The sequence below is a fragment of the Panicum virgatum genome, chromosome 2N (assembly GCF_016808335.1).
Source record: "Panicum virgatum strain AP13 chromosome 2N, P.virgatum_v5, whole genome shotgun sequence".
Taxonomy (NCBI): Eukaryota; Viridiplantae; Streptophyta; class Magnoliopsida; order Poales; family Poaceae; genus Panicum; species Panicum virgatum.
This window is the reverse complement of record NC_053146.1, coordinates 29,505,658-29,649,836: the sequence shown is the minus strand read 5'-3', so window position 1 is coordinate 29,649,836 and position 144,179 is coordinate 29,505,658. Positions and strand designations below refer to the sequence as shown.

Genomic DNA, 144,179 nt, shown 5'->3' with positions numbered 1-144,179 from the left:
ATCCAAGAGGGCAAACCATCTTTTTAGCTTCGTATGTTGTTGACGGCAGTTCATTACCCTCAGGAAGCATGTTCTTTACAATCTTTAATAGCTCACCAAATCCCTTATCGGTGACACCATTAGTTGCCTTCCATTTCAGCATCTCCAGCATGGTACCCAACTTCTTCTGCTCCGGTTTGCAACTAGGGAACAACGGCCTTTTGTGATCCTCCAACATCTTCTCGAACTTTAATACCTCATTCACAGTCTCACTGTCTTTCTGTGCATCAAGCAACGCCTGACCTAGCTCGTCAGGTGGCTCCTCTTGTGCAATATTTTCTTCATCCTCGTCCATTGGTTCATCTTGAAAGCCACCTGCTTCATGAACCCATGCCCAATCTGGAAGATTGTTATCACCATCGTCATCTTCTTCATTATCTTCCATCATAACTCCAACTTCGCCGTGCTTGTCCAAAGGCTATAGTTACTCATGAAACCATTCAAGGCCAGGTGATTCCATAGAGTATCTCTTTTCCGGAATTTCTTTTTATTTTCGCAAACACTGCATGGACAACACATTAAACCCTTTGGCGACCTATTTGCCATTGCCGCCTTGAGAAAAGAATCTAAACCCTGAATCCACGCCGAGGTGCTCCGGCTTCCGTGCATCCATTGCCGAGCCATTTGTAATTAATTACCGTATAAAAACAAAAATCAATTCTACATATCTCAAATTGGGATAATTGTCGCTAAAAGAATGAACACAAATAAATGTAGATGAAAAAATAAATTAGAAGTCCACCCCTAGGAAGTTAACTGCTGCAGGAACAGAGATATGATTGACATGTATAGTCTATTTCATTTTAATTCATCTTATTGCAATAGAGTGAAATTGTAATTTTCACTGGCTTGCTTTCTAATACTAGAAAATCCATAGTCTTCCTGATTTTCGTAAGGCACAGGCGAAGTAAAACTCATGATCTCAATGTCGTGGATATACTTAACCTAGACTTATTCATATAGCTCTAAACACTGTATTTCAATATCTTAGGTGCCGTCAGTATACACTGTAGCAGAAGTTTGTACGGAAATTAGGAGAGTCAAGTTGACAAAGAAATGCATTCTACTGTTCAACAGAAATAGTTCGTATAAGTTTTTGTCAGACAAGCAGATGAGAACCAATTGTCATTCGTCGTTTCAGAAAGAATCTCAATTAAGAATTTAAACAACAGTCTTAACCAATATATTTTGTTATAATTTGACGTCTTGGAGTGTTTGGACCTTTATTTTTAGAAACAAGTATATTTTGTTGATTCACTTTTATAATTGAGGTCTTTTACGGTGTACAATACCACCACTTAGTCGTATATTGTATAGAGAAGATCTAACCCTTTGTTAGCAAGGGTAATCTAGTAATTAATACCTAATTATAATTGAGAGACAATTCTACTATAAATGTGTCCCCGTGAAATAAATCAAAAAAATATTCTAAATGTGTTATAGTCAAACTATCTAGTAAACCTTCTCTAAAAAGTAACAAATCAATTCTACTTTGCTCAAATTAATGAACAAATCGAAAAATTATGCTCATTTTTCCTCAACCTTAAAATCACTATTTTCTTTATCTAGAATGCATGAAACGAAAAAATAAACACCGTGCAAGAAGAGGGGAAGAAGCTACTAACCTTTGGTGCACTTGGATGGGTGAAATCCACACAAATTTTAGAGAAAATGGGCACCAACTCCCCTCTAAAATGCCATGGTAGAGAGGAGGAGCTCAGCCAAAATGGTTGGGTCGGGCTGGGGGAAGAAGACGTGCGGATGTATAAAGGGCAACTTAGTGCCGGCCAATAGGTCTAACCGGCACAAAGTGGCGCCGTTTAGTGCCGGCTAGAAATATTGGCCGGCACTAACGTGCCACGTGCCAAGTTAGTACCGGCTAGACTATCCGGCCGGCACTAACTTGGCTTCTGAACAGTTGTGTCTGCTGTGACGATCGTTGGGGGTGGCACGTTAGTGCCGGCTGGTATGTCTAGCCGGCACAAACGTGTCCGCCAGGTCCTGTTCAGGCACGTTAGTGCCGGCTCCTTATTGATCGGCACTAACGTGCTGGTATCAATGTGGCTTTCTCCAACAGTGCTTGACAAATTTAATAATGGCTTTAGAGTGATATATAGATCACATGAATACCTGTCATTTTATTTTTACCATCTCTTATATAATTTAGTGTAAAATAACCATCAAACATGGTGATAACCGGAATATGCATCAAGAAATGATAGAAGCTCACATCCCGCAGTTGAATCAACGATTTGATCAATACGTGGCAAAGAAAAGGAGACTTTAGGACATGATTTATTTAAACTAGTATAGTCTACACACATCCTCCATTTCCCACTCTTTTTCTTAACTAGTACAGGACTAGCTAGCCACTCGGGATGAAATACTTCCTTGATGAATCCGGCCTCCAAAAGCTTGTGCACCTCTTCGCCGATCGCCCATCGCTTGAGCTCGTCGAAGCGCTGCAGGCGTTGCTTGACCGACTTGGAGTTCGGCAGGATATCAAGGGAGTGCTCGGCGACCTCCCTCGGGATGCCAGGCATGTCCGAGGGGCTCCACGCAAAGATGTCGGCGCTGGCGCAGAGAAATTCGACGAGCACCATTTCCTATTTGCTGTCGAGGGTGGCACTGATCTTCAACGCCATGCCGTCAGGGTTGTTCGGGTTGAAGGGGATGTCCTTGGTACCTTCGGCAGACTCGAAGGTGCCTACATGCTACCGCCTGGAGTCCATTGCCTTGTCCGCCATGTCCTTCAACTGTGCGGCAAGGGCCTCGTCCACCGCCAGTGCCTCGGCGTGCGCGACGCATTCGACGTCGTACTCGTAGGCGTGCTTGAACGAGGAGCCGACGGTGATGACCCTCTTCGGGCCCGGCATCTTCATCTTGAGGTAAGTGTAGTTGGGGATCGCCATGAACTTGGCGTAGCATGGACGCCCAAGGATGATGTGGTATGCTCCCCGGAACCCCACCACCACAAAGGTGAGCACCTCCTTACGGAAGTTGGCTGCCGTGCCGAAGCAGACGGGTAGGTCGATCTGGCCGAGGGGTTGGACTCGCTTCCCCGGCGCAACGCCGTGGAATGGCGACTTGCTGGAGCGGAGCTTGTCCAAGCCAATCCCCATGAGCTCCAAGGTGTGGGCATCCATAATGTTGAGGTTGCTGCCCCCGTCCATGAGCATCTTGGAGAAATGGGTGTTGCCGATGATGGGATCCACGACGAGTGGATACTGCCCCCGGTTCGGGACGTAGTCGGGGTGGTCCTCGCGGCCGAAGGAGATGGTGTCCTCCAAACAGTCGAGGTAGGATGGCGAGGCATTGGTGACGGAGAACACCTCTCGGCGCTCGCGCTTGCGCTACCGAGAGGTCATGTTCGCCGTCGGCCCTCCGAAGATGAAGAAGGCATTCTCCACCGAGGGAAATTCGCCGTCGCCACCCTTGTCGTCAGCATCCTTCTTCTTGCCCTCATCGCGGTGTGCGACATGGTTGTAGTACTTGCAGAGCATCTCGCACTGCTCGAGGGTGTGTTTGACCGAGCCCTTGTGGTAAGGGCACAGCTTCTTGAGCATGTCGTCGAACAGGCCGCCACCGCCCTGAGGGGGGCCTCAGGGACCCTTGCGGTCTGGGGAAGCAACGAAGGCCTCGTTAGAATCCTTAGCTTGCTCCTGTCCACGCTAGTTCGGTGGGGCTAGCTTCTTTTCTTTCTTTCTCCGTTTTTGCTTCTTGGCGGGGGCCTTGTTCTTGCTGCCGCTGCCCTCCGCGGGCGCGTCTTCCTTGCGCTTGCTCGTCTTGCCGTTGAAGATGGCACCAACTGCCTCCTCGCCGGAAGCGAAGTTGGTGGCAGCGTCGAACAACTCGTTGGTGCTGGTGCGATGGCTTCGCTCGAGATCGTGCACCAGGTTCCTGCACGTCGTGCCTTCGAGGAAGGCGTTGATGACCTCGACGTTGGTGACAATGGGGAGCTCGGTGCACTGCTTGGAGAAGCATTGAACGTAGTCACGTAGGGATTCGTTGGGCTTCTGTTGACACCCTCGGAGATCCCAGGAGTTCCCAGGGCGCACGTAAGTGCCCTGGAAGTTGCCCATGAAGATATTGACCAGGTCAGCCTAGTCGTGGATCTGATTCGCGGGCAGATGTTCGAGCCACATCCGCGTGGAGTCGGCGAGGTGCAGAGGAAGGTTGCGGATGATCACAGCGCCATCCGTCGCACCGCCTAGCTGGCGTGCCAGGCGATAGTCGTTGAGCTAGACTGTGGGATCGGTCTCTCCCGAGTACTTGACGTGGGTGGTGGGCTGTCGAAAGCGTGGGGGAAAAGGAGCAGTGCGGATCTCCCGACTGAACACACGGGTGCCCGGGGGCTCCGGTGACAAGCCCCTGTCGTGCTCGGGGTCAATCCGTCCACCCCGCCAGGGGGCATACATCTTCCCGTTGATGATGTTGCAGCCATCGCCGTCGTCGGCACGCCCGCGCGTGTCTTGGAGGCGCTCCTTCGCAGGAGACCTTTTGATGCGGTCGTGCACCGAGGGTGCTTTCGCATCGTCCGCCGTGGCCGCCTTGTCCTTTCCCCCGGTGGAATGTGCACCGAGGCCTCGGGGTCCTGCTGTGCGGTGCCTCCAGCCTTTGCCGAGGCTGTCGAACGCATGCGAGACGCGGAGCTCTCAGCCTGCTGCACTGCAGCCTGCTCGATGAGCGCCCGTGCCTCGTTGCGCAGGTTGCGACCCACAGGCGTAGAGGGTTCGGGCATGGCTTGAAGTAGGTAAGCCGCAGTGACGAGTTTCTAGCTGGCCCTTTTCAGGTCCAGCGGGTTGTCGACGTCGTCGTCGGCCTGGATCCTCTCCCGGGCGACACGCCCCACCGCCTGAGCACGCGCGCTCCTGCTCGAGTGCAGTGCGTAGCATGCGTGCCTGCTGTTGCTCCTCCTCGAGCCTGTTCTCGAGTTCAGTGAGTTGCGCCAGCTACGCCCATCACCGCTTGGTTTGCTGGTGGGGGCTCCTCGTTATTTCCGTCGTTGCTTGGCGCTTCATTGACTTCCCCATCCGCCAGCTCAGCCATGAAGCACTACCGAGTGGGATCGTAATCCCTCTCGCTAGTCTTCGGAGTAGGTGAGGCAGTAGTTCGCCGCAAGCTGGAACGACCGGAAAGCATCGAGGTTACGGACCCCGGAGTAGTCCCACTCCGGGGCCGTGAAGTTGTCCATGAAGAAGTTTATGTCATCGGTAGTGTCGGGGTAGGAGTCATCAGGCGATGACGTGATAAGGATGCGGATCGAGATGAGGCGATGACCTAGCAGATCCTCGTACGCGCTCAAGTTGGTGCTGACCGAAGAGGCGTAGGTTGTAGCGGCGTTGCGCATCCCCAAGGGAAAGGGCGACAGCGCAGTCGCGCCCTCCTTGGGAAGCACTGGGGCCGCACTCAGTGGTGGTGAAGCAACGACGTCCTCCGCCGCGGCTGCAGGCTGCGATGCGCCAGCCTCGACCCACGTGGGGGTGCTGAGGCGAGCTGCTCTGCATCGCTCCATGCGTGCTTGTCGCGCGCGCTGGCCCGAGCGCCTCCTGCGCTGGGGGGGTGGAGTTGGAATGTCGGGTTTGGCTCCGGCGGCCGGGAGAAGCTCCATGTCATAACCGTTGCCGGTCGCGACGAAGTCGAGGCTCCCGAACCGGAGCACTGTGCCTGCCGGGAGTTGGCATGGTCCGTCTGCCATCCTAGAAACAAGAGGGAACGAAGACAAAAGTCACGCAGCGTTCCCCTACCTGGCGCGCCAACTGTCGGTGTCCAGACCCGGCGGTCCGCCACCAACTAGTGAAGATGCTGCGTGATCCCTCGCCCTAGATGGTTGATGCAAGAGGCAACACAGTAACGCACGGGTTTATCCTGGTTCTGGTAGCGGAGCCGTACGTCCAGCAAAGGAGTGTGCAATTGTATTGTACTATCTTTGCACCGGGATGTTTGTAGTAGGGGGTACAAGCGAGGCGAGAGGGGGAGAGAAGCTCCCAGATCTCTGCTAAGTGATTGAGGCGCGTGCCAATATCAGGAAAGTGAGCGAGTGAAGCTAAGGAGTTGGTCGTATCAGGCCAGCGGATGAGAGGCCCGCCTCCTCCTTTTATAGACACAAGGAGGGGCGGAGTACATTTACGCAGGGGGTTAGAAGTTGTCGTCTTCTCCCCGAATCGGAGGCGCGCAGTGGATGTGTGCTGTAGAATGTACACTGTGTGGCACCGGAGAGTCAGGCGCCGGCCGTGGCAGTTGTCCTGGGCGTCGTCCTCGGTCTTGCGGAGATCGCGCCGGCGTCTTTGTGACTCCTGTGGGTGTCGTGGTATCTTCTGTAGAGGGTACCTTCCTCCATACCTGACGTGTAGGCGTCTCGAGGGTCCTGCGGGCGGGGGTCCTGCTCTGGTCAAGGCATGGGCCGCGTTTGAGGGTCGCGCCCATACTTATCGAGGGTTCTGCAGCACAGTGGCGGGAGCAGTGCCGAGCACGTCCGCACAGGGCGCCGCAGGTTCCAATAGTGTCGCCATAGGGCCGGGGATGTCGGAGCAGTGACCGTAGTTGGCGGACAGGACTCCGGTCATAGCTACTGTGTGGCGTGGTGGCCTGACAACGCCTGACTCCCCACTCCGCGGTGGAGTGGTTGGCATTTATTGCCTCTGTCAGGCGGGCGGGTGAGCCGGTGGATTGCTAACTCCGTCGGCCGAGGGGTTGCCTCGAGCGAGGCGGAGTTATCCCGCACTCCCGAGGGTAGGTCCGCTACCCTCGAGCGAGGCGGAGACGCGGTGCTCTGTTGAGGATCTCGGCAGGGAGGCCTCGAGTGAGGCGGAGATTGTTCCGCGGGTTCGAGGGGGGTCCTCGGATGGGCCGTACCGCGGAGCTGGGCTGTGAGTTGGGCCTCTTTCCCCTCGGATCGGAGGAAAACTGTGGGCCTTGACTCGTTGTGACTGTAGAGTGTGTCGGGATGGCGGGCGCTGTGGGCCCGGTTGCCCAATCGTGTTTTGCGTTTTTAGGGGTGATTTAGTCCCTGGATTAGGGTGCCCCTAATCATGGTACCCGACACATTTTGTAACTTCCATAAGCAATACTAACATTAAAAATATGTCATGCGAACTATCAGGCCTCCCTGCTCATCTCACAAACAAAAAATATGCACATGAAAATATCCCCTTCCTCGGCCAGACACCGACATCCATCTACTATTGACTAAAATTATAGAGAGAAACACAAAGATTTATGACATCAAATAGATATGCTATGAAAATATTGCTAACAAAGAATCTAATGATACTTAATTGGTATCATAAATGTTATTATTTTATTATATAAATTTAGTCAAATTTTGACTCTCCAAAATTTTTATAATAACTTATAATTTTGAACGGAGGGAGTATCTACACAGGCAACGGGTTAACATATTTTATCGTAGCTCGTCGTCAGGGTGATTATGGAAATAACATGGAGTAATACTGATATTGATGGGGACACGTGTGAGAAAATGGCCGATCACACGCCATTAGCTTTTTCATTCAAAAAATCATGTACAACTGGTACGAATGAGAAAAAACAATGAGATGGACACGTGCACGCGTGGAAAAAGAAAAGCAGGCGCTAACCGCTTGGCTCACGGATAAGCGCGTCCCTCACGCAATAAAAAAGGGACGCGGTGGCGCGCTGCTGCGGGGCGCCGAGGGACGGAGCGCGCGGATGCACGGGTCGGGGTAACCAGGGTACTCGATAGCGAGGAGTCCACAGATAATATAGGAGTATAGATACAGACAGTACAAATTATAGTATAAGGTCCTGTTTAGTTCTAAAAAATTTTATATAGTATCTGTCACATCAAATCTTCGAATATAAACATAGAGCATTAAATACAGTTGAAAAAATAATTAATTATACAGTCTAACTGATTAGCACAAGTTGAATCTTTTAAGTCTAATTAGTCCATAATTAGATATTATTTTAATAATGAAATGTGCCACAATACCAAAATTTAATTTTTTTCACCAACTAAGCACACCCTAAATATATATTGTATAATTTTTTGGGCAATAATATAAATTTTTTCATTATAGATAATACTGAACTAAACTCTCCCGATCTGATCCCCACGCGCTCCCCGAGCCCATTTTTGGGGGGTTTTGGCGGGCTCCTTAGGCTTGCTCCAGCGGTTCCCTGGAAACCGCCCCCCACCCTATGTAGGGGGAGCTTTGGGGAAATTCCCTCCAACGGTTCCCCCCAAAGCTCCCCCTATATATGGGGGGAGTTGAAACTCCCCCCATATATAGGGTGAAACGAATTGGATTGTCGAATGGACAACCCGACTCCCTGTATCGTCGTGATAGTCCCTAGATCAGTAGCTATCACATACAGAACTCATTTCAATTACATATCACAGTCATACTTCGAGATAAAACACAACAAATGTTTAATTATTACATAATCCAGTGGATTGTGGTACGAAATCATCTGTTACAAGCTCATTGGGCTAAAAGGGAACAACCAGAAAATGGAAGCGGTAGCTAGACTTCTGGGGCATCCTTCATCTTGACGTCGTCTTTCATCCATAGGCAAACTTGAGCGAAGCACGAGTCGTCCTTAGTCCTTCCTTCAAGTCATCGTCGATCTTCTAGTCGGATCCTGCATCTACCAAACTATCCCCAAGAACGGGATAGGTTCACGTCATCATCCGCATGCAAGCTTTATGTGGATGCATTATGATAAAAGAAATAGTCAACGGATAAGGCTATGGTTTCCTATGCATAGCATCAACAAAGTATAGCATCTGCCAAGTCACCTGACGCGGGCCAATCCGGCATCCCGGACTCCATTCCGGCATCCCAGACTCCCGGTCAACTCACACCTCCGAGACTCACCCAAGTCCCTGATAACCAAGTCGGTGCGAGAACTCCTTCTCCTCGCACCTCAGCTGCTATCAAGCAAGAAAGTAGACTAGAGGGAGGTAGAAAAGTATCAAGTCACACTAACTAATGGTAGTAACAGAAGAGTAGGAAAGTACATGACCGAGTACGCGGCTATACATATAGTTTTCACCCTGCAGGGGTTGTACACCTGTACCCACTCGAATCGCTGCCAGCCGGAGGCCAGCCGACTGACATCGAGACACCGGTCTACTGAGAACAAGAACTAGCAGCCATGGCACCATCCTGCTTTCCCGGGTTTGGGCGCGTTCTCTCGCAAGAGGTCGCCCCGGGACTGTGAAGCCATCTAGAATAGGATTCCCATGAATTCCGCGAATCGGGGAACGTCAGGTCCACACCTGCTCCCCCTGCACCGATACTACATCCGCCTACAGGCTTGGCACCACGCTTACTAGCCTCGGACCGGATCCACCCGCATAGTGGATAAGTGGTGTGCACGCTCACAAAGTCCCACTAAACATAGTTACACCAACCGGTTCCTTATATGCCGGGGCGAGCCTCTCCGTCCTCATGCGTATCCGCCACAGCGGTCTGCGACTGGCACCCATTACAGGTATGGTTCACAAACACCTCAAAAGTCCAACCGTGTCCAACGACACCAACATGCACCCGCAACAGGTGCTCGCAGGGTGTGCCCAACACACACCCCCAGCAAAGTCAACTTGCTCGCCCCCTGCTAAAAGCCCTAGTCACCAACTCCTGATATTGTGGATCTCCACACACGCCAAGACTATCATATCACGAGGGAATCCCACACATACACATGCAAGCATATCAACCATTCAAACATGGTTTATATTAGGAGTTCAAGGAATAAGCTGAAGCGTCCCCTCACAAGAGAAGACTTAAATGTGATACAAAACACCAGTCCCAGGAGGCTGATGCCACATTTATTACATCAGATGGTTCAAAACCGTACAAACCTTGGAGGACACTCGATACAGATGATAATAATAATTAACCAAGCTACGACATAACACTAGACCGCAAACCACATGGGGTCTAGCACGGGCTCAGAGTACTGCGACAGCGGAGGCATCTCGACAGGGCCGGTTCCACAGGCAAGGTTGGGTGTAGAACGATAACCCTACTCGGCGTCGTCTGGTACGAAGTCTGGGTCTTCTTCTGTAAAAAGTAAGAGTGGGGTGAGTACAAACGTACTCAGCAAGTCCAACCACACCCACGGAGGGGGTTATAACAGAATAATATGCATAGGTAAATCAAGGATAAGGTTACGGTTTAATTTGCAGAAAAACGACATTTTATGCAGGGGTTTATTTTACGGAAAACCTTTTAGAAATCAGTTTTTGCAGTAACACAGAGTTCAGGTTTTAAAACTGCTACCGGACTCCCCGTCCGTCGTAGCACACGGCACAACTGCCGGAACCAATTCCAAAACAACTCACACCAGCCCATCCCAAAGAAACACTAGTTATGTGACCACACCGTAACTCGCCCAATACCGTGGGCACGGCTATTCGAATAGTTTCTTAACTCTGCAGAGGTGTGCAACTTTACCCACAAGTAGGATACCACAACTCGAACACCGTCGTGTCGGTGTAGATCCCAACATAGCCATTACCCACCATAGCTAAGCCTGACTAGCCATCACGGGATGCACCAAGGGGTCATCGACCTAACTCTGAGGTATAACCGGGGTATAAGTCACACTGAGCATATCCCTTCTCCTTGGTCACCCGTTGCTCTCAGCCCTCCTGATGGCTATCACACCAACTAGTGGGATTTATGCTACGCCGTTGCCCATTCAACGGTCGAGTGGTTTGCACGATAGTAGAGTTAGGTGAGATGACACACCAACTCGGTCCTTAGACACGACAAGATGGATATCTCCCTCCTTTAGCCCTACCATAATGGCACGAGCACACCAAGTAGCAATTCCGTAGAAAAGCCATCCATCCCGTCTAAGCTTTCTTTACAAAACACCACATTTATCCCATCCCACACGCACACAATTTTCTTTATAAAATAAATCATATTATGAGTAAAGTCCTAAGCTTTCTAATATCGATTAACGCCCAAGCAAAATCAGACATTAATCTAGGTAGTCAAGGAATAGTCATCACAAATCAAGGGGTGGCTATCCAACCATGTTTTCATGCAAATAAAACATAGGCAAATTTTATAAAGCAGGCCATTGGGTTGTGTTTATAAAAAACTGGGACAGAAACATGCATCAAAGGATGGGATTGAACTTGCCGTCTTCGTAGCCTTCGGGGAAGTCCTGTCCTTCGGGCTCGGGGTCACAGAACTGGTCCTCGTTCTCTTGCTCACAGTACTGCTCGTTGACGGGCTCTCCTTCGTTCACTCCGCGGTCTACAGCACACACAACAAGCATCTAATCAAAACAAGATCTATCGTTGAGCTCGAATCGGAATCACATAAAATATGGAGATAGAAGTGGCATTTTTGAGTGTCTCCCTAATGGCATGGCCAAGATTTGGTTATGAGTGGCGTGGTAAAAGTTTCGGGTTAATCAGAGTTCATTTGGTACATAAAATAATAGTTTGTGTAAAAGTCTAGGGGTCGAATAAGGGTCTAGGGACCTGATTGTAAATATTTCGGAGGAACCAGGGGCCTGTCTAAGAATTTCTAGGAGTATTTGGGCTTAATAGGAAGGTGTAGGGGCCTAATTACTATTAAGTTTAAATAGTGGAGGATTTGTTTGCAAAAATAGGAAAACAGAAGGGCCCTTTTAGGAAAAAGCCCATAAGGAGTGGGGGTTCTTTTGAGAAAACAAGGAAGTCTAGGGGGTTTTGGGCAAAACCGCCCTGTCTTCCCCTTCCTCCCGACCGAAACAGGGGTGGGGAGCAGGGGCGCCGGCGGCGTCAATCCCCGGCGGCCAGGAGCTTGGCGCCGGCCCGGGGTAGAGGGGAAAGGAGAAGGGGAAGATGGCGGCTCGATTCCCCCACCTGGCTCGGCTTGGGACGGAGCGAGGCGGCGGCTTCACGTGGGCAGGCGGCGGCGGCGCTAGGCGGCTATGGCGGCGGTGTTAGGGGAGCAGGGAAGGGTGCTGGGGGTGGCGGCCGGGATTGTGGAGCGACGGCGACGCCGTGGGGGCCCTTTTATAGCCGGATTAGGTCAGCGGAGTGGTGGAGGTGGGAGGCCGGCTCAGTGAGGTCCGCGGGCGGCCATTAATGGCGTCCCGGCCGCTAGCGGCCGTCGTGGGGCGGCTCCCGCGCCGAGGGCGGTGTGGCGGTGTAGGATGACGGGACTCGAGCGGCAGCGGCGAGCACAGGGCGTGGCGCCGGCGGCGAGGCGGCGAGCAGTGCCGCTCGGAGCGAGGTAGCGGCGGGCGATGCGCCGAGGTCAGGTGAGCACGTGGCTCAGCGGCGAGCGGGAACGGGGCGGCCAGCGAGCGTCGGGGCCACGCGGGTGTGCGCGCGCCGAGGCAGCGAGCGGCTCAGGGGGGTGGCGCTAGCGCGGGCCGGCGGTCAGTGCGGCACAGGGCGTGGCAGCGGCGAGCGGCACGGGCACGCGCACGTGGCACGGCAGGGCGCTCAGCGGCGTGCGGCGCGGCGGTGCTCGGTGTGCGGGGCAAGCGGGATTGCGGCTCAGGGCGGCTTGGTGCGTTCGCGCGTGCGCAGCCGGGAGCGGGGGTGCACGCGCGGGAGGGAGGCGGGGCGTGCGGCAGGGTTGGCCGGTGCCCGGCGTCGCGGCGCGGTTGGGCCGAGCGCTGTTCGTGCGCGCGCGAGGGCAGGCCGAGCGGGGCGCACGCGCAGGGATGGAGGGTGCAGCGGGGCGGAGCAGAAGGCGGCCGGTGTCGCGCGCGCGGGGAGGATGGGCGCGCGCGGGCAGGCGGGCCGGAGGTGGGCGGCGCGGCTGGGCGCGCGACAGGGGAGGGAGGAAGGAGAGAAAGAAGGGAGGAAAAGAAAGAATAGAGAAAAAAAAGGGAAAAGGAAAAAGAAAAAGAAAAAGAAATAAAGGAAAAGAAAATGGGAGGGAGGGAAAGGAAGAAAAAGAGAGGGGGGGCGGTGCGCGCTAGCGGCGACCACAGCCGTGGTCGGCCATGCGTGGCGTCGCCACGCGGGTGCGGGCCACGGGGAACGGGGCACGCGGCCAGAGGGGAAAAAGAGGAAAAAGAGGGAGCGGGATTCGCGGCGGCCGGTCGCGACGCGTCGCGTTGGATGGAAAAGGATGGGACGCGAATTGAATTCGGGTGTCGGGTTGTTCGGGAGAGGTTCTGGGGATTAGGGTTCAGGGTTTGAGTCGAGCTCAACTGATAAAAACAACTTTAGCACATGATTTATTTTTGGTGAGTTTTCGGGGTGTTACAAACCTACCCCACTTAAAATGAATCTCGTCCTCGAGATTCGGCTGGTTCCTAAACAGGTGGGGAAACTCCTTCTTTAGAGCGTCTTCGCGTTCCCAGGTAGCTTCTTCCACTCCGTGTCTGCTCCACTGAACTCTGCATATCTGTACTTTGGAGTTTCTGGTCCTCCTGGTGACAGTATCGAGAATCTTGACCGGTACTTCTTGATATCGTAGGTCTGGCTGTAGATCTATTGTTTCCATGGGCACATGCTCTGCCTCGGGCACCCTCAAACATCTTCTTAGCTGCGATACGTGGAATACTGGATGTATATCTGACATTTCCTCTGGTAGCTCCAAACGGTATGCTACTGCTCCAACTTTTCTCAGAACTCGATATGGTCCAATGTACCTAGGGGCCAATTTTCCTTGTACCTGAAATCTTCGGGCCTCGAATGGGTGATACCTTGAGATACACGAAATCTCCTGGGTTGAAACTTATTTCGCGTCTCTTCTTGTCGGCGTAGCTCTTTTGTCGGGACTGGGCTGCTTTCAGCTTTTCTCTAATCTCGGCAACTCTTTCAGCTATGAGGGCGGGCCCGACTAGAGCACGTTCTCCAACTTCTGACCACATCAGAGGGGTTCTGCATTTCCTTCCGTAGAGAGCCTCGAACGGCGACATGCCCAAGCTCGCTTGGTACCCATTATTGTATGAGAACTCGGCATAGGGTAAACTCTGTTCCCAATCTTTGCCGTAGGTGAGAACACATGCTCTCAACATATCTTCCATAATCTGATTCACCCCTTTCTGTCTGACCGTCTGTCTGTGGGTGATAAGCGGAGCTAAAGTCTAGCTTGGTGCCCATAGCTTTATGCAAGCTTTTCCAAAATCTAGAGGTGAACTGGGTCCCTCTATCTGAAACAATTCGACTGGGCACGCCATGTAATTTCACTATATTTTTCCACATAAAGCTTGGCTAGCTTTTCTCCGCCGTAGTTGGTCCGTATGGGTATGAAGTGAGCCGCTTTAGTGAGTCGGTCCACTATTACCCATATGGAATCGTGTCCTTTCTGGGTTCTGGGCAAACCTACCACAAAATCCATTCCTATTTCATCCCATTTCCAAACCGGAATGGGTAGAGGTTGCAACAATCCTGCCGGCTTCTAGTGCTCAGCTTTGATTCTTTGGCAAGTATCACAACGAGCGACAAACCGTGCAATGTCTGCCTTCATCCCATTCCACCAATATTTCTGTTTTAAGTCCATATACATTTTGGTGGATCCTGGGTGAATGGAGTAGACCGAGTTGTGGGCTTCATCCATGATTATTTGCCTGAAATCTCCCTTCTGGGGCACACAAATTCTATCTTTCTACCATAGTGTTCCTCTATTATCCACTCTAAAGTCTGGTGCCTTATTTTCTCCGGTCTGCCTCCGGATTTCCATCAGTCCTTTGTCCGATCTTTGGGCTTTTCTGATCCTTTCTTCCAGAGTGGATTGGACGTTCAGTACTTGACTGGAGCCTCGAGGGACAATGTGCACATTTAATCGTGTCATTTCCTCTCGTAAATGGTCATTCTTAGGCCCGTAGGATTTCCGACTTAGGGCATCGGCTACTACATTTGCTTTACCAGGGTGATAATGGATTTCAAGATTATAATCTTTGACTAATTCCAGCCACCTTCTCTGTCTCAAGTTCAAGTCTGGCTGGGTGAAGATATACTTCAGACTTTTATGGTCGGTAAAAATTTCGCACTTATTTCCAATCAAATAATGCCTCCAGATCTTAAGTGCGTGCACTACGGCTGCAAGCTCCAAATCATGGGTCGGGTAGTTTTGCTCATGAGTCCTGAGCTGACGGGAAGCATATGCAACGACTTTCCCATCTTGCATTAGTACACAACCCAACCCTTGTCGGGACGCATCACAATAGATGACAAAATCCCGATGAATATCCGGCAGGGTTAGCACTGGGGCTGTCGTCAATCTTCGCTTCAACTCCTGGAAGCTTCTTTCACACGACTCCGTCCAGGTGAACTTCTTCTCTTTCTTGAGCAGCTCTGTCATGGGCCGGGCTATTTTAGAAAATCCCTCAATGAATCTTCGATAGTACCCAGCTAATCCGAGGAAACTTCTGATCTCACTGACATTAGTTGGTTGCTGCCAGTTGGAGACTGCTTCGACCTTCTCGGGATCCACTGCTACTCCTTCCGCGGTCAAGATATGACCAAGGAAAGCTACTTTCTCCATCCAGAACTCACACTTGCTGAATTTGGCGTATAGCCTATGCATTCTCAGCTTCTCCAGAACTACCCTCAGGTGTTGCTCGTGCTCCTGAATACTCTTCGAGTAAATAAGTATGTCGTCAATGAAGACTACGACAAACTTATCTAACTCGTCCATAAACACTTTGTTCATGAGGTTCATGAAATAGGCAGGTGCATTTGTCAGTCCAAAAGACATCACTGTAAACTCAAACTGCCCATACCGGGTGACAAAAGCTGTTTTCGGGATGTCGCTTTCCCTGATCTTGAGCTGAAAATAACCGGACCTCAGGTCAATCTTGGAAAAGTACCTGGCTCCTTTTAACTGGTCAAAAAGATCATCGATCCTGGGGAGGGGGTACTTGTTCTTAATAGTGACCTCGTTTAGTGCCCGGTAATCTACACATAGCCTCATACTTCCGTCCTTCTTCTTGACGAATAGAACCGGGGCTCCCCAAGGCGACGAACTTGGCCTGATGAAGCCAATCCGTTGCAACTCCTCTAGTTGTTTCTTTAACTCCGCCAACTCGGAGGCTGCCATCCTATAAGGTCTCTTGGCTATAGGGGCAGTCCCAGGGACAAGGTCAATAACAAACTCTACATCCCTATCTGGTGGCATACCAGGAAGTTCTTCCGGGAAGACATCTGGATACTCGTTCACTACTGGGACTTCTTCCAAGGACTTGGCTTCCATGCTGAATACCATCGGGCTTGCTCCACTTTCCCGGGTATGACAGGTCACTCGGACTCCCTCTGGGTTTGTTAGATGGACTACCTTGTCCGTACAACCTATGAGGCCATTGTGTTTGCTCAGCCAGTCCATTCCAAGGATCACATCTATCCCTTCTGACTTAAGTACTACTAGGTCTGCTAGAAACTCTACCCCACTTAAATTGATCCTCACCCGTAGACAACCCAGTTGACACCTGATGTCTCCTCCGGGCATCCGGGTTAGTAGGGGTGTCTTTAGTAGTACTGTAGGTATTTTATTTTTCTCCACAAAACTCGAGAATATAAATGAGTGTGATGCTCCAAAATCAAACAGTACTGTTGCAAGAGTTGAGCTGACTAGGTACTCACCGAGTACTACGCCCTGAGCTCCTTGAGCTTCCTGCGCGTCGATGTGGTTGACGCGGGCTCGTCCGAAAGACTGCTGGGATTGCCTCTGCTGATTGTTGTTGTTGTTGGTGTTGCCACGGAGGGGTACTCGGTTGGCACCGGTCAGCACTGGCTTGGGTTCATTCACTGTGTTGGAGAAAGCTGAAGTAGCTGGCTTGTTCTTGGCATAAGGGCAGTCGGCGATGAAATGCCCTGTCTCTCGGCAGTTGAAGCAGGCCCTCACATTGTTGTTGTTGTTGGTGACCTGGCTTGCATTACTCTGAGGGGCCCTCATGGTGTTCTGGCTTCTGAGCTGGGTGTTAGGGGCCCTGTGGTCCTGTTGCTTGCGACTGAGTTCTGTACTGCATTGGGGCTTGGGACCTTGGTGCATTGTAGCTGAAGCTTCTGGCCTTCTGGGAACTATCCTGCTGGCGGGCCTTGCTCTCCAGGAACTTGCGCTTGTTATCTTTTCTTTCATCACTCTTGGCCTTCTCAGTGAGGATTGCTTTGTTCATCAAGGTGTTGAAGTCAGGATAAATCTGAGGGGTGAGTAGGGTCCTGAGTTCTGGGTTTAGTCCCTTCTTGAACATATCCTGCTTCTTCTCGTCGTCGTTCACTTCTTCTGGTGCATAGCGAGCCAGTTCCATAAACTGATGGGTATACTCTTCCACCGACATATTCCCCTGCTGAAGTGCGCGGAATTCATCTGCCTTGCGCTTCATGGTGGCCGAGGGGATGTGATAACGGCGAAACTCCCTCACGAATTCATTCCAGGTGATGGTGGTGGCATCTCTGGCAGCAGCGCAATAATTTTCCCACCAGGCTAAGGCAGTCCCGGTGAGTTGATGTGCAGCCAGAAGGACTTTATCTCGATCCTGGCACCCAAACGGCTCGAGCTTCCTCTGGATCACGCAGAGCCAATCATCTGCATCCAAGGGGTTGCTGGATCCGGCAAAAGTAGGTGGCTTGGCCCTCAGAAAAGCTGTCAGCTTGTCATTGAAGGTCTGCTCTCGTGGCTGCCTGTTCATCAGAGCATTGGCCAGTGTCTCCAGTATGAGAGTCTGGTTATGGATTATTTGTGCCAGATCCACGAAGGGTGGTGGTGGTGGTGGCAGCTGTGCATCATGATTTTCTCCTCTGCCCTGACTCACTTCTTGTTCTTCCTGAGGATTGTTTTGCCCGTTAGGACGCACTCCTGCATCAGCGGCTGCAGGGTCCCTGACGCGGGAGGCCCTCGTGACGCTTCGAGAAACCATCTGCAGTTTGGGTAGGGTTTTTGTGAGATTGGGATTAGGTGATGTTTAAGTTGTTTAATTCGTATTTTTGAAAAGGCAGAATTAACTTCTGCCGAAAGGCACACACACAATAAGCACACAACAAGGCAAACAAGCAACTTCATTGAAGCGAAGCAGGGTACGACACGGGAACACGACTAGAACGCGTACTACACGTCCGGGTACAAGTTCATACTAGGGTACAACTTAAACCGAAAGGGCTAGAAGGTTACAACAATAGGGTAGGGTCGGACAATCTACTCGCGGGGTGAGCCTTCTTCTGGGGCAGAACGTGCGAGTAGTCCTTGCTCGCCGTCCTCTAAGTTCCCGTTCTCTTGGGGTTACGCAGCAGCTTCTCCTTCTTCGACAGCAGTAGACCCTTCGGGGTTCTCGGGTGGGGCTCGAGGGCTTCCAAAAAGCGTTCCCCATCCTATGACGGGTGTCCCGAGTAGAATATGGTCTTCTCCAATGGCCGGAACTGGGGTACCACTTCTGGTCCATTCTTGCATGCGCCGGTCTCGGGCTTGTCTGAGGCTCTCCTGTGCCACTGCTTCACTGCTGATCGCGGCTGCGGCTCTTGCCTCGGCTTGGGCTGCTCGGACCTATTGGAGCCTTACAGCGAGTTCAGCTTGCTCAGCACGATGGGTCTGCTCTCTCAGCAGGTGGGCTTGTTCATCGAAGAGCTGATCCAAAGCGGCTAGGTAGTTAGCCACTTGATACAGAGGGTCCTCTTCATAGCGGCGCCGTTCCAGGCTTCTCATGCGAGCTTCCCAAACAGGGGTTCTGATGGCCAGCGGAAAGAACCTCATTGGCGTGGGTGCTAAGGTGTTCTTCGAAAATCCGGCATAGGTACCGAAGTGCCTTTCTGACAGCCAAGGGATAGGTGTCTTGGTGCCTGAATCCCGTAGCGGTCACTCGCCACGACTGGATGTTGGGGTGGCGTTCACTTCTGGCGATGACTATGATCACCCTGCAGCGGAGAGTGCCATGATGCTCGTACTCTCTGCTGTAGTACCTTGGGTGTTCCGTAACGCCAAGGCTCTCCAGGGCATTGATCAACAGGCTGGGGAAGCCAGGCGCAGCTTGGCAGTCGCCCTGGGTCCATCCTTCCTCAGCCATCTGAAAACAAAAATAGGGTAAAGATCTTGCACAAATATTTGGGGTACACCAAGGGAGTAGATTATATTTATTACAACACGGTGGGGTACAAACTTTATGGTACACGATTATTAGGACATGGTCCAAGCTGGGGTGCTACTCCTATCATGGGGATTCTTCCTCACTCCGGATGGGGCGCTTCTTCAGTGGGAGGCACTGTTCCATGGTGTCATCGGTCTGGGTACCCTTATGCCAATGGGTTTCCTCGGGCTCTTCTTCTTCGGTCTGGGTGCCTACATCCCAGTGAGTCTCTATGGGTTCTTCCTCTTCGTCTTCCTCTATCCATCCACCTATTCCCCAGCGAGCCTCGTACCTCTGCATCCGAGCTTGGAGAGCGGCTAGCGAATTCTCGGCGCGTGTGGCTCTTGCCTTTTGCTCTTCCAGTTCTGCCTCTTTTTCATCCATTTGGACTTGGAGGGCGGCTAGGGAATACTCGGCGTGTACGGTTCTTGTCCGTTGTTCATCCAGCTCCTGGGTTGCCTTTTCTGCTCTGTGGACTTGTTGCTTCAGTTGTGCTGCTTGCTCGCGGTAGAGCTCATCCAGGCCGGGTGAGATAGATGGATAGGTGGGATACTGTGTCTTCCAGATCTTCTTCTTCCCTTCCGAGTCCTCTCATCCGGGCGATCCAGGTGCGTCCTCTTCCTTCAGTTGGCGGGAAGAATCCCATAGGAGTCTGCTGAAGGTGATGCTTGTAAATCATTCGGAGCCGTCGCAGGGCTTTACGGGCGGCTTTCCGATAAGTATCCGGGAAACGGAATCCGGTGGTGGAGATGAACCAAGGGTCCACATCAGGGTAGCGGGTGCTTCTTGCTATGAAGATCATCAGGTCACACCGAAGAGTGCCCTTGGAGTCGTACTCTCGATAAAGAAACTCTGGTGGATCCACAACTCCAATGCGTTCCAGGCTGAGTATCAACAACTTAGGAAGGCCGGGCTCTGCGAAACAGATTCCGCCAATCCATCCATTATCAGCCATCTGGAACAGGGCAAAGAACCAAAGGTAAGTGTTTGTGTGAGAAAAGGGTTATAGATAGAAAAGTCCTAAGGAAAAAGGGTCTGAAAACGGGTCTCGCTCCTAGGGTCACGTCCTACGGCCAACCTACGGCTCTGATACCACCTGAAGCGTCCCCTCACAAGAGAAGACTTAAATGTGATACAAAACACCAGTCCCAGGAGGCTGATGCCACATTTATTACATCAGATGGTTCAAAACCGTACAAACCTTGGAGGACACTCGATACAGATGATAATAATAATTAACCAAGCTATGACATAACACCAGACCGCAAACCACATGGGGTCTAGCACGGGCTCAGAGTACTGCGACAGCGGAGGCATCTCGACAGGGCCGGTTCCACAGGCAAGGTTGGGTGTAGAACGATAACCCTACTCGGCGTCGTCTGGTACGAAGTCTGGGTCTTCTTCTGTAAAAAGTAAGAGTGGGGTGAGTACAAACGTACTCAGCAAGTCCAACCACACCCACGGAGGGGGTTATAACAGAATAATATGCATAGGTAAATCAAGGATAAGGTTACGGTTTAATTTGCAGAAAAACGACATTTTATGCAGGGGTTTATTTTACGGAAAACCTTTTAGAAATCAGTTTTTGTAGTAACACAGAGTTCAGGTTTTAAAACTGCTACCGGACTCCCCGTCCGTCGTAGCACACGGCACAACTGCCGGAACCAATTCCAAAACAACTCACACCAGCCCATCCCAAAGAAACACTAGTTATGTGACCACACCGTAACTCGCCCAATACCGTGGGCACGGCTATTCGAATAGTTTCTTAACTCTGCAGAGGTGTGCAACTTTACCCACAAGTAGGATACCACAACTCGAACACCGTCGTGTCGGTGTAGATCCCAACATAGCCATTACCCACCATAGCTAAGCCTGACTAGCCATCACGGGATGCACCAAGGGGTCATCGACCTAACTTTGAGGTATAACCGGGGTATAAGTCACACTGAGCATATCCCTTCTCCTTGGTCACCCGTTGCTCTCAGCCCTCCTGATGGCTATCACACCAACTAGTGGGATTTATGCTACGCCGTTGCCCATTCAACGGTCGAGTGGTTTGCACGATAGTAGAGTTAGGTGAGATGACACACCAACTCGGTCCTTAGACACGACAAGATGGATATCTCCCTCCTTTGCCCTACCATAATGGCACGAGCACACCAAGTAGCAATTCCGTAGAAATGCCATCCATCCCGTCTAAGCTTTCTTTACAAAACACCACATTTATCCCATCCCACACGCACACATTTTCTTTATAAAATAAATCGTATTATGAGTAAAGTCCTAAGCTTTCTAATATCGATTAACGCCCAAGCAAAATCAGACATTAATCTAGGTAGTCAAGGAATGGTCATCACAAATCAAGGGGTGGCTATCCAACCGTGTTTTCATGCAAATAAAACATAGGCAAATTTTATAAAGCAGGCCATTGGGTTGTGTTTATAAAAAACTGGGACAGAAACATGCATCAAAGGATGGGATTGAACTTGCCGTCTTCGTAGCCTTCGGGGAAGTCCTGTCCTTCGGGCTCGGGGTCGCGGAACTGGTCCTCGTTCTCCTGCTCATAGTACTGCTCGTTGACGGGCTCTCCTTCGTTCACTCCGCGGTCTACAGCACACACAACAAGCATCTAATCAAAACAAGATCTATCGTTGAGCTCGAATCGGAATCACATAAAATATGGAGATAGAAGTGGCATTTTTGAGTGTCTCCCTAATGGCATGGCCAAGATTTGGTTATGAGTGGCGTGGTAAAAGTTTTGGGTTAATCAGAGTTCGTTTGGTACATAAAATAATAGTTTGTGTAAAAGTCTAGGGGTCGAATAAGGGTCTAGGGACCTGATTGTAAATATTTCGGAGGAACCAGGGGCCTGTCTAAGAATTTCTAGGAGTATTTGGGCTTAATAGGAAGGTGTAGGGGCCTAATTACTATTAAGTTTAAATAGTGGAGGATTTGTTTGCAAAAATAGGAAAACAGAAGGGCCCTTTTAGGAAAAAGCCCATAAGGAGTGGGGGTTCTTTTGAGAAAACAAGGAAGTCTAGGGGGTTTTGGGCAAAACCGCCCTGTCTTCCCCTTCCTCCTGACCGAAACAGGGGAGGGGAGCAGGGGCGCTGGCGGCGTCAATCCCCGGCGGCCAGGAGCTCGGCGCCGGCCCGGGGTAGAGGGGAAAGGAGAAGGGGAAGATGGCGGCTTGATTCCCCCACCTGGCTCGGCTTGGGACGGGGCAGGCGGCGGCGGCGGTGCTAGGCGGCTATGGCGGCGGTGTTAGGGGAGCAGGGAAGGGTGCTGGGGGTGGCGGCCGGGATTGTGGAGTGACGGCGACGCCGTGGGGGCCCTTTTATAGCCGGATTAGGTCAGCGGAGTGGTGGAGGTGGGTGGCCGGCTCAGCGAGGTCCGCGGGCGGCCATTAATGGCGTCCCAGCCGCTAGCGGCCGTCGTGGGGCGGCTCCCGCGCCGAGGGCGGTGTGGCGGTGTAGGATGACGGGACTCGAGCGGCAGCGGCGAGCACAGGGCGTGGCGCCGGCGGCGAGCAGTGCCGCTCGGAGCGAGGTAGCGGCGGGCGACGCGCCGAGGTCAGGTGAGCACGTGGCTCAGCGGCGAGCGGGAACGGGGCGGCCAGCGAGCGTCGGGGCCACGCGGGTGTGCGCGCGCCGAGGCAGCGAGCGGCTCAGGGGGGTGGCGCTAGCGCGGGCCGGCGGTCAGTGCGGCACAGGGCGTGGCAGCGGCGAGCGGCATGGGCACGCGCACGTGGCATGGCAGGGCGCTCAGCGGCGTGCGGCGCGGCGGTGCTCGGTGTGCGGGGCAGGCGGGATTGCGGCTCAGGGCGGCTTGGTGCGTTCGCGCGTGCGCAGCCGGGAGCGGGGGTGCACGCGCGGGAGGGAGGCAGGGGCGTGCGGCAGGGTTGGCCGGTGCGCGGCGTCGCGGCGCGGTCGGGCCGAGCGCTGTTCGTGCGCGCGCGAGGGCAGGCCGAGCGGGGCGCACGCGCAGGGATGGAGGGTGCAGCGGGGCGGAGCAGAAGGCGGCCGGTGTCGTGCGCGCGGGGAGGATGGGTGCGCGCGGGCAGGCAGGCCGGAGGCGGGCGGCGCGGCTGGGCGCGCGACAGGGGAGGGAGGAAGGAGAGAAAGAAGGGAGGAAAAGAAAGAAAAGAGAAAAAAAAGGGAAAAGGAAAAAGAAAAGGAAAAAGAAATAAAGGAAAAGAAAATGGGAGGGAGGGAAAGGAAGAAAAAGAGAGGGGGGCGGTGCGCGCCAGCGGCGACCACGGCCGTGGTCGGCCACGCGTGGCGTCGCCACGCGGGTGCGGGCCACGGGGAACGGGGCACGCGGCCAGAGGGGAAAAAGAGGAAAAAGAGGGAGCGGGATTCGCGGCGGCCGGTCGCGACGCGTCGCGTTGGATGAAAAAGGATGGGACGCGAATTGAATTCGGGTGTCGGGTTGTTCGGGAGAGGTTCTGGGGATTAGGTTTCAGGGTTTGAGTCGAGCTCAACGATAAAAACAACTTTAGGGCATGATTTATTTTTGGTGAGTTTTCGGGGTGTTACATAAGGGCACACAATTGGCTATGCAGGTTCATCTCATAACAGTAATAAAGCGATAGCAGTTCTAGCAAGCAATGCCTAATAGGTAATCAAATCATAGATGGGCGTGAACCTGAGACTTCTTGTAGTCGTCCTAGATCTTCGGAGTCTTCTCATAGTCCGGGACATCCTCCTGGGTCTTCTGGGCGTCCGGGGCGTCGATCAGCTCCACCTCGCTAAGGGCCTATTCATAATTACGAATTACTAAGGGGGCCAAAGTGCAAAAATACACCAAATTATCCAAATAAGATCCAAATCACAACAAAACCTACTCTAACGTGTAGATCATGTTTTTAGAAGAATTATGAAACTGGTTTCATAATTTTCGGAGCTCCGGTTAATTTATTATCAATTTTTGAAGCCAAAATCTATTTCTGAAATTAACAAATGATTTTCGGAAAAAGAAAAACACACAGTCAACGGTCAACGTCCAGGTCAGCGGGGTCCAGGTGTCAGTGGCCCCACCTGTCAGTCTCTCGCTAGAGGCTGACGTGTGGGACCCAAGGGTTAAAAGGGTTAAAAGAAAAGAGAAAGGATCAGGCGGCGGTTTAGCAGGCCAAGGCAGCTGTGCGGGTTGGGCCAGGCTGGGGTAGGTTACGAGGTTTAGGCCCAAGGTTAGTTAGAAGGCTTGTTAGCATTTGAACTTAATTTGATTGGTTTAAATCAAATTAAGTTCCACACAATTCAAACAAAAATAAATCAAACCAAATTTAAACATGGTAGATTCAAATAAGCTCCAACTCCAAATATAGCACACTAGCATTTATATCCATACATTTGTTTTGGTTTTAATTTACTAGGAATTTAAGGTGGAGGAGAGATCAACCTTATATTATTTCTACCTAATTACACATGCACACAAAAAGTTTTTGAAATTTCACATTTTTGCACTATATAACATTCCGTAAAAATACGGGATTTTACAGTCTACCCCCCTCACAAGAATCTCGTCCCCGAGATTAAAGATTTACCTGGGTTTCGAAGAGGTGAGGGTACTTCTCCTTCAGATCAGCTTCCTTCTCCCAAGTGGGTTCTCGTTCTGTGTGATTACTCCATAATACCTTGCAGTACGGAATGGTGGTCCTTCTAGTTTCTTTCACTGCTCGGTCCAGTATCTTCACAGGATATTCCACATATTCAAGAGTTTCTTGCAAATCTACTGCCTCAGTCGGAACTATCTTTGCTGGTACTCGCAAGCACTTGCGTAACTGAGATACGTGGAACACGGGGTGCACTCTAGCAAGTTCTTCAGGTAACTTCAGCTTGTATGCCAATTTCCCGATTCTCTGAATGATTGGATACGGTCCAATGTACCTAGGGGCAAGCTTCCCCTTCACATGAAACCTCTTGGTACCTCGGAGTGGTGATACCTTCAAATACACATGATCTCCAACTCTAAACGAGAGTTCTCTTCTTCCTTTGTCGGCGTAGCTCTTCTGCCTGCTCTGGGCGACTTTCAAGTTCTCTTTGATCTTGGCCACATTCTCTTCGGCTTCAATAATGGCATCTGGTCCGAAATACGACCTTTCTCCAGTTTTTGACCACATCAGTGGTGTTCTGCACTTTCTGCCGTAAAGAGCTTCAAACGGTGACATCTTCAAGCTGGCCTGAAAGCTGTTGTTGTACGTGAACTCGGCATATGATAGACTTTTCTCCCAGTCAGATCCATAGGTCAGTACACATGCTCTCAACAAATCTTCTAATATCTGGTTCACTCTTTCAGTCTGACCATCTGTCTGAGGGTGATAAGCGGAGCTGTACTCGAGATTAGTCCCAATGGACTTGTGCAAACTCTGCCAGAACTTAGCGGTGAACTGTGGTCCTCGATCTGAAACAATACATTGCGGAGCTCCGTGAAGCTTCAAGATATTATCTATATAAAGCTCTGCTAGCTTACCCACGGTGAAGGTCGTCTTGACTGGTATGAAATGAGTAACTTTGGTCAAACGATCGACGATCACCCAAATAGCATCATGTCCTTTCTGAGTTCGGGGTAATCCCACGATGAAATCCATGCTAATGTCATCCCATTTCCAAACGGGTATATCCAACGGCTTCAACAATCCCGCAGGGCGCTGGTGTTCAGCCTTGATTCTCCTACAAATGTCGCATTTAGCCACATACTCGGCTATGTCCTTTCTCATGTCTCTCCAGAAGAAATGATCCTTTAGATCCTGGTGCATCTTCGTACATCCAGGGTGTATCAAGTACTTAGAGTTATGGGCCTCATTCAAGATATCCATTCGGATCTTCTGATCTCGGGGTACACATATACGGTTCTTCAGCCAGGTGGTGCCTTGATCGTCGACTCGGTAGTCGGGGGCCTTTCCGTTTCTCATTAACCTTCTCAATTTCTGAATTTCTAGGCACTGCATCTGAGCTTGTTTGATTCGATCTTCAAGATTGTACTTGATCATCAGTTCATTCAGCTGTCCTTGCTCAACAATCTCAAGCTTCAGTTTCTCCATTTCGTCACACAACTCAGGTTGTTCTTTGCGAACCATCAAATTGCTACAATACCTTTTCCTGCTCAAGGCATCTGCCACTGTGTTGGCCTTCTCGGGGTGATACTGGATGTTCAGGTCATAATCCTTGATCAGCTCTAGCCATCTGCTCTGTCTCATGTTCAACTCTGCCTGAGTGAAGAAGTACTTGAGACTCTTGTGGTCGGTGTAGATATCGCACTTGTTGCCAATCAAGTAGTGCCTCCAAATCTTCAAGGCATGTACAACTGCTGCTAGCTCGAGGTCATGAGTAGGGTAGTTCTCTTTGTGCTTCCTCAACTGTCGCGAAGCGTATGCAACAACTTTGCCTTCTTGCATCAGTACACATCCAAGTCCTTGACGAGAAGTGTCACAATAAACCACGAAATCTTTTCGGATGTCAGGAAGTGTGAGAATTGGGGTGGTGGTGAGTTTGGACTTAAACTCTTGGAAGCTTGCTTCACACTTTGCTGACCAAACAAACGGTACTCCATTCTTGAGCAGTTCAGTCATTGGCTTAGCAATCTTGGAGAAATTCTCGATGAAACGCCTGTAATATCCTGCCAATCCCAAGAAACTTCTGATGTCAGTGACATTCTTCGGCTGCTGCCATTCTGATACGGCTTCGATCTTTGCTGGATCCACTGCAACTCCATCAGCTGTCAACACGTGTCCTAGAAAGGCAACCTTTTCTAGCCAGAACTCACACTTGCTGAACTTGGCATACAATTGGTTCTGCCTCAGCTTCTCGAGAACAATCCTCAAATGCTCGGCATGTTCTTCAGCAGTCTCGGAGTAGATCAAGATATCATCGATGAATACCATGACAAACTTGTCTAACTCATACATGAACACCTTGTTCATCATATTCATGAAGTAGGCAGGTGCATTGGTCAGTCCAAATGACACGACGGTGAACTCATATTGTCCGTATCTTGTCACAAAGGCTGTCTTTGGGATGTCACTCGGCCGAATCTTCATCTGATAATAGCAGGATCTCAAGTCAATCTTGCTGAAAAATTTGGCCTTCCTCAATTGGTCCAGTAAGTCATCGATTCTGGGCAAAGGGTACTTGTTCTTGATGGTTACTGCGTTCAAGGAACGGTAGTCGATACACAATCTCATAGATCCATCTTTCTTCTTCACGAACAAAACTGGTGATCCCCATGGTGAAGCACTAGGTCTGATGTACCCCTTGTCCAACAAATCCTTCAGTTGCTTTTTCAGTTCCACAAGTTCTTCTACTAACATCCTGTAGGGTCGCTTTGCGGTAGGAGTTGTGCCTGGCACAAGGTCAATCACGAACTCGATATCTCTATCAGGTGGCATTCCCGGTAGCTCTTCTGGGAATACATCGGGGTACTCACAGACAACTGGCACGTCAAAGGGTGTCTTCTCCTTCAGGTTTCTCAAATTGCACACCTGAGGTACATCTTGGGACTTCAAAGGCTCTACTTCTATCTTCTTCCCACTGGGGTGTTCTAGAGTCACCAGTCTGGGTGAACACGAAATCACTCCTTTGTGTGCAGTCAACCAGTCCATTCCCAAAATGACATCTATCCCATCTGATTTCAGCACTGTCAAATCGGCTAGGAATGGTAACCCATGTATCATGATCTTCACTCCTTTGCAAGCATGAGTACATCGAAGATCTCCCAACGGGGAGCTAGTGACAATGGGACGACTTCTAAGAGTCATCGGGGGTGCCTTCTGTGCAACAAACTTAGTAGAAACATAGGAGCCAGTAGCTCCTGAGTCAAACAAAACCAAGGCGTTAGAGCCATTGATAAGATACTTACCTATCACAACATCAGGTGCATCACGAGCTTCTTCTTCTGTGATGTGTGCGAGACGAGCACGATCAGTGGTGTGCGGTGTCTTGCTTGTAGAGTCGGAAGCTTGAGCTTTGGTCTGCGTCTTCTTCTCGGGGCACCTGTAGGACTTGTGCCCGGGTTGATTGCAAGTGAAACAAATGACTGTCGGAGTCTCAGCATTAGTTTCTGCATCAGCGGTTGGTTGTGGTCTCCATCTTGGATTTGTTCTTCCTGATCTCTGTCGTCGGTGAGCTGGTTGCCTCCTTCACTGATGTTCCTGCTCGGCTGGATTGGGCCAAAGCGGAAACTGTTCCTTGGTAGGAGTGGTGGTACATTTCTGGGCTTCTGAAGAATCCGGTTGCGAGGCTGGTGATTGGCCTTTCTCTTCTTCTCACGCTTGCAATCCTCCCATGCTAACCTTTCAGTCTCCACGGCGATAGCGCAGTTAACTAGATCGTGATACGACGGATGGATGCTTCCTGCCAAAATCTGACGAATCCCGTGGTGTAGACCGCGGTGAAACCAGAACTACTTCTTCTCATCGGTGTTCACATCCTCGAGGGCGTATCTCATCATCTTGGTGAAGTGGCGTTCATACTCCTGAACCTTCATCGTTCCTTGGGTCATGGTGCGAAACTCTTGAGCCTTCTGAATGAGAAGTTGTCGGGGCACGTGATGGTCACGAAACGCCCTGGCAAACTTCTCCCAAGTGATGCTCGCTGGGTTGGCGTGAGAGTTACAGTAACTGTCCCACCAAGATCTGGCGGTTCCTTCGAGTTGGTGTACTGCGAGTGCAACGCACTCCTTGTCGGTGCAGTCGGTCAAATCCAGCTTGGACTCAATCACTCTTAGCCAATCGTCGGCATCCATAGGATCCTGAGAGTAACTGAAGGTCGGTGGCTTCAGGCGCATAAACGTCTCGATCTTGCGAGGTAGACTCTCTGCTTGTAGGTCTGGGTGATGATCCACATTGATCTGCTGCTCGGTCGCCTCGGTCATGCGCCGAAGTAACTGAGTCTGTGCAACTATGCTCTCAGTGATGTCCGGTGGCGGTGGTGGATCTGCGTTGATCTCCATGTTGACTCCTTCCTCGTCTTCTCTTTCGTCCATCTGTCCATTAGGACTGTTAGGAGCTCCAGCAGACAGGTCTGCGCCCCTGCTTTGCTCCGGGGGTGTAATAGGTACCTGAGCACGTCTGGGTGCTGCGGCGGTAGCTTCCTCTTGAGCGGTTTCCTTGAAACGTGTCATCAAGCGGCTGATTCTCTGATCTGACATCTTCTGCGAAGGATTGACGAAAGGATGTACTATTTAACGTACGTCACTCACCAGAAAGAGAACACATTCTAAAACCTACACTCAGTAGTAAGAACCATAGAAACAGACAAAATCCAATCAAGAATCAGGCACTCAAGCAATCAAACATCCTATGAAGACTATTTCGCACAGCTATTAGTGCACAGACTTCTTTGAAAGGGTAGTCTCTACTTTAAGGAACTCAGGGTCACTTGTCTGTCGACGAGATCGTCTCGATCTCATCCTAAGGGCTTCATGAGAAGTTCGATAAGCACATGCAAGAGAATGAGTCGGAAGTGAGGAAAAGAATAAAAAAGATAGAATTCATAGTTCAAGGGGGTATATAAAGTAGACAGAAGCATTTAGAGAGTCCTAAATCTAACGACCATTGCTATGGCTCGTGCTACGGTCAAGTATGGCTCTGATACCAACTGAAACGAACTGGGTTGTCGAACGGACAACCCGACTCCCTGTATCGTCGTGATAGTCCTTGGATCAGTAGCTATCACATACAGAACTCATTTCAATTACATATCATAGTCATACTTCGAGATAAAACACAACAAATGTTTAATTATTACATAATCCAGTGGATTGTAGTACGAAATCATCTGGTACAAGCCCATTGGGCTAAAAGGGAACAACTAGAAAACGGAAGTGGTTGCTAGACTTCTGGGGCATCCTTCATCTTGACGTCGTCTTTCATCCACAGGCAAACTTGAGCGAAGCACGAGTCATCCTTAGTCCTTCCTTCAAGTCATCGTCGATCTTCTAGTCGGATCCTGCATCTACCAAACTATCCCCAAGGACGGGATAGGTTCACGTCACCATCCGCATGCAAGCTTTATGTGGATGCATTATGATAAAAGAAATAGTCAATGGATAAGGCTATGGTTTCCTATGCGTAGCATCAACAAAGTATAGCATCTGCCAAGTCACCTGACGTGGGCCAATCCGGCATCCCGAACTCCATTCCGGCATCCCGGACTCCCAGTCAACTCACACCTTCGAGACTCACCCAAGTCCCTGATAACCAAGTCGGTGCGAGAACTCCCGCTCCTCGCACCTCAGCTGCTATCCAAGCAGGAAAGTAGACTAGAGGGAGGTAGAAAAGTATCAAGTCACACTAACTAATGGTAGTAACAGAAGAGTAGGAAAGTACATGACCGAGTACGCGGCTATACGTATAGTTTTCACCCTGCAGGGGTTGTACACCTGTACCCACTCGAATCGCTGCCAGCCGGAGGCTAGCCGACTAACATCGAGTGTAACACCCTAATTTAAATTCCAACATTTATTAATAAATTTAATTGGCTTTATTTAATTTTTTCTAAGGATCATATGCTTAGCCTTGCATTTAATTTAATTTTTCTTTCGCAAGTAATTAGAAATCTTTTTAGGTTTAACTTGTTTGCGCATTCATGCTGTTGCATAAGTTTTATTTTGAATGCATAGGAGTTGAATTCAAATTTTAGTTTGAATTCAAATAGAATTAAGTGGTGTTAGAAATAGAAAAGAGAAAGGAAAATAGATAACTCAAACCAGCCCAGCAGCCCAACACAACCCGGCGGCCCAACCTGCTTCTTTCTCCTCTCTCCTCTCCAGCCAGCCCGCTGCCTCTCCCCTCAGTCCGCGCGGCCCAGCGCACCGCAGCCCAACTTCCACCGCGCACTCCGGCCCCCTCCCGCTTCGGCCCGCGCGGCGCTCAGCCCGCAAGCGCGCGTCCCCGCCTTGCCTCGCTGACCTCCCGGCCCCACTGGTCAGAACTTCCCCCTTCCTCCGCCCAAAATCCTCGCCGGACTCCCTGTTCCGCCCGCGCCGCGCCCCGCTGCCCCGTGGGCCATCCCGGACCTCGCAGGGCCACTCGCCAGCCACCCCTGCACCTTTCCCTTCTAGAAGCACCGCCACCCGAGTTCAGGATCACGCTAAGCCGTTGAGCGATCCAATTTCCTCGCGCCGGTCACGCCCGAGCCCGCCGCCGAAATCTCCGGGATGCCTTTCCTTAACGTGCACGCCGGGGTCTCGCCAGCCTTCTTTAAACACGGCCCTGCACCTCTGCGCCCTCACCTTGCCTCCCTGCGCAGCCTAGAGCTCCAGAAGACCAGAATCACCCCGCCGCTCTACCCCGCCGCACAGTAGCTCTGCGCCGCAGCGGGCACACCGCCCCACTCCACCGAAGCCCCGGCCAGACCCCGCAGCCGCTCCGCCTTGGCGCCAGAAGACTCCTCGGGGCCTCCTTCCTCGACCTAGGGCCCTGCACGCGCCGGATTTCACCCAAGACTCACCGCCAGTAAGAGGCTCCGCCACCCCGATTTCTCGCCGCTGTTGAGCGCCGGATCCCATTGACCCGTCTACCTGCTTCACAGCACCACCAGGATTCGAGCCGTGGGATATAGGAGCCTGGAGGAGCTCTCCATCGACCCGCCCCCGTGCCCACCGCCTTGCGCCGCTGTAGGAGCTCGACGCCGACGATCCTGCGCCATGTTCCAGCCCCACCCAAACCTCAGTAAGCACAACTACAGAGCCTCCCTTGTTCTTTGGCGCTAGGTAGCTCAGTCCGTAGGCCGTTCCGGTGCTGGAACGTCGCACGCCAAAGCTTCCGCCGCCGTGCACGCCATGCTCCGCCGTGGCGAGCACCCTGCAGCGCCGCGCAGCCACACACGAGCCCTGCATTGGTTCACCCATGCTTCGCAGATGCTTCGCGAGCTCTTTGCTGCCTTTTTGCTGCACTGGCGTAGCCCGCACACCGCACGCCGGCGAGCGCCGCCGCGCAGGTCCGGCCCATTGCCGTGGCGAGCCCCGTCCGAGCCCCGAGCCGCCTTCCTATTTCCCCAGGTGGATTACACACATCGTGTACTCCACCCACGGCCAAACCTCAGGCCGAACCGAGCCTCGGAGCGGCCAATTTGGCCAACTCCGGCGCTGCTCCGCCGCAGGAGCTCTGCTCCGGCGAGTCCTGCCGCCGCCCTCACCCCCTTTCTCCCTAAGCCGCCAGATCTAAAACCGACGCGTGAGATTAGATCTAGAGTAAATCGAGTACGAGCCGCCAGATCTAGATCCGACGGCCGATATCCGCGCGTACCGGTTCACTGTGGACTTTTTGTTAAAGAGTCCCTAATCTCTTTTGAAATAAACCCGCCGTCCATGACAGTGTAAAAGTAATTCAATACAGGCCCTGTTTTTAACACTTTAGACCCTGAACTTCCTGGAAATAGAACTCGCCGTCCAGCCCCGGTCTTTTTGCACGTCAGCCCTCGGATCATTCCAGATTTTACATTTTAGTCCTCGGTTGCCCAGAAACCCCCTGGAACTCTAGTTTTCTTACAAATAGGTCCCTGGAACTTGTTTTTGGCCTAGATTTTGCGTTTTAGCTCCGTTTTAGGCGTTCTTTATGTCCATGCGATCGTTGTAGTGCATAGAATAGTTCTAGCATAGTTTTTTTTTGCTGTTTTTACATATTGTTGTACTATTTTTTAGTGTTAACTTTTGTTTGCATGTATGTTTATGTTGTGTATTGTTTTTGGCCATGTGTTCGTGAGTAGACGTTGATCCATCTGAGGAGCCTCAGTACCAATACCCGGAGCAGCCATCTTCAGATCAGTTTGAGCAGCAGCAGGAGCAGTTTGAGGAAGGCAAGTATAACATGAACAACCTATCACTTTTAAATACATTTTCATACTGCATTTTAATACGGTATGCCTATAAGGACTTTCCTAGTCACTTTATATCCTTTATATATATCCTTTGGGTTGCATTTTGATTAGTTGTGCTAGGTGCCGCGCTATAACACACTTGGTCCTTTTTAATTAATTTGATTAATGGTTTATGCAACTTAATTCTGGGAGTGGCCCTCTGTGCTACGTGCTTGGGTGGCTCACGTCTCGTTAAAATATGTTTTGTTAGAAACTTGGTTTAGGGGGCCAGCACGGTGCTTAGTTCTTGGTTGGCCACTCTCCATAAGGACCGATTCATAGAGCGACAACCTGGGACAACAGCGCTACCACAAGACTGGAATGGGACAGTCTTGGCTTACTAATTAGGTCTTTTTGGTTTGGAGTAACTTACCTGCGGGGCAAAGGGTGGTAAGCTTCAATGGTCCCTGCTCCTCCGGCTTGGTCTGTGCTTGGTTTGCGCACCTGTGCTTCTACCCCCGTGAGGTGGGCCCCATCATCGCCGATCCAACTCTTCACGGTTACGCCTTACCAATGAGATTCTTTATAATGACCTCGTAGTGAGTTTGCTAGTCATCTCACCTAAGGAAGTGTGATGAACAACTAGCGTAGCTCACGACTTGTGGGTAAAGATGTGCAACCTCTGCAGAGTGTAAAACTGGTATACTAGCCGTGCTCACGGTCATGAGCGGCCCAGATCCTCCTTTTGATTAGTGGGGTTATCTTCCTTTGGTTAGGAGGGTTTCCCCGGGTGGCTTGGTTTGGTTTGGTTTACATAATAATTAATCAAAATTAATCATGTTACTACTAAGAACCATACCAAACCAAGCCACCCGGGGAAACCTGCCTCGTCAAAGGAAGATAACCCCACTAATCAAAAGGAGGATCTGAGCCACTCATGACCGTGAGCACGGCTAGTATACCAGTTTTACACTCTGCAGTGGTTGCACATCTTTACCCACAAGTCGTGAGCTACACTAGTTGTTCATCACACTTCCTTAGGTGAGATGACTAGCAAACTCACTACGAGGCCTTTACAAAGAATCTCGTTGGTAAGGACTAACCGCGAGGGTGGATCGGCGACTATGGAGCAGGTCTAGTGGGCGTCAAGACACGAAGCACAGACGAGGCCACTTAGCACGAGGGCCATAGAAGCTTACCGCCCCTGCCCCGCAGGTAAGTTACTCCAAACCAAAAAGACTTAATTATTACGCCAAGGCCGTCCCATTCCAGTCTTGTGGTAGCACTGTTGTCCCAAGTTGTCGCTCTATGAACCGGTCCTTATGGAGAGTGGCCAACCAAGCACTAAGCACCGTGCTAGCCCCCTAAACCATATTTCTAACAAAACATATTTTAACGAGACGTGAGCCACCCAAGCACGGAGCACAGAGGGCCGCTCCCAGAATTAAGTTGCATAAACCATTAATCAAATTAATTAAAAAGGACCAAGTGTGTTATAGCGCGGCACCTAGCACAACTAACTAAAATGCAACCCAAGGTAATTATATAAAGGATAACTGTGGCTAGGAAATCCTTATAGGCATACAGTAGTAAAATGCAGTATGAAAATGTATTTAATTGATAGGTGGTGTTCATGTTATACTTGCCTTCCTCGTACTGCTCCTGCTGCTGCTCAATCTGGTCGGAAGATGGCTGCTCTGGGTACTGGTACTGGGGCTCCTCCGGTAGCTCAACGTGTACTCACGAACACATGGCCAAAACAAGGCAACAACATAAACATACATGCAAACAAAGGCTAATACTAAGAAACAGTACAACAATACATAAAAACAGCAAACAAAACTAAGCTAGAACTATTTTACGCACTACAACGATCGCGTGGACATAAAGAACGCCTAAAACGGAGCTAAAACGCAAAATCTAGGCCAAAAACAAGTTCTAGGGACCAATTTGTAAGAAAACTGGAGTTCCAGGGGGTTTCTGGGCAAAACCGAGGACTAAAACGTAATTAAACATTAGATCTAAGGGCTAGCGCGCAAAACTGCCAAGGATGGACGGCAGTTTCTAATAGGGAAAAGCTCAGGGGCTAAAATGTTAAAATCTGGGCTTGGTTGGAAATATTATTGAATGCATCTGGACCGCGGGTTGATTAGCAAAGAGTTCAGGGACTCTTTAACAAAAGAACCACAGCGAAACGGTATCTTTGGATCCAGGCCGTTGGATCGCGATCACACAGCCCAGGGCGAGGCGGTACCCCGATCTAATCGCGGTCGTGCGTCTCGGATCGGACGGCCCAGGGAGGTTGGGCGCGCGGGGTCGGCGGCGCCGTCGCCGGAGACCTCCCACGGCGGAGGGTCACCGGAGTTGAACAATCCGGTGCCCTAGGGGTCTAATCGAGGTGTGGTTTGGCTATAGAGCACCAGGGCGGAATGGGTAAACGACCCGGGTGCTAAGTTGGGCTTGGGGAGGCACGGGGAGGCGGCTGCGACGGCGAGGGCGGGGCTGCACGGCGAGGTTTGCTGGAGCGTGCGCAGTTAGTCTAAGGCCGTGCGGTGATGTGTGCAACGGGGTCAGGGGGTATGCCCAAAGCGCGGCACATCCTATGGCACGTCTTGCGGGGCCTAGCATGCAGCACAGGGGGGATCTCGCCATGGCGCGGCGGCGCTGGGCCGCCGGCGACTGGTGCGCTAGCACCTAGAGTGCGCCACACACTCTAATTTCCAGCGCAAAAGCGAAAGGAGAGTGGGTGATGCTTACCGGGGTTGGGATTCGGACGGGGAGGCCGCGCTGGATCATCGGCGGCGTCGAGGGAGGGTGGTGGCGCACAGCGGAGTTGGGGAAGAAGCTGCTGCGGGGAGTCTCCGGGCCCCTGGACTCCACGGATTGACTCGCGGAGTTCCTGCGAGGGAGTCACGGCGGTAAGGGCGGCCCGGGATGCTACGAAAGTGTGGAATTGCCACAGCGGAGTCGCTTACTGGCGGCGGGTGCTCTGCTCTGGTCAGGGGCAAGGCAGTGGCTAGGTTTTGGGCGGTGCTGGCGGATGGGAGGGGGCGTAGGGGTTCAGCGGGCGGTTTAAAGGAGACGGCCGGAAATCTCGGGGTGGAAGCAGGGAAGGAAGGCCGCGGAAGTTTCGGCCGGCGATCTCGGGCCGTTGCGCGGCAAGAACAACGGGAGGAGGGGGATGACCGGTGAGGTCGGGGCGGACAGCGGCCGAACGCGCGACGCGGCCGGGCTGTGCGCGCGGAGGGGGAGCGGGCCAGGCGCGTGCGGGTTGGGCCAGCGCGCGCGGAGTGGGCTGTGACGCTCGGGCAGGTGCGGGAGGACGCGGGTGCGCGTGTGTGGAGGGATGGGCTGCGTGTGCGGGGCTGCGGAGCGGGCCCAAGGTTGGGCGACGCGGCTGCGGAAACAGGCTGGGGAGCTGGGCTGCGGGGTGTTGCTGGCCTAGCGCGGGTTGGGCCGCGCGGGGAGAGGGTGAGAGGGAGAAGGGTTGGGCCGGTTTGGGTTGTGTGCTGGGTTGGGTTTGGGTAAGGGTTTCCTATTCTTCTTCTCATTTTCTTCGTCTTTTCTTTTCCTAAACCACTCAAACTAATTGAATTCAAATTCAAATTTGAATTCAACCCTAGCACTCAAACAAAAAGAACAATGCACCAGCATGAATGCGACAACAAACTTTAAACCTAGAGAAAATTTTAATTGCTTGTGAAACAAAATTAGATTAAATGCAAGACTAAACAAATTAAAACCTTGGAAAATTAAATAAAGCTAATTAAATTTATTATTAAATGCTGGAATTTAAATTATGGTGTTATAGCCCGCGAGGCTATTTCTCTCTCCCTCCACTGACAAGGCGACCCCACATGTCAGTGGGAGCCGGATCCCGTGCGGCCGGTGCTCCGATCTGATGCAGATCGCTTGTGTGTGGCTTAGTGCGGCTGTGGCGAGGCGTGCATGCGTCCAGCGCATCGCGGCGTCGCTGTGCTTGCGGCGGCGAGGACGGCGGTGGCTGCAGGGCTCGGTAGGTGCACATGCGTTCTTGGTCGAAGGCGGGCCTTGGTCCGTGCAGCGGCCATGCGCGTGTGTTCGCGGCGGTCTGGCGCGGATCTGCGTCGCATACGCAGGTGCGGGTCGTGCCGGACCACGACGGCGGCGAGGAAGGGCAGGCAGGGGTGCACGCGGGCACTTGGGAAGCCAAGGCCCGGCGAGGTCATTGCGCGCGCGGCGCTCCATGGCCGTAACATGGCGGCGCGGGCGAGGCCAGACGGTCTGGTGGTTGGCAGGCCATGAGGTGCGGTGTGCGTCGTGTGCGCGCGCGACGCGCGCATGGGGAAACCATGGCGAGGACGCGGTAGTGGCGAACGGCAACGGCGGCCGCTACAGGGCAGCACCGGTGTGGTTCAGGGCGTGACTCGCCGCAGTGCGCGAAGGCAACACCTTGGCGTGGGTGGCGCTCGCACGCACGCGGGCTCCTGGCATTCCAGGACCGCGACGTGGCCATGGAGAGCGTGCTCGACACGGCGGCACAGGGGTAGAGCGGCGGCAGGCTGCGGGCTACGACAGCTGCGAAGGGTCCCTGCAAGAAAGGATATTACGGGTTCCTATGGCTCGCTAGGAGGGTTCATCGGCGGCGTACGGCGGCCGGACAGCAAGGCGAGCAGATGGGGGAGAAAGGGCGGTGCGACGGTGGCTCACCGGCGGGCTCGTGGAGGAAGGGCTCAGTGCCGTGGCGAGGTGCGGCCGCGATGACTCGAAGCAGTGCCGTGCAGCGCTGCTTCGCCGACGGAGTCGTACGGGGGCGCCAGCGTGGTGAAGGTCCGTGGCGACGGCGCGGCGTCATGGTGCTTCTCCTCCTCGATTTCTCCCTTGGCGCGGCGGCGGTCGAGCTCCTTCCTCTTCTTCGTGGTGCCGGATCCTTCGTGCTTGGTGTGACGGCGGCGTCAAGTTCCTCCTTGCGGTCTTCCTCTTCTCCTCTTCTCCTTCCTCCTCTCCGAGTTCCCCTCTTCTCTCTCTTGCTCTGTTTCTCTGGCGGCGGCGGTAGGAAGGGGAAATTCCCCAAGCTAGGGTTCCTGTGGCGGCCAAGGCTGGCTTTATAGGCGGCGCGGCTAGGGTTAGGGGCTCACGGTGGGCCCGGACGCCGAGGAGCGGCACGGATGGGACAGGCTCGGCGTGGGCGACGTGGAGCGCATCCAGGCAGTCCGCGATGGGGCTTGGGGCACAAGCAAAAGGGGGACAGGGCAGCGCGGTTCGCGGCGGGCGTCGCGGTGTGAGAGCGGGGCCGTTTCCCTGCCTTGTCGCGGAAGTAAGGATCTTCTCTTTATTGCTTTTCAGAAAAAAGGAAACCAGAGCCTCACAAACCCTGCATAGTCTAGCTACAATAGGGTTTAGTATACCCGTTGGCGGTTAAGTCTTGCTGAGTATTAGAATACTCAGCCTTGCTGTTGAAAACCTTTTCAGGTATGAGTTTTGAGGAGCAAATCGCTAGCTTGACCTATCCTTGCTCGTTGCCTCCTGGCTGGTCCGTAGAGTGGGAGACGTCTTCGACCGGCAATGACTATGACGAGTGATACCATGCTTGGGCTAGCCTGGTATCCTTTTGCGATGTGTTGTAGCCGTCGTGTTTTATCTTCCGCTGTCTAAACTCTGAAGTTTTACACTTATGACTTGTATAACTGCTTTACTAAATTTGGTTTTGTAATAATTGGTTTGAACTGGTTTGTAATCATTACTATGTCTGTGTTGTAAAATGGTGGTTGTAATATCTCTGGACTCGCCTTCGTGCGGGGTATGTTTGTTCGATCCGAGAACCGGTGGTTGTATCGGGACGTTACCCGACAGACAAGAATTATTCCGTTTGAAGTGCGTTTGAGCTGGTGTTGCCTTTTATGGTGATGGCCTGCGCACTTGAGCCGGGATAATTCAGGTGGTTCCGCCACAGATTGGGCCGGCGGTTTAGCAGGCCAAGGCAACTGTGCGGGTTGGGCCAGGCTGGGGTAAGTTACGAGGTTTAGGCCCAAGGTTAGTTAGAAGGCTTGTTAGCATTTGAACTTAATTTGATTGGTTTAAATCAAATTAAGTTCCACACAATTCAAACAAAAATAAATCAAACCAAATTTAAACATGGTAGATTCAAATAAGCTCCAACTCCAAATATAGCACACTAGCATTTATATCCTTACATTTGTTTTGGTTTTAATTTACTAGGAATTTAAGGTGGAGGAGAGATCAGCCTTATATTATTTCTACCTAATTACACATGCACACAAAAAGTTTTTGAAATTTCACATTTTTGCACTATATAACATTCCTTAAAAATACAGGATGTTACATAGGGTGAGTTTCAACCCCCTTATATTCTAATCACACCGTTTCTTCACGATATTAATCTCGTTTGAGTCCTGTAATATGATGATAATGTGTATTATGACAGTATAAATACTATATGATTTTTTTAAAATTCAAAAATGATAAATAAATAGTTAGTTAATGAGTGATAGTATATAGAGGGAATAGATATGGAGGAATGGTTGGAGAGAAAGAGTTATAGGGGGAGGAATTTTTTGAAAAGAGATAGTAAAATATAGTAAATAGTATGTTGGGGGAGTTGGAGATGGGGAATGTTCGGAGATAGCATTAGTCCTTCCCACCGAAAAGCAACCGCCGCCTACAGAACAAAAGCCCCGCTCCCCTATTTTTCGGGTTTTTAGCTTCCACAGGCGTCCGGCGAGGGGAGAGAGAGAGGGAGGTCGCCGGCGATGGCGGCAGGGACGATCTCCCGCATCCGGCTAGAGAACTTCATGTGCCACTCCAGCCTCCACATCGAGCTCGGGGAGCACGTCAACTTCATCACCGGCCAGAACGGAAGTACGCCTCGCAAACCCTAACTCTCCCTCCCTCCCTAGCTCCCTCTTCGCTTCTCTCCCGATTTCTCGCCGGCCCCCTGACGATAGATGCTCTCTCTCCTCCTCCGCGGCGGCGGCGGCGCAGGCGGGAAAAGCGCCATCCTCACGGCCCTGTGCGTCGCCTTCGGCTGCCGCGCCAAGAATACCCAGCGCGCCGCATCGCTCAAGGACTTCATCAAAACGGGCTGCAGGTTGCGTCCGCACCTTTTCCCTTTCCTCCCTTCTTTTAGCCCTAATTTAATGTTCAGAATCTTTGGGTGTTCCCTGATGAAATAATTAAAACCAATTTTATTTAGGGCCACAGATTTCCGTGGCCTTCTATTACTTTGTCGTCTGTTGACTGTCGTTGTGGAGCTACGAATATTGAGAACCACAAATATTGTGCTTAATGCCTACACCTAGTGTATCCCCAACATGCACCTCAAGCCCAAGGCTTTCACAATATATTGTGTCTGAAAAGGGAAAAATACTTTTCTCCACGATTTCCATACATACAGTGGTTTCTGAATCTGCCATACATATTCTTCCTTTTTCCAAGTTCACTTAGTGTTTTGAGCCGCCTTTTGTGACCAGTTGTAACCTGCTTTAATTTGTTCACCTTTCATACTGCAGCTATGCATCCATCCTTGTTGATATTAATAACCACGGGGAAGATGCATTCAAGCCTGAAGTATTTGGGAATGTAATCATACTGGAACGCAGGATTACTGAATCAAGTAGTTCTACAGTTTTAAAGGATCAACATGGTAATACTATATTTGTCCTCTACAATTGCTGGTTGTGTCCTTCTATTGTAAATGACATTTCTTGGGAAAACTTGTTGACAATTGTCGGTTGCAGTTTTCATTCTCATATCCGTATTATTTGCTGTAATGTAATCTTATTGTAGTTTTCAATGTCAGTAGGCCAGATTTTTCATATCTAGGTTTTGTTTGATATTGTTAGATTATTAATCCTTTCTAGATTCTTGCCTTTCATTCAGTCACACTTGTAAGGGTCTTTTGCAATATTAGGCTGCGGCAACTTTTCCATTCTTAGTTGTCACCAATGTTCGGCTAGGCGCCGACTAGGCGGCGGCTAGGCGCGCCTAATTGCTAATCGACGGGGTGCCGCGTAGCCTAGGGGGTTAGGCGCGGTCCAGGTGGCCGCGGCGCCTAGGCGTCGACCAGCAGCGCCTCGGCGGCGAGCAGGTGCTCAAGGCGGCGCTTAGTCAGGCGGGCTGCTGCGCGCGCAATTTTTTTTCGGCCGCGCGCGATAGAGGCGGCCGCGCGCGATAGAGGCGGCCGCGCGGGAAGATTACCTCGCTCCTGGTCGATTCCCGCTCGCAGACCCTGCTCCCGCTCGCAGACGCGCGCTGAAGGGGAGCTTCACCCGCCGGCGTTGCTCCTCCAAGCCGGCGCTGCTCCTCCCCCGCCTGGATCTCCTCCCCGCCGGCGCTGGTCGTCCTCGTGCGGCCTCGCTCCTCCAAGCCGGCGCTGCTCCTCCCCCGCCTGGATCTCCTCCCCGCCGGCGCTGCCCGTCCTCGGCTCCTCGCCTGGAAGCTCCTCCCCGCTGGTGCTGCTCGCCTGCAGTCCTCCAAGGTGAGTCCCCTCCCCTCCCTTGCTCGTTCCCCTCCCCTGCACTGCTCGTTCCCCTCCCCTGCGATTTCCCCTGCTCGTTCCCCTCCTCTCCCCTGCTCCCCTGCTCGTTCCCCTCCTCATTCCCCTCCCTTTCTTCTCTTCTCTGAATGTCAAGTTGCTGGTCAATGCCTAGTTCCCCTCCCCTGCTCGTTCCCCTCCCTGTACTGTGTACTCTGTAGTTGCAGGTGAATATGATGCATTCCCATTGCCAAAATGTAGGATGTCGACAGAGGCTGGACATGTTGAGGGAGCAAGCACTGAGGCAGTGAATCTCCTGAAAAGAAATTCAGATGATGTTGGATGGGAGTATGGTGTTCTTGTTGATGCTAACAACAAAGATAAGGTGAAGTGTAAGTTCTGTGACAAGGAGATGAGGGGGGGGGGATTTATAGGTTGAAGGAGCATCTTGCTCATGTTGGAAAGAATGTGAAGAAGTGCCCTGCTAAAACACCCAAAGCTTTGGAGGCTAAAGAGAAGTGCAAGAAAGCAATAGAAGCCTTGCAGGAGCTAGGAACATGCAAGAGTAAGCCAGCTGGGAATCAGATATGTCTACTGGCCCTCTTTTTAATACTTACTGTGGCTCATATATACTAGTTATATACATATATATAGTTATATACATAATATATATAATTTATGGCTATATTGCCAAAACGCCTAGGAAAACGCCTAGGACCGAGTAATCCCGACTAGGCGCTAGGCAATGGGTCGGCGCCTAAATTCCGCCTAGCGCCTAGCTGAACCTTGGTTGTCACACCATTTCTTTTCTTTTCAGCACGCATTATGTCCCAATTCCAAGTAAGCAAAAAGCTCATGTGCTCCTTACATGGCTCCTTTCTGTGCATGTTTGTCCGAGGGCATAAATGTTGCATCCCACCATATAAACATATAATCATGTTCAGAGCATTAGGTGCCCTGTTTTTTTTTATGTGTTACCTCCATTTTCTTCATAAATACATAAAAGCCTATCAAACAAGAAATGGGAAACTGTAGCATCACAGACACAACAATGGCTTTGGACCTAAATTACTGGCTGAAATTTGGAATGGCAGTAAGATGAATTAGACAGATTGATAACTGCGGTAAATTTGCTAAAAAATAGAACTAATAGGATATCTTCTTTTATTTTATTATTTTATTACTTTCCCATGAATTCTTGTGTTACATCAACTGTTAATGTCTGCATGTACTGGAACAGGGAGGAAGGTGGCGCATCGCAAAGATGATCTTGTCGAAATAATTGAGCATTTTAATGTAAGTTTTTTGATGGCTTGAATGGTATGCGTAGAACACTCTTGTTTGTTTGAGCCGTTTCTTCATTATTCTTTTTATGGACTTGGTAACTGGTTCAAAGTAGGCAAAACATGAGTGTATGATTATTAAGTTGATGATTGCCACACTACCATACAAACATCCTAACATGGTACGTAAGCAGTGTTCGAGAAAAAACATGGTATGCAAGCAAATTTAATCAGCAATTTAGGAGCAGATTATACCTCACACTTCTCTTCTTGGTGTGCCCTTCTCCCATACAAGCCCCCAAATCTTTCCAATATGCTGAGAAAACAGACAGCTTGAAAAAAGGGGCAAAAACTGAATCGAGCAATGACATCAGTAAATTTTCTAATACCCTTGCTTCGTATGACTGAATTTTAGCAGCAACAGATTCAAGAAGAAAATTCTCTTTGGATTTTCTTTTCTCAAACATGTAGGAGAGCTGTGAGTCATTTCATTAACAAGAGTGGTGTGCAACTGTAAAACACCACAAGGCTCCTTGTACTGCCCGAGCCACACTGGGAAATTTATCAAGCGGTCTTCCATCTGTTCTTCCATCTAACTTGAATGTGCAAGCAGGGTACTTCAAGACTCCTTGTCTTTCTCTTGGTCTGCCTTTGTCACCACCTTTGGATGTTGGTTGTGATTTGTGAACACGGAGAAGAGAGTGATCTCAGATTTCTAACTGATGTGAGGAGATTCTTGCCCAAAAACATTCATTCAAAACACTGCTAGCTATGTAGCCCATCTCACAGCTCTGCTGTCAGGGGGCATTACTCACAGTCACAAGAACTCACCCAAGTCAGTACAAACGTTGATGCCTACAGCCATCCCGCCTACGGTGACACCTTGGTAGTCTCCTTCTCTGTGCCTTCCTCTGTTGCCTATCCTGTATGTTACACTTGCCTCACCAGGAATACCTTGCCTCCAAGCAATCACATATGGAACTTTGGCTATCTGTTGCACATCACATGCAGATCCTCTCAAGTTGCTGAATCCGCTGGTAAGCCAATCCAGCTGACCGGTAGTCAAGGAATTGTGTTGTTCCCTTTTTAATCATTCTCATAGTGGATTGGAGGGGAGTGAGGTTCAATCCAACATGAGGAATGGCCGAATGAGTGTATCCAAACAAGCACTAAGAGGATATGGCAATGGACGTGGCTTGGGTTCTCGACCCCTCTTGTTCTATCATCTCAATCTATTTTTTCATCTCCCTCTTCTAATACCCTAGTTCCCTTCAAGTATTGCTTTACCCTTATGGCTTTCGTATGCATGTAAGTTACCCTCGTACTAATCAAGGTTCCCAACAATGTATCATTTTTGCTTCTGGTTGCTGGGTAGGTAAGTGAAGTGTTTTACTATATAAATGATTTGTAGTTTCTTTACAGCATTGCATATATTATGAATGCTTTGGTAAGAATAGTACTTCATCAGCATGGTCTTCTATTATGAATGCTTTGGTAAGAACAGTACCTGGTGAACAAATTAGACATCAGCGTGGTCTTCGGCAAGGTGACCCATTGTCGCCCATGCTATTCATCTTGGTCATGGACGTTCTAAACAGCCTATTCACCAAGGCCGAGGAGTTGGGGATGCTACAACCCTTGTCGAGAGGTTTCACTGGATAACAGATTTCCTTATATGCAGACGACGTTGCTCTGTTCATTCGCTCACTTGCAGATGAGATGAATCTGACCACACAAATCTTAGAAGTGTTTGGTGAAGCGTCTGGCCTTCGTACAAATTTTCAAAAGAGCTGTGTTATCCCAATAAGGTGTGAGGAAACTGAAACCACGGCCATTGCCTCGTCTTTGACTTGTTCGGTGTCGAAATTTCCATGCACTTATCTGGGACTTCAATCTCAGACAAGAAATTGAGGAAAGCAGACCTCCTGTCTTGGGTGGAAAGAATAGGAGACAAATTGCCTGGTTGGAAGGCTAATATGATGAATATGTCGGGTCGTGCAACTTGGGTGCGCTTCGTTCTCTCAGCTCTTCCGATACATGTATTGATTGCGCTTAATGTTCCCAAATGGTTCATTAAGGCAATTAATAAGATTCGAAGAGCTTTCTTGTGGAAAGGAAGAAAAGAGGCACAAGGGGGCTGCTGCTTGGTGGCTTGGGAGAAGGTGCAAAGACCTCTGGAACTTGATGGTTTGGGAATTCCTAACTTGGAAATCATGGGCTGGGCTTTACAAGTGCGGTGGCTGTGGCTGCGGAAAACAGATTCTGGCAAGCCATGGCTGTCCCTTGATATCCCCATCCACGCCAATGTGTTGGCACTTTTCCAGGTTGGAATGCAGACATCTATTGGGAATGGAACTTCAACTAAATTTTGGAAGGATAAATGGATTAATGGCAGCTCAGTCAGAGACATTGCACCATTAGTGGTGGCTGCAGTCCCAACACGTATCAGAAACATGAGTCTGGTTGCAGAGGCCATGGTTGATAACAGATGGGCGCAAGACATACAAGGAGGTTTATCTATGATTGGGATATGTGAGCTGTTCCAACTATCCAACATTCTTTCTGAGTTTGTTCTCACTCAGGAAGAAGATGTTCACACTTGGCGGTTTGAGGCCTCGGGACAATACACAGCTAAATCAGCTTATTTGGCCTTCTTCAATGGTGCAATTAACTTTGAGCCCTGGCGAAGAATTTGGAAATCCTGGGCACCAGCTAAGTGCAAAATATTTCTATGGTTGGCAGTAAGGAACAGGTGTTGGACAGCAGATCGTTTGGAAAGGAGGAATCTTCCACATCCCGATCATTGTTTGCTGTGTGATCAAGAACCTGAAAATATACAACACATACCACATGTGTCTTTGCAAGAGAGTTTTGGTTTCGAATTCTAGCAAAGTTTGACTGGCAGGTCTGCACTCCATTAAGGGATGAACTCTCCTTCTCAGAATGGTGGAGGACGAGTGTTAAAAAGATTCAGAAAGATAAACGGAAAGGTTTTAATACTTTGGTTATTTTGGGTGCTTGGCTTCTTTGGAAACACCGAAACGCTTGTGTGTTTGAAGGAGACCGCCCAAATTTGGACAGGTTACTGCAGGCGTTCAAGGATGAACACCACTTGTGGTGTCTGGCAGGGGCTCGAAGCCTCAGCTCCTTGAGTGCTGGTCAAGTGTTCGGACTAGGCTAATTCCTAGTCCTTGTTAGTGGCCTCGGGTCAAGCTTTTGTATTTCTTAGGCTACAACAACATCATAGTGTATCACAGCCCCTCACAGATCGGCTCGGAGTGAGGTGTGCTAGTTTGTAAGGGGCCGGTTTATTCTCTCTATTAATACAAAGATACGCAGCTCTCCTGCGTATTCGAGAAAAAAGAACAGTATTTCATGCATTCATTCTATAGATATCTTCTTTTATTTTAATCTTTGTACCTTTCTGCTGGAGTAGTTGTAATGTGATAACTGAGAAAACAGTTCTACTTCATGCATTCATGCTATACATATCTAATCTTTTTTATCTTTTTACATTTCCGCTGGAGTATTTGTAATGTGATAGCCGGATATATGTTTTCTTCATTGTGATGCATCTGTGTGATTTTTCAGATTGATGTTGAAAACCCATGTGTAATTATGAGTCAAGACAAAAGCAGAGAATTTTTACATTCAGGAAATGACAAGGATAAGTTTAAGGTAATCAAATTATTAGGTTTCTAGCAATACCATCACATATAACAGTCTCTCTTTCTGTAAATTTTTATCTATGCAATGGAACTTTTGTTCCCAAATTCATGTGCTTCTCAAGGGTCTATTATGTTGATGCAGATTCACGTGCCTCTCAGTGCCCTCTACGTCGTAAATTTTTATTCTTGCTGAACTACATAATGATTGTTGTTACATGAGAAAGATGTTAATTCGTTGATAGGCCAGATTTCTGAATATTCTGTATCGTTTTAGATGACCTTGAGCACTTGAGCCTTATTACATTGTGTTGCAGTTAAATTGATTTCAAAAGTGTGCATACCTGTTCATTCTGTATACTCTCCTCCAATATAACTGATACCTGGCCTCATTTAGGTTTTAACCGTCATACATTCTGTTTTGCTTCAGTTCTTTTTCAAGGCTACTCTTCTTCAACAAGTGAATGACTTGCTTGGTTCCATAAGAAAGAACCTAAATGTTGTGGACTCAATAGTTGAAGAGCTGGAAAGATCGATTATGCCAGTGCTGAAGGAACTTGATGATATTCAGGACAAAATAAAGAATATGGAACATATTGAAGAAATAGCACATGAGATTGAGAACTTGAAGAAAAAGTTAGCCTGGGCATGGGTTTATGATGTTGACAAAAAGATTGGGGAACAAACAGAGAAGCTTGAGAAACTCAGAGAGCGTATCCCTGCATGCCAAGAACGAATTGATCGAAATACAGTGAGTGCTCTTTTATGGGAACGATCCTTTGTCATTTTTTCTTAGAGCAATCCAACATACTTTGTACATTTACCGTGTCCATGATATGCATTTTTTAGTTAACTGCCTGGCTTGTTCAGTTTCTAGTCAAGTAACGGAGTGAACTTTGATCAAAGCTGTTTGTTTCATTTGTACTCTACGTAGAAATTTAGGTCAGCTAGTTAGCGCTAGTTATATTGCTGGGTATCAACACCAAGGTGACGTTTCAATAGACTTGGAAAGGGATATGAAATGATATGGGTTGTGGTTTGGGAAATAATAACATAATCCCATTCTAACGTTTGGCATGTATGGCATAAGGGCTGGAAGAGGAAAAGAGATGCACAATTGACTAAAATACCCCTGCTTGTAAAGGCTTCCTTCAGCATGAGAATCTCATATCCTTGTCAAAACCAGTACCCCAATCAGGATATAACTACTAGGATATGGGCTCATCATTTCCCTATCCAAACCCTCTAACCATTGGATTTGTCTTCCATCTATGTCCCATTCCCACCTGTAGGATAATAGAAAGCCAGCCCGTGGACTGCGACACCCAGGTCAGTTCTTTACGATCTGTTGCTGCTTGACGACGGCGGTGGATCGGATCGATTGGCCACCAGACTGTAGAGGGCGCGGCCCCCAGGATGCCGTCACGGGGGCGCGCTAGAGGCGCACCGTCAGGGACGGCCGGTGGCGTGTGAAGAACAAAGGCGTGAGGGGCAGCGGAAAAGTTAGGGTTTGTGGCCTGGGATCTTAGACCTAAACTTGTGATACCATGTAGGATAATAGTATTGGTGTAATGGATTTTATTGAATTGAGGCCTCGTAGGCGGAATATATAGGAGTACATTGCTTAGGGGGCAAGTAGCCTCCCTTAGAGATAAGGCAAGCCAGGATTATACTATCCTAATCTACCATATCTGGAGATATCCCAATATACTCTAACACCACCTCTCATTTCCATGTATCTAAACGCCACCCGAAGTTCTTCCGAGTATATTTAAAATATCTGCAGTTAGTTTCTGTCTTCAGTTTGAAGTCATCATCTATTCATTTACTATTACTAAATTGTTGAAATGGAGCCGTTATGCTTCTAGTTTCTTTCGTTCCAGTAGATTATGATATCTTTTCCCTACTCCCTGGGAATATTGTACCCATGTTGTAAAATTTGTGTGCTCCATTGATAATTTAGGTGTACCGGTCTGAAATGTTAGAATAGGTTGCTAACCGAATTCATTTGTTATATCTTCTAGGCCATTATAGAGGAAGTGAGGAAAGAATTTATTGTGAAGAAAGAGAATGTAAGATCTTTTCTGGAGAAGACTCAAGAAGTAAGGAGGATGAAGGAAAAAATGCAACACGACATTCATGAGGTATGTTATTGGCTCAAGTAGCCCCCAGTGCTGTTGTATACATTGTTTCTGATGTTTTACAATAATTATCTAAATACGTGATGGCTTTTAAATAATAACCATTCTGGGATGGCAATATTCTGACTCATTAGAAGTGTACTGCGCATGGCTTCATGAATATGAAATTGGACCCACTGCAGTACCTATACTTCACATGTTGCAGTTTACTACTATTTTTATACTTCTCATTTTGGTGTTAATTATGATCTGAACTTTACCTTTAGGCCATGTATATTGGCCACCTTTTACTACTAAAATCAATATAATAAAAAACTCGACCTACGAGGGGCAAGCTGCCCCCCGGGCATTAATGTAAGAAGAAGACCTCTCACGCAGGCCGAGAAAACCCTCGAACCCTAGGGGCGCCGTAACCCGTGTGAGTGGGCCGAGGTGAGCCGGGACCTATTTCCATGTGCTTGGGCGTGTAGGCACGCGAGGGGATTTTTTTAAACCTCAGCCTGAAATTCGCTCTCACCGGGAGTCGAACGCAGGGTCGAATGCAGGATCTGAGGAGTGCTACTGAGGCCACCTAACCAATCCGGCTAGGCACCCTTTCGCCTAAAATCAATATAATTGATTGGCAAATTGTATATTTGCAACTAATTGAATATCTGAATTAGAATTTGCCATCAATCAATCTGTAATCACAAAATTGCCTCTGGAAGCCCCTCCAGTTCTTTCTGTTTGCCACTGGTTGCGACTTTCTTTAGGTAATATTATCAATTGGGCGTAAAAAGTATTCAAAAAATGTGTTTTGACAAACAAATGGAATAGGAAAGGACCAAATTACCCCTAGTGTCTTTTCAGTTGACCATTTCTCTTCTGATTCCCATTCTATGTTGGCCTAGCTTCCACGTTAATCACTCAATTTCACTCACATAGGCACAAGGTAGAATGGAGAACAGGGGAAACAACTCATACATACGTACCCAACGAAGTAGATGACATGGGAGGCCTATTGCGATGCAAATCAATCTTCATGAGAAGTAATCTGCACACAATGAAACAATAAAACAACTTAGAGACAAGCCTAAATTTTACTTGAAAGAATTTAAATTATCAAACAAGGGTAGAATGAAGCATACCACCATATTCTTTTTAGGCACTAACATACGACGCTCTTTCATCTCTTCAAATCTCTTAATTATTTTTTCATTACTAATGTTTCTAAATAGTTCCTTATCGGTGTAGCATATTATCAAGTCATTAAGCCATTCATCTCCCATTTTGTTACCCAGATCTGTCTTTATAATATACATAGCTGAAAAGATCCGCTCAACTGAAGCTGTTGCCCTTGGAAGTATCAAAAGTATGACATTCATACCATGCGCATGCAAAAAAGCCAATTTGAGCATTTGAGCAAGAAATTTTTCATTACCTAGGAATTTTTCTTGTTCTCCTATCTGGCCTTGTCCTTTGTGCTGCACGTGCTGGCGTGCTGTGCTGCAGTTCCTGCTACGGCGGCTCGGCTGCCCGCTTGGCTCCGCTTGGCCGTTGCGCGCCTACGCCCACGCTCCGCGCTTGGCCACCGCGCCCGTGCTCGGGCGTTGTGCCTGCCTACCCCCTGCGCACGCTCTTGTAGGCTGCGGCGCTGGCGCGAGGGCCGTGACCCCGTCCGGCCGCCCACCGCCCCCCATCGGCCACTGGACCGCGGACACCGGCTTGCCCCGCTAGGGCCGAGTGGCCATCGAGCAGCCAAGGCTTGAGGCGATTCGCCGGGCGAGCAGGAGCAAGCGTAGCTGCCGGCCTCAGATCCACGGAGGAGATGAGACGGAGAGAGAGCCAGAGATCGAGAGAGATAAGAGAGACCGAGAGGGGGAAAAAGGCTGGTTCTGGGCTTTACATTTGGGAAGAAATCTGGCCCAAGTGGCTAGCCGAGCATCCCAAACGATGGACGGACTTCATCGTGTTCAACCTCCAGACCCTCCTAACCTCTCTCCCATGGCAGAAAAATTTACCACTGTGGTGGTGGTGGGGGGGGGGGGGGCTCCAGAGGTTCACCGGTGGGTAGGGGGAGCTGTAGCCCCGGCCGCCCCACCGGCAGATCCACTACTGTGCCTGATGCTGTCACACAACAAGCTGAGCATGGTCAAAAAGACATGGGACACTATCTGCTTCTGATATCCAAATCATGCAAGCATTGCTTAACTATTCATTCAAATTGCCATCGCCAGTGTCTTTCCTCCAGTCCTTCTCTGCCTCTACCTCTTCGTCCTCGACGCAGACCTTGCTCCTGCCTGTCCCACCATTGTGCTGCTCCAAAGCCAGCGTCATTGTAGAGATACAGAAGATTGGGAAACACCACACACCCAATTGGGGGGGTGACCTTTCATATATATAGTCGGGACGGCTTGGTGTACAAGTAAGAGTGGAGTACAATACAAGTCAGTTATACATATATCTAAAATCAGTGAACAACTGTACAGGTAAGCCTTTCGTTATGATGTCCGCGAACTGATGAGAAGAGGGAACATGGAGCACCCGAACTTGACCCAAGGACACCTTGTCGCGGACAAAGTGAATATCAATCTCGATATGCTTCGTGCGACGATGATGAACAGGATTAGCCGTCATATACACAGCACTGACGTTGTCGCAGTAGACGATCGTCGCCGAAGACAGGGGCGCATGGAGCTCCTGAAGGAGCTGACGAAGCCAGCAAGACTCGGCCACAACATGTGCAACAACACGATACTCAGCCTCAGCACTAGAGCGGGACACCGTGGTCTGGCGTTTTGATGACCAAGACACTAGGTTGTCGCCGAGGAAGATAGAGTAGCCTGACGTAGACCGCCGGGAATCAGGGCAACCAGCCCAATCCGCATCAGAGTAGGCTGTGAGACTATCGACTGATCCAGTGCCGATGTGAAGACCAGTGGATAGTGTACCCTTCACGTAGCGCAAGATCCGCTTGATCATCGCAAGATGAGGCTCGCGGGGATCATGCATGAAGAGGCACACCTGCTGAATGGCGTAGGCGATGTTGGGCCGAGTCAGTGTGAGGTACTGAAGAGCGCTGGCGAGACTCCGGTATTGAGAAGCATCTTCAATAGGATCGCCATCTGTAGCAGACAGCTTGGCACGAGTGTCAACAGGTGTCGCAGTAGAGTGACACTCGGCCATGCCAGCACGCTGAAGAAGATCCACCGCGTACTGTCGCTGAGACAAAAAGAGGCCATTAGTAGATCGAGAGACAGAGATCCCAAGGAAGTGATGAAGGTCCCCCAAATCTGTCATGGCGAACTCCGAGTGTAGGCGATCGGTGATGCGGTGAAGCAGATCAGTCGAAGAAGCCGTGAGGACGATGTCATCAACGTCGAGGAGCAGGTAGGCGACCTGACTGCCCTCTTTGTAAACAAAGAGAGAGGTGTCCGTGACCGAAGCAACGAAGCCGAGGGTGCGGATGTAGTTGGCGAAGCGCTGGTACCACGCCCGAGGTGCCTGTTTAAGTCCGTACAAGGACTTCTGCAGCAAGCAGACGTGATCCGGAGAAGTAGGATTGACGAAACCAGGCGGCTGCTGGCAGTAGACCGTCTCCTCTAGATGGCCATGAAGAAAGGCATTCTTCACGTCGAGTTGGTGGATCGGCCAGGAGCGGGAGACAGCCAGGCTGAGGATGACCCGTATGGTGGCCGGTTTGACAACCGGACTGAAGGTCTCGTCGTAGTCGATGCCGTGCTGCTGCGAGAACTTGCGAACAACCCATCGGGCCTTGTGACGAGCGAGGGAGCCGTCGGAGGGGTACTTGTGCTTGAAAATCCACTTGCCGGTGACGACGTTAGCGGGCGGTCGAGGAACAAGCCGCCAGGCGCCGTTGTCGATGAGCGCCTTGTACTCAACCATCGCAGCGCGCCAATTTGGATTGGCGAGGGCGCTGCGATAGTTAGCCGGGAGAGGGGAGGCGTGAAGCATGGAGCTCGCCGAGAGCGCCAGACGATCCGGCGGTGGCGGTAAGTAGCCGGTCTGGGACCGGGTCACCACCCGAGACGGGGCGGGCGGATGTGCAGAAGATGGAGCCCGAGGTCACCTGACGTAGACGTGGAGAGGCCTGTCGCCGGCCAGAAGTTGCTGCATACCAACAGCTGGCTGGGTCGTCGAGGTGCCAGCAGAAACCGGCAGCGGACCGACAGGAGTCTGCACAACCGACAGGAGTCGAGATCGCCAGGGTCCGGCAGGGTGGTGGAGGGTTCCCGTGTGCGCTCAACGTCCGAGGACAGAGCTGGCGCGGGTAGACGGTCCTGCAAGAGAAAATCAAGTGAATCCGGAGACGGCTTCACAGCCTCAAATGGATAGTAAGCTTCATCAAATATAACGTGTCGAGAAACGATGACTCGACGAGTGGAGAGATCCAGACAATGGTAACCCTTCTGATGAGGAGGGTAACCAAGGAAGACGCAGGCAGATGAGCGGGGAGCCAATTTATGAGGTGTCGTGGCACTGAGGTTCGGATAGCACAACAAAGCCGAAAACTCGAAGATGAGAATAGTCTGGCATTTTCTGGAACAAGGCATGGTAGGGAATACCATTGGCGATGGACGATGAGGGGCATCGGTTAAGGAGGAAGACGATAGTAGCCAGTGCTTCGGCCCAATAGCCAGGCGGCATAGAGGCATGGATCAGCAGTGTGCGGACTGTGTTGTTTAGCGTCCGAAGCATCCGTTCAGCTTTGCCGTTCTGCGCGGAGGTGTAAGGGCACGAGGTGCGGAGCAAGATGCCACGGCCAGCAAGGAAGGTGGTGGTGGCGTTATTGATGAACTCGGTGCCGTTATCGGCCCGAAAGCAGCAGACAGGCAAACTGAACTGGGTGTGAGCATAGGCAACAAAGTCAGTAATATGTTTATGGACTTCTGATTTATGCCTGAGAGGGTACGCCCAGCAATAATGGGTAAAATCATCAACGAAGACAAGATAATATTTAAACCCAGACATGCTAAGCACAGGAGATGTCCAGACATCACAATGAACGAGTTCAAAGGGAACTGAGGTGCTAGACGACGATCTAGTAAAAGGAAGACGTGTGTGCTTGCCAAGTTGACATACATGACAAAGCCCACGAGTCTTTTTATTACAAGATATAACTGATACTTTATTCAAAGAAGCTAAGGCTGCAGGCGTGGGATGACCAAGACGAGAGTGCCAAAGTGCTGGAGAAACGGCAGCATGGTAGGCGGCTGATGGCGCGAGGTGTGGGAGGTGTAGAGATCCCCGTCACTATTGCACCGAAGAATTGAGGTCCTGGTCTTCAGATCTCTCCATCGACGCCTACGCCCAGCACATGAAGCAGACAGCCGACGCCCTTCGGGAGGTCGGCCATGGCGTCTCCGGCCCTTAGCTCGTGCTGAACCTGCTTTGCGGCCTCAACCCCCGCTTCGCCAACACCGCCGACATCATCGCCAACTCGACCGTCCTTCCGGACTTCAAGTCGGCGACCAACATGCTGCGGCTGAAGGAGATCTTCCTTGGCAACGAGGGCAAGACCTCCTTCGACACCGCCCTTGCCGCCTTGACCACTTCGACCTGCACCTCCCCCTCCTGCCAGTCCTCCTCGTCGACCTCAAACCGCAGAGGGGGCGGTGGCAAGGGCAAGAGCGCCAAGGGTGCCAAGAGCGGCAACGGCGGCCGCACCGGCGGCGGAGGCGGCAACGGCGGGTGCGCCGGCAACGGCGGCGGCGGTGGCCGCAACCAGCAGCGGGCCGCGGCTCCTCAGGCCTCTGCGGGCCCTTCCCAGGCTGCACTGCCCACTGGGCGGTGGCAAGGGCAAGAGCGCCAAGGGTGCCAAGAGCGGCAACGGCGGCCGCACCGGCGGCGGAGGCGGCAATGGCGGGTGCGCCGGCAACGGCGGCGGCGGTGGCCGCAACCAGCAGCGGGCCGCGGCTCCTCAGGCCTCTGCGGGCCCTTCCCAGGCTGCACTGCCCACTGGGCCATGGGTTTGCTTTAACCCATGGACCCCTAATCCGGGATGGGCCAACCAGCAGGCCTGGCGTCCGCCCATGATGCCTCTGTAGCAGGCCCACACGGCCTTTGCGCCCACTCAGGTTTCTCAACCTGTGGCCGGGCCCTCGACGTACGGCGCCCCGGGCGGGTGGGACCAGGCGGGTCTCATTGCCGCGCTCAATCAGATGGCTCTGCAGGGCGCCCACGGTGCTAACTCCTGGGTCCTCGACACTGGAGCCGGGGGTGGCGGCGCACGGGGCTAGGGCAGCGGAGTGGATGAGATCCGAGGAACTAGGCCCGGACTCTTGATACCATGCAGAGATACAGAAGATTGGGAAACACCACACACCCAATTGGGGGGGGTGACTTTTCATATATATAGCCGGGACGGCTTGGTGTACAAGTAAGAGTTGGAGTACAATACAAGTCAGTTATACATATATCTAATAGTCATGCTCCTCCACAGCAACTAATGCCCTCTGCCGGGGCTCATCTCCAGACGCCGCTGCTCAGCATAGCTGGTCCAAAGCCTGCTGGTGACAAGCTCCCCAATCCCCGTGCCTGCCCGGTGTGGAAGGTGCTCTGGGCTTGGTGTTGAATCTTGAAAGATGTTGGCAATGGGGAGGCCGGCACATGTCACTGCGGGATAGAGCAGACAGGGCATCAGCACTGAGTGGGGGCATGCTTTGCTGGCCAGCTGGTCTAACATGAGGGCGGCACGGGTTGTTGCCTTGTTGGTCACCAGTGAAAACAGTTTGAGGGTGACAGTGGGGCATTTGTGTCAAGTATAACCACGTTAGTGAGGTGTAATGGTCTATCTGTCCCCTGGCAAGTTTGATGGGTCAAAGGTTGTTCAAGTGGCAAATATGCAGGGTCTTTTTTCTGATGGCATGCTGACAGTAACGGTTCAACCAGTGGTAAACATGCATTGACCATATATTAGCTCACATTTACCACTTCTTACAATTGCTCACTTGCCACCTTAATCAAGTGATCTGAATGTGCTTATATGAGCATGCATATCTTTAATAAAAGTATCAGTTAAGCGATTTAATTGAGAAAACAAGTTACACAGATGTAAATTTAGAATTATACATTGCAAATTATGTTAAACTTTAGGGGCTGTTTGGGAAGGCTTCTCCCAAAATGGCTTCAGCAGTGAAGCCAAAGCTGGTTAGGCCAAAAAAACTTGCTTAACCTGGCTTCTAGTTCATTTTAGCCTGAGCTTACAAAACAGCTTCACACTAAAATGCCTTGTTTCGTGCAAATTAGTTGAAGGCGAAGCTGAATAAGCCCTCCCAAACAGGCCCTTGCAGTTTTGTGTGACAAATTTCCTAAAATTTGAAGTACTGATGCAACTTACATCTATCTTTTCCCATCAGGTAGATGAATATTGTTGCACTATTACTTGTTATTTGTCTTCTTAATTATTCATGTCTCTTTACTTTGCAGGCTGTGAAACTGAAAATGGATCTAGAGAAAGAGCATGCACGTGGTATGCAAGTGTTGAATAAAATGAATACCCGTGTCAGACGACTTGAAGTGCAAGTTCATGAATTTCAGCTAAAGCGCATGCAGCAAACCCAGGTGGACCTATTTTTTCTAAATGCATTTTTCTATTCAAAAAGTAAGTATCTAATACAATTTGCTAGTAGTCCGCATGATTGGTTGTAGTTGGGTGTGGAATTAAGCAACTTGCCAGGTCAGAAGGCCTGAACCACAACCGTATGCCCTATGCTGGCATATACCCCTTATTGGGTATTTTGATATTGGTCAGCAATGCTGTGCTATATTCCTTTTCACTTAATTTGTATATTCATTTGGCTTTGGAACTTCCAAATTTTCTATGTCATCTAAAGCATTTCTGTATGAAATTGAAGGCTGAAGTATTTCAAGTTGAGGATAGCATATGGGAATTACAGCAGGAGATCAATTCTGCTAATTTATGTGCTACAAGGTAGTTTTTTTTAATCCTTATATTACTTCTGCTTTAGGTTTTACTTATTGGATGTTTGATGCTACCATGTGTGTCATCCAGGTTAAGTGAGGAAGAAAAGAAATTATCCGAAGAACTACAGGACATTATTAAAAGCATCAGTGACATTGGAAAAGAGGTACTTGTAACTTTAGCCTCTCCAAACTGGGTCATAGTTCCCAGAGTGTCTTATTCATTGCAGTTTTGTTATGCTTCTCAAATGTGCTACTACCTCCTTTTCAAATTTGCTATGTTCCTAGATGTAGACTATGTCACGATGTCTAGATACATAGCAAAAAATATGTATCTAAGAAAGCCAAAACAAATTGTAATTTGGGACAGAGGGAGTACAAGATAACCAGCTTTCTGCACAATGAACTGTCCTCTTGAACACCATCTGAGCAATCATAGTAGCCACACCAAACAGTGGTAGTATCTATGTCACATCATATGTGTTGCAAAGTGACAAAACTAGTCGAGAGAGTGATGTGATTCTGCCTTTTTCCTTCAAAGCTGTATGCTCATATCGTTTCAAGCTTAGATTAGATTAGATTTGTTGTTTTTTTTTGTTTGACCATGCACCTTCACTTTTTCCTTAGATCCACTAGTCACAGTTATCTGCACCATACAAAGTTTGCCTGTGCTGCTATGGTTATGTTGTGGCCTCCCTACTGTATATTATGTTAAATGTTACTTTGCAGATAGATGAAGATGGGCGTAGGATCAATCACCTGAAATCTCAAATTGAGGATCTCAGACGACGCCAACATGATAAGGTAATATTCGGTGCTTCAGGAAGCATTAATATTTCTACTGTGATAGTGCTGTGTTTTCTGACTTCTTCAGTAGCAACTTTTTGGTAGTTTTTTTATTCAAATGCTTGGGATGCTTCTTCGCAGCTAACAGCATTTGGAGGGGATAGAGTTCAGAGCCTCTATAGATCTATAGAGAGGCACCATAGTAGATTTAAATGCCCTCCTATTGGTCCAATAGGATATCATGTGGTATGACATAACTATACTGATTGTTGTCTCTGTTGATTACGAAAACTGCTCATTACGGGCTTCACTTTTTTATGTTGCTTATTTTGATGCAGCAACTGGCTAGCGACTGCTGGTCCCTTGCAGTTGATTGCGCATTAGGGAGGCTACTAGATGCTTTCATTGTCTCATGTCATAAGGATTCACTCATTTTACGAGAGTGTGCGAAAGAAGTAAAATACCACAACCTTCAAATTATTATATATGACTTTGCTAAACCACGGTAAGCTGATAATTTTGCACTGTTTTGTTCATCTTTGGGTTCATCTCATATGAATTTTTATTCCTTCTTCTTTGAATAGACTTGACATTCCAAATCATTTGCTTCCTTCAACAACACACCCAACAATACTTTCGGTTATCCATTCGAAAAATCCTACTATACTAAATGTATTGGTGGATCAGGTAGTGCATCATGTAAACTTCGCAAAATTTTTTATTTGTAGTTTTCAATAACCGTGTAATATTCTTTGTCTTTTTCTTGTTCAGATGCGTCAGTTTTTAAAATAGTTTGACCAACACTTTGCTAAAAGTATCGCTATTTCAGGGCCACACAGAGAGGCAGGTCCTAGTTCAAGATTATGAAGTGGGAAAGTCTGTTGCATTTGATAAGAGGATACGAAATCTGAAAGAAGTATATACTTCTGATGGTTGCAAAATGTAAGTCATTGATATTGCAATGCTGCTTGTGTGGAACAGGTTTTGGTCATACTCTTTTTAACTCTAGGCATTTATGTATTATCTATTTAGAAATCTACATTTTTTTCTTAACACATAGGAGAGCTGTGTATGATTGCATTAATAGAAGAAAGAAGACGTACAACACATAAAACACACTCACGCCTAGCTATATTTTACATACACGCCTGTTTATATAATAGAAATGACCCAACTTTAGAAGTACTATCTTTGCAAAGGTAAGCTTTCGGTACTAGAATGGCTACCCCCTCCCCTCACAAACACATAAAAAACTTGTGCAAAGACAGAACTTCAGCATGCATTACCTGGTTATGTAATTTTAGATTACTCCTGTCCAATTTTGTGTAATTTTTCAATTTGAATGTTCACTTGGCGGTTTTCTGCCTGCTGAGGTTTTCAGAAAAGTCAACTGCAACTGCCTTAACAAGTTTTTTTCCTTCCGGGTATGGTTAGAAATTTGAATCTAGAATGTTATAACATGATTTCTTAACCCCTTACAAATTTATCACTATACTGGTGAGGCAGTGAGCAATTTTTTTTTGAGATGATTTGGGGGGTTTTTCAGATGTTCACTGGTTAAGAATTGTTTGTTATAAGTTACATTAAATTTGGCTGTGAACATGGTGTATTGCGAACACTGAAAGTCAAGGGTACAGATTTGCAACCTTCAAAGGTGGTAGTTTGCTTCAACTAAGAAATTCAGGGTTTATGTAGTGGGCACAGATGGTAAATGGACGATTCTCCTATCAGCAATATGAGAAGGGGTGAAATTTGAATTTGGAGAAGTGTAGGCTTTGACAAAAGTTGAACATCTGAAAAGTAATAATTTTTTTTCCTGATATGTATCTGGTCATTATTTTCAACTCTTAATAATGGGCTATAAGGAGATGTTTTCAATTCCTGCATCATTTCCACTGATTTTTTTAATATTTCAAAGTGTCTTTCAGAAAAGGTCTGATGAGCTTTTTATGGTTCTGTTTCAATTGATTGCAGGTTTTGTAGAGGTTCTGTTGAGACCATTCTTCCTCCAAACAGAAAGTGGAGGGCTGGTCGTTTGTGCACTTCTCTAGGAGAAAAAATAATTGAAATAGAGAATGAAACTGCTGAAATTAAGAAAATAAACTCTGAGAGGTGGGATCTCAAAGGAAAATTAGTTATTGATCGAGACAACATCAATTCAAAATTAAGAACGTTAAAGGTAAAAATTATGATTGCTCTGCATTTTGCTTTTAAGTTTTCCAATAGCAATTTCTCGTATTCCATAGAGAAAAAGAGAAGATGAGGAGCAGCATCTGGAGCGTAAAAAGGTTCAGTTGGATGACACCAAGAAAATTTCTATTGCCAATAAGCATGATACTGCTGTGGATACCTCTGAGCTTGAGGCTGAAATGATGGTTTGTTCTTTTTTGTTCCTTTAGTACAATTTTACTGCATTGCAACCAATCCTTATTATCTGAGGGAGAACCTCATGAATTTACCTTGTTACTTAATTCTGCAGCAAGTGAAGGAGGACATTGGGAACAAAGAATTAGTTCTGGAGAAAATTAATTTGAAACTTACAGATGCTTTGCGAGAAGAGAATGATAAAAGAGCTTCTTACAAAAATTTTATTGGTAAGGGCATGAGCAATGTATATTGTTGAAGTGGTTAGTAAGGCTGGGACCCAGCCATGGAGTAAATAGTTAAGTGAAACTTCACAATGCTTACGTTTTGGAGTGGTAAACAAGGTGGGTCCTGCTGAGATAAAAAAGTTCCATCTTCAATGTCCAACCTCCCGTGATTCTTTCTACTAGCAAATCTGACACATGCACCTCACTTTTTTATTCACTCTTACCCGGTAGTAAGACTACTACCCGGTAGTTGTTACTACCGATTCCCACAATGCTTCTTACCGGTAGCAAGGTATTCTTTATTCCTTCTTACCCCCTTCTTACCTCCCATTGCGGGTGCCCTAACATCTTCTATTTCCATATACTTTACTGTCATATTAGAGTTATATGGTTATAACAACCTTGAAGATATAAATAGTCAGTTGCGGAGCTGTGCAAATGGCATAAGTAGGGACCAAACATAGGAGCACCATACACAAGCAATCATGATCCTTTTTTTTTTCTTGAACGCGCATGAGATCTGCATATTTTTTGTATTAGAGAGAAAGAGGGTACAAGTGGCCGCTTACAAAAAGCAATCACATCACCTCCAAGGATGAGGCTTGAGAAGGTTGAAGCACAATCTGTGACTGCTGTTTTCTCGCAACCGTGCAAATAAAAGGCTTGTCAGACCAATTGAGTATGTATCTCTGTAGAATTTAGAAGTGCTAGTGTGGCTTCCCCCCTCTACATGGTTGCTAGTACCAAAGTTTGTTTAAATTGGACAACCAGACTAGTAATACACTGGAAGAACCATGAAATGTTTTTCATCAGATCTACAAATACTGATGCTGTACATCACGAATGATTGTCTGCGGCATCCTACAGCACGAACGGTTGGGGAGCAACTGAACAAGAGCTACCTGTCTGTTGACCACAGCTAGCCCTGCCTCAAACCTCTGCATGCCCTGAGGCCTCTCTGAGGCCTCTCCGCATCATAGCATCTAGATGCTGGCATTGGCCTCTCTAGGGGGTGCTGCTAGCTGGCTCACCATGGAGGTACAGAGGGGCAACATTTTTTTAACTACCCTCAGCCTTGAGCTGTAGCTGGTACTCAGACCATGTGAGGTCGTGAGGGTGGGGGGTTGTATTATGATGTTTAGGCTGGCTGGTGTGGCTGCTCCAATTAAGCCTGACTTGGTGCAACCTGTTCCTTCAGAGGCACCAGATGTAATTTTGAAAGTTTTCTCCCAATCACCCAGACATATTGTCACAATGGGAGTGGTTTTGTACTAGGTCTTGCCTGCGTTATGATATGAAATGATGCATGCACAAATTTTTCCACTCTGTTTTACTGAAGACATTATGCTCTTAAGCTTTAGATTTTTTTAATCTGTATTCTTAAACTTTTCTGAAAACCCATGTATATCTGTTTCCTCTGTTTTAGTTTGGGACAGTGTTACATGGACACGGGTGCGGGTGTCCGATTCGTTAGAATTTTCGGGGACATGGCAAATAACACTTGGAATCCGACACGGGTGCGGGGTATCCGACTCAGCAAAAAAATTAAGACACGGGTGTCCGGGTAACACAGGTTTGGGACCCACGAAAGAAAATAGTATAATGAGGTATTTTCAGATTTTCTAATTTTCTGTATACTTCCAACAACAATTTAATGGCAAAAAATTGTCCGGAAATATTCAGGGTAATTTTTGTTGTGAAGTATTAGTGGATTGCCCACCTCTTCTCAAGAGCTTAATCTTTTGGGTTCATCTGGTTGGTGCATGAAACCTAACATGGTATCAAAGCTAGAGGTCTCGAGTTCGAGTCTTGGTAGAGGCATCTTTTAAGTCCTCCACTCCCTTCTTTATTTCCACATTTACGCCTTGTTCCGGATGCATGTGAGTGGGAGTGTTGTGAAGTATTAGTGGATTGCCCACCTCTTCTCAAGAGCTTAAGCTTTTGGGTTCATCTGGTTGGTGCGTGAAACCTAACAATTTTATTATTCATTTGATCCTGCTTTTACAGAATATATATGCTCTGCTTTCCTGTGGTAAATTCTTTGCACATACTAAATGCAAAATGCTTTACTCCAGGGTCTGCACATGCTGAGATGGGGTCTATTAGTGATGCTGAGCACGAATTGCAGCTCGTTGAAGAAAAAATAAATGATGCTCAGCAGGTGTGATTTTCCTATCCTTACAAGTATTTGTTTGTGTGCTCATCTTTTCCATGAACTATGGTGATAACACTTCATATTTTGATAAATTTTTCTCAAATGCATATTTTGACAAAATTGTAAGCCAGATTATGGCGATAGTAGATTAACTGATGAGATGTAGAATACATGCACATATATAGGCAGGGAAGACCTAGGTAGGTTTATGGAAGTATGACCACTGTAGGATGTCCCTGCCTATTGATCCACTACTGGTGCGCACAGGCCGAAGGCCGAGTGCAGCACCGGGCATTAGGCTTCCGGGCATAAGGCCCAAAGCCTAATGGTAATCATCTGTCTAACAAAAATACCTACTGCAAGTTTGGCAAAATTGATTAAAAAGATAACCTGCACCCAATCAGGATTTAAAATGTTACCAACTTGCAACTTATGGAAGTGAGGGCTAATGTTAGATGTGACAAAGTTAGGCTCCAAACCTCAAGCGACCCTGCATCCACCTCTGATAATCTTGCTTCCACCTCTGACGAGCCTGCATCCATTGGCTGGGAGATTCAGATCTCCACGAACTCTCTGCCCCCTAATCCTGCACCGGGTGATGCCGTGGGTGCTGTGTTGGTGTCTCCGATTCTTCAGGCGGGTGCTGATGATTCTACTGCGATGGCCCCCATCCTGTCTCCAGCCCCTGCGGCCTGCGCGGGCGTTGCTGTCGAGACGGGTCCGGCGTGGAGTTGCAGTCGGAAGGCTTTGCCGCTGATCCCGTTGGTGTAGGCTTGCGCCTTGATGCTGTCAGCGATTTCAACGGCGGTGCGGTGTTGGACTCCACTGATTTGGCGATCGGATGCAGCGAGGACATTGAGGTTTCCTCGGTCACACCCCTGGAACAACATCTGGCTACTGGGAGTCTCACCCATGGCCCTGCGGCGGGGTTGGTGACAAGAATCCTCCCCGACAACCTCATCGTTTACACCCGTTCATCTAGAAGAAAAGTTGATTCACCTCCACCTCCTACACCAGCTGAGGTGTTCATTGAGAAGATTACCAAGAAGGTTGATGCTATTGTGCAAGTCCCAATCATACACAAGAGGAGGGCAAAACCCGTGGGACCAATAAACCTACCACGCCGCAGTCGTCGGATCGCGAAGCTACCCCCAGAGCAGGACAGTGCATCAGCGGCAACTGTATGCAGAAAATTGGGATTTGCAGACGACAACGGGCGGATCTCTGATGAAGCCCTTGAAAGATACTCCAAATTCTATCGTGATCTACCCAACCAAGATCATGTCAAGGCCCTTGCAGCCCTATTTGGTTGGGCTGTTCCTTCAGATGTACTGGTGAATGGGAGCACTGCCTCAGCTTCACTGTGTTGAGCGTAGCTTGTTGATGTGTGCACTGGTCTTGTTTTTCTCCTTCCTAATTCAATGGATAAAGCAAGTTTTTTGGTATGGAATGTTCGCAGTCTTAACGACAAAGCAAGGCGGGACAATATGAGAAAGGTGGTGGATGATTCAAAACCGGCCGTGATATGTCTGCAGGAAACAAAAATAGCTTTAATTACTGAACGTGATGTTGTCTCTTTCCTTGGGCAACAGTACACCAATTTTATTTTCCTACCTGCACAGCAAACTAGGGGTGGTATTTTGGTCGCCTGGAGGGATGGAACCTTTGCAGTGACCCACCATCATGTGCATCGGCATTCTATCTCAGTTCTGCTCAGCAATCAGGATGACCCATCTTGGTGGTTTATGTTGGAGTATATTGAGCCCGTGTGTATAGAGGCCCATCTAGAGGCCCATGTATAGGCATTATATATACCCACCATTTTAGGGTTGGAGGAATACAAGACAATTATTCTCTCCAACATGGTATCTAGCCTTCCCTTCCCTCTCCCACCCTCTCTCTAGCCGCCGGTGCCACCCGGCGCCGGCGCCGACGGCGCCATGGCCGGCCTCTCCTCTCCTCTGCTGCTGGCGGACCCTCCTCTGTTCCGCGTGCCGTTGCGCCGACGGTGGCCTGGCCCGCCGCTCCATGGCCGCCCGCCACTGCCGCAGCAGCCCTCGTCGCCATCATGCCTCTTCCGGACCCGGGAGCACCGCCCATGGCCGCCGCAGGCGCGGATCTGCTGCCGCCGCCGGCCCCTGCGGGAGCGAATCCCGCGCCGCCGCCGCCTGAGGGCGCGGATCCGGCGCTGCCGCCGCCTCAACCCTACCCTGCAGGTGCAAACCGGCAGCCCCCGCCGCCTCTGGTCGCCCCCGCCGCCCCTCCCCTCGACCTAGGCGCGGGGGGCGCGGCTGCTGCTGCCGCCGCCGCCCTAGCAGCTGGCGCGGGGGGCGTAGCCGCGGGTGCCGCCCATGCAGGTGCCTCTGCCGCCGCTGCCGGGGGCGCCTGGCGCACACCGGGCCGGCGGACGCCCGCCGGCGCCGCGCTGGGCGCGGATGGCGCCGCCTGGCGCGCGCCTGGCCCGTGGCTCGTGGCCCCCATGGCCTCTGCTGCCCCCGCGGCGCGCCTGGCCCGTGGCTCGTGGCCCCCATGGCCTCTGCTGCCCCCGCGGCCCTCCCTGGGTAGGGCGCGGCGTGTGTGTGGCCCCCGGACGCCGCTCCTCTGCTTGCCACCGCTCTGCCTGTGCAGACCGTGGGAGCCGCGAGTGCTGTGCGCGCCGCGGGCACCGCCGCCGACGCCGCCGTCTCGGCCTGGCGCGCGCCTGCTCTGGCGGCCGCCCCCGCCCTGCCCTGGAGCGCCTCTAGCGCCGCCGGGCCGGCCCCTGGCGCAGCGCTCTGGCGCGCGCCTGCCCCGCGGGCGTCCGCCCCTGCTCTGGACGCGGACGGCGCCGCTGCAGCCCCCACCCAGGGTGTCTGGCGTGCGTCTGTCCCTGCGGCCGCCGCCTCTCTGCCCTGGCGCGCCTCTGGCGCTGCCGGGCTGACCTCTGGCGCTACTCCAACTGTCCTGGGCGGACCCACGGGGGCGTGGCGCGGCGCAGACCTGGCATCCCCTGCGGCTGCTGTGCTGCGAGCTGGACCTGCCCCTACCGCTGGATCCACGGCCCGCGCCGCCGCCGCTGCCACCTCCCTTGCCGCCGCGCATGCCGCGCGGGCCGTCGCGCCCAACGCAAAGGCCGCCATCGCCGCCGCCTTTGTGGCCGCTGTCGCGCCCAACGCAAAGACCTGGCCGCCGCCGCCGCCTTTGTGGCCGCCGTCGCGCCCGCCGCCGCCTTTGTGGCCGCCGTCACGGCCGCCGCGCAGGCCGCCACCTTGGGGCGGACGCCGCCGGTCAGCACCGAGTGGATCGCCGACTCGGGTGCCTCCTTCCACACCACCCCACATGCCGGTATCATCTCTTCTGTCCGACCCCCACACCCCTCTTGTCCTTCTTCCATCATGGTTGGCGACGGATCTTGCCTTCCTGTCACCGCTGTGTGTTCTGCTCCTGGCTCTTTTCGTCTTCCCAATGTTCTTGTTGCTCCTCAGATGGTTCATAACTTTCTTTCCATTCGTTAGTTTACAGCTGACAATTTTTGTTCCATCGAGTTTGATTCTTCTGGCCTCATTGTAAAGGTTTCGGCCTCCCGGCGTCCGCTACTCCGGTGTGACAGCACGGGCCCCTTTACACCCTTCGCCTTCCTTCTTCCGCTGCACCACTCTCGTCTTCTTCACCCTGGCCGTCTTGGTCTGCCGCTTTTGCCGCGACGACGTCTTCCACCACTTGGCACCGTCGTCTTGGTCACCCTGGCCGCGACGTTCTGGCTCAGCTCGGTCGTAGTACCGATTTTCCTGGGACTAGGGCTCCTGCTCAGTCCCTCTGCCATGCGTGCCAGCGCGGTCGTCATGTTCGACTTCCTTTTTCCTCTTCTTCTCATGCGACGCATGCATTCGACCTTGTTCACTGTGACCTGTGGACCTCCCCTGTACTCAGCCTCTCTGGCTACAAGTACTATCTGGTGGTGGTCGGCGACTTCTCGCACTACTCTTGGACGTTTCCTTTGCGTGCTAGTCTGAGACCTTCCCCACCCTCCTCCACTTCTTTGCCTGGGTGTCCACTCAGTTCGGCCTCACCGTTAAGGCCGTCCAGTGCGACAACGGGCGGGAGTTCGATAACTCCACCTCCCGGTCTTTCTTCCTGTCTCGGGGTGTTCAGCTGCGTATGTCTTGTCTGTATACCTCTCCTCAGAACGGCAAGGCTGAGCGGATGATTCGCACGATGAACGACGTCGTGCGCACCCTTCTGATCCAGGCTTCTCTCCCCCCGCGCTTCTGGGCTGAGAGCCTCCACACCGCCACCTACCTGCTCAACCGCCTTCCGTCCACTGCTTCTCCTGCTCCCACTCCACACCACGCTCTTTTCGGTACCCCTCCTCGCTACGACCACCTTCGGGTCTTCGGGTGTGCGTGTTACCCTAATACCTCCGCCACCGCTTCTCACAAGCTGGCGCCCCGCTCGACTCGTTGTGTGTTCCTCGGGTACTCCCCTGACCACAAGGAGTATCGATGCTTTGACCTCACCACTCGTCGCGTTCTGATCTACCGACACGTCGTCTTCGACGAGTCGGATTTCCCATATTCCACCTCCACATCTTCGTCTGATCCCGAGCTGGCGTCTCTGTTTTCGACTGACCCGGTGGTTCCGCCACCGTTACCTGTCTGTACTTTTCCTGCAGGTTTTCCCGGCGCACCGACACCACTTCCGGTGATCCTTGCTGCGCCGAGCGCGACCCCGGTGCCCGCGGTCGCGCCACGCGCGGCACCCAGACCTCCGGTCGTGCCGCGCGCGGCCCCGGTGTCTCCCACTGCGCCACGCGCGGCCCCGGTGCCTTCCCCTGCACCTGAGCGGTACGCTCAGCCGGTGCAGGTGTACCGGCTTCGTTCGGCGTCGACACCGGCGCCGCCTCCTGCTCCGGAGGCTCCTGCGACGCCGTCGCGCTGACACTGGAGCCGTCGCCGTCGCCGCCTCCTCCGGCTCCCTCTCGAGCCGGGCCGGAGGTGTACCACCCGCCGGTCATCCATCGGGATCCTCGGCATATCCATCCCATGGTGACTCGGCGGATGGCGTCCCAGGCCGCGACTCTCTCCGCCACCGAGGGAGAGCCGCGGGTCTCTCCGGTACCCTCGTCTGTCTGCGACGCCTTGGCGGATCCTCACTGGCGTCGCGCGATGGAAGAGGAGTACGCGGCTCTTCTTGCCAACCAGACGTGGGACCTCGTGCCGCGTCCGTCTGGTTGCAATGTGGTGACTGGCAAGTGGATCTGGACGCACAACCGTCGGGCTGACGACACACTGGAGCGCTACAGGGTTCGCTGGGTTCTCCGGGGGTTCACTCAGCGGCCTGGTGTGGACTATGATGAGACCTTCAGCCCGGTCGTGAAGCCCGCTACGGTGCGCACGGTCCTCTCACTTGTGCTCTCGCGCGCTTGGCTTGTGCACCAGCTAGACGTGAAGAATGCGTTTCTTCACGGCACTTTGTCAGAGACTGTCTACTGCTCTCAGCCTGCGGGATTTGTGGACTCGAGTCGTCCGGATATGGTCTGCCGGCTTAACAAGTCTCTCTATGGACTGAAGCAGGCTCCACAGGCTTGGTACTCTCGGTTCGCCACGTTCTTGCTGACACTGGGGTTCACCGAGGCCAAGTCTGACACGTCTCTTTTCATCTACCGCCGTGGGGATGAGACTGCATATCTGCTGCTATATGTCGACGACATTGTGCTCACAGCCTCCAGTCAGCCGTTGCTTCAAAGTGTCATTTCCTCTCTACAGCAGGAGTTCGCTATGAAGGATCTCGGTCAGCTCCACCACTTCTTGGGCGTTAGTGTTGAGGCTCGCCCGTCTGGTCTTCTCCTTCACCAGCGGCAGTACGCCCTCGATATTCTGGAGCGGGCTGGGATGACTGATTGAAGCCCTGCTCCACTCCTGTCGACACTCAGGCGAAGCTGTCTGCTGATCTGGGTGATCCGGTGACTGATCCTACTGCCTACCGGAGTCTGGCCGGCACTTTGCAGTACTTCACCTTCACCAGGCCGGACCTCACCTACGCTGTACAGCAGGTCTGTCTCCATATGCATGATCCCCGGGAGTCACACCTTGCTGCGCTGAAGCGTCTCCTCCGCTACGTCCGAGGCACTGTGGACCTTGGCCTGGTGCTTCACCGCTCCTCCTCAGCAGAGCTGGTGGTCTACATCGACGCCGACTGGGCTGGCTGCCCGGACACTCATCGCTCCACTTCCGGCTACGCCGTCTTTCTGGGCGGCAACCTGGTCTCCTGGTCGTCTAAGCGGCAGCCGGTTGTCTCCCGCTCCAGTGTCGAGGCGGAGTACCGTGCTGTCGCTAACGGCGTGGCGGAGGCGTCCTGGCTACGACAGCTCTTGGCGGAGCTCCACAGCCCGCTTGCCAAGAGCACGCTCGTCTACTGCGACAACGTCAGCGCCGTGTATCTCTCCACTAACCCAGTCCAGCATCAGCGGACGAAGCACGTGGAGATCGACCTACACTTCGTGCGCGACAGAGTCGCAATCGGCGATGTTCGGGTACTCCATGTCCCGACTACCTCCCAGTTTGCTGACATCTTCACCAAGGGGCTGCCCTCCTCGACCTTCTCGGAGTTTCGATCCAGCCTCAACGTAGCCGGTGGTTAGTTGTGGCTGCGCGGGGGGGGGGGGGTATTATCCCTTTGTACTCTCTTCTTGTCCAGTCTTGAACACCGTTGCGCTGGTTGTTCAGACTGCGGGGGGTGTTGGTTTTCTTGTTGTCCAGTCTTGAACACCGTTGTGCCGGTAGTTCAGACTGCGGGGGGGGGGGGGGTGTTGGAGTATATTGAGCCCGTGTGTATAGAGGCCCATGTATAGGCATTATATATACCCACCCTTCTAGGGTTGGGGGAATACAAGACAATTATTCTCTCCAACAGTTTACTGGGGTTTATGGCCCTCACCAAGATGCTGATAAACCTGCCTCCCTTGATGAACTCAGAGAGGTACGGTCTCTCTGTCCTGGCCCATGGATGTTAGCTGGTGATTTCAACATGATTTACTGCTCATAAGATAAAAACAATGAGAACATAAACAGAGCAATGATGGGTTGTTTCCGTCGTTTTGTGAATGAGTTTGAATTAAAGGAAATCCCACTGTTAGGAAGGAGATATACCTGGTCAAATGAACGCGATTCTCCGACCCTTGTCAAGTTGGACCGGGTTCTCTGCACCAACAATTGGGAAGAAATTTATATGGAAAGTGTATTGCAAACCCTTGCTACGGAAATGTCTGATCATTGCCCATTGATACTTGGCCTCAGGGAGGGCATCTTGGGGAAGAAATGTTTTCACTTTGAGAGTTTTTGGAAAAGGCTTGACGGGTTCCTTGAATCTGTGCAGCAATCATGGGATGAGCATGTACAGGATTGCTCCCCCTTCCTGAGAGTCTATATTAAACTGAAGCGGCTTGCTAAAGCTCTGCAGTCCTGGGGACAGAAGCAAGTTGGGCATATAAATTCACAGCTAGCTCTCGCTCGACACATACTGCATAACCTGGAAGTGGCCCAGGACTTCAGAGAATTATCTGCAGAAGAGAAGTGGCTCAGACACAACCTAAAGAAGCATTGTTTGGCCTTGGCCTCCTTGGAACGGACAATTGCACGTTTGTGCTCTAGGGTGAGGTACTTAAAAGAGGGTGATGCAAACACCTCCTTTTTTTCATAAACAAGCCAGCTTCCGAAAGAAGAATTTCATTCCAAAACTAATCTTTGATGGGCGGGTGGTCACAACTCGAGGGAAAACATCAAGTCCTCTTTGAACACTTTAATGATATCCTGGGCAGGGCAAGAGTAAGAGAGACTTCACTGGATCTATCTGCATTCCATAGGGAGGGCATGGACCTCTCGGCACTTGATGTGCCGTTCACTGAGGAAGAAGTCTGGGCAACTATAAAGGCTCTACCAGCAGATCGGGCGCCGGGACCAGATGGTTTTACAATGTGCTTCTACAAATCCTGTTGGCATATAATAAAGGCTGATATAATGGCAGCTTTAGTGTCCCTGCAGCAAGGAGATATGAGGAACTTATAGATGCTCAACTCAGCCTATCTAACTCTAATTCCCAAGAAGGCTGAAGCACTGGAGGCAAAAGATTACCGTCCCATTAGTTTGGTGCATAGCTTTGCAAAACTTGTGACCAAGATTCTGGCTAATCGACTAGCACCGCAACTTAACACTTTGATTGCAACCAATCAGAGTGCTTTCATCAGAGGAAGATGTATTCATGACAATTTTATGTTAGTCCAGCAAACTATCAAGGTCCTTCATCAGAGGAAAATCTCAAGTTTGTTCCTGAAGCTAGATATTTCGAAGGCGTTTGATTCAGTGGATTGGACCTTCCTGTTGGAAATCCTTGCTCATCTAGGCTTTGGTCACACTTGGATCTCCATCATGTCTAATTTATTAAGGTCTGCCTCCACTCAGATCCTTCTAAATGGTATACCAGGCGAACCCATTTATCATCAACGAGGCCTTCGTCAAGGGGACCCTCTCTCTCCGTTATTGTTTATCCTGGTCATGGATGTGCTGAACAGTTTGTTCACCAAGGCAGATTCAGAAGGATTGCTCTCACCGCTGCTATCAACCGGACAAAGACTCTCTCTGTATGCTGATGATGTTGCTTTATTCATCAGGCCAAATGACCAAGATCTAATGCTTACAAAAAATATTCTGTTAGCCTTTGGGGAAGCCTCTGGTCTGCAAACCAATCTGAAGAAAAGTTGTGTCATCCCGATTTGGTGTGATGAGGAGGTCCACGGAGCCGTGAATGATACACTGCAATGTGCCACAACCAGTTTTCCCACCACTTATTTGGGGTTACCTATCTCTGACAAGAAACTGAGAAAATGTGATCTAATGAAATGGATCGAAAAAAATAGCTAACAAGCTGCCAGGTTGGAAAGCCTCGCTCTTGACTTTAGCTGGTCGTGCAATCCTGGTAAAATCTGTCCTCGCTGCTATCCCCATTTACATCCTGGTTGCAATCAAAGTGCCCAAATGGTTTTTAAGAGCAGTGGATAAAATCAGGAGAGGATTCCTGTGGACAGGAAGGCAAAGAGCTAATGGTGGCTGCTGTTTAGTGGCGTGGGAAAAGGTCATGCGGCCTCTTGATCTCGGAGGGCTTGGCATCCATAATCTTGAGGTCATGGGATGGGCACTCCAAATGCGGTGGCTTTGGATGGAGAAAACTAGACCAGATTGCCCATGGGCGGGACTCCAAATTCCAGTCTACTCAAACACATCAGCCATGTTTGCTATTACAGTTGAATCCATGGTGGGGAATGGAAGGAATACTCTCTTTTGGACTGATCGTTGGCTGCATGGTTGCAGCCTGGAGAACCTGGCTCCTAACGTTGTCCCGTGTGTTCCCATCAAATTTAGAAAAAAGAGGACTGTGAATGAGGCTTTACAGGAGAATCTGTGGGTAACAGACATTAGAAATGCACTTGGATGGCGTGGCCTAGCTGAGTATCTAGAGTTATGGGATTTAATTTCTGGAGTTAACCTATCTGATTTGGAAGACGTACATCATTGGAAACCCGAGGCCTCAGGATCATTCTCGACGCAATCGGCTTACAGAAGTTATTTTGTGGGATCCATCACATTTGAACCTTGGAAGAGGCTGTGGAAGTCATGGGCACCAGGGAAGTGTAAGACATTTGTGTGGCTAGCCATCCGGAATCGCTGCTGGATAGCGGATCGTCTTCAAAAGAGAGGATTGTAGCATCCTGTGCGGTGTGTGCTCTGTGATCAGGAGGAGGAAACAATCCATCACATTCTCACGGGTTGTGTTTTTGCAAGGCAATTTTGGTATGCCATACTGCAGCAACTAGCTTTAACTAATTTAACACCCACCAGGAGTTCATCCTTTGCTAATTGGTGGAAGAAGGCCGAGGCAAAACTACAGAAACATCTTAGAAAAGGCTTCAACTCCTTTTGCATCCTTGGGGCATGGATCATTTGGAAGCATAGAAATGCATGCGTGTTTGATGGGGTGACACCCAACTTACAACAAGCAGTGCAGGCTTTTAAGGATGAAGCGAGTACTTGGCAGTTCGCCGGGGCAAAAGGGTTGTCTACCCTATTTCTCGAGTTGGGGATGGTTCAGGGGTAGAGAGCTGGGTGGTCCTGTTGGTCTGGTCCTGCTTATGTGTTATCTGTAATTTAACTCTTTTTAGTTCGCGCACTCCTTGCTCTAGTCCAAGGTTTGGAGTGCCTTTTTGTATTTGGACTTCCCTTTCTCTCTTAATACAAAGATACGCAGCTCTCCTGCGTGTTCGATAAAAAAAAGGCTCCAAACCTATGCACCCTCAGACTCATAAGCTCTACTGTGCGCACAGGCCGAAGGCCGAGTGCAGCACCGGGCATAAGGCCCAAAGCCTAATGCTAATCATCTGTCTAACAAAAATACCTACTGCAAGTTTGGCAAAATTGATTAAAAAGATAACCTGCACCCAATCAGGACTTAAAATGTTACCAACTTGCAACTTATGGAAGTGAGCGCTAATGTTAGATGTGACAAAGTTAGGCTACAAGCCTATGCACCCTCAGACTCATAAGCTGCTTCCGCTTTAAATTCATTCAACAGCGAGGCATCTCCTGCTTTGACCTCTTCCAGATACAAGGAATACAAAGAATTTGGTGGCAGTGCTGTGAGAGGATGAATCGGTTACTGGAGAACATGCAAGAGGATGAGTTCATGAGGACAAATTGATGGAGAGGCCCCCCAGGCTAGTCTGAGAAGGGGAAACCTCAATGTTGATGACAATACTTTAAATTGAACCAATATAATACCAAGCAAATAAGGCATGCTGTCTTATTACTGCTAGTCATTCACTCATTTGTGTTGGGAAATTTATGTAAGCAATTTAAGGTCCAGCATGGAACTTGTTAAGAATTAGAAAAAACAATCTAAGGTAACAAAATCAAATAATTTCTGGAAGAAAAGGTACATGTCAAATCGAGCCAAGTATTTTTTGGCTTGCATATAGAAAGGAGGGATAAATGTTAAAAAGGTTAGGACTGCAAAGGCACACAGGGCATACCCAGCATTCTCGGTAAAGCAAGGCTGGCTGTTATGTGTTGGGCCTGGGAGCAGTAAAGGTAAGGATTGCAGTGCGAAAACAATATGCACAGTTACTGTAGCACGTTCTCTCATAATTAAGAGATAACTTTGTAAGTGTTCAAGTTACTGGAATTGGTTGATCTATATGCAGTAGGGAATACTGTAAGTAGTAGACTTGTAACTGAACCTTGCAATGGGAGAATTGGTGGCAGCTCGAAAGGCCACAGCTAAGTCAGATAGTATAGAGACTTCATCTAGTTTGATTAATTTTTATTTGCTAGATCATAATATTACCTCTTGGATTTCAACGCTCATATCACTGTCATTATATATGTCAAGGCCCTCATTATTACAGATTATGCAGTCATCAACAAAGAAGTCCCATCCCTCTCCCTCTCTTGTGGAGAGGGTGGTTGGGACAAGGAAAAGCCTTCTGAATAGAAAACAAAGAAATTGATTGCAGATTACGTAAACCACTACAAATTTAGTGGATGCTTGAACCCATTGCATCTTCTCATAAGCTAAGCATGCAATAAATATGGTTTCAATCTTTTACATTGCATTAGTTCTCCAGAAATAAAAATTCCTTTTCCACTCCTTGATCACTCAATTCCTTGCCATGTTGCCACCTGAAAAATACCCTGCTCTGTTTTGCAACTCTGTCAGGTTAGTGTTATTACAGGCAACAGTGTGTTACTTACTGATGTAACATCTGTCTCAAAGGTTTACATGTAAAGTGTTCTTGACACTTGTTCTTCTCATGGTACTACATTGTATTTTTGGACCTTACCAGGATAAGGCTCACTATGAAGGTGTTATGGAAAGGAAGGTTTTAGCTCCTATTAAAATGGCTGAATCGGAGTTAACAGATCTTCAACAGCTTCATCAGGTTATTGCCCTATCACTTGCAATAAGCCTTTGTTCAGGCCACCTTTTCTTTTTCTTTGTGTTGATTATACATATTAGTTGCACTGTCAAAAGATTCTACATACTAATTTAGCATCCTTTTGTTTGAACTGAAAACTTTTGTAGAGGTTTACTGATTTAGTATCCTGCATATCTATTATGCCATAGAAGGTTCGACATGAAATCTGCTATTCTGAAAGCAGCAACTTTATCTTTGCATATATAGGGGGATGATTTATATTGCAGTCGTGTGCTCAGTTTTAATGTATACTACAGATTGTGTACAAGGCTTGGTGTGTGTGTGGTGTGTGTGGGGGGGGGGGGGCGTAGTGGTACCAACACGAACGGTCAGATTGGAGAATAATGGAGACATCCCCTGGCAGTCGGAATGCTGGTGCGAATATTACGACTGGAGCAAAAACTAGGTAGAGGTCATGCAGATGACAGCCCCTTAGTGCCGAGGTTGAGGTGGATGTGGGCGAAGCCGTGGAGGAGGGTGCAGGTCCAAAGCAGCAACATAGGTGCATTAGTACACAATCAGCAGCCTTTTGCTGACATGATCAGCAGGTCGATGAGCCAACTGGATAGCAATAGTCGACGGTGCAGCTAAAGAGCCTAACTGTGTCTACCTTTAGCAACATCAGTGGTGGTGTCCGCGAGCTTGCAGTAATTGGCGCGGACTCGGATCGAGAGCTAGCGTGATGAAGCGGACCAGTAGCATGGGTAGCACCTCCGCCTGAAAAGATGGCGACACTGGTGGTGATGGCATGGCCACAAGTTTCGGGGTTGCAGCCTAGTAGGGCGCAATGACAACATCATCCTCTGGACTATCGACGATCGAGTGGCGATGGGATGGCAGGGCGACGCGAACCTGATCTCTGATCAGGAAAAAGGAAACACAACAGCAAGATGAACCTTGGATACAAAGCCCTATGGCGCTACGGCCCGCCAGCGATGGCGGTGAAGCGGCGCGGTGAAGGGGCATATGGTGGATGGGCGGGGCGAGATGGCCCCGATGGGGCCTGTCCGGTGATGGATCTTGATGAGGGTGCTGGCCCGAGCAGGGTGTAGCAGCCCGGCAACGAAGTCAACAGGCTGCGCGGTGGCCCAGTGCCCCTAGTGCTCCTATAGTGCGGCAGCCATGCATTTGTAGTAATGGCAACGACGCTGGAGAAACTGAGAAAGGGTGGTGCAGGGCTGGCTGCGCAGGAAGGTGCAATGAGGGGAGGGTTGATGAGGCATCATGACGAGATCGAATCACCACAGGAGAGGTAGGTCATCTGCTGCTGCTTGACCACGATGGACGTGGCTGTTGGTGTATATGTGAGCCCATGTATAGAGGCCCATCTAGAGGCCCATGTATAGTATCTATATATCCCACCATTCTAGGGTTTGGAGGAATACCAGCAATTATTCTCTCTATCATGATATCATTAGCCTAGGGTTAGGGTTAGCCTCCTCTCACCTACCTCACCTCCTAGCCACCGCCGCCGCCGGCGCCTCCTCTCTCCCCTTCCTCTTTCCCTCTTCCTTCCTCCTCTGCTCCGGCAGCAGCTACAGCGTTGCCCTGGCCCGCTGCCGACCCCTCCTCCGATCTTGTCGCCGCGGGTGTAGGGGGCCGCGCCGCCGCCGCCCCCTCCCTGGTCCATCCCATCGCCGAGGGTGCAGGGGGCCGCGCCGCCGCCTTTTCCCTGCTGGATCCCGCCGTCGCCGCCTCTGCCTAGCGCTGCAGGGGGTCGCGGTCGGCCCTGCAGCAAGCGCCGCCGTCGCCGCGCAGGCTCTCCCTGCTGTAGCGGGCGCTGCTGCTGCTGGGCGGGCCCCCCTGCAGACGTGCGCCCCGGCCGCCGCCCTGGTCATCCTTGGGCCGGCGCCGGATGCGGGGGCGGCCGCCGCCGACGGGCAGGGCCCCCAGCTGCCCCCTCCGCCCGTGCAGCAGCCACTTGTGCAGCCCGACGCCGCCGCTGCAGCGGGTGCGGATGACGATGCCGCCGCTGCGCAGGCTGTTGCCGCCCACCGCGCCGTCGTCACCGCCGGCAAGCTGCCCACCGCCGTCGCCGGGCCCAATCCCGCGTGGTCTGGGCTCGGGATGGCACCCGCGGATGCGCCGCTCTCCGCCGCCGCCCTCCGCGGGCAGTAGGCCGACGCCGCTCTCGCCGCGGCTCTCCTCGCTGCCAAGTCGGAGGCTTTGGCGGCCCAGGAGCGGGTCCGCGTGGCTGCCCTCGTCTGGGAGCGCGAGTGCGCCACGGTCGACGCCTTCGCTCTCCGGGTCGCCGAGGCGGAGCAGCACTTCCTCCGCGTCTCCTCCGGCTCGCTGCCCGTTGTCCCCGAGTCCGGCGCCTCTTCCTCCCACTAGGCCCCGCCCGCTGGATCTGGAGCGTGGTACGACCCGGCCGATCCCATGGTCGCCCAGCTCCACCTCCAGGCCGCCGGCGTCCAGAACATCCGGGCTCTGGTCACCGTCCTCCTCGACCCGACGTCCTCCTACGGACGCTGGCAGGACCAGGTGCTGCTCGCCCTCCGCCGCTACGCCCTCAACGACCACGTCCTCGACACGTCGATCGAGGCGTAGGACGTGACGTGGCTGCGCCTCGACAGCGTCGCCATGTCCTGGATCTTCGGGACCATCTCCCTAGATCTTCAGGACCTCGTCAGGACCCACGGCGGCACCGCGCGGCAAGTCTGGGTGGCGCTCGAGGTGCAGTTACTCGGCAACGCCGAGTACCGCGCCCTCCAGCTCGACGCCACCTTCCGCACCTTCGTGCAGGGGGACCTCTCCGTTGGTGAGTACTGCCGGCGGATGAAGGGCATGGCCGATGCTCTTCACGACCTCGGGGATCCGGTGTCCGATCGGGTCTTGGTGCTCAATGTCCTGCGGGGCCTGAGCAGCACCTATGACCATTTGACGAGCTGGATCGCCCGCCAGAGGCCCTTCCCCACCTTTCTGCAGGTCCGAGACGACCTCGCCCTCGAGATGACCAGGGGTCTCGCGCCCGGATCGCCCTCGTCCACCTCCACCGCGCTCGTCGCTGCTCCACCGGCTTCCTCCGCCGCCCCCGCCACCTCTCTCCTTGGTGCTGCTCCCGCCGGGCAGTCCGGAGGTGTTGGGGGGGGGGGCGAGGACGTCGTTGATGGGGTGGACGTGGTGGTGGTGGCACTGGTGGCCCTGCTTCTGGGGATACTGGTACCGGTTGGGGCCGTCGGGGCGCGCCGACTCCGGCTCCGACTCCCGCTTCTGCCCCTGCCCCTGGAGGTACGCCCTGGCCATCCTTCAGTAACCCATGGTCAGGGCGCATCTCGATGTGGCCGTTCCAGGGTCCGAGAGGGGGGGCTCGTCCTTTGCTCCAGCCGGCGGCCATGTTCACCGGCGCTGCTCCACTCTTAGCGCCGTTCTGGACCCCGCCCGCTCAGGCCAGCCAGCAGCCGACCTGGCCTGGGGGTGGGACTAGGTCGCTCTGGCGTAGTCCTTCAGCATCATGGGACTGACGCCGCCGGTCAGCACCGAGTGGATTGCCGACTCGGGTGCCTCGTTCCACATTACTCCTGATGCCGGTATCCTCTCTTCTGTCCGACCCCCACACCCCTCTTGTCCTTCTATCATGGTTGGTGATGGGTCTTGCCTTCCTGTCACCGCCGTGGGTTTTGCTCCTCGTCTTCTTAATGTTCTTGTTGCTCCTCAAATGGTTCACAACCTTCTTTCCATTTGCCAGTTTACTGCTAACAACTCCTGTTCTATCGAATTTGACTCTTCTGGTCTTACTGTGAAGGATTCGGTTTCCCGGTGTCCGCTCCTCCGATGTGATAGCCCGGGGCCTCTTTACACTCTTCGGCTTTCTGCTTTCGCTGCTCCGTCCTCGACTTCTTCGTCTACTGCCTTTGCCGTGATGCCTTCTTCGACCACCTGGCACCGCCGGCTTGGTCACCCCGACCGCGACGTTTTGGCTCAGCTCAGCCGTAGTACCGATGTTCCATGTACTAGGGCTTCTGCTGAGCACCTCTGTCATGCGTGCCAGTTAGGTCGTCATGTTAAACTTTCGTTTTCTTCTTCGCATGCTGCGCATGCTTTTGATCTTAATCACTGTGACCTGTGGACATCTCCTGTACTCAGCATATCTGTCTACAAATATTATCTGGTCATTGTTGATGATTTTTCTCATTACTCTTGGACTTTCCCTTTGCGCGCCAAGTCTGAGACCTTCCCCACCCTCCTCTACTTTGACTGGGTGTCCACTCAGTTCGGCCTCACCGTTAAGGCCGTCCAGTGTGACAACGGGCGTGAGTTCGATAACTCCACCTCCCGTTCCTTCTTCCTGTCTCGGGGTGTTCAGCTGCGTATGTCTTATCCGTATAACTCCTCAGAACGGCAAGACTGAGCGGATGATTCGCACGACGAACGACGTCGTGCGCACTCTTCTGATCCAGGCCTCTCTGCCCCCGCGCTTCTGGGCTGAGAGCCTCCACACCGCCACCTACCTGCTCAACCGCCTTTCGTCCACTGCTTCTCCTGCTCCCATTCACACCACGCTCTCTTCGGTACCCCTTCTCGCTACGACCACCTTCGGGTCTTCGGGTGTGCGTGTTACCCTAACACCTCCACCACCGCTTTTCACAAGCTGGCGCCCCACTCGACTCGTTGTGTGTTCCTCGGGTACTCCCCTGACCACAAGGGGTACCGATGCTTTGACCTCACCACTCGCCGCGTTCTGATCTCCCGACACGTCGTCTTTGACGAGTCTGATTTCGCCTACTCCACCTCCGCACCTTCTCCTGACCTTGAGCTGGAGTCTCTGTTTCCGATTGACCCGGTGGTTCCGCCACCGTTACCTGTTTGTCCTTTTCCTGCAAGTTTTTCCGGCACACCGGCACCGCTTTCGGCACACGCGCGGCCTCCGGACCTCCGGTCGTGCCACACGCGGACCCGGTGTCTCCCGCTGCGCCACGTGCGGCCCCGGTGCCTTCCCCTGCACCTGCGTGGTACGCTCAGCCGGTGCAGGTGTACCGGCATCGCTCGGCGCCGACCCCGGCGCCGCATCGGTACACTGAGCCGGTGCAGGTGTACCGGCGTCGTTCGGCGTCGACACCGGCGCCGCCTCCTGCTCCGGAGGCTCCTGCGACGCCGACACCGGAGCCATCGCCGCCGCCTCCTCCTCCGGCTCTCTCTCGAGCCGAGCCGGAGGTGTATCACCCACCAGTTATCCATCGGGATCATCGGCATTTCCATCCCATGGTGACTCGGCGGATGGCGTCTCAGGCCGCGACTCTCTCCGCCACCGAGGGAGAGCTGCGGGTCTCTCCGGTACCCTCCTCTGTCCGCGTCGCCTTGGCGGATCCTCACTGGCGTCGCGCGATGGAAGAGGAGTACGCGGCTCTCATTTCCAACCAGACGTGGGACCTCGTGCCGCGTCCATCTGGTTACAATGTGGTCACCAGCAAGTGGATCTGGACGCATAAGCGTCGGGCTGATGGCACACTGGAGCGCTACAAGACTCGCTGGGTTCTCCGGGGGTTCACTCAGCGGTCTGGTGTGGACTATGATGAGACCTTCAGCCCAGTCGTTAATTCCGCTACGGTGCGCACAGTCCTTTCGTTTGTGCTCTCACGCTCTTGGCCTGTGAACTAGCTGGACGTGAAGAATGTGTTTCTTCACGGCACTCTGTCAGAGACTGTCTACTTCTTGCAACCAGTGGGATTTGTGGACTTGAGTTGTTCGGATATGGTCTGCCGGCACAACAAGTCTCTCTATGGACTGAAGCAGGCTCCTCGGGCTTGGTACTCTCGGTTCGCCACGTTCTTGCTGACATTGGGGTTCACCGAGGCCAAGTCTGACACGACTCTCTTCATCTACCGTCGTGGGGATGAGACTGCATATCTGTTGCTCTATGTCGATAACATTGTGCTCATAGCCTCCAGTCAGCAGTTGCTTCAGAGTGTCATCTCCTCTCTGCAGCAGGAGTTTGCTATGAAGGATCTTGGGCGTCACTGTTGAGCCTCGCCCGTCTGGTCTTCTCCTTCACCAGCGGCAGTACACACTGGATATTCTGGAGCGGGCTGGGATGACTGATTGCAAGCCCTGCTCCATTCTTGTCGACACTCAGGCGAAGCTGTCTGCTGACCTGGGTGATCCGGTGACTGATCCTACTGCCTACCAGAGTCTGGCCGGCACTTTGCAGTACTTCACCTTCACCAGGCCGGACCTCACCTACGCTGTACAGCAGGTCTGTCTCCATATGCATGATCCCCGGGAGTCACACCTTGCTGCGCTGAAGCGTCTCCTCCGCTACGTCCGAGGCACTGTGGACCTTGGCCTGGTGCTTCACCGCTCCTCCTCAGCAGAGCTGGTGGTCTACACCGACGCCGACTGGGCTGGCTGCCCGGACACTCATCGCTCCACTTCCGGCTACGCCGTCTTTCTGGGCGGCAACCTGGTCTCCTGGTCGTCTAAGCGGCAGCCGGTTGTCTCCCGCTCCAGTACTGAGGTGGAGTACCGGGCTGTCGCTAATGGCGTGGTGGAGGCGTCCTGGCTACGACAGCTCTTGGCGGAGCTCCACAGCCCGCTCGCCAAGAGCACGCTCATCTACTGCGACAACATCAGCGCCGTGTATCTCTCCACCAACCCCGTCCAGTATCAGCGGACGAAGTATGTGGAGATCGATCTACACTTCGTGCGCGACAGAGTCACCATCGGCGAGATGTTCGGGTACTCCATGTCTCGACTACCTACCAGTTTGCTGACATCTTCACCAAGGGACTGCCCTCCTGGACCTTCTTGGAGTTTCGCTCCAGCCTCAACGTAGCCGGTGGCTAGTTGTGGCTGCGGGGGGTATTTGCCCTTTATACTCTCTTCTTGTCCAGTCTTGAACACTGCTACGCCGGTAGTTCAGACTGCGGGGGGTGTTGGTGTATATGTGAGCCCATGTATAGAGACCCATCTAGAGGCCCATGTATAGGATTTATATATCCCACCCTTCTAGGGTTTGGAGGAATATCAGCAATTATTCTCTCCATCAGTGGCAGATCAGATAGATCAGCCATGCATCCTATGAGGGTGCTGCCCCCGGTGGAGATTGATCTTCCCAGGGGAGGCGCATGGGCAGCGGAAGCCTTTGTTTTAGGATCGGCAACCTAAACTTGTGATACCATGTAAGAAGGATAGATTGTGTATGAATTGTTGGTTATACTGCGTGAAGCCTCAAGGGTGTATAGTATATATAGAGGGTACAAGACTTGGGGGCAAGAAGCCCCCATGAGATATTTCGTATACTACCAAATATACTCTAACATGGATGTTGGAAGAATTGGAAAAGTTCTCGACAATTTCCAGCTATTAGATACCAATTTCCCGGAGTGACTTGATTACCTCTTTGGTTCGAATTTTAAGTTGGATGGATGGTTTTATTTCTCTCACATGTTTAGTGACGACATATATTCTTTTGTAGGAATACTTTGAAAAGGCTTCAAGAATATGTGCAGAGAAGGAAGTGGAAGCTTTGGGTGGTGTTGGAGGATCCACCCTGGAACAATTAAGTGATCGTATTAATAAATTGAATCAGAAATTTCAGCAAGAAAGCAGAAGGTCTGGCCTTCTCTTTGCACATATCCACAAATATATAAATAAACAATAGGAGTTGTGATACTATTTCCTAGAAATATTTGTGCAGATATACTGAGACCATTGATGATCTGAGAGCATTGCATGACAAAAAGGGACGGAAAATATTGAGGAAACAACAAATGTATGCAGGTTTTAGGGGCAAATTAAATGTAAGTGCAGTACGATTTCTACGACTACATTCTTTCTAGCTCTATACGGTTCAAAGGCTTGAATTCTTTTCCTCATCAAAAGTAAGGGTTGCGTTTATCTTCAGTTTTAGTTGTGGGTACATTCAATATATGGTCCCAAATTACATAACTTGTGCAATATTTTTGCATTGATTTGTAGCAATATTTTTTGCATTGATTTGTAGCTATACTCAGGTAATGATAATGATGAGCAGCTCTTGGACTGGTTTGATTAAAAGTGATAGTGGTGTTGGATCTGTTGGTTAAGATGTGTGTACTGCACTCAAAATAGATATGTTTTTTTAGTCAAATCATTGTTCTGCAGGCATGTCAAAAGGCATTGGACTTACGATGGAGGAAGTTTCAGAGAAATGCTGGCCTTTTGAAGCGCCAGCTTACATGGCTGTAAGTTTCTTTCAATGCCTATCAACAAATTTCTTCTTCCTATCAATTACGAAAAGTAATTTCAGTTTTGCTGCCTTTGTACATATGGAAGGTTCAATGAGCACTTGGGGAAGAAAGGTATCAGTGGGCACATCAACGTTGATTATAAGAACGAAGTTCTATCTGTTGATGTAAGTTACTTCCACAGGATTTCCTTTTCCTGTTGTTTATCTATATGTATACAGATATGCTTTCAAACCAGTGTAACTAACATATTATGACATTCAATGTAGCTGACAATGCCTCAAGATGCATCTCGTGACACTGTTAGAGATACTAGAGGACTTTCAGGTATACAGCTTCCAACCTAGTTGTAATATATTGTATAATCAAGTTTTAGTTATTCTTGAGAAAATTGGTAAAGAAATACTTATTCATTCATTTTCTTAGTGTTCTCTGGGTGTAGAGCTTTTATTCATGCTGTCATTCTCTCTCTCTAGGTGGAGAACGATCTTTCTCAACCCTTTGCTTCACCTTAGCTCTTCATGGAATGACAGAAGCACCATTTAGGGCCATGGATGAGTTTGATGTATTCATGGTGAGCAAGCATATGATCTTTGCTATTTTCTGTCCAGTTAACAAGAAGTAAAAATTTGTAATTGGTGGCATCTGAATTTGGCAGGATGCGGTGAGCCGCAAAATAAGCTTAGATACCCTAGTAGATTTTGCTGTCGCCCAGGGGTCTCAGTGGATATTTATAACCCCTCACGATATCAGGTCTGTCAATACAATCTCAATATATCTGTTTTTTTAGGCTTCATTCTGTTCTATAACATGTCGTATGTCTTCCAGCATGGTGAAGGCTGGGGATAGGATCAAGAAGCAGCAAATGGCTGCCCCACGTGGTTGACTGGTCAGCACGCCTTTTAAATGAGGCCTTGGGCATTGTCATTGACGTGGAGCGAATCTGCTTGGAACTTCTTTTGATACTTTGTTTGTACATAGTTTATTTGAAGTGTAAACTCATGCAAGGTTTGATCAGGAGATCGTCATTTGGCGGCTCCACCAGCTGCAGTGCTATTTGAACGTGATCCCATGTGTATGTCAAATTTTCAATGCTAACCAGTGCTTGATGTACGTCTTGAAGATCCTAGGCCTTAACATGAACCAACTGTTGTCACAGAATGGTCCCACAAGTTAGCCGCGATTGAACTGGGACGATCCCCATATGACCATAATCTCGTCTTATGGTCTGAGTGGAACAAATTGAGAATATATAAACCAAGAATGGACTATTTTTTTGTAAAAAAAACCTTGCTCTGCTTTTGTTGAAAGGAGAGACTCGGGGTTCGTTTGGTTGGACTACCAACCGGCCGTGTCTTTCAAAGAAAGCTAAAAGGTAACCAAAGGCCCTGGCTGTTATAGGAAGCGGCCTCTAAAAGCAGCATTCCCTCTGTTCAAACCTTAAAGCAGGTCTTAAGGTGCCTACCCTATCTGTAGCTGTGGTAGGTTGGAAGGTAACCTGGTTGGTGCTTCGTCACCCCCTGCTGTGCCTCTTCGCGTAACCTTGCGGCTGCTGTGAGCTCGGACTGGGCTGCTGTGAGCTCGGACTGCCACGCACGAGCTCCACCACGCGCAAGGACTAAGACGGGGTCAAGGAGTGGGCGCAGCATGGTGATGGAGGTAGGCACGAGGATGAGCGGCGATTAAGGAAGAGCAGTATGGCAGCAATCGCGAGCCCTACGTACATGATTTGTGTGATGGTGATATGTGATGAGAGGACAATGGTGATGGACTTCATGGGACGCACAGGCAGGAGAACTCAAGCACAATGGAGAGAGCTCAAGCACAATGGAGATTTAGGTGCCTAGGTCGCCCACCACACGCTCCCAGCTCTGACTAGACGGACATCTTTAGGCGGTTGGAGGAGGGGAGGAACAGGGGCGGCGGTGGCTGCTGCCCTCGTCAGGGAGGAGCGGGTTGGCGGCGGCAGGCGCTACGGGGTGAGCGATGGGCAACGACTTTCTCTGGATACGCTTTTTGGTGGGATTGGGCTTGGGCAGGGGTGAAGCTATCTTGTCTTTGCCCACCATGGGGCAGATCTCCGATGATCCCGTGGTCAACTCGATGGAGTTCATCAACTCCACACTCATCCCCGAGGAAGGTACTACTTTCATTTTTGGATCTTGGATATGTGTGGCTGATGGTCAAGGAGGCTTTAGCATCCACCTCACCGACTCTCAAGATCTCAGGATGAATCCTTTGTCCTCCTCGGGTAATCCTAGTGACCTTGCTGATCATCTCGGTGAGATTCAACTTTCCGATACAATCGGGAAACCCACCACTGATCTCGATCCTGCCTCAGCCGGACACAAGGAGATCCAATTTGGAACTATTTTCAATCAATAAAAAGTTCCAACCAACATGACCGCATTGGAACAAGATGATGCCATCACCTTTGGGAAGGCCTTGATCCACAATGAACATCCCGGCAACCAGTTGGTAACAATCGTGGGGCAGTACATAGGCATCACAATCGCCTCAATGCCTAATGGCCATTATCTATACTCGGAAGGCATGGAGCCCCCCGAACTATTAGGATACGACTCACATCTAGTCGCATACCTACCAGATCTTCCCTACCAGGATGAGTTCATCTCTCTCCGATCCATGAGGAAGGTCCTGAAAGCACGGAACTAGTCGAGTACAAATCCGACAATCCGCATACATGGATCACCATGTTTACATGTTGGACGTGGGATAAGGAGCCGATGGCCACCGCCTTAACGAACGTCTGCAAGATATTTCTGCAAATGAACTCTTAGCCGACGCAAGGGCAGAAGTCGAAACCCAACGAGCAGCACGGAGACAAAAAGAATGCTGAGCGTCTATGGTAGAACTGCCTGAATTAATCTGGCTCAAGTGCGCTAACCATCACAAAAAAAGGCAACACGAGTTAATACGCACTTCAAACGGAGTAATCTGATAGCCCCATCAGGTAATATCCCGATTAAACCACTTGAACATGGATCGAACCTAATGCTTAAAATATGCACGAAGGGGAGACCAGAGTTTACAACATTCCACAATTTATTACATCACAAGGTCCAACATAAATTTATTGTTACAAACCGGATTCAAAATTTAACAAAGTACTTTAAAATTCATAAAGTAGCTCAACAGAGTTCTTATGAAGCGGAAAGAAAATACGAGAAACTAACAACGATATGGATGTCACGATGAAGCCTGTACGTGACATCACTCAACAGAGTCATCGTTGGCCGAGGACGCATCCCATTCCACAGACCAACTAGGAGGTAAGGACAAGCCTAAGTCAGACCAGCTATCATGTCTTCAAAGGACACACCTGAAAAAAATGCTACAAGTAAGGCTGAGTATATTAATACTCAGCAAGCCTTACCCGACTAGTGGAATATACTAGCCGTTACCTAGACATGCAAAACTTTTTGGCTTGAGGGGTTTGTTTTGCCGAAAAGCGACAAAGAATAAGTCCTTATTTTTCAGATTTTAGCCTTCAAGATTCTAATTTAATTAACTGTCGGTATTTACCGCCAAGCCTGTTAAGGGATACCCTTAGCAGTTGGATTGTAGGTAGGGATTGACTGCTCTGGAACTCGATGGTGCAAGGAACACAAGGATTTGGACAGGTTCGGGCCGTGAAGTGTGTAATACCCTATATCTTGTGTGGTTGCTTGTATTGCCTTAGGTGTTGATGTGTCTTGAGGGGGGTCCCTGCCTGCCCTTATATATCCGGGGGGACAGGGTTACATGGAAAGTCCTAGCCGAGTACAGTTGGAGTCCTACTACAACACAATCGGGTAGTTTCCTTTGTACTGCAGCTAGTTCTACACCTATTCGGGTAATTGCAAGAGAGGTATGGTACATCCATGAGCTATCCCTTACTCTAGAATATTCTATGCCTATAAGCAGTCCCACTGCCCCGGGTCTGACAAGCCCCCGAGCTCTTCGTAGCCGAGTCATGCAGGCATCGAATACTTTGGCAGGGCGTCTTCAAGTACTTCAAGTCTTTTTCTGGGCCTTCCTTCAGGTTCAGCGAGTAGTCCTCCAAGTACTTCAGAATATTCTTATAGTTGCTTCTGGGCCTTCCTTCAGGTTCATCGAGTAGTCCTCCAAGTACTTCCGGTTGTTCAGAAGTTGTGAGGTGTTCATGCCCCGAAATCTTGATTATATATGGTGCGCGAAGTACTCGCGCTCCTTATGGAGTAGCCCCCGCGCCTTAGGTTGAATCACAGAATCAGGCTGAGGGTCTCTTCAGTCTTTTTCTTCTCTTTATTTTCCAAAAAAATTGAAAAATAAATCTCTGATGCCTATATCCCGCAGCCCCTGAGCCTTAAATCAAAATCCTGTATCTTGCGGGTAGCCCCCGAGCAAAGATTTGGAATTTAGGATCTAAGACGTGGCATCAGATTTTATTCTTTAAGAATATATGCAGGTTCAATCAGATCCGATATCCGAAAAGATCCCTTTTTCGGGTAAAATCCTAGAAAAATGATACGATTGGATATTTATCTCTTTACTGATTGCACCCGTAATATCATCAAAAATAAAACCCAGGATATTTATCTCTTTACTGTACGCTCACATGGGACTTCCCTGTGTGGAGAATCTGCACTATTGCACCCGTGAGTGTTGCCACTGTAGCATAACGGGTTGTCCTCCAGCAAGGCCCCATGCGGCTATAAAAGGTGGGTGAGAGGTCTTTTGCCAGATGCACCAGCACTCTGAAGCCATGACTTGCATATGGTGTTCTTGCTCTCGCCCTCCTGAATTTTGTGTAGTGCTTTCCAGCAAAAGATGCTAGAAGAGAACTTGCGAGTGACAAGAGAAGTCCCTGCTACCACATCCTGCAACCCTATTTCTCTTAGTGGATCCATGCTGGACATCATGTCCTTGCATATTCCAATGAGGCAGGGTTTCAGGGGATGAGTGGCATCTAGTTGTGTCATACTCTTGGGGTTTCCTGTTTCTGGGTGCCCAAGAACTGCCATCTTTGGTGGGGAGACTTAATCTTGTCACAACGTATTCAGGGAGAAGGATAAATTCCTTTGTAAGATGCTACAAGAGATCTTGTGAGGCGATTACTGTAATATGCCTCCTTACTCTTGAAACTTTTTTTCCCAGAATACGAGTATCATTATTCCCAGAATACGTTGTGAGGTGTTTCCTAAGCAGAAGGCCATAGGTTCGACCCCTACCTGGCATGCCAGCTGTCGGTGTTGTAAGGATCACCGGGGTGTCCGACCCTAGAGGGGGAGGGGGTGAATAGGGTCGCTAATCGTTTTTTAACCTAGGGCTCAATCTAATTGCATAAGATAAACCTAACACGTCCTACACATGCTAGTTATGACTAAGGTTTATCTATGCTACCCTCCACTTACCCCAAAAGACTTGCAACCTATAGCCAATCCTAATCAAACTAACTAGGAAAGAAAAGGTAAGCAAGAAAGAGTAAATGCGGAAACGTAATGCGGTAAGTAAAGCGGTAAGGGAGAGGATATGCAAACTCCCAGTGAAGACACCAAGACACACGATTTAACGTGGTTCGGTTAGGACACCAAAGTCCCTCCCTACGTCCACGACCACTTGTCCAGCACGAACAAGTGTGATGCCGAGTCTCTTCGCTTGATCACCGTCTTGCCACGCCTCCAAGGCTCCCGACAAGCAAAGGCTAAGTGAGGCCAAGTCACAAAGACGAGGTCACCGCCACCGTCTATCTCGAAGCGTCACCACGGCACCGTCTTCACTATCTTGGAGCTTTAACACCAAGTAGGGGCCTCCTTCCCCGCACAAAGTGTCGTTGCCACTCCACACCAAGTCGGAGGGTCACACGACGAGTACACAAGGTGCTTGCCGCAGCAAGGCTTTCTCTCAAGCTAGTTCTCTCAAGAACTAAGCCTAAACAAGCACTAAGCACTCTCACAAGTGTGCTTAAGCCTATATGATGTACAATGAAGCTCTATGGTGGTTCGAGATGATCTTTAGCTCTTGTATACTTCCTTGAACTCCAGCAACCTCAAATGACCCGGCCTTGGGGGTATATATAGGCAGCATAAGCAAATATAGCCGTTGGAGAAAAGCTGCTAGAAAACTGCGTAACGCCGGTTAATCCGACGTACCCCAAAAGCCATCATCGGTTTAACCGGTGATACTAAAACTGTCTGCCTCAAAAACTAGCCGTTACATGTACAGGCAATCAACCGATGCTACGTCGGTTTAACCGGTGAATGTAGTTGCCATTTGAACTCTAAAAACCAACTCTCTGGACAACTGCACCGACGTTCACCAAGACCCAATCGTCGGTTCATCCGGTGTATAGAATTTCCTCTGTCTTCATCTGTCAATGCACCGACGTATACAATTTCCTAACGTCGGTTCAACCGGTGAAACCAAACTTCCAGACGTGCTCCAAGTCAATGCACCGACGAGTGTAAAATACCCAACGCCGATTAATCCGGTGCCAAACCCTAGCTCGCAGGCCTTCTCTATGATTGCACCGGTGAGTTCATTTTGCCCTACGTCGGTTTAACCGATGATAGCAAAATGCCTCAATCCTTGTCCCTTGGACCGAAGAGCGGAACCCCCGTAGGGGTGGCCCTTCGGGCCTAGCTACGCCTATCTTCTCTTTGTCATCACTTGAACCTAAAAGCCTGAGAATGGTTTTCTTAACAATCATATTAGTCCAAGTGTTGTGTTGTCTATATCAATCACCAAAACATTATATTGAAATATGGCATGAGAGGCCATTTTCGCTACAGGTGTTTACCGCCAAGCCTGCTCAGGGATACCCTTTGTAGTAGGATTGTAGGTAGGGATCGACTGCTCTGGAACTCGATGGTGCAAGGAACACAAGGATTTAGACATATTCGGGCCGCGAGGTGCGTAATACCCTACGTCCTGTGTGGTTGCTTGTATTGCCTTAGGTGTTGATGTGTCTTGAGGGGGTCCTTGCCCGCCCTTATATATCCGGGGGGACAGAGTTACATGGAAAGTCCTAGCTGAGTACAATTGGAGTCCTACTACAACACAATCGGGTAGTTTTCATTGTACTGCAGCTAGTTCTACGCCTATTCGGGTAATTACAAGAGAGGTAAGGTACATCCATAAGCTATCCCTTACTCTAGTACATTCTATGCCTATAAGCAGTCCCGCTACCCCGGGTCTGACATTAACCATTTTAAGTGAGCACCTATCTCTAGCAATCATGGTGGAAACAATTAATCATCCATTAACTTTCATCATCATCCTCATTCCTCTTGTTACTCTACCGTCAACTATACTCACAAAAAAGGAAAACCATACCTCTTACTCGCATATTTCTATCACTAACCTAGCTTCAAAGTTGTTTCAGAGATTTTACCATTTCAGGAGTACAAGTACGGAATAAGGCGAAAGCACGAAGAAAACGTAGCAAAAACCACATAATATCGCGTCCAGCGTCACACATCCAAGAAGAGGCCCACATGTCAGAGCAAACCAATGTACAAAAATAGGAAACATATCCTACAGGGCAGAGGACCTACCTGCCAGTGCCCCGACCAAGGCGGTGACTAGAGGCGGCACAAAGGGGTCGACCGACCCCTTGGGTTGGCCGAAGCTACCTTGCAACATGTCCCGGTGCATTTTGGCGGGAGATTCGATCTTATCCTCCCAATGTCTGTTGCGCACGTTTCCATGTCGGGAGATGCCGGGAACCGACCTCAAGAGCTATAAAAGGGGCCCTCCCCCCTCTCACTTAACACACAACACTTGAAGCCTCTCTCCCTCACAATCTTGTGACTCGTACTCCTTGGGGTAGTGGAGCTAGGCTAGTATTTCATCTCTTTAGCGAATCCAATCATCTTGGAGGTCGTTGAGCATTCCTCGACCTCCGGTATGGCTATGTATTCCAACTGTCGCTATGCTTTTCATACAGAGTTGGTTCATGGTTGCTTAGCTATCTTGATAGCTTACCTTGCCATGTTCTGTTTATTCATATTATCTTGGTTGCTTGCTTAGACCAGATGATTTGGGTAAGGATGTCGATTCATTGTGCTTTCGGGCTTGCCTTAGCGTTTTACTTGTCCATCCGATGGGTGGGAGACCCGGGGGTGCTAGGGTAGTGATCTCATACACGGGCATGGTGCTCGGGTATGCTAGATCCTTCGGATATGATGGTGCTCCATGGCTTGACTGGGGTAGACCGCGGGTGGTGACAACCCCATTTGGTCCACCACGAAGTTGCTTCGTGGTTAGTGTAGTCCCCGATGTTCGGGTACCGTGTAGGAGTTCATGCAAAGATGTAACAGGACTAGATGTACTCAAGTGCGGGACATTCTCCCCAATATCACTAATTTCCCGACACCTGCAGCTCTAAGCATGTGACTAACATAACCTTTGCTTATGTATGAATAGTGTGCTTGGACTATTGTTGTATGCCTATGCTCCCACTAACCTTAGGTGTATTTGTTTATTCTTTATCTTGAGAGAAGGCTGATATGTGTGTGTCACGTTACTCTCATTATCTATTTATCATAACTTACCCCTATATGATCTGTAGTCTACAACTTATTTCATACTGCCATGCTTTTGTATCATGTAAACACCTTTACACACCACGCCATCACTTGGGAAAATGTAAATAACGATACCCTGAATACTTCCGGGTGAAATGCTACAATGGTATATCCGTGCGCGTGCGGATCCTTTCTGTAAACATTAAGGCATACCACCACTGGCATCTCTCGGCGGCGTTGCTATGCACTTAAACCGTTCTTAGTGACAACATTAAGAAATGCCAACAAGCATTTCTGGTACCGTTGCCCAGGATGTCACTGGTGTAAATGATTTACAAATACATAAACTTGACAATGTGAATAAGAAGTAGCTACTGCTTATACAGGCTAATGTTGCTTTTTGTTTTCTCTTGATCGGATGAAAACAGGGTAGTGTATGATTGGTTTCTCCTTGCCGACAAACTTCATTGAAAATCCTGAGAAGCTCGTGAGAAGGGTCCGACCTCGTGTCATCCCTCCTCAGGTTTTGCTGTCGACAAGGGAACCAGCTTTCCAAGCACCATCAACAACAACCGAACCCATGGCTGAGATGACCCTCCACTACTTTTCCATCCCCTCCGCCGCCAATGTGGCGATTGGACCCAATGTTGGTGTTGGGGATGTGAATTTTGAGCTTAAATCCAGCCTAATCAACATGGTGCAGGCTAGCCCATTTTGTGGCAAGCTGAACGAGGACGCCAACGCCCACCTCCAGAATTTTCTGGAGCTCTGCAAGACCATAACCATACTAGGCATTGCGGCTGACGCTATCAGGCTCCGTTTGTTTTCCTTCTCCCTCGTGGGAACGGAGAAACAATGGTTTTACCAAAACAAAGAAGCCATCAGCACATGGGAGAAATGTTCCACGACGTTCCTCGCCAAGTTCTTCCCGCTAGGCAAAACAAATGCCCTGTGCGGGAGAATTTCAAGTTTCCAGCAGATGGGGAAGGAATCCATCTCGGAAGGTTGGGAGAGACTCTAAGAGTACATATTCGCCTGTCCTTATCATGGGATGGACGAGTGGCTCGTGCTCCAAAGCTTCTACAATGGGCTAACGACAATATCCAGAGCCCACCTTGACAATGCTGCTGGAGGAGCCTTCCTCGACCTCACGATTGCCAAGGCTACGACCTTGATCGAGAAGATGGACCTCTTACTGAAGCGCCTAGACGAACAGGTGCAATACAAAGAGCGTATGAACAACTATGCTCAAGACATATACTTGCACCTCATGTGCGAGGTCTGTGGCAATGGTGGACACTCGGGGAACGACTGCCCCGAGACCCGTAAAGATGCTGCCTACATCAACAACAACAATGGGTACCATCCACAAGGAGGTCATGGGTGGGGCCAAGCACGCCCACCATACCAAGGAGGAGGTAACAACTACAACTCAAACTTTAATTCAAATTTTAATTCAAATCAACCCTCCTTGAAAGATCTTGTTTTTGGCCAAGCTAAAATTAATGAATCTTTAAATAAAAAACTTGCCACCAATGATAAAATTTTGGAAAACATAAATGTAAAACTTGAAACCCTTTCTTCTACGCTTAAAAATCAACTTGCGCAAGTGGCTGCTGCTGTTCTATTTTTTAGAAAAGATAAATATGGTGACCACGAGGGGTGGTAAGTCCACTCGTGATCCACCACACCCTAACTATGCAGGGAAAATAACAGGGCCATAGGAAGAAATGATTCCTCAAAAGTTCATTGATACAAGCTTCCTTCGGTTTCCCACTCAGAAATGGAAGACTGCCGTGGACGAGCAGTTCACTCGTTTCGTCGAAATGATCCAGAAGATACATGTTAACTTCCCATTGCTAGACGTGATGCATGTGCCAACTTACGCTAACTACATCAAGGACATCATCAACAACAAGCGATCCCTGCCCACGACACAGGTCGTCAAGCTCACAGAAGAGTGTAGCGCAGCTATACTCAACCAACTTCTAGAAAAGAAGGAAGATCCAAGGTGCCCAACGACCGCATGCTCAATCAACACTCAACACTTCGGCCACGCCTTGTGCGACCTGGGGTCTAGCATCAGCGTAATGCCCAAGGTCATCTTGGACAAGCTCAACTTCACTCATCTGACACCAACACCGATGCACCTTCAGCTAGCTGACTCTTCGATCCGCTATCCAGAGAGGATCGCCAAGGACGTTCCCGTTCGAGTTAGGGACTACTTCATCCCTGTTGACTTCGTAGTGCTCGACATGGAAATATCCAAAGAAACGCCGCTCATCCTTGGGCGGCCATTCTTGAGCACTACTGGAGCATACACCGATGTAGGGGCCGGAGAAATCCGCTTCAACATCAATGGAAAGGAAGAGAAGTTCCCATTCCGGCCCTAGAAGCAACAATGTTCGATGATCAAAATTAAGTATGGGCCAAACCCACAAGGCGTTAAAGAAGTCAAAGTAACTTCTCTCGTTCAGACACCATCAACCATAATGTTGGTAATTCTTAACGTCAACTATAGAAACATAATTGAAATACCTGTCCTGGTAACAACACCAAGAAATGCTGAACATATCTTTGCACAATTATCAAGGAACAAGAGTATTTTATCATGAACTATTCTGCAAGCTCACAGAATATATCGGTGTAGCATTTTACCCAGTGAGTATACCGAGGTGTCATTTATATTTTCGCACGGAAGGCGATGGTGTAAAGATATTATTAAGCTAGGGAGAATTACTACAGAACTAAAATCCAAGTCTGGTCAGGGGTAAGTATTAATGATAGAAGTAGTAGTGGGAGATAGAATGAGCTTAATAGATAAGCATTCATGGTCCTACCAAAAAAATGGCTAATGCGATCGGTTTTCATTGCAACACCCAGAATTTTGTTGCGATACGTAGGTTTTGTGCAACGGCAGGCGATTTTGGTTGCGTTAGGGTGACTTGTTGCCACCAAAAGGCATAGTGTTGCAATTAAAATTTTGATCATTGCAACAAAGTGGGGTATTTGCAACGAAAAAATATGCGTTGCATGTCGGGTGAGGCTATTGCAATGTTTCTTGGATTCGTTGCTATTTTTGACAATGTCACAAACAAAATGAATCATTGCTATTACTATTCTCTGTTGTTGCAATAGAGTTCTTGTTATGGCAACGCTAATCATTGTTGTTGCAAAAGGGAGCATAGATATTGGGACGTAATCTAGGTTGTTGGGAATGGAAGGTTACATATAGCGACGCGAAGCAGAGGCGTTGCAATGTGGTAATTGTATTGCAACGATTTAATGGTCATTGCAGCGAGGCTAAGAGATATGGCAACGAACCTAAGGGTCATTGCAACAAGGATTAGATATATCAACAAAATAAGGAATCATTGCAACAAGGTTAGGATATAGCAACGACCAAAGGAATTTGCCCACACAAAACCTTGATGAGGCTACGTATACCTGCAATACGTGCGGCAGCGAGACCCCTGGTATTCTACGATCCCCGACGGCAATGCTAGCACCTAGGGCCGGCGAGGAAATTGACCGACGTGCCGACGAATCTCCAGTGCTCCCTGCTTGAAGAATCGATCTCATCTGCATCCCTCAATTTAAGGTATATATCGATCATGAAATGCGTAATCTTTCATAATTATTCATGTATATTCACGTATTTTATTCTTTTAATTAATACTTACTAGCACACTTTTTCAAAGGTTACTTGCTTGCCGGGATTTTGCAATATGTCACGCGAAGATTATAGTTGGATGCTTTTGCCGAATGCAGATCCTACTTGGCATATTGGGTTTGAGAAATTCATTGAACATACCTTTGAAGGAACATATGTAGGAGAGATAACAACATGTCCATGTGGCATTGTGGCATGTGTCGAGGCATGGCATACATGACCAAAGTTGAGGTTGAAGAACACCTGATTCGTAGAGGGTTCGATGATGATTTCATGAAAAGGTGGTGATGAAGGTTCTGTCAGGAATCTACTTAACTCACTAATTAGTGGAAATAAATGAAGATGAGCCAAATGTTGCAGCAAGGAATTTTTTCAAGTTAATGGAAGAAGGCAGGAAGGAATTGTACCCCGGATGCAAGGAGGCTAGCCAAGTATCCTTCATTGTCAGGCTACTTCAGATTAAGTGCATGTTCGGTATAAGCAACAATGCAATGGAGCGAATACTTCTCTTGATCTGCCTTGTGCTCCCCGAAGGATTTTGTGTCCCAAATACTATGGATACAATTCGAAAGATAGTTCAAGACCTTGGCCTCAGCTAAGAAAAGATTCATGCCTGTTTCAATGACTGCGTGTTATTTCATGGGGAGTACAAAAAGTTGGACAAATGTCCAATATGTGAGGAGAGTTGGTGGGAACATACAAACTATGAGGGGACTGATGATGTGGAAGATGTCACTTGTGGAGTTAAAAAGAAGAAGGTTCCTCATAAAATTCTTAGGTATTTTCCACTTATTCCCTGGCTGTAAAGATTATATATGAATGACACGACATCGGCATATATGCGTTGACACACAGAAGAATTGGTTAAAGATGGTAAAGTGAGGCACCCAGCCAATTCTTTGGCTTGGAAGCACGTAGATGACACATATCAGCACTTTGCATTTGATCCACGTAATGTAAGGTTGGGACTTGCATCAAATGGCCTCAATCCATTTGGGATGTTGAACGTGACTTATACAACATGGCTGTTTATCCTAATTCCTTATAACCTGCCTCCTTGGTTGTGCTTGAAACAATCATATTGGATGATGCAATGCTGATTCCTAGGCCTAAATCTCCAGAAAATAACATTGATGTGTATTTGTAGCCTTTGATCATGAGCTCAAAGAGCTATGGGAAAAAGGAGTAGAAACAGGATGCAAAGGCAAAGAAGAATTTTACACTGCGTGCAGTTCTACTCTGGACAATAAATGATTTTCCCGCTTACGCGATGCTATCTGGTTTGAGCACAAAAGGGAAGTTTGCTTGCCCTTATTGCCATAAGGATACTGATTACTTGTGGTTAACATTTGGATCTAAGCATTGCTACATGGGGCATCGCCGTTTTTTGCCATCAGACCACATGTGGCAAAGGAACAAGGTCAGCTTCAATAACAAGGTTGAACACATGGAGGCTCCAGTGCCACTGAGTGGTGAACAAGTCTTGCAGCAGTACGAGAGTTTTGAGCAAGTAACTTTTGGAAGGACTACTTGCAAGAAGAGGAAGCAGCGTGAGGAAGATAATAGATGGCACAACTGGAGGAAGAAGAGTATTTTTTTAATCTTCCTACTGGTCTTCATTGCTTATACACCATAATCTTGATGTGATGCATATTGATAAGAATATATGTGAGGCCTTGCTAGTGACTTTGCTCGAGATAGCAGGTAAAACTAAGGCCACTGAGAAGGCTCGACTTGATCTGCATGATATGGGTATAAGGAAGGATCAACATCCTATGCTCGATAAAGGTAAATACAAGTTGGCATCAAGGTTGTACAAGTTAAGTCCAGGGATGAAGCAAATTATGTGCAAATTTCTTCATGATGTTAAGCTGCCAGATGGTTATGCCTCAAATATCAGGAGATCTGTTGATGTCAAAGGTTGCAAGGTAGCTGGACTTAAAAGTCATGACTACCATATTATATTTCAAAAGCTTTTACCCTTGGTAGTACGTGACATATTGCCTACAGATGTAGTGATCCCATTGATCCAGCTCAGTATTTTTTTAACAAAATATGTTCAAAGGAGCTTGAGGTATCCGAACTTGAGAAACTCTGCAATTTTATTGGAGAGACTCTTTGTCAGCTTGAGATGATATTCCCTTCAGTATTTTTTGATATTATGATGCACTTGCCAGCTCATATTGCTTGGGAGGCCAGACTAGGAGGCCCTGTTTCCTATAGATGGATGTATCTAGTGGAGAGATACCTATGTACCCTCAAACATTATGTGAGGAAGCTTGCCCATAAGGTTTGATAGTAGAGGAATACATCTCAGAGGAGTGTCTTACATTTTGTTCTTAGTTCTTTGAAGATGTTAGTACAAAGCTTAATCAACCAGACCGTCAAGAAAGAAGCGCTGTTAGTGAACCACCATCTGGTTTGAGTGTATTCAGCAGCATGGACTTCAGTAAGAAGAGAAGAGGTCAGGTCGAGTCTGCAGCTTCTGATGACCTCCGGATGATGAGACACGACATATTATCCAATTGTGATGATGTCATTCCATGGATAGAGTAAGCTTCTAGTGAAACTGTATTTCATTTTGTTGACTGCATATGTAATTGACAAGGCCTATGTTCATTTTTCTCGCAGTGAGCCTAAGAAAGAATTGAGAGGGAGAAATTCGACGAATTTTGATAAAAGGCACAAGGAACTATTTGTATCATGGTTCGAGCGTAAGGTGGGTCATTTTTTTGTATAATTTGATTATTCATAATTTGTGTATAAATTATGTATTGATAACAACACTATATATTTGTTCACCTGTTTTGAAATATTGTGAGCGCAGATCAGCGAACTACATGCACAAGGAAAAGTTAGTGATATGCTATATGCTCTAGCTTGGAGTCTGAGTCATCGTATCTGTGTCAGGAACAGGTGCTACATTAATGGTTTTTTTCTTCCAGACAAGAGACGTAGAGAAGCATCTAACTACAAAGAATAGTGGTGTTGTCATCCAGGGCGATAGCATGAAATGGTACTGTGTGATTAAGAAAATCAACGTCCTCGATTTTCCAAACGAAAAGGAAGTCATGCTGTTTGAGTGCGACTGGTTTGGTGTTCCTCCACCAACTAGTAGGAGTAAGAGCAAAAGCAGAGGGTACAATAGTGATGAGTATGGGATTATTGATATTGACACCACCAAGTTGCGCTATGCAGATGAGCCATACATCATGGCGAATCAAGTAGAGCAAGGTTGTTATGTGAAATCTACAAGGAAAAGTAACTGGTCTAGTGTCCTCAGAATGAAACCTAGGAACCTATTGGCCATGCCGGAAAGGGAGAACACACCAAATACTATTGACGATACTGGAGAAGTGGACATGGTTGTCACAGGAGTGGAGCATATGAATATTTCAAATCAAATTCACAATTTGACGAATTGGAGTAGGAATGATGTCAAAGATGCAACAGTTGATGCAAAAGTAATTGAAGAGGCTCGTCAGGCACCGATGCCTGAACCGCATTTTGCTGACATAGTAGAAGACGATGGCGAGGATGATGATACTTACGTCGCAGATGGAGTTATCACACCAGCAGTGGACAGTTCCCATGGTGGAGGCTTAGATGATTTTTTTTGTGTGAAGTTCATCTATTGTGTAGTGGACTAGTTAACCAATTGTGTGATGAACAAGTATGAATCATGGTTATGTTATTGTTTCACATTGACATATATGGTAATTGTTGTCGCCTAAACATATTAGTCATAACCAATAGACATTATATAGTTACCGATTGATTTTATCAGGTGTTGGCGCTCCTTAAGTACCCATTTTATCCCTTGTTTATCCTTGATAATGTCATGAATTTAATATCAAAATCACTAACCGTCCTAACCCCGGCCTAATTATTGGTCATTTTCACATTTGCACATATATTTTGGAGGAACTTCGTTTTTGCAGGTTTTTGGCCTATTTTGGAGCATGAAATGACGAGGCCCGTGATCTAGCGCTAACACAGAGAAAGACGAAGGCCAAAGCCCAAAGGAAGGACCAAAGCCCATGTTGATTCGAAGCCCATTCATGCACATCCATCCTCCAAGAGAGCCCAAAGGACCAAGCCCACCAAGATGAGATCAAGATACTTCGGGATTAAGCAAAGCAAATGAAGATTTAAGGAAGGATTCCCTATCCTATCCTTTCCTCGAAGATATCTCCAAGATAACAACGTCCAAAGGGGTGCATTCGTGAAGGACATAAACTCTAGAAGATGCGAGGAGCCTACATGCGAAAGATGAGACTGAGGTGGGCCCGAAAGAGGGTAGGCCGGCCGGCCTAGGCCCATGAGCCAGCCAGCGTAGCCCGTTTCCGAGGCGGTTCAGCCTCCCCTTCGACCGGTGGCTTCCTCGGCTCATAAATAGCTCGTACCTTATTCAACTCGCGGTATCCATCCACCCAGAACTCAACGAAAACCTAGGGCCAAGACCGGAGGGAGACGACGGCCGCCGCAAGTCTTCGAAGTTGTCTAGGAGATGGCTTAGGCCGCCCCTAGCCGCCATGGCCTCCCTGTGTGGTTGTGCCATGGCGGAGTTCATGAGCTAGTTGGATTCTTCGATGGTGTGCACACGACGATGATGATCCAAACACATCTATTAAGTGAGTAATGATAATCATGTCTTCCAAATCTATTAGCGATCATGTCTCTCCTTTTTGATTTCGTTCTTGCTTTGGGTGCGCTTATTCCTAGATCTATTCTCGAGGTAGATTGCATGGGGTGTTCTTGTAGCTATGGTGGCTAGGAGTTCATACCGGATCTACCCAAGGGGGTTCGACACGTCTAGCATGCTTCGGGGTGCTTTTGTCCATAGGGAGCGTCGTGACAGGGCGTGGCCTGAGTAGGGGGGTTCCCAAGGGGTTGGATTGGAGGTTTTGATTTAAGGATGCTATTGATTGAGATGCATGATTTATTTGCTCGTTAGCTTGAACTATAACTAGATGACAATAGGCCTAGTCATGTCTTTGGTTTTGCTATGGTTACGCCTATGTTCATGGATGAGATCAACCTTTACACAACACTCATATCTATTAAAGGTTTACTCTATATGTGCAATTCATGCTTCATGTTAGGATAGATCCATTAGATTAGATGGAAAACCCTAAGTAGTTCTTTGTCGATCCACAGATTGATAAACCTTGGGGGAGTACTCTAAGGGAAAAGCTACCACGATCCGTGCGCTTGCGGTACATAAATTGGGGCGCTAATGTAACACCCTAAGTTAAATTTCAATATTTAATAATAAATTTAATTGGCTTTATTTAATTTTCTAAGATTTAATTTGCTTAGCCTTGCATTTATAATTTATTTTAGCTTCATAAAGTAAATAAAATTTATCTTAGGTTCAACTTGTTTGTGCATTTCATGCTGGTGCATGAGTTTTATATGGTTGAGTGGTAGGGTTTGAATTCAATTTTGAATTTTAATTCAATTAGTTTGAGTAGTGTTTGAAAAAGGAAAAGAAAAAGAAAGGGAAAAGAGAAGAGAACCAGCCCAAATACCAGTCCCAGCCCGGCCCAAACCGCAACCCAGCTCCACCCGCGGGCCCAGCTTTCCCTCTCCCTCTCCTTTCCCCGCGGCCCAGTGGCCCAGCCCGCCTCCTCCTCCGTCCTTTCCATCGGCCCCCCCTCTTCCCCGTGCGCTCGGCCCAGCATGACCTCCGCTCGGCCCAACCGCTCGCGCCCGCTCGCTCCAGCCGCGCCACGCGCGCGCCTTCTCTCACTGACAAGCCAGCCCCACGAGTCAGCGTCTCCTCACGCCCGCACCGCGCGCTCGCCGGTTGCCGCGTCTCGCTGGCGAGCTGACCCCACCTGCCAGACCCATCTTCCCCGGCCGCGCAGCGTCCTCCCGCGATCCTCGCCGAGATCTCCGTCGCGACCCCGCCGGGCACGTCTTCCCGAGATCCCCGGGCCTCTCCTTTAAACACCCCCGGCCTTCCCCTGCACCCGCACCTTCCTTTCCATGGCCACCAAACCCTAGCGCAGCCGCCCGCCTTGCTCTGCCGTGCAGCACCTCTGCTCCGCTATGAAACCACTGCCCCGCTACACCACAACCCACCAGAACCCCGCAGAAGCTCCGCCCAGTGCCCACGAGACTTGACGAGCTCGTGTTTCCCCGGCCCGAGCCTTACCCTCGTCGGATTTCAGCCCGAGACCTGCCGCCGGTGAGCTCGTCCGCCGCTGCAATCCCACGCCGCCGATGCCGCTCCGGCCAAGCTGACCACTCCTCTGGCTTCACAGGGACTTCACGCGTCGACCCGTGGAGCCCAGGAGCCCGGAGCACCCCCACATCGACCCCGTCACCGAGCTCCGCGCCGACCCGCCGCCGGACTCGCCGCCAACGTCGTTCCGCTGCAGCTCCGGCCGACCCAAGCCCTGGGTAAGCACCCCGAGTCCTCCCAGTCCTCTTTGCGCTAGATGTCGTAGACCCTGGCGCACCCTAGGTGCCCAGGCACCGCGCTCCGGCGAGCTCTGTCGCCGCTGAACCGCCCTCGCCGTCGAGAAGCCCTTTCCGAGCCCTGCACTGCCTGTCCGAGCCCACCTGTGCCTTAGCCGTGCTGCGCTCATGCTCTAGGACCCAAATCCGAGTCGAATTAGACCCGGGAACACCGTTAGCGGTGTTCTCCGACGAAGCCCCGCCGCGGGAGCGCCACCCCGGCGACCTGCGCCGCCGCCCGCGCCCCCGTCCATCTTGGCCGCCAGATCCGGAATCAGCGGCCCGGATTAGAACGGCGTACCCCTTCGTTTTGGACCGCGCGATCGCGATCCAACGGCCCATACGTGTAGATACCGGTTCGGCCTGGCAATTTTGCTAAAGAGACCCTGGTTTTCTTTTAAATCAACCCGCAGTCCTGTGCCGTTCAAAACTATTTCCAACCAGGCCCAGATTTATTCGCTTAGACCCCTGAGCTTTATAAAAATGGAACCCGCCGTCCACCCCTGACCTTTTCATGCGTTAGCCCCTAGATCTTTTTGGTTTTTATGTTTTAGTCCTCGGTTTTGCCCAGAAACCCCCTGGAACTCCAGTTTTCTTACAAATAGGTCCCTGGAACTTGTTTTTGGCCTAGATTTTGCGTTTTAGCTCCATTTTAGGCGTTCTTTATGTCCATGTGATCGTTGTAACGCGTAGATTAGTTCTAGCCTAGTTTTGTTTGCTGTTTTCATGTATTGTTGTATTGTTTCTTAGAGTTTGCACTTATTTGCTTGTATGTTTATGTTGTGTATTGCTTTTGGCCATGTGTTCGTGAGTAGACGTTGATCCATCTGAGGAGCCCCAGTACCAGTACCCGGAGCAGTATCCATCTTCTGAGCAGTTTGAGCAGCAGGAACAATTCGAGGAAGGCAAGTATAACATGAACAACACCTATCACTTTAAATACATTTTCATACTGCATTTTAATTCTGTATGCCTATAAGGACTTTCCTAGCCACTTTATGTCCTTTATATATCCTTAGGGTTGCATTTTTGTTAGTTGTGCTAGGTGCCGCGCTATAACACACTTGGTCCTTTTTAATTAATTTGATTAATGGTATATGCAACTTAATTCTGAGAGTGGTCCGTTTGAGGGGCTCACGTCTCGTTAAAATTTGTTTTGTTAGAAACATGGTTTAGGGGGCCAGCACGGTGCTTACTGCCTGGTTGGCCACTCTCCATAAGGACCGGTTCATAGAGCGACAACCTGGGACAACAACGCTACCACAAGACTGGAATGAGACGGTCTTGGCTTACTAATTAGGTCATTTTGGTTCGGGAGTAACTTACCGACGGGGCACGAGGGGGGTCGAGCTTCAATGGTCCCCAGGCTACGAGGCTGGGTCTGTGTACCCCTTTGAGGTGGGCACCATCGTTGCATTGCCTAAATCCTTAGCGGTTATACCTTACCAACGTATTCTACGCTTCCGCTGTATCAGACATTGTCATTAATATAAGAAATAACATTCATATTTGCTTTATTATATCTTTTTATGTGATATGAGCTGTGATATATTGTTCATTCTGTTGTATATACGTGTGACTTGATCCTGGCATGTATATGATTGCTCGGTTTATGTCCTTTTATAAACCGGGTGTTACAGCTAAGGAGCGTCAACATCAAGTAATCACGATACATTCCGATACAACTCAGATATGTAGTAACCAACTGATTTTTTCAGGATCAGCAAACAATAGTCCTCCAGCCAGTGATTATATAACATGACCGCAATATCAGTTAGTTTCATCCGTATACTTGTTCGTTACATCACCAAACAAAAGATGGTTCATATAACAATCAAAAGATGTCCTCAAGGCAGCTTTGTCTAGTTATTTTCCCCGTCTGCCAACTCAGTCGATGATTTCAATGACGAGCTTGTTTTTGGGAATTTTGGGCCTTGAGGCTTCGCTGCCAGTGTTGTGCCCCTCCCTCTTGGCTAGTGTTGGAATTTCTTAACTCTCACAGAGAAGTCCGCAAGCGCACGGAAATACTGTTGCAGCACTTCACCAGGAACTATTCAGGGTATCATATTTTCCATGAGGAACAGAGGTGTAACAGTCTTCTAACTAGTTTACCCGGAGGAAGAGAGAGAAGGGTGGCCTTTGGGTTTGTGGTTACATAATAGAAGAGATACTTAAGAGAGATAAACGAGCTCTCACTTGCTTACTTTGGGCACCAGCTTACTCCTGGTCTGCCAAGAGTATCCAACTATAGCTCTACACCCAACCCTCATGTGGGGGACTACAAAGGACGGATAGGGCTGTCACCACCTGCCGCCTACCCCGACAGACCGTGGAGAAGATATGCAAACAACGGTAACCTCTAGCCTAGACACCACGTCTACGCCATCGATTACTACTCTAGCCCCGACTCCGTCCAAGACTGGAGCCATTAGCCTAGAGCACCCGTCACAAGGATGAACATTGATCCCGCAAGCAATGATAACAAAAGCTTAACTCGAAAGAGACTCATATCCATCGAGGTACAAGCAGAAGGAAGCCGACAACTCCGGCCCTCCTCCCGAACTTCTCCTCGCACACTCCCAGCCTAATCTTACAACTGGAGCCCCTCTACATCTCTCATCTAGTGGTGTGTGGGAGTGGAATGGATGAGAGAATGGTGAATGGAGGAATGGATCTTGGAGGTGTGAGGGGGGATCCTTTTATAGCCCAAGGAGGTCGGTTCCCGCCAGAAATAAAAATGGAAACATATGGGAACCGCCTTATGAGGATAAGATCGATCTTCCCGCCAAAGCTCGGGCCGATCGGCGTCAACATGGGGCCGGACGACCCTGTGGTTCAGCCGGCCCCACTTGGCCGCCTCTCGCGCCATCTTTCGTCCTGAACTCTGATAGGTGGGCCCCCATCCTGCGTATGTCAGTGTCGGGGCTTTGTACATCGGTTTTCACTGTCAAATGGGCCCTTCTTGTAAGTGTGATGCAGGATACAGTCTTTCGTGCATCTATGTTGCATCATGTGTATGTTTTCATCTTATTTCACGTATGGGTGCCTGCAAATCAAGAATCACCAAAACTTGTGGAATTGATTAGAATTAAGCCCTACCACTAAGTTTGGTGATTAAATATCATGATAAGATGCAGGAGTTGATGGTTCTATTTCTGACTTAAGGACCGTCAACAGCTAGCGCCCTGGCCTTGCTGCCATTGCTGTGGATCTCCTTCATCTTATATTTGATAGCAAGCCAGAGCTCCTCAGCCTTAGCATGGATTTGATGATTTAGAAGAGAATTACTTAGGCAATGGAAATGATGAGGGATGGATTGCTGTGGCGGAACCACGCAAAAGACTGGGCCCGGGTGCACTGATCTTCGTTGCTAGGCAACTCTGACCCAAATCGGCACGCACCGGTAGTTCCTCGAGTGAAGCCTCGATAAAAGCCACGCTCTTCCAGGGTCGCATAGACAACACTCACATGAAGGTGAGCCCAGAGATTACAACACAAAATATTTCTTACATCATCAGAGTTTGAAGCGGAAAGGTAAATTTATTACAAATCATGTTCAGAGTAGCAAATTAATATATAGTTCCAAACTACACAAATTATTCAAGTCTCATTGTTGCAGCGGAAGAAGTAAAATGACGACTAGCGAAACATGTGACGCTCGATAAAGCCCGTACGAAACGTCACTCAGTGGGAGGGTGATCAGCACCAGCTGAAGGGCCATCCCACTCGACAGACCAGCCCGGAGACAAAGTGCATGGCTAAGTCAGACTCGCAATCATATCCTCGAAGTTAGTACCTGAAAAACAGTGCCACAAGCAAGGCTGAGTATACTAATACTCAGCAAGACTTACCCGTCACCGAATATACCATAGTCTGATAATTAGACATGCAAGGCTCTTTGGTTTGTGGGGTTTGTTTTGCCAAAAATGCCACTAAGAGTTGATCCTTATTTTCAGATTTTAACTTTGCCATATTCTAGTTGATTTAACCGTTCTAAGTTTGCATCTAACTCTACACAAACATGGTAGAGCAACCATTTAATCAACTGGCAGTATTATCATCATCATGTTCCACTTGTTACTCTATGTGACCGAAAACGTTAAGCAATCTCATGCCGTGAGAGGCGGATGATTCCGAATCAAATTTCAACCTGGCCAGGGGAACCTAATGCACACGCATGTGGATCGACTTTGCTTTCGCCCACGCTATTGTTCCCCTTTCTTTCCAGTCCGTGGATCCGAGACACCCTCCCTGACTATAGAGTCCGACCACACTGCACCCATACGTCCGGACAAAAATAAACCTATTTCTACCAAGAGGGTGCAAGGTCGTTCCACTCGCTGGTCCAATCAGATACTTAAGCTTACCGATTACCATATTTCTCGGCATGTGGCTAGTACTTTCAAATGCTTAACGAAATGAGCCACACACCGCGACCTTAACCAATTTTAACTACACCAGCGGGGTATCACAACTACACAATCTCACCCGTTGTCCTTATATTTGAGCTAAAGGTAAAGTCAGTCAATTCCTACATGCTCGCGAGAGGCAGGAAACCACTCGACTTCTACCGTTCCTAATTAGCGGGGCAACTAGTCGATAAAAAGAACTGGATATCAAACATAGGTACCTAGGGGTCATGGATCTAAGGTTTTCGATCAACGCCTAGAAAACGTAAATGCGCAAATAAATTATTACAACACATATGAATAGTTAGATGAATAATACCGCTAAAAATAATGGGTTATGCACCGGGGCATGCCTTCTTTGGCACTGCCAAATTGAGAGTCCTCTGGGGCTTGGCCCAGGTCTTGGTTCATGTTAGCACAATTAAGATTAACCTCCGATGCAGCAAGAGAGTCCGCAGGGATCAGTTCGTAATCACTGTCGGCTAGATTAACCGCGTCTATATGCAATGCAAGATTTTCATGGTTATAATAGGATAAATGATTTCTTTCCTTCACGATAAAGTAGTAGTCCAACAAAAAGTTAACTTAATGATGATATTTGTGAGTTTATTTACTGGGCAATCATTTATGGAGTAGTCATTATAATTAACCATCTTCATGAAAGAGTGTGTGGGGTGGTTAGTTTCCTAATTTTAAACATAAGCATAAGTTCCTAATTTCATAGCAGAAAATATACACATGATCTGATGATGAAAAATTTATGTTGAGCAGATTAGATAGTCTAGTATTTACTGTAAAAATTTCAGACCTTAACAGTAATGCATCTAATCATAAGAAATCATGTAATCAGATTAACCTAGAGACTTCATGAATTTGCACAGGTTGTTAAGCATGACTTCTAGAGCTAAAAATTTTAAAATATTATCAGGATAGGATATACTCAGTACTGTAAATTTTTCAGAGTTTATCTACTCAAGAAACAGGAGTTACAAAATTAACAAAACTATCAAGCTACCAACAAAGATAATTTCCACTGAGAGTTATACAAGGATTATGGATCTCAAAATTTTACTAGAACCTAGATATGTTCTAAACATGTTTCAGAAAAATTATCAAGTATTATTTCGGCCATATTAATTATTTATGCATCTAACTTTGAATGAACTTGTATATTAATTCGAGATTCAAGATGACCAGTGCTACATGTGAAATTTTTATCACAGGAAGTATTTACTCTAACTAAGAACACGCCCAGAAAAATCATGACCAGATATGAACTATTTCACCCAAAGCAAAAATAACAATCCTAGGCATGATATACCAAGCATGATTTATAACTGAAACAATACTCAGTTACTAGTTCATCCAGGACTAAAACAAGGCTCCAGATATAAATATAGATTTTTCTAAGTACAAGAACTATATACCATGAATTTAGTTGGCAAAACAAGCATTAAACATCATATATAGCAAACTAGATCAAACATTTCTCAAACTTATGGATTAGCAAGATTACAGTTACTAGTTCATCCAGGAAAAATTTCAGAGCCAGAGCAAGTTCTACATTTTCAGAATTAAAACATGGAGTTCACTAACTGATATAAGAATCTTTGTCATTTAAGCAAGTTAACAGATTCAAGCAGGTCTCATCTTTTTACCATGAGCCTATTACTTTACCAAGATTGATATACCCAAAAATCAAGTTCATCCAGTGAACAAAACTACCAGAACATACATTAGGTGTTTATTCTATTCTTTTTCGTAGATTAAAATGTGTATGGATTCTGTAGATTTGCATGTAAAAAAATTTGTATATTTCGTTGTAAGGGTTCCAGAACAATTGAGTTTGCATTTTTACATTTTTTCTGTGACTTTTTATGCATTTTTGAAGTTCACTGCCAAACTCAGAGAAACTTGAACTTAGCCCCTTCTCAGGAACATATCACAACTTCTGGCTTTGAACTCCGCCCTGGCTTCATAGCCATGGTTCAGGAACAACCCTTCTCAGGTTACGAATTAGAAAACCATATCACCACCTACGAGAGTTCGAGCAGATGTGCTCATGCTTGACGATTGCAGGCATGGCACAAGAAACACTTCGGTGGAAGTTGTTTCCGTTCTCTCTTGCTGAGAAAGTGAAACAATGGTACACCCTAAATGTGGGAAAGGTAAACGGAGAACGGGAGGTGTTGCGAAACAGGTTCTGTCTCGCATTCTTTTCCATTTCTTACATCGTTTCCCTATGTAAAGAGATCCTCGACTTTCGTCAGGATGAGAAGGAAAGTTTTAGTACAGTCTAGGCTAGATTTACACAGCTCACTCATTCCGGCCCAGACCTGTCCATTCCCGACCATGTGCTGCTTCAGCACTTTTGGTTAGGGCTGAACATTGAAACAACACTACAGCTTGACACTACTGCTGGGGGATCATTTGCTTATAAAACCACTTCCGAAGGAATGGCTCTCTTGGATCGTATCCTGGAGAACGCATCCTTCATAGAACCACTCCCAGTAGTTAGATCTCCAAGCCAAGAAGAAGATCCGGTAGTTGAGTTCACACTATCTTTGATAATCTAGCCAGGCTCACCCGTCGAACCTTCTTCGGAACCAGAAGACCCAGAGGAGGATGAGATCTTACCTCCGGAATTCCCGTTCAACATTGAGGAGGATATATTTTATAACTTTGGTAATACCACCTTATATCCCCTCCAAAAAAGGCCTCCAGTCCCTGAGGACCCGCCTTGCGATCTTGATAAGGATTTCCTTAAAGAGACCGTAAAGAGCGTGGCTGCTGTTATGAATAATGAATGGTTACAAGAAGGGGAAACTTCACCCGAATAATTCAATTTCATGCCCCTTCTGTACCCATTCCATGTTTTATAAAAGGGACTGCAGTCACAGCCTTTTATAGCCCCATGGTTGGAGTAAACATCATGTCCAACTCTTTTGCTTCCGACCACTCGGAAGACACACTCCTTGCTCCAACCGCAAAATCCCTTAGAACTAGACTTCGTTACACAATAAAAGGGATTGGGGTTATGCACGATGTACTAGTTTGGTAGGCAAAGAGGGAGATCACCCTAGACTTCCATGTCTTCGAAGTCCAAGACTTTGACATTCTTATAGGGCATCCCATAGAAAAAAACTCTTCCTAGATATGCCAGCCCTAGGAGAGATAAACGTTTCACTTGGGGGAAGATCTTACGCCTTATCCATTAGTCAATCCAAAAACTCTCGAGCTGATCTAATCCCTCAAGAAGATTCGTGTGAAGAAGTGTTGGTAGTCATTAGACTACACACATATTTGTGTATCTCTGTAAACCCTCCTTAGAGCGAGAAGCAAAACTTTTCATCCAAGAGGAGGATGATTTAGAAGAAACCCTTGAACTACCTATGCATGAACAACCAACACGTCCTCCGTTAGAGCTAAAAACCATTCCAGCTGGCCTTCACTATGCTTTTCTGAACGGTGATTCAGAAATCCTGTCATCCTTAGTGACAAACTCTCTGACGAGGAGACGGCTAAGCTCTTAGCCGTTCTAGAAAAGCATAGACCTGTTTTTGGCTACTCACTTGAGGACCTGAAAGGAATCGGTTCCACTCTTTGCACTCATCGTATCCCTCTAGATCTAGATATTGCACCTACCAGGGAGCCTCAATGCAGGCTAAATAATGCGATGAGAGACGTTGTCAAGAAAGAGGTCCTAAAACTCCAACATGCTGGGATTATTTATCTCGTGCCTCATAGTGAGTGGGTAAGCCCAGTCCAAGTCATGCCTAAGAAGGGAGGCATGACGGTCGTTGAGAATCGCAAAAATGAGCTTATTCCTCAATGAATTCCTATTGGGTGGAGAATGTGCATAGATTACCAGAAACTTAACTCGGTAACAAAGAAAGATCACTTTCCACTGCCTTTCATTGATGAAATGTTAGAGCGGTTGGCAAAGCATTCTTTCTTCTGTTTCCTTGATGGGTATTCCGGTTATCACCAAATTCCCATCGACCCAGATGATCAGAGCAAGACCACGTTTACTTGCCCTTATGGAACCTATGCTTACTGTAGAATGTCTTTCGGGCTTTATAATGCTCCTGCATCATTTCAAAGATGCATGATGTCTATATTTTCAGACTTGATTGAAGAAATCATGGAAGTTTTCATGGATGACTTTTCCGTCTATGGAAAATTTTTTGATCATTGTCTTGAAAATTTGGACAAGGTCTTGCAACGATGCCAAGAAAAGGACCTGGTACTCAACTGGGAAAAGTGCCATTTCATGGTCCGAGAAGGCATCATCCTTGGACACATTGTTTCCGAGAGAGGGATTGAAGTTGATAAAGCCAAAATTGACGTCATAGAGCAACTTCCACCCCCAGTAAACGTTAAGGGCATCTGTAGTTTCCTAGGTCATGCGGGGTTCTATCGACGGTTCATTAAGGATTTCTCGTAGATCGCTAGACTCCTTACGAGCCTCTTAGCTAAGGATGTGCCCTTCGAGGTCACTGACGAGTGCTTAAAAGCTTTCGAAGTTCTCAAGAAAGCACTCGCCTTAGCTCCAATAATTCAACCCCCGATTAGTGTCTGCTATTCGAGATAATGTGTGATGCTAGTGACTATGCCGTTGGTGTGGTCCTAGGCCAAACTAAGGATAAGAAGCATCACACAATTGTGTATGCTAGCAACACTCTAACCGGAGCTCAACTAAATTATGCCACAACTGAGAAAGAGCTCCTGGCAGTAGTTTTTACTATCGTGTAACACCCTAATTTAAATTTCAGCATTTATTAATAAATTTAATTGGCTTTATTTAATTTTCTAAGGTTTATTGTGTTAGACTTGCATTTAATCTAAAATTTTTGTTCCTTAAGTGATTAAAATTTTGTCTCAGGTTAAAACTTTGTTGTTGCATTCATGCTGGTGCATATTTTTTATTTGAGTGTGGTTTGAATTCCAATTTTTATTTGAACTCAAACTTTGTTTGAATTAGAAAAGAGGAAAGAAAATAAAAAAGGAAGGCCCAAACCTCAGCCCGACCCGCAACCCACTTCTCTCCCCACGCCGGCCCAGTTTTCCCCCGTGCGGCCCACTCCCTCGCTCCCCGCGCTCACTCCGACCCACGCCGCGCGCGCAGCCCAGTCCACCTCACGGCCTCAGCCGCGTCGCCCCGCCCCGCGCGCTACAACCGCTGCCACGCCGAACCCGCACGTCAGCGCCCCCGCCTCACCTCGCTGACCTCCCGGCCCCGCTAGCAGGTTCGTCTCTCCCGCGTAACGCTCGCGCAACGGCCGTGCCAGTCCCGCCTAGATTCTCGGCGAGGTTACCATCTCGGCGCGCCCTCCCAAGATCACCGCCCGGCCTCTATTTAGCATCCCGCAACCCCCCTGCACCTCCTCCCATCCGCAGCCGCCTCCCCACAAACCCTAGCCACCACCCCGCTCTGCTCCGCCGCACCGAGTCCCTTGCTCCGCCGTGGCCACGCCGCACCAGCGTGCCCCAGCCCCTGCAGACCCCCGCTCCGGCTCCACCTCAGGCCTAGGAACGACCCCGAGGCCTCCCCGCACGACCCCATCACCTGCAACGACCGGGATCTCCCCGGAGCGCCGCCGCGGGTAAGCCGACTTGCCTCCGCGATTTCCTCGCCGCCGGCGACTTCGAAGCCCCCTAACCCCTCTAGAACACCCACAGGAGCTTCACGAGTCGAAACCTCGGATCCAGAGACCCGGAGGACCACCTCAGCGACCGGTCCGCGAGCACCGCACCTCCTCACCGCCAGAGTTCGCCGTCGAGCCCCTGCGCCGGACTCGCCCTTCGATCCACCCCCTTGGTGAGCCTCTGACCGGCTTCCTGTTTTGTTTGCGCTAGCTAGCTCGGCCTGTAGGATGCCCTTCGATCCTCCTTTTGATTAGTGGGGTTAGCTCCTTCCGACGAGGGGGTGCCTCTCAAGGTTTTGGTATGGTTGTGGTTTGGTTCTCAGTAGTAACATGATTAATTCTGAATAAGTATTATGTAACTGGGATAATGGTAACTCATCAACTTGTAGTAATTAGCTTTAATAAAATTTTGCCAAGACTTAAAAGCTAATACAGTCAGTCAGCCAGCCTAGAGCCTCATAGTTTGTGTTATACTTGTTGAGTATGGTGGTGTACTCACTCTTGCCTCTCTCTACTTTTTCCTCTTGGATACACTACTGCTGCTCAGTTCTTGCCGACGCGAGGGAGTTTGCTCAGCGCTACCAGGACTTCTAGGCGTTCGTCTCCCAGTCGACGTCCCTGTGGCGCCCTGCTCAGCTTCGGAGAGTTTTATCGTATTTTGTACTTCGCTTCCGCTGTATCAGACATTTTTGTCATTAATGTAATAAATAACATTCGTATTTCGATTTATTATGTCTTATTCGTGATATGTGCTATGATATATTGTTCATTCTGTTGTATATACGTGTGACTTGATCCTGGCACGTATATGATTGCTCGGTTTATGTCCTTTTATAAACCGGGTGTTACAGAGTGGTATCAGAGCCGTATCGACTGTAGGACGAAGCCTAGATAGAACTGGTCGAGTTGTAGGACTTATTCTCTCCAATCCTTGTCTGCTGAAACTATTTTTCTATTATACCCCTTGAATTCTATGACTTTTACCCTTCTTGCCTTGATTTTTCTCTCTGAAGAATAGTTTTCGTAGATTTTGGCCTGAATCAGTCATCTGACCACCATGAGTATCAGCTAGGTGACCCTTTATAATAATACGATAGCACGATCCGCGACACGTGGTGTTAGTCGAGTCGTATGTTAAACTCGGCTAAGTTGTGAAAATTGACTGCTTGTTATTATGCTACATGTTTGATTTGGATTTTTGAATGATTGCATAGCTTAGTAGTTTAAAATTGTTTAGAGAAAATTACTCTCCTGTTAAAGTTAACTAATTAATAAAATGAGTTAGATCGTTGGGGGTAAAACAGTCCACTCTATCCTGTCTACTTTATCATGGCTTAGTCTTTTTCCGCAAAGAGTTATCATATCCATCTGAATTTATTCCTGCCATATCCTTACTTGTGAAATCTTTTGTCCAAAATCAAATGGTGAACACCAGGCGTGGTTCTGACCAGCAGGGGCAGAACAACCAGGGTCAGAACACCCAGGGGACCGGGATCCCGATGCCTTCCGTCCTTTGACTCCGGAGCAGTACTTCCAGCTCCAGATGCAGATGATGGCCACCCTGAACAACACTGTTCAGGCACTTCAGCAGGCTCATACTCAGCCTCCGCCTCCTCCACCGCCGCAGCCTCGCGACAGGCGTGCAGAGTTCCTAAGGGGTCACCCGCCGACGTTTTCTCACACGTCCGACCCTCTTCAGGCTGACGACTGGCTCCGTGCAGTGGAGCGTCAGCTGGACATCGCCCAGTGCGATGATCGTGAGCGCGTCTTGTACGCAGCAGGACAGCTGCGAGGGGCAGCTTTGGACTGGTGGGAGTCCCACCCAGTTCAGGACCGCGAGGCTCTCACTTGGCTCCAGTTCCGAGAGCGGTTCCGCAGCCACAATGTCCCCGCGGGCGTTATGAAGATGAAGCAGAAGGAGTTCCTTGCACTAAAGCAGGTAATCTTAGATATAATCATTTAGCGGTTTCTTTTGAGCTAATGCCCCTTGTTCTATCCTTATGAATCTTGAGTTAATCTTTCGATATCTATCTGTCTTTGTCACTTCAGGGGACTATGTCGGTCACGGAGTATCGTGATCGCTTTCTGCAGCTTGCTCGCTACGCCCCTGCCGATGTTGCCGATGACCGCAAGAAGCAAGAGCACTTCATGGAGGGCCTTGAGGACTACCTCCAGTACGCGCTGCTCAACCTCCGCATCGACGACTTCAACCATCTGGTTGACAGCGCACTCAACACTGAGCGCAAGCACCTGGAGAGATGGAGGACAAGAAGAGGAAGATTGTCCCTGTTGGTTCCGGCAGCAACACTCGTCCTCGCCACCAGCAGCCTCAGCAGTACCAGCAGCCTCAGTACCGGCCTCCTCAGCAGTACCAGCAGAGGCCACCACAGCAGTACCCACCTCGACAGCAGCAGGCGGGCCAGGGCTAGAGGTTACCGACACCTCCGGCTCGTGCTGCTCCACTGGCACCGCAGGCTCCACGTCCGGCAGCTCCTACCGGACAGCAGGGTCAGGGACCCCCTCGCACCTGCTTTCACTGCGGCCAGCCGGGGCACTATGCCAACGCTTGCCCCCGGAAGGCGTAGGCAGGACAGCAGGGGCGCCCAGCTCAGCCCAGGGCGCCACTTCAGGGCAGAGTGAACCACGTGACGGCCGAGTCAGCGGCCGAGGCTCCCAACGTGGTTATTGGTACGTTCATGGTTAATTCATATCCAGCTACAGTGCTTTTCGATACTGGTGCTACGCATTCCTTCATTACTCAGTCTTTTGTCGAGCATCATGGTATTCATACTAGCACATTAAAGAGGTGCCTGTTAGTATCTTCACCGGGAGGACAGTTGAGGTCTCACACTTACTGCCCGAGAGTCAGTGTTTCCTTGAGGGGAGTAGAGTTCTGTACTGATCTGATGGTGCTAGACACCAAGGGCATTGATGTCATTCTGGGAATGGAGACTCTGGCCAAGTGGGGAGTCCGGATAGATTGTGCTCAGAGGACAGTCTTGCTATCAGCTTCCAGTGGCCAAGAGGTTGTCATCAGTGCAGTGGAGCCTTCTGGATTTCTTCATCAGATGGAGACTAGACCCACGGACGGTATTCGCATGGTGTCTGAATTCCCGGATGATTTGCCAGGTATGCCGCCTGAACGCGCCATTGAGTTTTGTATTGATCTCTTGCCTGGCACAACTCCTATTGCAAAGCGGCCCTACCGTATGGCACCTATAGAGCATGAAGAAGTCAAGAAAACTATTGATGAGTTGCTAGCCAAGGGCTATATCCGTCGCAGCTTCTCTCCTTGGGCTTTTCCACTATTGCTGGTAGATAAGAAGGATGGCTCGAAGAGGATGTGTGTGGATTATCGGGAGCTGAATACAGTCACTATCAAGAACAAGCATCCACTGCCCCGTATTGAGGATCTCTTTGATTTGCTTCGAGGTGGCCGTATATTCTCGAAGATTGATCTTTGTTCGGGTTATTTTCAGCTGAGGATCCGTCCTGGGGATATTCCGAAGACGGCATTCACATGCAAGTATGGGCTATATGAGTACACGGTCATGTCTTTCGGCTTGACTAATGCCCCGGCTTTCTTCATGCATCTGATGAATATGGTCTTCATGGATTATCTGGATGTCTTTGTGGTGATTTTCATTGATGATATTCTGATCTTCTCCAAGACAGAAGAAGAGCATGAGGAGCATCTGAGACTCGTATTGCAGAGATTGAGAGAGCATCAGTTGTATGCCAAGTTCAGCAAGTGCGAGTTCTGGATTGACGAGGTGCCATTCCTCGGTCATGTTATCTCTCAGGGAGGCATTGCTGTTGATCCGAGCAAGGTGAAGGATGTGCTCGAGTGGGAGACACCGCAGACAGTAAAGGAAGTCAGGTCATTCTTGGGCTTAGCTAGGATATTATCGGAGGTTCATTGAGAATTTCTCCAAGATCGCGAAGCCTTTGACTTCATTGCTGGAGAAAAATGTGGCTTTCGTATGGACTGATGAGCGTCAGAGGGCCTTTGATGAGCTGAAGAAGAGGTTGACTACGGCGCCAGTCCTGACTCTGCCAGACCAGACGAAGAGATTCACGGTATATTGTGATGCTTCGAAGGATGGTCTTGGGTGTGTTCTGATGCAGGAGGGCAGAGTGATTGCTTATGCTTCACGGCAGTTACGTCGGCATGAGCTGAATTATCCCACTCATGATCTTGAGTTAGCCGCAGTTGTGCATGCTCTGAAGATTTGGAGGCATTACTTGTATGGGCAGCGGTGTGATATCTACACTGATCACAAGAGCCTCAAGTACATTTTCACGCAGAATGAGCTGAACATGCGGCAGAGAAGATGGTTAGAGTTGGTCAAGGACTATGACCTGGAGATTCACTATCATCCGGGCAAAGCCAATGTTGTAGCAGATGTTTTGAGCAGGAGAAGCTATGTCAACATGGCCGTGGCTTTCCAGATGCCTCCAGAGTTATGCGAGGAGTTCGAGCAGTTGAGTCTGGGCTTCTTGCATCATACTTCGAGTGCAGCGTTTGAGGCAGTACCGACTCTAGAGTCAGAGATCAGGCAGCATCAGAAAGAAGATGAAAAGCTGCAGGAGATTCGTGAGTTGCTCAAGAAGGGCAAGGCTCCTCATTTCAGAGAGGATGATCAGGGTACTTTGTGGTACAAGAACTGGATCTGCGTGCCTGATGTGCATGATCTCCGGAAGCTGATTCTGACTGAGGCCCATGATACAGCATACTCTATTCATCCGGGCAAGCACGAAGATGTACTATGATCTGAAGGAACGTTTCTGGTGGTATGGGATGAAGCGTTCAGTGGCAGAGTACGTGGCTATTTGTGACACCTGTCGGCGTGTCAAGGCTGAGCATCAGAGGCCAGCAGGTCTATTACAGCCTTTGAAGATTCCAGAGTGGAAATGGGAGGAAATCACCATGGACTTCATTGTTGGATTGCCTCGTACTCAGAAAGGGTACAACTCCATATGGGTAGTAGTGGATCGATTGACGAAGGTTGCTCACTTCATTCCAGTGAACACTACCTACTCCGGTGCTAGACTTGCAGAGTTGTACATCTCTCGGATTGTTTGCTTGCATGGTGTGCCCAAGAAGATCATATCTGACAGAGGGTCTCAGTTCACTTCACGGTTCTGGGAGCAGCTCCATGATTCGCTGGATACGAAGCTGCGCTTCAGTACGGCTTATCACCCACAGACAGATGGGCAGACAGAGAGAACCAACCAAGTGTTGGAGGATATGCTGAGAGCTTGTGCCATTAAGTACGGTACTAGTTGGGATAAGTGCCTGTCATATGCTGAGTTTTCATACAACAACAGCTACCAGGCCAGTCTGAAGAAGTCCCCCTTTGAGGCATTGTATGGCAGAAAGTGCAGGACTCCTCTCTATTGGGATCAGATTGGTGAGAAGCAGCTCTTTGGCCCTGAGATCATAGATGATGCAGAGCAGATGGTTCAGGCTGTGCGGGAAAATCTGAGGATTGCACAGAGCAGACAGAAGAGCTATGCTAATGGCAAACGGAGAGACCTGACTTTCAGTGTTGGTAATTATGTGTACATAAAGGTGTCTCCGATGAGAGGAATCCGCAGATTCAATGTCAAGGGGAAGTTAGCACCTCGGTATGTGGGGCCATTCAAGGTGCTAGAGCGGAAAGGCGAAGTTGCTTATCGCCTGGAGTTACCTCTCAGCCTCTCAGGAGTTCATGATGTCTTCCATATATCTCAGCTGAAGAGGTGTTTGCGAGTACCCGAGGAGCAGGCACCACTGGATGGAGTAGATGTGCAAGGAAGATCTGACTTATACTGAGCATCCGGTGAAGATTCTGGAGACATCAGAGAGGGTTACTCGGAACAAGCGCATCAAGATGTGCAGAGTTCAATGGAGTCACCATAGTGAAGCTGAGGCTACTTGGGAGCGAGAAGATGAGCTAAAGAAGACATATCCAGATCTCTTTGCTAGCCAGCCCAGCTAAATCTCGGGGACGAGATTTCTTTAAGGGGGTAGGGTCTGTAACACCCTAATTTAAATTTCAGCATTTATTAATAAATTTAATTGGCTTTATTTAATTTTCTAAGGTTTATTGTGTTAGACTTGCATTTAATCTAAAATTTTTGTTCCTTAAGTGATTAAAATTTTGTCTCAGGTTAAAACTTTGTTGTTGCATTCATGCTGGTGCATATTTTTTATTTGAGTGTGGTTTGAATTCCAATTTTTATTTGAATTCAAACTTTGTTTGAATTAGAAAAGAGGAAAGAAAATAGAAAAGGAAGGCCCAAACCTCAGCCCGACCCGCAGCCCACTTCTCTCCCCACGCCGGCCCAGTTTTCCCCCGCGCGGCCCACTCCCTCGCTCCCCGCGCTCACTCCGGCCCATGCCGCGCGCGCAGCCCAGTCCACCTCGCGGCCTCAGCCGCGTCGCCCCGCCCCGCGCGCTACAACCGCTGCCACGCCGGACCCGCACGTCAGCGCCCCCGCCTCACCTCGCTGACCTCCCGGCCGAGATCCTAAGTTACTGGTTCGGCCTGTCTTTTTTCTAAAGAGACCCACAGTTTTGTTAAAATCAACCCGCAGTCCGATCTTATTCAAAAATAATTACGCAGAGGCCCTGTTTTTAGCACTTAGCCCCCTGAGTTCTTTAGCAATAGAACCCGCCGTCCTTCCAGGGTTTTTTTCACGCGTTAGACCCCAGAACTAACCTTTAATTATGTTTAGGCCCTCGGTTTTAGCAGAAAGGTCGATGGAACCCTGTTTTTCTTACAAATGAGCCCCTGAACCTTGTTTTAGGCCTAGTTTACGCGTTTTAGCTCCGTTTTAAGTGTTCTTTATGTCCACGCGATCGTTGTAACGCGTAGAACAGTTTAGGCTTGGTTTTTCTTACTGTTTTTATGTATTGATGTACTGTTTCTTAGTTTTTGTTAGTGTTTGCTTGTATGCTTATTATTGTGCTTTGTTTTGGCCATGTGTTCGTGAGTAGACGTTGATCCATCTGAGGAGCCCCAGTACCAGTACCCGGAGCAGCCGTCTTCCAAGCACTTTGAGCAGCAGCAGGAGCAGTACGAGGAAGGCAAGTATAACATGAATAACCTATCACTTTTAAATACAATTTCATACTGCATTTTAATACTGTATGCCTATAAGGATTTCCTAGCCACTTTATATCCTTTATATGTACCTTTGGGTTGCATTTTGGTTAGTTGTGCTAGGTGCCGCGCTATAACACACTCGGGTCCTTTTTAAATAATTTGATTAATGGTTTACTTGAACTTAATTCTGAGAGTGGCCCTCTGTGTGGATGAGTGGCTCACGTCTCGTTAAAAGATGGTTTTTGTAGAAACATGGTTTAGGGGGCCAGTACGGTGCTTACTGCCTGGTTGGCCACTCTCCATAAGGACCGGTTCATAGAGCGACAACCTGGGACAACAGCGCTACCACAAGGCTAGAATGGGATAGACTTGGCTTACTAATTAGGTCTTTTTGGTTTGGAGTAACTTACCTGCGGGGCAAGAGTAGTAAGCTTCAATGGTCCTTGCTCCTCCGGCTGGTCTGTGCTTGGTTTGCGCACCTGTGCTTGTACCCCCGTGAGGTGGGCCCCATCGTCGCTGACCTAACTCTCGCGGTTACGCCTTACCAACGAGATTCTTTGTAACGGCCTCGTAGTGAGTCGCTAGTCATCTCACCTAAGGAAGTGTGATGAACCTCTAGCGTAGCTCACGACTTGTGGGTAAAGATGTGCAACCTCTGCAGAGTGTAAAACTGGTATACTAGCCGTGCTCACGGTTATGAGCGGCCCAGATCCTCCTTTTGATTAGTGGGGTTAGCTCCTTCCGACGAGGGGGTGCCTCTCGGGGTTTTGGTATGGTTGTGGTTTGGTTCTCAGTAGTAACATGATTAATTCTGAATAAGTATTATGTAACTGGGATAATGGTAACTCATCAACTTGTAGTAATTAGCTTTAATAAAATTTTGCCAAGACTTAAAAGCTAATGCAGTCAGTCAGCCAGTCTAGAGCCTCATAGTTTGTGTTATACTTGTTGAGTACGGTGGTGTACTCACTCTTGCCTCTCTCTACTTTTTCCTCTTGGATACACTACTGCTGCTCAGTTCCTGCCGACGCGAGGGAGTTTGCTCAGCGCTACCAGGAATTCTAGGCGTTCGTCTCCCAGTCGACGTCCCTATGACGCCCTGCTCAGCTTCGGAGAGTTTTATCGTATTTTGTACTTCGCTTCCGCTGTATCAGACATTTTTGTCATTAATGTAATAAATAACATTCGTATTTCGATTTATTGTGTCTTATTCGTGATATGTGCTATGATATATTGTTCATTCTGTTGTATATACGTGTGACTTGATCCTGGCACGTATATGATTGCTCGGTTTATGTCCTTTTATAAACCGGGTGTTACAGATCGATAAGTTCAGTTCTTACTTAGTAGGAGCAAAAGTCATTATTTATACGGACCATGCACCCTTAAAATATTTGCTCACCAAGAAAGATGCTAAACCATGTTTGATTCTGTGGATTATCTTACTTCAAGAATTTGACCTTGAAATAAAAGATAAAAAGGGAGTAGAGAATACTATAGCCGATCATTTGTCGCGTATGCAAGTCACTAATCTACAGGAACCACTGTTGATGGCTGTTAAGTCCAAAATATATGCCGTCAACTCCTGCATAAAGCCATGAAAAATGATCATCAATAGTAGTGGTAGGAGTTATTACTAACGAACTCCATGAGTGTTAGTGAATTGTTGATTGCAGGGACACAAGTCGGAAATAAGATGAAAACACAAAGAATACGCAGGAGAACCATAGGAGATTGCATCCTGCGTTACACTCGCAAGATGGGCCCATTTGACATAGAAAACTGATGTACAAAGCCCCGGCACTGACATACACAAGTTGGGGGCCCACCTGGCAGTGTCCAGGATGAAAGGCGGCGCGAGAGGCGGCACCCGGGGGTCGGCCGAACCCTAGGGTCGCCCGACCCCTTGTTGGCACCAACCGGCCCAATCTTTGGCGGGCAGATCGTCCTTATCCTCCTGAAGGTGGTGCCCAGTGTTTCCATATTTCATTTTGGCGGGAACCGACCTATTAGGACTATAAAAGGGGCCTCCCTCACCCCCTCTCAGACACACCACACAAGAGAAGATGTAGTGCTCCATTCCAAGGCGAGGCCCTGCCTAGGCTAGTGCTTAGAGTAGGAGGAGGGTGAGGAGTAGTTCGAGGAAGCGCCGGGCCTGTCGGCGGTCTTCTCCGGTCTTGTACCTCTACGGATGCTGGCTTCCTCTGGTATGAGTAAGTTGGTATTTATGATTCCTGTCTTGCATAGTACTTTCATATGAGTGAGATCAGCTCTCTCACTCGCGGGTTCGTCGCTCTGTATTTATACAAAGTGCCATAGTTTGCTACGGGAGCTCAAACTTAGTTAGTGTCAGACCCAGGGCATCGAGACTGCTTACAGACATAGAATGTTCTAGAGTAAGGGATAGCTCATGGATGTACCTTACCTCTTTTGTAACTACCCAAATAGGCGTAGAACTAGCTGCAGTACAAAGGAAACTACCGATTGTGTTGTAGTAGGACTCCAACTGTACTCTGTTAGGACTTTCCATGTAACCCTGTCCCCCCGGATATATTATGGCGGGCAGGGACCCCCTCCAAACAATCATCTACACCTAAGGCAATACAAACCACCACACAGGACGTAGGGTATTATGCAACTCGCGGCCCGAACCTGTCTAAATCTTTGTGTTGCTTGCACCATCGAGTTCCATAGCCGTCGATCCCTACCTACAAACCCTACTGCTAAGGGTATCCCTGAGCAGGCTTGGCGGTAAACACCGACAGCTGGCGCGCCAGGTAGGGGATTCGGCGAGTTCACTAACAAATTCGATGGCCGGATCAAGCGACGTCAACGACGTGCCGGAAGGCACAACCCTCGTTTTCGGTTATTGGGCATGCATGGCTGACGGAACGGGAGGCTTCTCCAGCCACCTGGTCACGCCTAACTCGCCTAAATCAAAAACCCGCTCCCAACTCGCCGACATCCGCGAGTCGGCGGATCTCGATGAGAAAAGAGTTCCACCCGAACTCGACTCGGACAACCCGGGAAACGTGACAACTCAAAACCAAACTCTTGGTTTGGTCGAGTTCGACACAAATTCTGATTCCAAAAAGTCTCACTTCTCCAAAATTCTTGGAAAATACCTGGCTCATCTCAAGACGATCAAACGCCCTAAGATCAAAAACTCAGAACTACTCGCTGGAGTAGATCAAGTTTCATGATCAATCAGGGGCTGCATCGAACTTGCAGAAACTGCTCTCGGCCCATCTACATCGCGAAAGATCCCCAAAGCGTTAAACCCACCACAGAAAAGGACAGGTGATATGCTCTCTGGGATTGATCAGGTGAGTTCGAAGCCTGCCGACTGCATTAATATGGCTAAAAGCACTCTACAAAACAAAGAGCAAAAAACGGGAGGAGGAATCTACGGGGGAGCCGGTGAGACAAACCCCCGGCTTGTTCGGATGGGACCGTCTATCTCCAGGATACCTCAGAGCCCTTCACCGAAACCTGCTCACACTTAGACTCTGAAACCAGTCGAGTCCAAATTCGATCAGGACTTTGATCGCTTCATGAACAGTCTCGAGAACTTTGAACTGTTCAACAATCTCGAAGAATGGCCAGACAACATCGAGCTATTCAAGGACGCTATGGCCAGCCCACCCAAACACGCCGACGCTCTTTGGGAACTGGTCAAGCTTAAAAAGGGAAAAGCCAAGGCTCCAGAACAATCCAGCGACTCAATCTATGACAAACCCTGGATTAAGGAGCCTGAGGGGCTAGCTCCTACTCAATCATGGCTACACTGGATGAATGAGAACGCCGTCCGTGTAGAGATGGGCATACCACTTCTCGCTCACCCAAAGCATACATACTCAAAAATTGGTGGGCTAACCGACTCCGAATCCGAGTACTCTTCCGATCCACAGGAAAAGATGGATGATCTAATCTAGTACAGTAAACAAGTCGAGTCCAACTCGGCTAAGAATCTCAAGTCCGATCAGGACTCCTTCCCTAACTTGATTATATATGCAATGCCGCAAGGACGGACAGTGCACCTGAGGAAGGCACAAGATCCCAATGCTTCTGCCTCGCAGCCAGCGGATCTGCCCTACCAACAGAGCACTCCTTTAGATCCATCCTCGAGCAAACAAGACCAAGAAGTTCAAGACCTTTGCCGTGAAATCCTCATGGTTCGTATCGCCGAAGAACCTGAGGGCGATCCCACGGAGTGTCTCAACCTCAACGACTACAATTCTGATGATTTCGACGAGTACCTTTCTGACAACATGGAAACTACTCCTACAATCACAGAAGCCCAAGTTACTACCAAGGAGGATCTATCTGCTCCTCCTCCTCCAGCGGTGACCGTCACCGTCCAACTGGACGAGCAGCATCCAGTAGAAGACCTCTATGAACGTCGTCGCCAGCTCAACCAGAAGAGGGCGTTCAGGCATCAGCGCCTCGCTAACACCCTACAAGAACAACAAGGCGACAACTATGACTACTCCAACTGTGACCTCCGCAGTGTGATTAACGTTGGGCGCGATGCGCGCAACATCATCATCTCAAGGAGAAAGGAATGGGAGGAAGTCGAGGCATACAACCCTTCTTCCAACTACCGCATCCCGCCAAAGGCTTCCGCATCCTTCAAGAAGCACAAGCCAGCAACCATCAGTACCCGTCCTCAGGGTAAACCACGCACCCAGCATCAAGGTGAATCTTCTCAGAGCGGACACAGGATCAACAAAGTACTGCTACGCAAGTGCTTTATCCACCCAAAGAGCTCTCACACGATCTTCCAGTGTGACTCACTCCGCAAGGCCCTTGGGGCACCTCTCCTGAAGGAGACCCTACCAATAATCTAGTCGACCTCTGCATCGACTAGTTTTACCTCGAACTTAGTCAACCATCATATCGACTAAGTTCTTTCATTGAATAAAGTTTTATTCAGTCATGTAAACCATTGGTCACGTCCAACGAGCAAGGGGTAGGTCTTAAGAGTCAGAGTCTGTCACTTTACAGTTATCGTAATTTTGACAAATCCAAATAAAGTTTATTTCTCATATATCGACTACTTGGCTCTCTCTCACACAACCAATACCCCATCTCGAAAGCCTTGCTCATCTTTAGAGTAGCTATCGAGTAGTTTTTATGGTTCATACTCAAGTACTTTTTGGGCATTTACGTCTTGGCAACCCAACGGGGTTCGTACCTAACAGTTCTGTCCTAAAAGACACTCTAGTCCTCCGGAAGGACAACCTACTTGCCCTGCTCGAGTAGGTCTTGGATACTCTTTCGGCACCTTCATCTTGGGCAACCTGACGGAGTTAGTACCAAACAGACTTGCCCTAAGAGTTACTCCAGTCCTTGGTTAAAAGGACACCTTACTCGTCTTTCTCGAGTAAGTTTTGGATATCCCTTCGACATTTACGTCTTGGGCAACCCGATGGGGTTCGTACCTAATAGTTCTGTCTTACGGATTACTCCAGTCCTTAGATAAAAGGACACCTTACTCGCCCTGCTTGAGAAAGTTTTGGATATCCCTTCGACATTTACGTCTTGGGCAACCCGACGGGGTTGTACCTAATAGTTCTGTCTTACGGATTACTCCAATCCTTGGTTAAAAGGACTCCTTACTCGCCCTGCTTGAGTAAGTTTTGGATATCCCTTTGACATTTACGTCTTGGGCAACCCGACGGGATTCGTACCTAACAGTTCTGTCTTACGGATTACTCCAGTCCTTGGTTAAAAGGACACCTTACTTGCCCTGCTCGAGTAAGTTTTGGATATCCCTTCGACATTTACGTCTTGGGCAACCCGACAGGGTTCGTACCTAACAGTTATGTCTTACGGATTACTCCAGTCCTTGGTTAAAGGACACCCTACTCGCTGGCTCGAGTAGGTCTTGGATACTCTTTCGGCACCTTCGTCTTGGACTACCCAACGGGGTTAGTACCTAACAGACTTGCCTTAGAGTTACTCCAGTCCTCAAGTGGGACACCTTACTCGCCCTGCTCGAGTAAGTTTAGGATGTTTCTAGAATATTCACGTCTTGATTAACTCGACGGAGTTCAATCCTAACAGAGCTATTCTAGAAATCAATCCAGTCCATTCACAGGACATACTACTCGATACGATCGTGTAGTTTGGATATTCTCGCAAACAGTTGCATACTATCTGGGTAACCAAACAAGGTCTATCCTAACTGGTCAACTACGTAAACCCTTCAAGGAGTACAAATGAGTTCTTGATACTCTAAAATAAGTCGACACAAGCTTCCCGCTTGCTTAGTTTACTATGGGAATCTTCGATACATAATCTTTTTGCCTCGAGTACTTGATGGGTACTACTCGCTTGCTTGAGATACAAAAAGAACTCCTGTTCTCCCTTAGTACCCTGAGTAGTTGTCGAGAGCTGCCTGTCTTCTTACCTATCAAGAAACTTATTATATCTCCTAAAATACTCAATAAGAGTTCTCCCCCAATTGGACAACAAAGCCCATATTAGCCGCGTGCTAATTGAAAATTTTCCTCCAAAAAGAAAATCTATTCTAAGCTACGGCTTCTTTCATCTTCTAGTGCTACCCCCACTTGGTTAATCCCGAGGGATTCAATCCTAACCGGTCAGCACTATGGTTTCAGAACCATACAAACTCGATTATATTCGAGAAAATCTTGCCACCCAAGGCACCTACGGATACAATTCCTTGTATCTGCTTTTATGACTGAGTGGGCCTGATGCTGCCTACACTCAGAACCCATGAGTACAACCACTCGACACAACAAAGGATGCCACAATCCTACCACCAAGTACTTCTGGCTCACACGCCAACTCAATTACAAGAAAAGCTTAAGGAGACTCTGCCCTGCTCAAGGTTTCTACAATCTGATCAGCCACCAAGGAAGTTTCCGCCAAATACTGATGGAACGGGTCATCAGAACAGCTGGCCTTGGCTCCTTGTCCAAGAGCATCCAGATGAGTGGTTGGCCAATAAGATTTCACCAGCCCAATTACGTGACCTATGTACTGGCGGGTGATGTGGGAGATAAACCTCTCGAAGGCTCTAGGCACCCTGCGAAGCCTCACAGCCAGTGTTAGCGGCTCACCTCCATCCTTTTGTGGGATATTCATGTCCTCCGTCACCTCCAGGGCGGCATCTCTGACCTCTTTAAGCTCCACGAGCTCCTGCTACATCGAGTCTCGAGACTCTGATAAAGTCTTGAGTTGTTATAGCATTGATGCTGCTTCTCGGTCAGAGTCCTCCTTAATCTTCTTAAGCTTCTCTATTTCATCTGCGTTTCGGTACATAAGAATCTTTAAATCCAGTACCAAGCTTTCCTGAATCTCTAAAGATTTGGCACAAGCTGTGTACTCGATTAAAAAGAAAATTTTATAAACACCTAGCGGATCTACTAGTCGAATGCATATTCAATGCTAAAGACTAACCTTTCTTTGATTGGGAGAGCTTCTTCAGCTTCCCCTCAAGAGCAGTCTTTTCAGACGAGAGCGTTTTAACCCTCTCTTTCAGGGCATTCAGCTCTGTCTCATCTTGGGACTGGCCACCCTTCCATCCCAGCGCTTCCTACAAAAACAAAAAGATCAGTATACCACTCGATCTACTAAAAAGTACTCGAGGTATTCGGCTACTTACTTCCAGCAGCTTGAAAGCATGCTCCACCTTCTCTCGCGGCAAGCCACTTCCCGATGTGACTTGGGAAGTACTCGCCATAACAACAGCCTTCTTGGGTATTTCTTCAATCCTCCCTACAGTATTCCCCGTGTTTTGGGAATCTACAGGAAGAACATGCTACTTAATCACACTAAGGGCAAATAAAAGGATACCTTTCCTACAAGGCACTACAAGCTTACCTGCAGGGGTCTCTGCAGGCTGTTTATCATCACCTCCCTCAGGAAGCTTCTCACCTTCTCCTCCTTCTAGTAGCTTGCTGCTTCCACCATCCTCTGGGATCTCCTCATTGGCCCTCTCAGAATTGGGCAAAGGAGATTCCCGAAGCATGGAACTGACCATAGCCTCCGCATCCTGAGCACTCATATCTGGAGTACTCGGGAGCTTCTCTACCCCGGATTGGCAAGCTGAATTGCCTTCAGCCTCCACGCTCTCATCCAGGATTGCATCCCTGCAAAGACAAAGTAGTTAAAAACTACTAGACCCAAAAGCAGATCCTATATATGCAAGTTTTAAGGAACTTACGTAGGAGCTCTTATCAGAGCAAGACCCTTGATGCCAAACCTGCGGGCAAGCTTCAAGACAAAGTCCTGCTTACTAGCTTCGCGGGCGGTATTTACATCAGAACTACTCGCTGAAAGAGTAGTCCCGGTCCCACTTGATGGGTCCACTGTGGTGGAGGGTACAATCTGTCCCACCGCAGTATCATCCCCAGATGATGATATCCGCGACATTTTAGCTGCCGGACTTTGAAAAAGTAAAGCACAATTAGCAAATCAATATCAAAAGTACTCGATTATAAAGACAACTAGCTACTTACCTATCGGCAGTAGTTTGGGAGGAACCGCGATGCTTCCTTGCCGCAGTTCGAGTACTCCTAGGCTGCACAGATTGGGTATCAGCACTCGGAGTGGGGCTGTGCTCCTCATCAGTCCTTTCCCCAGGTGCTGCCTCATCTGCACAATCAAGTCCAGACATCAGTACTGTTTATATGAAACCTCATATGAGCATACTAAAGATTTGATCGAGGAAATTGGAAGAACAAAAGGGCGAATAAATGCCTGGTAGCGAAGGACTACTTTTAAAGTGCTCCATGTCCTCCTACAGAAAGCAAATCCTATCAGGTTCGCACTAAGGTAAAGTACTCGATTTCTACGTATCGACTACTCTTATCAAATACCTGCTTTGGAGGATTCTCAGCAGAAAATGTACCAGGAACAACTGGGATTTTCTTTACAGTCTTCAGAAGTCATTGTACTCGACTAAAAACTACATCATTCGAGATCTCTTCCTGTGAAAATCTTGATCGATCAATTGTTCCTTGGTACTAAAACCCAAGCGATTCCCGAGCCTGCAATGGCTGGATTCTTCGCTTCATCCAGTCAAACATGACTGCTTCCCCCAGTCAACATATTCTGCCTCAGAACAGCAATTCGTTCGAAAAGTTTGGGGATCTGACTCTCGTCGACTGGTTTTTTATTCCATTCAGGCCACTAAATTGGAGGGCCTGGAGTAATTGGTGGAAAGTTTCCTAACCGATTCTCGACATAGAACCATTTGGGTTTCCACTCGATCATCTTATTACTAAGACTATATGGGATATATTCTCTATGTTTCCCTTGCCTAAGTTGGAGACCCACACCTCCTACTACATCTAAGACGTAGGAGTTGGGTTGAGGCTTCAAATGGAAAATAATCGGAAAAGCTCAAAATGGGGCTCGATGCCCAGGAAAGCTTCGCACAAATGAACGAAGATAGAAATATGAACAAAGAAATTGGGGGTCAGACGATGCAACTGGATCCTGTAGTAACGCAGGAGCCCAAAAAAGAAAGAAGAGCAAGGAAACCTCAATCCCCGTTCCAAGTACGAAGTAAAAGCAACAATTTCCCCCGTATTTTCATACGGATGATCTGAACCCAAGGCAGGATGCCATTGGATAACAGATCTGGGAACTAAAAGACCATGCGACACCAGAGATTCCAAGTCAGCTTGGGAACACTTACTTGTGTTCCACTCTTCATCACGGGTTGGCTCTGAAGCCGCACCCTTCCCCTTGGTTGCCTTCTTGGGTGCCATCCGGAAATCCACAGATCGCTTTATGCGCATAAATTGGCGGAAACCCTAAGAGGAGGATGGGAAAAGACAAGGAGCAAGAATTTTTTGGATCTGGGAGCTCGAGAGCGAAAAACAGATCTGAAAACAGTAAAAGTGAATGGCGGCCGGTGGGGTAAAAACCTAAGTTACTGTTCCATTTTATAATAGCGGTGACAGCATGGTAAAACACCCAATAGGCCAACAGTCAGTTGTAAATCACAAAAAATGGGATTTTAAAGAGGCATTTCTTTTTCTGAGATTACATTCTGGAAAAAGAAAACACTCACATCCCTAGTCAACTACTCGACTCTTCTTTCCTTAACTGGGATTACATTCCAGAACAAGGAAAAATACTCGACATAGTACAACTACTCAATATTACAATTCGAGTACTTTTTTAATTTTACAAACGACTCAGGTCTGCACGCACACTTCTTAGCTTCCTGAGAAGCCTGCTGCAGCTAGATCGGCCCGAGGCCGTGACAAAGTACAAACTTGTTATTCCCATCAAGGGAATAATGATACTCATATTCTGGGAGAAAAGTTTCAAGAGTATGGAGGCAGATTACAGTAATCACCTCGCAAGTCCTCTTGTAGCACCTTCTAGAGAAACTTCTCCTTCTCCCAGAATACGTTGTGGCAAGATTAAGCTTCTCCGCCAGAGATATCAGTTCTTGGGCACCCAGAAACAGGCAGCCCCAAGGATGTGACACAACAAGACTCAACCAGTCCACAAAGAACTTGCCTCATTGGAAGATGCATGGACATGATGTCCAGAATGGATCCAATGAAGAGCAAGAAAGTGGCAGGATGAGGTAGCAGGGACTTCTCTTGTCACTAGCAAGTTCTCTTCTAGCATCTTTTGCTGGGAAGAACTACAAAAATCTCAGGAGGGCGAGAGCAAGAACACCAAGGAAAAGCCATGGCCTTTTATAGCCACAAGGGGGCTTACAGAGGAGAACCCGTGAATCAATAGTGCACATTTCATGGCCGCATTCATGGTAGCATTTACGGACGCAGTCAAAGATGCAATAATGTAGATTCTCCAAACAGTAACGTCCCATGTGAGCACTGAATAAAGAACCATACATCCCGGGTTTTATTCCTGAAATTATTTCGGGTGCAATCAGTGTGGTGGATCCAATTGTATCGTTTTTCTGGGATTTTACCCGAAAAAGAGGTCTTTTCGATTTCCGGATCTGATGAATCCTGCAAATAATCTGAAGGATAAAATCTGCATGACTTAAATCCTTAATTCTAAATCTACGCTCAGGGGCTACTCACAGCAAAAGGGATTTTGATTTAAGGCTCGGGGGCTGCCGGATATAGGCATCAGAGATTTATTTTACAAATTTTTTGGAAAATAGACTGAAGTGATCCTCAGCCTGATTCTGCGATTCAACCTAAGGCTCGGGGGCTACTCCATATGGAGTGCGAGTACTTCACGCACCATATATGATCAAGATTTCGGGGCTTAAGCACCTCATAGCTTCGAAGCAAATGAAAGTACTTGAAGGACTACTCGACTTATCTGAAGGAAGGACCAGAAGCAACCAGAAGGATGTTCTAACCACTTGAAGTACTCGAAGATGCCCAACCAAGTACTTGACACCTGCAGGACTCGGCTACGAAGAGCTCGAGGGCTTATCAGACCCGGGGCAGCAGGACTGCTTACAGACATAGAATGTTCTAGAGTAAGGGATAACTCATGGATGCACCTTACCTCTATTGTAACTACCCGAATAGGCGTAGAACTAGCTGCAGTACAAAGGAAACTACGTGATTGTGTTGTAGTAGGACTCCAACTGTACTCGGTTAGCACTTTCCATGTGACCCTGTCCCCCCGGATATATAAGGGCAGGCAGGGACCCCCTCCAAACAATCATCTACACCTAAGGCAATACAAACCACCACACAGGACGTAGGGTATTACAGAACTCGTGGCCCGAACCTGTCTAAATCTTTGTGTTCCTTGCACAATCGAGTTCCAGAGCTGTCGATCCCTACCTACAAACCCTACTGCTAAGGGTATCCCTGAGCAGGCTTGGCGGTAAACACCGACAGTTAGACTATGGTAGTAATCAGTAGCACAGATGTGGTGTCTGGGCTAAGTGTTACCTTCGTTTGCCTTATATCCCATGGTCTGTGAGGTAGGCCGCTAGTGCTGACAGCCCTGTCGGTCCTTCGTAGTCCTCCACATTCGGATATAGCGTAGAGCCATTGGTCGGAGTCTCTTAACCATTTCAGGGGTAAGCCAGTGCCCGAAGCAAGTATTCTGCCCGAGAGATCGACCTTTAGCTCATCTTTAGTGCTACTGCGGGAATCCTCTCCATCCTCGTCATATATCCTGGTGTGTCATTGGACCGACTAAGTTAGGAGTTAGTGCACACACGTTCCCTATGGATACGATACCCTTGAATACTCACGGGTGAAAGCTACGACGGTATTCATGCACTTGCGGATTTATTTCGCATCGTTAAAATACCCAAAACACCCATAAATGACTTCCTACGCGACGACATGCTTCTCAAGGAGACGGATATGAACCCTTGGTATGCAAACATTGTGAATTTCATGGTTGCAGGATACGTACTACCTAGGGAGAACAAGAAGAAGCTCAGATTCGAAAGCAGACGTCACCTATGGGACCCACCATACCTGTACAGAATATGTACAGATGGGTTGCTAAGGAGATGCGTCCCCATAGAAGAAGGAATACAAATCATAGAAAAATGTCATATTGCAGCATACGGAGGCCACTTTGGAGCATTCAGAACACAAGCACAAATCTGGCAAAGTGGTTTCTTCTAGCCCATGATGTATGAAGATACCAAAGAATTCGTTCAAAGGTGTCGAAAATGCCAGCTGCAGGGAGGAATTACTGCTCGCAACGCAATACCCTTCAGCTACAACTAACAAGTCGAACTGTTCGACGTATGGGCATTGATTTCATGGGACCATTCTAGAAATCCGGTGATTGCGAGTACATCCTGGTCACTGTGGACTATGTCTCCAAATGGGTAGAAGCACTACCCTGTCGTGCTGCAGACGCCAAGCATGCCAGAAAAATGTTCCACGAGATCATTTTCCATGCTTCGGAATACCAAGAATGGTCATAAGTGATAGAGGGTCTCATTTCATCGATAAGACTTTCCGACACTTCTTGTAGGGGCTTGGTGCAAAGGACAACATCGCGACACCATTTCATCCTCAGACTAGTGGACAAGCAGAGACATCCAACAAACAAATAAAGAATATTCTGTAGAAGATGGTGCATGAAATGGGGAAAGGATGGAAACACCTCCTGCCTGATGCACTTTGGGCATAGGACAACATATAAGACCCCCATCGGCATGTCACCATATCAGCTGGTCTACGGGAAAACATGTCATCTTCGAGTTGAGCTTGAGCACAGAGACTACTGGGCTATCAAGAAATGGAACATGGACCTTAGGCTCGCTGGAAGAAACAGACAACTGCAACTAGCAGAACTAGAAGGATGGAGAGAGAAAGCATATCATAGTGCCCGAATCTACAAAGATCGAACCAAAAGATGGCATGACAAGAGGTTCAAGCTGAAGGAATTCAAACCAGGTGATAAAGTATTAATGTTTAATCCCAGGGTCAAACTTTTCGGTCCAGGAAAACTTCGCAGCAAATGGAAAGGGCCGTACACCATCGTCAACTCATCCTCTCACGGGGCGGTCACACTACAAAATGACGACGGTGAGCACTTCAAGGTAAACGACCAACACCTTAAACTTTTCTACGAAGCATTCCATTTGAGCGAAGTTATTGACAAAACTAGTTTAGTGGATTTTAGTTCCACACATTTTATCCTGCAAATAATGTTTATGCACCCAAAAATCACCTAGCCTATGACATGGAGGGCCCACCAGACGAAGCCGGAGACTAGACGTGCCCAGAGGGGGGCGGCTGCCCCTAGAGGTCGGCCGGCCCCACTCTGTGGCCGTTGACGCTTAGCCTTTGAATTTAGGCTCTCCCCACGGCCCTTTCATGTTTCCTTCTGTGCATATTATGTTTCTCGGCAAGTTTGGCACCATTTTGATCCTCTCTTCCCTTTAAATTCAACTTTCTCCTCCTCTTCTCTCCATTCTCTTCCAACCACAAATACTCTCCCTCCTAACAGCCTCCTTGCTCCCACAAACCCTGATCACCATGGCTGGCAAGTCCATTGTGCTGTTCGTCAGGTCCGTGCCAAATTTCGGGCTCGACGGCGAGCCTTCACCGGCCAACCTTGCTTTGGCAAGCCCTGCTGTGGAGAAGGAGGCGATGCACATCGCCAACACACCCCTTGGCCATCCTATCGGCGCTAGGGAAGAAGATGGGCAAGAGGGGCACCAGCCATGGAGTGATGTAGTTGCTCATAGATATACGTCGGCGTTCTCACCCGTGAACGACACCCCGCCAAGCCGTTTCAGGGTCGTAGGCATTCGTACCCCAAGAGGAGGGTACGGTAAGGGCCTCTTTTCCGCACTCTCCCCAAAGGAGAAGGGAGAGGCCGAATCAATTGCATCCAACCCCCAAGAGGGTGAAGAGGCACCTCTCACCTCCTCCCATCACTCGCCCCGGCGGGCAGTATGAGAGCGAGGACGAGAAGGTCCTAAAGGGTCCCAAGGTCATTCAGCTTCTCAGGACCATAGTCGGTTTAAAGAAAGATACCAAGAAGCTGACTGACTAGGTGGCAGAAATGTCTCTAGAGCTCAAGTCAGTCAAGGATGACTTCGAGACTCTCCGCCGCAGCCTATGCTCCAAGATTACACGCTTGGAGAAGGCTAAGGACTCCGCCTAGGGAGAACATCATCCCTAGAGCTTAAGGCACATTTATTTTTTCAGCATTTCCCTTCCAAATTTGTAATAAGTGCCTTATTTAAATTTGAATGAATAATTGTTGAACTCCCCGGGATTCAAACTGGCAGAGTTCCTTTTGTGCATATTTTGTCTCGACTGAAATTACAAGCACAGAAACAAGTGTGGGGGAGATGCACATCATGAACAGGCAGCACAAACTCGACACGACCAGCACGCGAAAGATGGGGGCAAGGTGGCCCACTCAGCTCCATCCACCTCCACTTGTTCGGTTTGCGCTCCTAAACTTCCTCTGCCCCCTACACGTTTAAAAATTCAACTCAGAGGTTCCTATTTAATTAAAAAGTGCCAAAGTCCCTATGCTTCCAAGAATAAAACTTGCATACTCTTTATTCATAGCTTCCTTTGAATCTTGTGAAATAAAAATTCATATAGGGACATTGCTTTCTAAGTAATTGATTAATGTGATACAACTAAATTTGATGGAACCACGCTCTTGCATGCAAAGCATTTGTTTTCTTTTACAAAAATAAAAATAGCTTGTCTCCTCAAATTAGTTTAAATTCCTACCAAAGCCAAAGTTAGATCATCATGCTTAAACCTTCATATGCAGTTTGACTTTGCTTAGAGTTTTGTCAAATTCTTAGATCCTTGTTAGAAACTTGCCATACTCTCAAGATCAAGAGCACGTACACATGCTATACTTCTACACTGGAAGATAGCAATATATTTTTATCCAGATATCCACAAAGAAGGTGCAAGTGTTCTACACATGCTATACTTCTACATATGCTATATATTTTCATCCAGATATCCACAAAATAAAACTCCATGTTCCATGACCACTTTCTCCAAAATTTCCACCAAAAGACATGGGCTATGCAAAAAGAAATAAAAGATGCACACCCAAAGAAGGTGTGCCACATGCTTGAAAAAGCCTGTCAAAAAAAAGTGTAAAAGATGCATACCCAAATAAGGTATGCCACATGCCCACAAGGCATGTAAAAAAAATAGCCCATGTTCAAAATAAATAAAGGAGAAAGATGGATCATGCAAAGGAGTTCACTTTCCACCAAAAATATTCCACACACTTGCACCTTTTGATCAGGTTGTATAACTTGTTTCTACTCAAATCTTATTTTTGACTTAACAATACAAGCAAAGCGAACGTGCCTCACTTTTCCTATCCAGAGCTCCAGATAAGCCTGATTAGTTGGTAGGAAGAATAAAGGCGACAACTTTGCCTTGGTAAGGATATAAAACATAAAGAGCGACTCGAGAGAAAAAACTGAGGAGCAAAGCTATTCTTTTGTTTAAAAAAAATAAAATAAATCAAAACCTTAAAACTGCTAAGCTGGAAGAGCGAGGAACCTGAAATCTAAGTCGTTCCGTTTTTCAATTACCCAAGATAAGCTTGGTAGCCACTCATAAATTCACAAGTTTCAGAGGGATCTTGGAATAACTTGTATGCAAGTTACATTCAAGGAGTGACATCCACCTTAGTCCTCACGCCTTTACTCCAGGACGAGCAAAGCACTAAGTGTGGGGGTGTTGTTGACGGTCCTTGAGTCCTAAAATTGACCATCAACCTCTGCAATTTTCTATGGTTCTCTAAACACCAAACTTAGTTATAGGGCTTATGACTAATCAATTCCACAAGTGTTGGTGATTTGTGATCTACAGGCACCCATAGTTGCATTCCAGGAAAAACACAAGTGAACACACACAGAAGGTCGCAATCCCAGTGTGTCACTTACAAGGAGGGCCCACAAATAAGAGAAAACAGGCGGGCCAAGGCAAATGCACCTCGTGGATAAGATCAGGGGCCACATGTCATCGTTTCGGAAAAGGATAAGGACGAATGGCTGACATGTGGGGCCGGTTGACCCCTAGGGTCGGCCGCACCTGGACGGCCTCCCGTCTAGGTGCACTTCGATGTGGCATGGCCCCTACTCCTCCTGATCACCTTCCATGTATGCATATGGCAGGAACCGACTTTGAGGGGTATAAAAGGGGCCTCCCACTCCCTCTCCAAGGACATATACACTCCCATTCATTCACCATTCACCCACTTTCATGTGAGGGAGATAGAGTAGAGAGGCTCCACTTGTATATTAGCCTAGGGAGTGTGTGAGGAAGAGTGCGGAGAAGAGCCAGACTTGTCGGCATATCTTCGGCTTGTACCTCGATGGATACGGTACATTTGGAGTACATATCCGGGTTCTTCTATTCTGTGAGTTTAAGTTAAGTTATTCTTTTATTCTCATTCATTTGCGGGATCATCATCCGTTCTAGTAGCAGATGCTCTAGAGGAGGGCCCCTGATAAAGACAGGATAACCCTATGCAACTCTAGAGTAGTAGTCGAAGGCATAGGCGTGGTGTCTGGGCCTTAGATTACCTTTGTTTGCTCTGAGCTCCACGGTGTGAAAGGGGTAGATGGCAGGTGGTGTCAGCCCTGTCCGTCCGGCGTAACAACAGTTGTTGCATTTAGCGAAGTCCCCGACGTTCGGGTTTAGAAGTAGAGCAATAGCCGGAGGTCCTTGGCAGACCAGGGTTAGACTAGTGCCTGAAGTGAACGAGTGATAGCTAAAAGCATCTAGGCCCCTAATTCGAGTTTTGGTAATTAATGACAATGGTTTGTGGATTAACGATTTCATTTGAGATAATGAGCATAGGTTGATCCACAGATGAAAGGGATTTGGTTGTGAACGTGTGGAGCTTTGGAGATGATACGCAAAGCTTGGGCTCAAGGCAAAGGTATAAACTAGGGCTTTTGCATTTTACCGGTCACAAGGTGTTTAGTGGATGAAAAGTGACCGAATTTGTTGGATAGATAGCCGTACTATCAAGAGGGGTTGTGTACTTGTGCTTGACGGGTCTTTAGTGCCATTTTGCTCAAAATGTCTAGATGCATGCATGAGGGCTAACGACGTTTTGAAAAGATTTGAAAAAAGATCAAGTTTGAGAGCTGACTGCACAAGTGCGGACAGTCCGCCTCTGTGGCGCAGACGGTCCGCACACGTACAAGAGAGCCTGTTGAACTCGAGTGGGAATTTAAATTGGCTGGCGGACAGTCTGGTCCAGGTGGGCGGACGGTCTGCCGCTCTAACTCAAAATGTTCCAGAGAGGGTGTTTTCTCTGGTTGAGGCGATGATCTGTGCGGCGGACAGTCTGGCACTGGGGTGCGGATGGTCCGCCGGCTATTTGACAATTTGTACCAGAGACATTGTTGTCTCTAGTGGATTTCAAGAATGAATGGAGTACGGTCCGCCCCTGGGACACGGACGGTCCGCCGGCTAATTTCAAAGTTGTACCAGAGACGATGTTCGTCTCAGGTGGTGTGGAACACATAACTGCAGACGGTCCGCCCCTGGGGCATGGACGGTCCGCCAGGGCTGTAACGGCTAGTTCTGACACGCATTAAATGCACTCTGACTCACTGGTTTATAACGGCGGACGGTCTGGTTTTTGAACCACGGAAGGTCTGTGACTTCGCAGAAAAGAGTGTAACGGCTAGTTTTTGAGGGGATGTCTATATATACCCAATGTCCGGCCATTGGGAGGCTCTCTTGGCTATTTGGACTGCATACTTAACACTATAGAGCTAAGACATCCCTCTCTCACACACACTTGCTTAGAGATTACATTCTTGAGAGTGTGAGGGCTTCCTAGTGCATTGCATCAAGAGTTTAAGCTTTGTGGCACTAGGAATTGCATTTCTCACACACATCACTGCAATTGCTTTTCAGTGGAGTCGTATAATGACACATTGTGTGCTGAAATGCAAAGGCTGAAATTGGAGATCATCCCTCAAGGTTCTTTGAATCATATTTCGGTGGAACCGACACTCTATGACAAGGTCATCATGGCACAATTATACGACAAAAGTGTTGGTATCATCAAGCAGAAAGTAGTAGAAGGTGAAAATAAATATAAGTGTTTCCGAGTAGACCATAAATGGATTTTGTGGTTCGAGGATCGCCTAGTCGTTCCAAAGAATCATGAGCTGCGGAAACAAATCCTGGACGAAGCACATCTCTCTAAATTTTCTATTCATCCGGGTAGCACCAAGATGTACCAAGATCTCAGACAGAATTTTTGGTGGACTCGCATGAAGAGAGAGATTGCCAAATATGTCGCAGAATGTGACACCTGCCAGAGAGTGAAAGCTAGTCACTTGAAAGTTGCTGGAACTCTCCAACCTCTACCAATTCCGTCTTGGAAATGGGAAGATATCAGCATGGATTTCATCGTAGGCTTACCAAATACTTCTCAGCACCATGATTCCATTTGGGTCATTGTTGATAGGCTCACAAAGACCGCTCATTTTATTCCAGTACATACTGAATATCGAGCCAAGAAATATGCTGAGATCTATATTGATCGGATTGTCTGCCTACACGGTATACCAAAAACAATTATATCGGATCGTGGTCCTCAGTTTGTGGCAAGGTTTTGGGAGCAACTCCAAGAGGCTCTCGGAACTAAATTAATTCGAAGCTCAGCTTACCATCCACAGACTGACGGACAGACCGAAAGGGTGAATCAAATTCTTGAGGATATGCTTCGAGCATGTGTCATCCATTATGACAAAAACTGGGACAAATGTTTATTCTTGGCTGAGTTTTCTTATAACAACAGCTATCAGGCCAGTCTGAAGATGGCACCCTTCGAGGCCTTGTATGGTCGACGGTGTCGAACTCCTTTGAGTTGGTCTCAGACTGGGGAACGTCAAATATTTGGACCCGAATTAGTGGTCGAGGCTGAGGAGAAAGTCAAAATAGTACAAGCTAATCTCCGAGCAGCTCAGTCTCGGCAAAAGAGTTATTTCGATAAAAGAAGGGATCCTTTGAAGTTCATGGTTGGTAACCACGTCTATTTACGAGTGTCTCCAACTCGAGGCGTTCAACGTTTCGGAGTTAGGGGTAAGCTCGCACCTCGCTATGTCGGGCCATATGAAATCATTGAAGAATGTGGACCCGTGGCTTATCGTTTGCGACTTCCTTCACGACTTGCCGCCATCCATAATGTTTTCCACATATCCCAACTTAAGAAATGTGTTCGAGTTCCTACGGAAATCATTGATCAACAGGAAATTTTAGTGGAGCCCGATCTCTCATATACCGAATATCCACTCAGAATTCTGGATCAAAAAGAGAGAGGTACTCGTCGGAAGGTGGTAAAAATGTATAAAATTCAGTGGTCTCATCACACCGAAGAAGAAGCCACCTGGGAGACGGAGGATTATCTTAATCGACATTATCCGGGTTTCATTAGCTCCACCTCAGGTATATCATTTTTCCCCGCCTCAATTCAATCATCCAATCTCGGGACGAGATTCTTTTTAAGGGGGGTAGGTTGTGACACCTCAGGTGTCAGTACTTTTAAATACAATCAATGTACCTTAGCTAAAGTTAAAATAAAGATTTGAGAAATTAATTCAAAGAGAAGGACCAAATAAAATACAAATCATACAAAAGAAATTAAAGGAAAAAGAGAAAGGAGTGAAAAGCTACTCAAAATTTAACTAAAAAAAATGTGCACAAATTTTTGTTGGCTCATGAGAGGTGTTTCAATTGACATGTGCTCAATTGAACTTCAGCCAAAATCAAGTCAAAAATTGAATAAAACTAAAGTCCTTTTGTGCAAATATGCACATATACCAATAGTTCAAAATGTGAGTTTCAAATGAAAATTTGCATAACACAAAAGTTGTAGATCTTGAAAAGTTATGCAAAAGTGGTATTCAACACTTTTCCATTTGAGCCCTCCAATTAGGAGATAATTTTAGTTTACCGAGAGGTCCCTGGAATTTCAGAAATCACAAATATGCCCTTATCTCCATCTCTCTCTTTTCCGGCCTGCTCTGTTCGCGCCGCCCGCCGTACGCCGCCGGTGGACTTCGTCCACCGCGCGCCCGCGGCCAAATGGACCCGGGGAAACCGTTTAGCGCCACCTGGCCCGCCCCTTGGCATCTCCTCGCGCGCACACGCGTCCCAGGCCGCTCCCCGTGCCGCCACGACACCCTCCGCCATGCGCCGCGCCGCTGCCTCCTCCGCCCGCTCGCCGTCGACTCGCCCAGGCCAAATCGACCGCCCCCAGTCACTCCATTCCTCACCCAGGAGCTCTTTGGCCTATAAAGACCCCCAGAACCCCCACAGTCGCGCCCCTTCTTCCCCTTCTTCCTCCTCCCGCCGCTCCGCCATGGCCGCCGAGATCCAGCTCTCGCGGACCGGCTAGCCCAGCCCCACATTGCCCCCTCTGACCACCACAGCAGCTTCGCCACCTCCCAGTTAAGCTCCACGCGCGCGGAATCGAATCCAAACCCCCTCCCGAAGCCGTTCCCCTTTTGCGCCGCCGCCGGCGAGCTCAGGCTCACCGCGGACCGGCCAGCTCCGGAGAAGACCGAGCCCGACAGCTACCCCAGAAGCATCCACGAGCTCACGCGGTGCTCGTGCACACCTTGTTCCCCTACCCCGAGCCCTCCTTCGCCTCCAGCGCCGGCGAACCGAACAACCGACCCGCCATCAACGCCGACGAGCTTGAACCCGTGCACCAAACGCTCGAACGTCGACCAGGGTAGGTGTTCCTCGATCCTTTCTCCCCCACGCGCCTCCCCGTGGCAGCCCCGGTAAGCCCTGCACCGCAGAACACCACCGGCAAGATGCCACGGCGGAGAAGGCCGGCGAAGGACCCGGTTGTAATTTCTTTTTTTCGTTCAAGGGTGTCTCTGCAAGTTTTACAGTGTATACCAGTGAACTTCTAAAATGCGAAACAAATCACAGAAAAATCAGAAAAATGCAAACTCTACTGATCTGGAATGCTTGTAACAAAATCTACAAATTTTGTAACATTCACATTTGCAGAAACTCAACCGAATTTAATCTAGGGAAAAGATTAAGAAAATCACCTTATGCATGTTCATGAAGTTCTGCTCATCAAATGACCTTGATTTTTGGATATGTTATAACTAATGGGATGCTAAGATCACAGTAAAAAGATGACACCAAACCAAAACAGTTATCAGGTTAGAACAATCAAGATTCTCTAATCTGTTGTTAGCATTCTCGATTTAATTCTGGAAAATATGTACATGAACTTGCTCTGAAAATTTTACTACAGCCTTGTGCCACTGAATCTCTGCAAATCTCAAAATTTCAAATTTAGTAGAATTCATTTGCTTTATACCATGATTTATGCTTGTCTTATCAACTTAATTCCTTATATATAGTTCTTATGCTCAGAAAAATCCATGTTTATTTCTGGAGTCTCTTTTTAGCTCTGTGTTCCTGTCTAAGAATTTTGAGCTGCATTTACTGAGTTTTGCCTTGGTGAATAATCATGCTTAGCATCTTAGGGCTAGATTTAATATTTTTGTTCTGAGTAATCTACAATGTTTCTGATCTTTATTTTTGGGCATGATCTTGTTTAGAGTATGTTCTACGTGTGATAAAAAGTTCAGATGCAATACTGGTCAAATGCATCTTGAGAAATTTATTCAAACTCATGTTAAGTTAACTGAATAACTAATTTATCATAGTGAGTTAAATCCTGAAAAATTTTCTGGAGTATGTTTAACTCAGGACTAGTCTCTGGTAAAAATTTGAGAACCAAATCCTTAGTAAAACTTTCTGTAGAATTAATCCTTGTTAATGGCTTGCTGTTTTTATTCTTTTTATCACCTCTGCTATATAAGTGTATAAAATCTGGAAAAATTTCAGTACTGAGTTTATGCTTTGAAGTTGCTTGTATCAAATTTGTAGCACCAGAATCCATGTTGAACATTCTGTACAAAAATATGAAGTAACTAGAGTAATCCACTTGCATGAATAGTTATAGTTTTTGCTCTATGGTAGATGCTGAAATTTATACCATGAATGTTCAAGTTTGAATCTGAGTTACTTTAGTGTTTCATCACTAGCTCTTTAGTAGTTGTGTTGTTAAGGAATAATGAAAGCATGTTATGTGTTGAAATTAAAAATAAAAACCCAAAACCCCACTCATTCATGAATAACCTTAGTTATGTTTGCTACTCTATAAACGATTGCCCTTGCAATGAAATGTGAAATCATCACTAAATTAACTTTCGTGGACTACAACTTTATCGTGAAGGAAAGAAATTGTTATCCATGAATAACTCATAATCTTGCATGGCATATAGAAACGATTAATATCGCGGACGGAGACTACGAACTGGTGCCCGCGGACTCTCGTGCGGATCAGGAGGTCTCCTTGAACTGTACTAACTTGTCTCAAGACCTGGGCCAAGCCCCAGAAGCTTTTCTGTCTGACAGTGCCCAAGAAGGCAAGCCCCGGTGCATAATCCCATTATTTTACGCATTATATTCATCTTACTATTTGTATATGTTGTAATAATTTTTATTGTGCATTTACGTTTTCTAGGAGTTGATCGAAAACCTTAGGTGCATGATCCCTAGGTACCTATGTTGTTATCCGGATCTTTTTCTCGACTAGTTGCCCCGCTAACTAGGTACGGTAAAAGTCGAGAGGTTTCCTGCCTTTCGCGAGATTATAGGAGTTGACTTACTTTAATTCCTGCTGAAATATAAGGACAACGGGCGGGGTTGTGTAGTTGTGATACCCCGCTGGTGTAGTCAAAAATGGCTAAGGTCGAGGTGTGTGGCTCATTTTGTTAAGCGTTTGAAAGTACTAGCCACATACCGAGAAATATGGTAATCGGTAAGCTTAAGTACTTGATTGGACCGGCGAGTGGAACGATCTCGCACCCTCCTGGTAGAAGTAGGGTTTATTTTTATGTCGCGACGTACGGGTGCAGAGTGGTCGGACTCTGTAGTCGGGGAGGGTGTTCCGGATCCACGGACTGGAAAGAAAGGGGAAAAGTAGCGTGGGCGGGAGCGAAGTCGATCCCCATGCGTGTGGTCTAGGTTCCCCTGGCCAGGTTGAAATTCGATTCAGAATCGTCCGCCTCTCACGGCATGAGATTGCTTAATGATTTCGGTCATATAGAGTAACAAGTGGAATACGATGATGAAAATACTGCTGGTTGATTAAATGGTTGCTCTACCATGTTTGAGTAGAGTTAGTTGCAAATTTAGAATGGTTAATTCCACTAGAATCTGGCTAAGTAAAACCCGAAAGTAAGGATCAACACTTAGCGGCATTTTTGGCAAACAAACCTTACCAACCAAAAAGCTTGCATGTCTAGCTATCGGACTATGTTATATCCGGAGACGGGTCAGTCTTGCTGAGTATTAGTATACTCAGCCTTGCTTGTGGCACTGTTTTTCAGGTACTAACTTTGAAGATCTGTTTGCGAGTCTTACTTGGCCTTGCACTCTGCCTCCAGGGTTGGTCTGTTGAGTGGGATGGCCCTTCAGCTGGTGCTAATCACCCTCCCGCTGAGTGACGCATTCGTACGGGCTTTACCGATGCGTCACGTTATTTCGTTAGTTATCTTTTAATGCGTCCGCTGAACTTTGAGACTTAAATAATTTGAGGAGCTGGATCTCCGTAGTACTTCACTAGTCTGAACATGGTTTGTAATAAATTTTCTTTCCGCTGCAATCACTCTGAGATGTATGAAATGGTTTGTGTTGTAATCTCTGGGCTCACCTTCGTGTGAGTGTTGTCTGCTGATCCTGGAATAGCGTGGCTTTTATCGAGGCTTCACTCGAGGAACTACCGGTGAGTGCCAAATTGGGTCAGAGTTGCTTAGCAACGAAGATCAGTGCACCCAGGCCCAGTAGTTTTGGGTGGTTCCGCCACAGCTGGCATCAGAGCTCGCAGACAGCCTACCAGGGATGGCAACCTCGGTTTTCACAACAACAACTTAAAACTTGACTTCAAAGCTACTAAAGTTTTTGAAAGAGTTTAGGATCTCCAAGGACAAGTCTAGGACGTAAAGCCCTAGGGAATCTTATGGGTATAATCAGGTGGCTTATTTTGTATGGCTAACTTCCAGCACATTACTTTTCAGTATTTAAATTCCGCAATTTAAATTCTGCAACTACATCACCGCCGCGGAGGTATGCTTACTCAGTCAGCTGAGGGAGTCTGACCTTCCCGTCGGTGATGCGAGCCGAACGCTGGAGCTCAAGCAGTGGCCTACTTGAGCTGCTGCCCATATACCAACTTCGGTTGAGTATATGGGGAGTAATGGTTCGAAATTGGAATTCAATTCCCCGTCAAAGACGGTACTCAGTCAATACGTTGTTTCGATAACGTATGCTTAACGTTGTCCATACGGCGGTAATGGTATGGATGCCGATTCTATAGTGATCGGTAATGTATGGGGACGCTTTCGTGAGTGCTGGCACGAAAGGTTCATTTTATATACTGTCAATCTTCTGCAGGTACGCTAACTCGAAATCGAATTATAGGCTATCTAGCTATATCGAGTAGCTATATAGTGAGAGACGTAATATGTATGCCACCAAAGTCATTGCGTAAGACCAAGATTACTTGGCAATTTTTCCTTGGTGAGGACGTATAGGTTTTGCATTCATTCTCAAAAAGATTAGCAAATAAATCTCTGGGGAAATCGCAAGCAAATCAGTTAAAACACTATCCTAAGGAGCATCCAGAAAGTCTGCAACCTGGTTTCCAAGAATTTTAACCTTCTGTTAAGTCACTCAAATCGACTTGGGGTAGTAAGACTAAATGATGTTTCCTAAGTTATCAAGCTGCTGTAAAAATTTGAAAATTTTTGAAGCCTTCTAGCATGGTATTTGTATTTTTGGATCAACCCTGTGTAAAACTGTTAACTCTGAACCGTCTATACAACTGAAATTTTTCGACCTTTATAAGTTGCTCAAACTAAAAATCGTTCAACATGAAAGTTGTAGACAACTAAATGATGAGCTTACCATAAAAATTTGAAGAATTTTTGACGTCTAGGTTGAGAGTTATAGTCAAAATACACCCTCTCTGGACACTCAGTTTTCCTGGTTGACGTCACTCCGAATACCTGATCATATCACCCCCATGGAGTCCGAATTGATCTTAGTGGTGACTAGATGAATTGTTCCTTAATATCAGAGGGATCTTGTGTAAATTTTTGAGAATTTTTGAAGCAAGTTCTCTACAGTTTTGGCCATTTCTTTCACTATTCCAGAGTTAGTAGTTCTTGTTACCATCAGCTGATCCATCGGTCTTTTGTTGGGACAGATGGAAGAGCTGCTGGTCGTTGACGCGCAGGGACACGTGCACTCCGCTTGCCTGCACTGGGACGGGTTTCCCCGCCGTCTTTGGGAGCTTTTGAGTGCAGCCGGTTACCTCCAGCCACCGGTTTACGATGGCCACGAGTTTGTGGAGGACGGAGTTCGTCGTTGCAGTGTGACGATGGTGATCCCACAGCACCCGCTCAATGGGTGGGAGCCGATCGTGACTCAGATGGTCGGCCACTACCTGCTGGACACCTGGGAGCTTACCGCCATGAGGGTGATGACCGCTTTTTGCTCTTCGCACCCTCTGGAGGTGGTTCTGACCGCGTTCGGGTTGTTCCCTGCACCTGACCCGGCAGACCCGCTTTGGCTCGACCGGATGGCACACGTGGACGTGGTCGCTACCCTTGACCCGGTCGGGGCCCTTCGGACGACAGCGATGTGCTTGGACGGCCTTTACAGACTTCACACCTACCAGAGTTACGCCGTCGCTCAGTTGGTGGACCACGCTCAGGCCTTGCACCTGGCGGTCCAGCTGAGAGATGGGCAGCTTCAGGAGGCTAGTACCGAGCTCGAGAGCAGGACTACTCTTATCGCCCAGCT

General features: G+C 48.7%; 1 protein-coding gene and 1 non-coding gene across 7 annotated transcripts; one reads left to right on the top strand and one right to left on the bottom strand.

Annotated features, from left to right (window-relative positions):
- The first annotated feature begins 39,511 nt into the window (after positions 1–39,511).
- LOC120660187 (structural maintenance of chromosomes protein 6B-like) lies at positions 39,512–83,190 on the top strand. Of its 6 annotated transcripts, none has more exons than XM_039938595.1 (28): positions 39,512–39,707; positions 39,831–39,936; positions 40,358–40,491; positions 42,563–42,618; positions 46,197–46,283; positions 46,701–47,021; positions 48,295–48,414; positions 55,840–55,974; positions 56,268–56,344; positions 56,426–56,501; positions 57,064–57,138; positions 57,262–57,366; positions 57,459–57,625; positions 57,705–57,807; positions 57,950–58,062; positions 59,095–59,299; positions 59,367–59,495; positions 59,600–59,714; positions 61,787–61,872; positions 73,736–73,831; positions 81,282–81,418; positions 81,504–81,606; positions 81,950–82,029; positions 82,121–82,199; positions 82,302–82,359; positions 82,509–82,606; positions 82,691–82,785; positions 82,861–83,190. In XM_039938595.1, the coding sequence occupies exons 1-28, from the start codon at positions 39,599–39,601 to the stop codon at positions 82,916–82,918; spliced, it is 3,123 nt and encodes a 1,040-aa protein (XP_039794529.1). In that variant the 5' UTR covers positions 39,512–39,598; the 3' UTR covers positions 82,919–83,190. The 6 variants fall into 6 exon arrangements, with proteins under 6 accessions (XP_039794529.1, XP_039794531.1, XP_039794530.1 ...); XM_039938597.1 differs by having other exon boundaries at positions 39,515–39,707; positions 59,367–59,408; XM_039938596.1 differs by lacking the exon at positions 46,197–46,283 and having other exon boundaries at positions 39,515–39,707.
- Positions 83,191–91,488: 8,298 nt separating this feature from the next.
- LOC120663122 lies at positions 91,489–91,595 on the bottom strand. The gene has a single exon (XR_005670345.1). It is a non-coding gene; the product is annotated as a small nucleolar RNA R71 (small nucleolar RNA).
- Between the last annotated feature and the right edge of the window lie 52,584 nt (positions 91,596–144,179).

Bases quoted from the DNA above. Each gene is read 5' to 3' on its own strand.
- LOC120660187 (XM_039938595.1), top strand. From the start codon at position 39,599: ATGGCGGCAGGGACGATCTCCCGCATCCGGCTAGAGAACTTCATGTGC. The intron at 47,022-48,294 runs GTGAGTGCTCTT...TATATCTTCTAG, and splicing joins AACGAATTGATCGAAATACA to GCCATTATAGAGGAAGTGAG. The intron at 58,063-59,094 runs GTAAGTCATTGA...AATTGATTGCAG, and splicing joins ACTTCTGATGGTTGCAAAAT to GTTTTGTAGAGGTTCTGTTG.